This window comes from Muntiacus reevesi, chromosome X, assembly GCF_963930625.1.
Source record: "Muntiacus reevesi chromosome X, mMunRee1.1, whole genome shotgun sequence".
In the NCBI taxonomy this organism is placed as follows: domain Eukaryota; kingdom Metazoa; phylum Chordata; class Mammalia; order Artiodactyla; family Cervidae; genus Muntiacus; species Muntiacus reevesi.
In genome coordinates, this window is record NC_089271.1 from 39,157,059 (window position 1) to 39,301,237 (window position 144,179).

At 40.3% G+C, this 144,179-nt stretch overlaps 4 protein-coding genes across 9 annotated transcripts; 2 read left to right on the forward strand and 2 right to left on the reverse strand.

The window, feature by feature from the left end:
* Positions 1–10,815: 10,815 nt before the first annotated feature.
* MPC1L (mitochondrial pyruvate carrier 1 like) lies at positions 10,816–11,371 on the forward strand. Its single transcript, XM_065915675.1, has one exon. It carries the CDS (start codon positions 10,816–10,818, stop codon positions 11,290–11,292), a length of 477 nt encoding a protein of 158 aa, XP_065771747.1. The 3' UTR covers positions 11,293–11,371.
* A 2,165-nt stretch (positions 11,372–13,536) lies between these two features.
* CXHXorf38 (chromosome X CXorf38 homolog) lies at positions 13,537–37,263 on the reverse strand. 3 transcript variants are annotated; one of them, XM_065915674.1, is made up of 8 exons: positions 37,016–37,154; positions 36,715–36,849; positions 34,712–34,838; positions 30,482–30,601; positions 28,305–28,454; positions 27,027–27,200; positions 18,238–18,400; positions 13,537–17,800 (listed from the first exon to the last, which is right to left on the reverse strand). In XM_065915674.1, exons 2-7 carry the CDS (start codon positions 36,780–36,782, stop codon positions 18,239–18,241), a joined length of 801 nt encoding a protein of 266 aa, XP_065771746.1. In that variant the 5' UTR covers positions 36,783–36,849; positions 37,016–37,154; the 3' UTR covers positions 13,537–17,800; position 18,238. The 3 variants fall into 3 exon arrangements, with proteins under 3 accessions (XP_065771746.1, XP_065771744.1, XP_065771745.1); XM_065915672.1 differs by lacking the exon at positions 34,712–34,838 and having other exon boundaries at positions 37,016–37,263; XM_065915673.1 differs by lacking the exons at positions 30,482–30,601; positions 34,712–34,838 and having other exon boundaries at positions 37,016–37,263.
* Positions 37,264–41,043: 3,780 nt separating this feature from the next.
* MED14 (mediator complex subunit 14) lies at positions 41,044–99,816 on the reverse strand. Of its 4 annotated transcripts, XM_065915347.1 has the most exons (32): positions 99,307–99,816; positions 95,285–95,311; positions 92,731–92,836; positions 87,248–87,421; positions 86,478–86,607; positions 85,885–86,013; positions 85,464–85,571; positions 84,558–84,690; positions 83,678–83,828; positions 83,067–83,178; positions 78,877–79,002; positions 77,886–78,002; positions 76,489–76,567; positions 73,119–73,278; positions 70,002–70,196; positions 69,469–69,603; positions 66,638–66,714; positions 62,210–62,370; positions 61,968–62,114; positions 61,192–61,283; positions 60,299–60,451; positions 59,812–60,081; positions 56,586–56,726; positions 54,937–55,048; positions 51,963–52,094; positions 49,829–50,011; positions 48,718–48,953; positions 46,465–46,644; positions 46,262–46,369; positions 44,812–44,937; positions 44,345–44,537; positions 41,044–41,782 (listed from the first exon to the last, which is right to left on the reverse strand). In XM_065915347.1, the coding sequence occupies exons 1-32, from the start codon at positions 99,513–99,515 to the stop codon at positions 41,709–41,711; spliced, it is 4,476 nt and encodes a 1,491-aa protein (XP_065771419.1). In that variant the 5' UTR covers positions 99,516–99,816; the 3' UTR covers positions 41,044–41,708. The 4 variants fall into 4 exon arrangements, with proteins under 4 accessions (XP_065771419.1, XP_065771420.1, XP_065771421.1 ...); XM_065915348.1 differs by lacking the exon at positions 77,886–78,002 and having other exon boundaries at positions 99,307–99,815; XM_065915349.1 differs by lacking the exon at positions 51,963–52,094 and having other exon boundaries at positions 99,307–99,815.
* Positions 99,552–99,854, forward strand: LOC136154434 (putative uncharacterized protein MED14OS). Its single transcript, XM_065916712.1, has one exon. It carries the CDS (start codon positions 99,552–99,554, stop codon positions 99,852–99,854), a length of 303 nt encoding a protein of 100 aa, XP_065772784.1.
* Positions 99,855–144,179: the final 44,325 nt, after the last annotated feature.

The window sequence follows — 144,179 nt, forward strand, 5'->3', positions numbered from 1 at the left end:
CCCTTTGGTAGAAGGTGAGAGCAAATATTCCAAAGAAATCAACATCAAATGTGGCTCCCAAATTTTATAAAATACCTAAATAATAAATGTTCAGTTTTCACAGCCATAATTCAGGAATAGTCTCATGTTTTATAAATGTTGGCCAGCATGCCAGGGCAGCTCTAAAGAAATACAATTTCTGATTTTTGTTTTAAACCATAAGACAGAAAATCATTTAAAAAATAATAAAATGTTGCCATCATGACTACAATTCTTTTTTTTTCTTTTTTGCCTGCACTGTGTGGCTTGCAGGATCTTAGTTCCCTGAGCAGGGATTGAACCCAGGCCCCTGAAGTGAAAGCAATGAGTCCTAACCACTGGACTACCAAGGAATTCCCACCCATGATAGTAATTCTTGATTCAAGCAGAATCATCAATGGATGCTAAAACTAGTAGTTGAATATTTGATGAGGAAATGGATATTTACATAGGCTCAAAGTATCTCCCCACAAATTATGAATTACAAAGGGGAAAATACTGTGTTTTTGAGATATCTAGGGAACATCACTTCAGTCTCACGCGTCACCAAAACGCCACCCGTCTCACTAAAAACAGTCACGTGCCTCCTAAGGTGCCTCACTGGGCATAGGACGTCATTTCTGCGGGGCTCCCGCTAAACATGAACTTCCTGCAGGCAGTCATTAGAAAACATGCAGTGAACCCAAACTGAGGGACATTCTATAAAACAGTTGGCCTGTACTCTTCTCAAATGTCAAGGTCATGAATGCTGGGGAAAGGCTGAAGAACTGTTGTAGATTACAAGAGATTACAGAAACAGTTGTCTTATTAACAGACAGATTAACAGAGACAATTAAAAACAATGTGTGACCCCGCTCTGGATCCTGGACTAGAAACAGAAAATTGTTATACAGGACATTACTGGGACAATTCGCAAAATGAGAATAAGGATTGTAGATTACAGTACTGTATCAATGGTAAATGCCTTGCTTTTGATGGGTGTGTTGCAGTAATGTAAGAGAAACTCCATGAGCATCCAGATGCTTAGGAAATAGACACTGAAGTCCTTCTGAAGTTCTTAGAGTAAAGAAAACCATAAAGCAAACGTGTCAAAATGTTAACAGCTGGTAAATCTTGGTAAAGGATATACATGAGTTCTTTTCACACTTCCTGCTTTGTTATTCTTGTTTTAAATTATTTTCACTTTTCTGTGAATTTCAGATTGTTTCAGAATAAAAAAATTTTAAAGAAAATAAAATCAAAAGGTGTGCTCTCCATGGTCCACCTCACTGGAACCCCTTGAGGAGTCACATGGGTCCAGGTCCTTAATGTCAAGGAAGATGGCAAGAGACCTATGACCTGGAATTTTTGTTAGAAGAAAGTATTCAATGGCGCATTTTCAATAGACTGGGGAAAGGTAGAAAATCTTAGTATTTGCCAGTCTTCTCCAATTGTTTTCCTTTCTTTTTTTAAATTAAATTAATTTGGCTGTCTTGGGTGTTAGTGGTGGAGTGCGGGCTCTGTAGTTGTGGCGCATAGCCTTAGCTGTCGTGCAGCATGTGGGATCTTGCTGACCAGGGAAGTCCCCAGTGTTTTCCTTTGAAAGGTGATAGTGAACTTGCTCTCCATGTTCATGTGTCTCGAGGTGGAACCACACAGGAGATCCTGAATGCTTTATGTTGGCGAGGCAGCACAGACTGTAGAAAAGTCACTTTCAATGATATTAATGGTAAAGAAATACTATCTACAATAATCATAAATCTTTAGTTGCTTTGTCTCATCTATTAAATATACATTAAGTCTAACTTCTCTGTGGGGAAAGGTAACCCCAGGAGAGCATTACTGATGTTCTCTCATTCTAAAACTGTTCGGTCACTATCTTCGCCTGGTAGGATTCTCTACAGCTTTGTTCATTCCTTGCCCTGTATCTTTCTCAAGTCCACCCAAGTTGCATTACAATGTCTTACCCTCCATTTGGGCCATTCATTTCAACTGCAAAAACCAACAAATATCTTCTGGGCACAGACCTTATACAAAGACTATATTTATCTAGGCATCTACCAACTGGGATTCTACTAGGGATGTCACTTAAACTTTGTCTCTACCTCCATTTCTCTGCTTTAAAATGCCCCCCATGAACGGGCTTCCCTGATAGCTCAGTTGGTAAAGAATCCGCCTGCAATGCAGAAGATCCCGGTTCGATTCCTAGGTCGGAAAGATCCACTGGAAAAGGGATAGACTACCCACTCCAGTATTCTTGGACTTCCCTTGTGGCTCAGCTGGTAAAGAATCCACCCGCAATGTGGAAGACCTGGCTTCAATCCCTGGGTTGGGAAGATTCCCTGAAGAAGGGAAAGGCTACCCACTCCAGCAATCCAGCCTGGAGAATTCCATGGGCTGTATAGTCCATGGGGTCACAAAGAGTCGGACACAACTGAGTGACTTTCACAATATGACAACAACATGAACAGGCAGATCTTATCTTCTTCAATTTGGGACACATCCAGGTAATACATTAGAAAGGTTTGTGGAGAGAAGGAATATTTCATATGGTAATACTTCCCTGGTGGCCTAAGGGAACTTACAACACAGTTGGAAAGACAGAAACGCATCAGACGTTAAAGTGATTTGTGCAAAGCATTGATATGAGAAAAGGAAATTTCAGTCCAGGTCTACCATGAATTCCCTGTGTCACCAGGGCACATAACACAACCTCTTAAAGCTTCCTGCCTTATTTGTAAAATGAGAAGGCTGGACTGGGTGATGATAATAATAACAGCTAAAATTCACTGAGCATTTCTTATATACTAGGTCCTATATTAAGTACTGACCATGGATAAACACACTGAAACCTCCCAATACTGCTGAGGTAGGTACCACTATCATCCCTATTTTACAGATAATCCATGAGATACAATGTTCTATAGTTATGTCATTTCAGGTTAAAAAATATGGTAGACTGTATTTTCCAAAGGTGGCCACAACAATACTTCCCACCCCATGTGCTCTTCTTAGAAAGTATGACTTCGACATTTCTGCCTTAGAGAGGTGGGTCTATGTCCCCTCTCATTGAATCTGGGTGGGCTTTTGTCTGGAGAAAGTTATGTTATGGGACTTCTGAGAAGAGATCACAAAAGCCAATTAATACAGCTTATATTAGTTTTCTTATATAAGCTGTATTAGGGCGCAGGACGGCCGAAAGGAGCTACTCCACGTTCAAGGTCAGGAGGGGCGGCCATGAGGAGATACCCCTCATCCAAGGTAAGGAGCAGTGGCTGCGCTTTGCTGGAGCAGCTGTGAAGAGATACCCCACGTCCAAGGTAAGAGAAACCCAAGTAAGACGGTAGGTGTTGCGAGAGGGCATCAGAGGGCAGACGGACTGAAGCCACAATCACAGAAAACTAGCCAATCTGATCACATGGACTACAACCTTGTCTAACTCAATGAAACTAGGCCATGCCATGTGGGGCCACCCAAGATGGATGGGTCATGGTGGACAGGTCTGACAGAATGTGGTCCACGGGAGAAGGGAATGGCAAACCACTTCAGTATTCTTGCCTTGAGAACCCCATGAACGGTATGAAAAGGCAAAATGATAGGACACTGAAAGATGAACTCCCCAGGTCGGTAGGCGCCCAATATGCTACTGGAGATCAGTGGAGAAATACCACCAGAAAGAATGAAGGGATGGAGCCAAAGCAAAAACAACACCCAGCTGTGGATGTGACTGGTGATAGAAGCAAGGTCCGATGCTGTAAAGAGAAATATTGCATAGGAACCTGGAATGTTAGGTCCATGAATCAAGGCAAATTGGAAGTGGTCAAACAGGAGATGGCAAGAGTGAATGTCGACGTTCTAGGAATCAGCGAACTAAAATGGACTGGAATGGGTGAATTTAACTCAGATGATCATTATATCTACTACTGTGGGCAGGAATCCCTTAGAAGAAATGGAGTAGCCATCACGGCCAACAAGAGAGTCCGTAATGAAGTACTTAGATGAAATCTCAAAAACGACAGAATGATCTCTGTTTGTTTCCAAGGCAAACCATTCAATATCACAGTAATCCAAGCCTATGCCCCAACCAGTAACGCTGAAGAAGCTGAAGTTGAACGGTTCTATGAAGACCTGCAAGACCTTTTAGAACTAACACCCAAAAAAGATGTCCTTTTCAATATAGGGGACTGGAAAGAAAAAGTAAGAAGTCAAGAAACACCTGGAGTAACAGGCAAATTTGGCCTTGGAGTACGGAATGAAGCAGGGCAAAGGCTAATAGCGTTTTGCCAAGGGAATGCACTGGCCATAGCAAACACCCTCTTCCAATAACACAAGAGAAGACTTCACACATGGACGTCATCAGATGGTCAACAGCGAAATCAGATTGATTATATTCTTTGCAGTCAAAGATGAAGAAGCTCTATACAGTCAGCAAAAACAAGACCAGGAGCTGACTGTGGCTCAGATCATGAACTACTTATTGCCAAATTCAGACTTAAATTGAAGAAAGTAGGGAAAACCACTAGACCATTCAGGTATGACGTAAATCAAATCCCTTATGATTATACAGTGGAAGTGAGAAATAGATTTAAGGGACTAGATCTGATAGAGTAACTCATGAACTATGGATGGAGGTTTGGGACATTGTACAGGAGACAGAGATCAAGACCATTCCCATGGAAAAGAAAAGCAAAATGGCTGTCTGAGGAGGCCTTACAAATAGCTGTGAAAAGAAGAGAAACAAAAAACAAAGGAGAAAAGGAAAGACATTCCCATTTGAAGGCAGAGTTCCAAAGAATAGCAAGGAGAGATGAGAAAGCCTTCCTCAGCGATCAATGCAAAGAAATAGAGGAAAACAACAGAATGGGAAAGACTAGAGACCTCTTCAAGAAAATTAGAGATACCAAGGGAACATTTCAAGCAAAGATGGGTTTGATAAAGGACAGAAATGGTATAGACCTAACAGAAGCAGAAGATATTGAGAAGAGGTGGTAAGAATACACAGAAGAACTGTACAAAAAAGTTCTTCACGACACAGATAGTAACGATGGTCTGATCACTCACCTAGAGCCAGACATCCTGGAATATGAAGTCAAGTGGGCCTTAGAAAGCATCACTACGAACAAAGCTAGTGGAGGTGATGGGATTCCAGTTGAGCTATTTCAAATCCTGAAAGATGATGCTGTGAAAGTGCTGCACTCAATATGTCAGCAAATTTGGAAAACTCAGCAGTGGTCACAGGACTGGAAAAGGTCAGTTTTCATTCCAATCCCAAAGAAAGGCAATCCCAAAGAATGCTCAAACTACCGCACAATTGCACTCATCTCACACGCTAGTAAAGTAATGCTCAAAATTCTCCAAGCCAGGCTTCAGCAATACATGAACCAAGAACTCCCAGATGTTCAAGCTGGTTTTAGAAAAGGCGGAAGAAGCAGATATCAAATTGTCAATATCCTCTGGATCATCGAAAAAGCAAGAGAGTTCCAGGAAAACATCTATTTCTGCTCTATTGACTATGCCAAAGCCTTTGACAGTGTGGATCACAATAAACTGTAGAAAATTCTGAAAGAGATGGGAATACCAGACCACCTGACCTGCCTCTTGAGAAACTTGTATGCAGGTCAGGAAGCAACAGTTAGAACTGGACATGGAACAACAGACTGGTTCCAAATAGGAAAAGGAGTACGTCAAGGCTGTATATTGTTACCCTGCTTATTTAACTTATATGCAGAGTACATCATGAGAAATGCTGGGCTGGAAGAAGCATAGCTGGAATCAAGATTGCCGGGAGAAATATCAATAATCTCAGATATGCAGATGACACTACCCTTATGGCAGAAAATGAAGAGGAACTAAAAAACCTCTTGATGAAAGTGAAAGAGGGGAGTGAAAAAGTTGGCTTAAAGCTCAACATTCAGAAAACTAAGATCATGGCATCTGGTCCCATTACTTCATGGGAAATAGATAGGGAAATGGTGTCAGGCTTAACATTTTTGGGCTCCAAAATGGTGCAGACGGTGATTGTAGCCATGAAATTAAAAGACGCTTACTCCGTGGAAGGAAAGTTATGGCCAACCGAGACAGCATATTAAAAAGCAGACACATTACTTTGCCAACAAAGGTCTGTCTAGTCAAGGCTATGGTTTTTCCAGTGGTCTTGTTGGATGTGAGAGTTGGACTGTGAAGAAAGCTGAGTGCCGAAGAAGTGATGCTTTTGAACTGTGGTGTTGGAGAAGACTCTTGACAGTCCCTTGGACTGCAAGGAGATCCAACCAGTTCATCCTGAAGGAGATCAGTCCTGGGTGTTCATTGGAAGGACTGATGCTGAAGCTGAAACTTCAATACTTTGGCCACCTCATGTGAAGAGTTGACTCACTGGAAAAGACCCTGATGCTGGGAGGGATTGGGGGTAGGAGGAGAGGGGGACGACAGAGGATGAGATGGCTGGATGGCATCACCGACTCAATGGACATGAGTTTGAGTAAACTCCGGGAGTTGGTGATGGACAAGGAGGCTTGGCGTGCTGTGATTCATGGCGTCGCAGAGTTGGACACGACTGAACTGGACTGATAGTAGTTTTCTACTGCTGCACAAAAGATTACCACATATTTAGTGGCTTAAAATAACAGCCATTTAATCATCAAAACATTTACAAACAAATGCTGGAGAGGGTGTGGACAGAAGGAAACTCTCCCACATTGTTGGTGGGAATGTAAATTGGTATAACCACTATGGAGAACAGTATGGAGGTTCCTTAAGAACTAAAAACAGAGGTATCATATGACCCTGCACTCCCACTCCTAGGCATGTATCTGGAAGAAAACATGATCCGAAAGGATACATGCACCCCAATGTTCATTGCAGCCCTGTTTACAAGAGCCAAGACATGGAAGCAACCTAAATGTCCATCAACAGAGGAATGGATACAGAAGATGTGGCACATATATAAATGGAATATTACTAAGCCATTATAAAGAATGAAATAATGTCATTTGCAGCAGCATGAAGGACCTAGAGTGTCATACTGAGTGAAGTCAGAGAAAGAGAAATATCATATGACATCCCTGATATGTGGAATCTAAAAAGAAATGATATAAATGAACTTACTTACACAATAGAAAGAGACTCACAGACTTAGAAAAGGAACTTATAGTTGCCCATTTTGGGAAGGGATAATTAGGGAGTTTGGGAAGGTTATGTATACACTGCTATACTCAAAATGGATAACCAACAAGAACCAGTTGCAAAGCACATGGAACTTTACTCAATATCTTGTGCCAGCCTGGATGGGAAGGGGGTTTGGGAGAGAATGCGTGTGGGCTTAGTCGCTCAGTCGTGTCCAACTCTGAGATCCCATGGACTATAGCCCACCCAGCTCCTCTGTCCATGGGGATAATCCAGGCAAGAATACTGGAGTGGGGGTGGGTGGGTTGCCATTTCCTTCACCAGAATATCTTTCCGATCCAGGAATGGAACCCGTGTCTCTTATGTTTCCTGCACTGGCAGGAGAGTTCTTTACCACTACAGCCACCTGCATGGATACATGTATATGTATGACTGAGTCCCTTTGCTGTTCACCAGAAACCACTACAAGATTGGCAATTGGCTACACCCCAATACAAAATAAACAACCTAAAGTATGAAAAGAAAAACCCAGCCATTTATCAGCTCATAGTCTGTAGGCTGGGATTCTCGGCAGAGCATGGCTAGGTTCTCTGCTCAGGGTCTCACCAGGTGTGCCCGTTGCCGGAGGAATTCAGTTCTTTGTGGCTACAGGGCTCTGTCTGCCTCTCCTCACTGGCAGTCAGCTGGGGATGCACTCAGTTCCTAGAGGCTGCCTACATTCCCTGCCAGGTGGCCATTCCACGCTCCAAGTCAGCCAGAGAGAATCTCCCTCATGTCAAATGCCACTCACACTTTCGATCTCTGACTTTCTCTGTCTCTGACTAACTGACCCAGATTCAGATGGCTCGTATGAGAGAGAAGACACTCAGAAGAGGAGGAGGCAATGTTACCCCAGAGTCTAGAGTAATATGGCTACAAGCCTAGGTATGGAAGATGAAAGAGGCTGAATTTTGGACTTTTAGCCTCCAGAACTGTGAGAAAATAAATTTCTGTTGTCTTAAGCCAAAAACAAAACACCTCATGTGATTAGGTCAGGCCCACTTAGAGAATCTCCCCATGTTAAGGTGAACTGATTTGGGACCTTAATCTTATCTTCAAATTCCCTTTCGTCATATAATCAAGGGAGTGATATTTAATCAAATTCATGCGTTCTGCCCACACTTGAGGGGAGATTATGCAAGATTATGCCTAAAACACAGCTTCTTAGGCACCGTGCTGTGAGGAAGCACAAGTGGCTTTAATAGTCCCAGCTGAGCTCTCAGTAACAACCAGTACCAACTTGCCTGCCTTGTTAGGGAACCATTTTGAAAGTGGATCTTCCAGCCCCAAGCTGAGCTGCCTCAGGTGGATCAGATAAGCTGGCTCTATTTAGTCTCACCCAAATTGAAAATATCTGAGTACAATAAAAGATTGTTGTTCTAAGCCACTATATTTTGGGGTGATTTGTTACACAGTAATGGGTAATCAAAACCAAGTAGCAACCTATGGGAGATGATCTCCAAATACTGATAGCTTCTAATGGACAAGGTGTGGCAACTTACATTTATTTTAGGACACCGGAGCATCTGGCAGTGTAGACCTAAAATGTCATTCCATTCATGGTTTGCTGATTTATTAATTCCAATTTATAATGAATTGACTCACACCAGTATATCAGTCATCCATATGTGGAAGCCCAGCGCTTTAAAAGGGTTATATAAAAATAATGCTGCTTTCCTTTTGAACAATGGTTATACTGTGTATTTTAAAACTATATCTGTAAAACATCTGGGATGTAAATGAACACAGATAATGAATGTATTAATTTTTTAAAGTATAATGGGCTCATTATAAATCACTGCATGTATGCTCACCTGCTAAGTCATGTTCGACTCTATGACTTCATGGACTGTAGCCCGTCAGGCTCCTCTGTCCAGGGGATTCTCCAGGCAGGAATACTGGAGTGGGTTGCCACTACCTCCTCCAAGGGATCTTTCCGACCCAGGGATCAAACCAGTGTCTCCTGCATTGCAGGCAGATTCTTTACCACTGAGCCACCTAGGATGCCCTATAAATTATTATGTAAGTACAGACTATACAGTCTGGAATTCTCCAGGCCAGAATACTGGAGTGGGTAGCCTTTCCCTTCTCAGAGGATCATCCCAACCCAGGGATCAAACCCTGGTCTCCAGCATTGCAGGCGGATTCTTTACCAACTGAGCTATCAGGGAAGCCCATAAAATGAAAGTCACTCAGTCGTGTCTGACTTTTTCCGACTGTATAGTCCATGGAATTCTTCAGGCCACAATACTGGAATAGGTATTCGTTCCCTTCTCCAGGGGATCTCCCCAACCCAGGGATCGAACCCAGGTCTCCCGCATTGCAGGAAGATTCTTTACCAGCTGAGCCACCAGGGAAGCCCATTAATATTTCAATGTATACTTAATTACTTTTCAACTCATCATTTTTACTGCAAAAAGTAGAAAACACTGGGAAGACCACCATCAGCTTTGTCATTAAGAATTTTCATCAATGGATATTAACTATTAGGTGAAAGACTTGGGAGAACAGAATATTCATCCACTCTCAAAGAGGCTCCAGAGAGGAGAGGAAAAGGTACCTTTATAATGGAGAAACCTGACAGACAATTCCTTAACCACATGATCAAACTCACTGTCACCAATGATGGAAACAAATAATATCAGGTGCCTCCCATTGTAATGCATTAAAGACAAGCACACCTGTGTAGTATTCTTACCAAAAAACATTCCATTTAAATTTAATTAAGATAAAACAGACTAATCCAAATTAAGGACATTCTGAAAAACCACTGACCTGTACTTTTCAAAAATATCATATCACAAAAGACAAAAAAAGCTGGGGAACTCTTCTAGATTAAGGGAGGTTAATCTAAAAAAAAATATAACTACATGTGAATCTTGAGTGGATCCTGGATTTTCCCCCTTCAACAAGAAAGAAAAAAAAACAGCCATAAAATTATTTAAATGTGCACTGCTTATTAGATGATAATGCTGTACTAAATGCTAAGCGTCTGAGTGGATTATTGTGGTTTGGAGAATGTTCTTGTGAAGAGCCAGAAGCTGAAATATATAGAGGTGAAATATCCGCAGGTAATTCAGGCAAATTGTGCAGAGAAAATTCTGTACTTGGTTGAAGAATTTTGTATCAACATCTAGTTAATGCAGTCCACAGACTAGAGAGAGCAAGCAGGGTTTCCTTTGTACCTGAGAAGTGGAAAGCTAGACCACCATCTCCCCCGGCAGCACCTGGAGCACTGAAAGGTTTCAAGTTGCGGCAGCACACCACGGAGGCACAGACAAGGTTGTACGCGCATCTTTGCTTAAATACACTAGTGCGCGCGCAAACATGCATTGCAGACTCTACACACTTTACGGCAGTCATGCAAAGGCAAAAAAGGCGAGGCGACGCTACGCGTTCTCAAAGACAGGCATGACAGTGGCACGTGTCCTCTGGCGCACTTTACGGCGGAAACGCAAAGTCACGAGGGCAGGCCACGCCTCTGCCCGCAAAGGAACACAGGACATGTGCTGTCTGGCATGCTTTACGGCTGTCGCGTGTTAGGTGCGAGACTTGGGGGATAATGCAGCTTCCGGGTAGGCTGAGGTTCCAGGTTCTATGCCCCACGTCAGTATCGGTTAGCTGTTCGTTTGTTGGTGCTCTCAAGTCTTGACGATCATGGCAGCGGTGGTGGCTCTGTGGCGGAAGGCGATGGAGACCGTGAAGACTAAGGAGTTCCGAGATTACCTGACCAGCACGCACTTCTGGGGCCCAGTGGCCAACTGGGGCCTCCCGCTGGCCGCCTTCAGGGACATGAGGGCATCACCGGACATCATCAGTGGCCGCATGACGACTGCGCTCATCTTCTACTCGATGGCCTTCATGCGCTTCGCCTACCGTGTACAGCCTCGCAACTTGCTGCTGATGGCGTGTCACGGCACCAACATAGTGGCCCAGAGTATGCAGGCGGGCCGCTACCTGATCTACCACTATGGCGGTGGCACCACGGCAGCCACCACCGCTGCTGTCTCTGCCACCTCTGCCACCTCTGCGGATTCTACTGCAGCTACCACCCCTGCAGCTCAAGACCCTGTGGCTGACAGCGACTGCCGGGAGATCGCCTACTGTTGTCTAGTGACCTGGAACTGTGATTGAGTGGCCTGATCGAATCTCTGCAGCTTCCACGCACTGAACTAATATTCCGAAACAAAAAGTTTGGTTTTGACTCTGAAACAGTGCAAATTTGATTGAAAGCTGCAGTTCAGTTAATAAACAATGGCAAAGAGCACAGAACTGACGCTGTTGAGTACCGTTTATTTCGTGGAGAAATAAAATGGTTTTTAGGTGAGGGTAGTCTTCCTCTCTGCGGGGCCTGCAAATCGAGGGTTAATTTATGTAGGGAGGAAGAGTAAATGAAAAACACTTCAAAGTATTTTTTTTTTTTTAAAAAAGCTCTCTTGGGAACATGTTTTTGGTACTTGTTTTGGGTGTTCAGGTTTAAATAAGGGTGCTTAGTAGAATATGACTTTAAAAACTTGATATAACCACAATCTCTTTATACCAATAAATTCAAGGGCTATTTCTACTGAGGTAAATATTTCCAAGTGGGTTTAAATGAATTCAGTGATATCCAGCTTAGACTTTTAAGGTGTACTTATTAGCAAGAGACCATAGAATCTCTTGGTGACCAAGAACAATGATAGAACCTTCCATGGAAACAAGATAAATAACTCTGAGGTCAGTGGCTGTCAACCCGGAATTCTTGGTAAATAGAAAATAAAAACAAGATCATAATCCTTCCCTCTTTTCCTCATGCCTAAAAATGGGGGAAATGGCAGTTTGTAAAACTGGTGAACTTATCGCCCAGTGTTGCATACTAGCTAGGGTTGGGGGTGAGGGTCAGTGGTCAACAGTATCAGCCCAGGGTGTCCCTCTTTAGGAGGGCTTCCTAAGTGGCTTGGTGGTAAGGAATCCACCTGCCATTGTAGGAGATGCAGAAGACATGGGTTTGATCCCTGGGCCAGGAAGATCCCCTGAAAGAGGAGGAAATGGCAACTGACCAGTATTCTGGGAAATCCCATGGACAGAGGAGCCTGGGAGGCTACAGTAGTCCATGGGGTCTCAAAGAATCAGACATGACTAAGCACACACACACACATCCATGCTAGTCCATGGGGGGGAGGGGTCACAAAGAATTGGATATGACTAAGTGCATGCACATGTGCACACGCACACACCCATGCTAGGAATCCTATGAGTGCTCAAGGATTTGCTTAAACCTGGGAGCGTGAGGAGGGAAAAAGATAAGGACAGGGTTGTGGGTGTGAGGCCATTACCTCTACAGCAGAGGCTGCCCTCTAGGATTTGATCCCAAATCCCCTGAATCCCTTGGGAGAATGCAGAAGGTTCCAAAGTGATCTACTGGGGAACCTCAATTAATGCAAGTGTTCAAAGGTGCTTACACCCTGCTTTTGTCAAAGATTTCAAATGCAAAGACACTGAAAACAACTCTGAAAGCTTCTGAAGACATCAGGTTTTGGACAAGACAGGCACAAGTTTACCTTCTGTGGCATCTACACAACAGTCCTCTTTGGAGGCAGTCTCTGCATTTCACATTTTGCATACAGGGGGAAAAACAAACTCTGGAAAATGACAGCGTATGAGTTATCTATTGCTGTGTAACAGATCACCCCCACACTTAGCTTAAAACAACAAATCTCACACAGAGTTTTGGAGGGTCAGCAATCTGGGAGGGGCTTAAGTGCTTCTGGCTTGGTCTTTCAGCTGTCTGCTGGGGCTGCAGTCTCTGAAAACTTGCCTGGGGCTGGAGGATCCGCTTCCAAGTCATTCACACAGTTGTTTGCAGGAGGCTTCACTTCCTTGTCCTGTGGGCCATAGGGTTGCTCACAACATGACTTCCTCCCAGAGAAGGTGTTCCAAGAGACACAAAGTCCAAGATGGAAATTGCAGTCTTTTATAGCTTAACCTGGGAGGTGACATACTATTACTTCAGCTGTGTTTGCTTGGTCACATGGACCAACCTTGGTGCACTACGGGAAGACGACAGAAGGGTAGGGATAGCACGAGGCAGGGATCATTGGGAGCCATCTTGGAGGCTGGCTACCACACACGGTTCTGAAGTAAACATTTTCATACCTTTCTGAAACTCAGTAGAAAGTAATAAATCATGCAAGATCATTGCCCACCTTCCCCAAGAGATGTCACAAAATGCTCAGTTTACAGTTGTGCAATCATTACAAACAAGCATGTATCATAGAGGATGGTTCTTGAGGAGCAGGAAAGAAGTCTCTGGAAGACGTGGTAGCTTCTAATATTTCAGATAGTTCAGACATACAATAATAAAAAGCAGTTCTAAAAGTTCTGAAATGAATCATAACCTTGGTATCAAGATTTTTATTGAAACTTTAAAGGATTTTCCCCCTTTGCTCTTACATGAGTAGAAATTAATATATTTCTAGATTTGTTTTACAAAATATATTTTGTAATTTGAGTATTGCATTTCAGTCAAGGGCCACTGTCTGTTGAAGACATATGAGAGCAGGCAGGTTTCTAATTAACCTGGTAAGGGGAAAGGGAGTAATCCCTGCTGATAATTTCTTGTCACTCTACATTTATAATTTAGAAGCCAAAACGGTTAGAGAAAAAAAATCCCAAAGATTGCTATGCCTCCATTCTAATGCAAGGCTTCACTTATAGGATCTAATTTGTAGTACGCCCACCCAGCTCAGAGCTCCAACCCTTTGTTGTCTAGGATATTAGTGTTTATAGCCATGTAAGTGATTAATACTTTAATAAAAATGTACTCTTCAAATCATTAGGGTAATAATCATTTCATAATCCCCCCAAACTCTCAAACATAATCCTTTCTGGCCTTGACAATTTGACTTAAAACTGTCTACAGTTCTCTACCATTGCTTTATAAAGCAGTAACATTTTCCAAATTGGCAGAGCTCTTTTTCCAAAAGTTTTTCTTGCTGACACACTACGGTTATTTCCCAGAATTGTGGTTTTGTATTGAGTTTAATACATAATGTCTTTCTCTTGAGGTCCTCTGACTTTCCCAGCAAAACCCAAGATAAAATCCAAAGAACTGCCTTATCCTTGCAACTTGAATGCTACAACCATTTTGCTCCTCTAATTCTTTCAAAACTATGAACCTTATATCATGTACCAGGGAGAGGCCAGCTGCACATCGCATTGCTGGACCAAAACAAGGCATCTGGAGATGAAACAGCACTGTGTGGGAAGGAAACCACTTCCTGGGTTTCTCCTGACCCCGACAACTCACAAATGCCCCTGGAGGGGGAACTGACACCCACAATAATGTAGACCACAATATATTCCAGCAAATGTGACACACAGGTCTTACAGCTTGAGTTTATGTCTAGTATTTTGAAATACAAAATCTTAATGAAAAAATTTCAAAATACAGGAGTGCACATTGTCGTTCAAATTTCATATGGGAGTGTGCCAAGGACAGAAAAGCCAAATTCGACCCCAATTCCTTTCACAGAGGCGACCTGGGGAAAAAACTTGGGAAAAGCTGAAAGCGCCATAATTTTATAGCATGCTATACATTTTTTTGGGCTCCAAAATCACTGCAGATGGTGATTGCAGCCATGAAATTAAAAGACACTTACTCCTTGGAAGGAAAGTGATGACCAATCTAGATAGCATATTAAAAAGCAGAGACATTACTTTGCCAACAAAGGTCTGTCTAGTCAAGGCTATGGTTTTTTCCAGTGGTCATGTATGGATGTGAGAGTTGGACTGTGAAGAAAGCTGAGCGCCAAAAAAATCGATGCTTTTGAACTGTGGTGTTGGAGAAGACTCTTGAGAGTGCCTTGGACTGCAAGGAGATCCAACCAGTCCATACTGAAGGAGATCAGTCCTGGGTGTTCATTGCAAGGACTGATGCTGAAGCTGAAATTCCAATACTTTGGCCACCTGATGTGAAGAGTTTACTCATTGGAAAAGACCCTGATGCTGGGAGGGATTGGGAGCAGGAGGAGAAGGGGACGACAGAGGATGAGTTGGCTGGATGGCATCACCGACTCGATGGACATGAGTTTGAGTAAACTCCGGGAGTTTGTGATGGACAGGGAGGCATGGCGTGCTGCGATTCATGGGGTCGCAAAGAGTCGGACACGACTGAGTGACTGAACTGAACTGAATGCATTGTTATACATTCTGCTTTTCTATCTGTATGTCTTAGACATCATTTCCTATCACAGCATGGCAGCCTTACCTCCTTTTTTAACAGTCATGCAATTCTTGGCAACATGGATGTGATGTGATTATTTAACTGGTCCTCTCTCCATGGCTGCCTGGCAAGACTGCTCTGAACACCCTTCTGTGCATGCTCTGTGCCCTTGTACAGAGATCCAGAAGGTTGATGTCCCTGCACACACACAGTTTGCTTTAAAGCCTCCTCTGGGCATGTCTTCTTAAGTTAAATGCTGGTCACACCTCATGGGTCATGGGGATCTTAGTCTCCCACATCAGGGATTGAACCTGGGGCTCATGCAGTGAAAGTACTGAGTCCTAACCACTGGACAACCAAGGGAATTCCCTGAATTCATTTAATTCATCAGATCAGACAATAAATCCAATAAGATGATAGCTCACGTACCATTGTCCATACTGTACAAATCTTCTCTTTTGCATCTACTTCAGTGCCTGGCATGTGGCTGACACTTGCTAAATGTTTGTTTGGTAGATAAGGAAAAGTGAAATAGATACAAGAGGAATGAAATAAAAGTATTCAAAACCCAAAGTTCCTAAGGTGAGAAACCAGATCTTAAATTGGTTAGTGAATCAAGATTTGACTTGATCCCAAGTTTTGTTACTTTATATCTAGAAACTAGGAAACATTTCATGAAGTTTCTTAGTTTGGTTGGGGGAGGGAGGTTGCAAGATGAAAGAAAATTGCAACTGTACTACTGAAGTCTTCTAAAGGTATTCCAGGAAATGAAGGGAGAAAGAAAAAGCAAGATTAAAGACCAAATAGTAGCATGAAGATGAAAGCAGGAAGTTACAGGCATATCTGCATTCATCCAGGTTTTATACCATTACATTCAATGCATTTTAAGGTAAAAATACACCAAATATATCCCCCACCCCCATTCCCTAAAAATCACCTCCTTGATGGGCAGCTGAGTAAGCAAAGGAGCAGGGCTTCACTTGGGTCGGACTGGAAGCACTTTCTCCAGGCAGTGGGGAATGTGGCAATCTATCCCTGAAGATCCAGGGGCAACATGGGTTAGCTCAGCACCGCTGTGCTTTTGTGCTTAGTCATTCAGTCATGTCCAACTCTTTACGACCCCATGGACTGTAGCCCACCAGGCTCCTCTTTCCATGGGGATTCTCCAGGCAAGAATACTGGAGTGGGTTGCCATTTCCTCCTCCAGGAGATCTTTCCAACTCAGGGATCAAACCCAGGTCTCCTGCATTGCAGGTGGATTCTTTACCATCTGAGCCACCAGGGAAGCCCAAGAATACTAGAGTGGGTAGCCTATCCCTTCTCCAGGGGATCTTCCCAACCGAGGAATCAAACCGGGGTCTCCTGCATTACAGGCAGATTCTTTACCAGCCGAGCTACAAGGGAAGCCCACTGGCTTTGGAGATGAGCAGATGTGGGGGAAGGTGAGGGTAAAGTTGATCCCACAGACCACTACACACAACACACAGACCACTGCACATAACAGGACAGGGGTTTGCAGTTCAAGAAACAAATAGGACAAAGTGAAAAGTGGATGACTTTTGGGGTAAGAGGAACAGAGTGAATTTGTGAAGTTGCTGAAAGAAAATGATGTCTTTGAACTTCCATTAGAATGTTCAAATTCTTATAACAAAGGACCAGGCTTGGTTAACAATGTAATGAATATTTAGATCTACGAATACCTCTACACTATCAGCCAACCCTTCAGTTAAGGAATATTCATCGAGCACCCACGGACCACACCCTGTGCTCAGCACTTGAAATAACTGAACAGAAAGAGCTGTGATACCAGCCTGGGCCCTCCCGCTATGCTGTCAGTCAAGTTACTGTATTCTCAGCCCAGCTCTCTGTCTTACCATCTCAAGCTACCAGAAACGGGTACTCACAGTCCTCTACTAACTGGAAATGCTGGCAAGAAGGAAGGATTTATATCTCAACATCAATACATCACAGCCCACCTGTGGGCATCCTCGTGATTGAGACTTTAAGGCAAGGGTGTGTGTACCAGTGGGCAGAGAACTCGGCGTGGCCCTTCACCAAACACAAGCTTAGTTACCGTTGAAGCAGTTACGAGTTTTAGGACCAGAAAAGAATGTCACCTTTTAAACAGCAACACAAAACGAAAAACAAAACCTGAAAACAAACCACAAAAAAAAAAACTAACCCTGGATGATAGCAAGTTTGGTACAAGAGTACCTAATATTTTTTGGTTGGTACAGATAAAAACACCAAACTTGTGAATGTTAAAAAAAAAAAAAAATACTCCCGAAGAGTCAAAGGAAAGTCCAGGAAAAGAACACAAATCCCTTTTTGTTTGAGTGGAGTACTCCGGAGAGTTTTTCCTTTGGCCAGAAAAGGATGCCTGAGATGGAAGCCTGGGTGACTTTCACAGAACACACCTGATCTTTGTGGAAGGTCGACCTAAAATAGAAGAGAACATTTAATTTTCTTCATGAGGGAAAAAAGTAAAACACTGAATACCATTACTTTAATGAGTTTTTCTTATGAAAAGTAACAAGTTGCCATTATTAACATCACAGCTAAGAGCAAGGCATCACTGCTATCATTTTAGGACTGAAGCGCTTTTTGATTGTCATAAAGTTGATTCATGTCAGACTAGCCAAATGACTTCAGGTATACTTGACTAAACAAAGCTGGCAGGGAGTTTATTTTGAATTAGTTCACAGCTGTGAGACCTACCAATTAGAAAGAGCACAAAGCTCCGTGTTCTTTCAAATAATAAGGACACAGTGAAACTTCAGATGAGACTGGGTGTGCTATGGCCTTACCTAAGAGAACAGACATCAAAGAGATGAGGCCATTCAGGCCTTATTTAAACGTCGTATGCTTAAACTCACCTCAGGCCTTCCCTTCAGGTGTCTGTACCCCAGGTTCCTTTGAATCTGGTTTTAGATGCTGTTGACGGAAGCTGTCTAGCTTCTGCATATCTTCTGTCAGACCATTTCTAAGATCCTCATTGTTTCTTAGAAATTCTTTTACCACTTCCAGTTGGTTTAAGATCTGTATGAAGAAGCCATACAATGCACAGCTTAGCTAATTTTATAGCAGACTTGAAATTCAGATGAAGAACTTACTAGCTCCAAAACTGAGTCCTGCTCCTGTGTCTAGCAATAGCTGGTTTTGGGACCACACAAGGGAATGTTTGCTTGTCTCCTTAAAAATTTTTGCTTTTAGGGGTTTATATCCAAAATATATAACGAACTCATATGATTCAATAGCACAAAAACTACCCAAGTTAAAAATGGACAAAGGACCTGAACAGGCATTTTCCCAAAGAAAACATACAAATGGCCAACAGGTACATGAAAAGGTGCTCAACAGCATTAATCATCAGCGAAATGCAAGTTAAGACCACAATGAGGTATCACCTCACACCTGTTAGAATGGTCATCCTCAAAAAGAGATAACAGATGATGGTGAAGGTGTGGAGAAAAGGGAACCATGAGTACTGCTGGTAGAAATGTAAATTGGTACAGCCACTTTGGAAAACAATATGGAGGATCTTCAAAAAATTTAAAAGGAACTACCATATGATTTAGAAATTTGACCTCTGGGAACGTATCTGAAGAAAATGAAAACATCATGCTGAAGAGATATCTACATGTTAATAGCAACATAATTCACAATAGCTAAGACAAGGAAACAACGTGAGTGTCCATAAACTTACAAATGGATGAAGACGATGTGGTACATATACACAATGGAATATTATTTGGCCATAAAAAGACAGAAATCCTATCATTTGAGACAACACGGATGGACCTGGAGGGCATTATGATAAGTTAAATAAGTCAAGCAGAGAGAGACAAATACTCCATGATCTCACTTATATGTGGAATCTAAAACAAAAACAAAAAAATAAATTCTTATGAAAAGAGATCAGATTTGCAGTTACCAGAGGTGGGAATGGCTAAGTGAGTAAATCTTAACTGTTCTTACCACAAGGTAAAAAACATCTTTTTTCCTTTTTTGGGCATCTATATGAGATGATGTCATATAAATATAGGAAGTCCCCTAGAAAAAAATTTTTTAAGATTTTTTTTTTTTTGCTGTAAAACTTCCTGAATAGGTATATACCTACATGTATGTGTTTACATACATATATACATATGTACACATATACATATATATATGTACACATATACATATGTATACATATACATATATACACAAATATTATATATATGTATATAAAAAATGAAGCCCTTTCATTTTGAATTTTGTATCCACTTATTATAATTAAATATATACACACATACATACACATATATGTATGTACACACATATACAAATGTATACACAAACGCATATAAGTGTATACACTCACACATATACAGCACTTCCAGTTTGAATTTTGTACACATGTATGACTGTTAAAAATGTCTACATATGTACATTTATTACTATTCAGTATTTATGAAATATGCATACCTATTTACTAGTAGTAAATATACTGGTACAAAATTCAAAATGAACACAGGGTACAAGGTAAAAAGTTGGTTCTCTGTCACATCCTTTCCCTAGTCACTCAGCTCCTCTTAAGAGGTGACCATAGTGTTCTCATATCTCTTCCAGAGATACTCCATGCATTTACATGTGAACACATGTATATATATGTGCACACATTTTAAAAATTCCAGTTTTATTGAGATATAATGGGCACATACACATTTTACAAAAACACAAATGGCAGCATATTAGACGTTATTCAACTGATGTTTTTTCTATATCAGAATATAAAGAGTGGCCTCATTTTTTTAATGTCTGAGTCGTTTTTTAGTTATGGATGTTTCATATTTTAACATATTATTTCAAGCCTTCTGCTAAGAGAAATGCTGCTGTAGTAACTAACCTGGGACATGTGTCATTTTGCATAAAGTGACAGGTTATTTGTAGGATCTGCTTTTAGAAGCAGAATGGAGTTTTAATTAATAGAGTTTTCTGTTTTAATGTTAATAGATTTTGCCAAAACTGTCATCTCTAGAGGTTACAGCAATTTAAACTCCCATCAGTAACATACTTCTTGACATTTAAACTTAATAAAAGTGTGTACTCTCAGAATAGTACCACAGATATGTTTTCACTCAGCTTATCCCAGGATACCCTCAACTGGTCACTGTGCTTATTACAAAGAGGAAAGTTATTAACCTTTTGGGGTGTGGTGAATTTTTTTTTTAAATAAGGGACCCCCTAATTCCAAACTAGGTCAAGATGATCAAAAAGTGATGGAGTACCCTACTCCTAGCAGAGTCGTGGTTCTTAAATTTTAGAGATGTACACAATTGATTCTGGTGACAGAGGAGGAGAACCCAAGCAGGCACCAGGTTATTGTGACGTGAGAGAATGAGACAGTCAGATGCAGAATAATGGCTGCCAGAGATGGGAGGGAGGGGAAGACAGGAAGGAACTTGTGGCCAGGATGAACAGGGAGCAAAGCTGAGGTCTTCAGGTAGGTTACTAAGTAGATGGGGATGTTCCCTTCAGCTGGAGCTGGGTTGGTTTTCTTTTTTTCAATTTATTTTTATTTTTTGGCCATGCATATGTGATCTCAGTTCCCTGACCAGGGAACGAACTTGAGCCCCTGCAGTGGAAGCGCAGAGTCTTAACCACTGAACCACCAGGAAGTCCTGGCTGGAGCTGTTTATTACATGGCTAGAAACAAGCCTACAGCCCCTGAAAGACTGTTGTTGCTGTTGTTGTTTAGTCGCTAAGTTGTGTCCAACTCTTCGTGACACTATGGACTGTAGCCCACCAGGCTCCTCTGTCCATGGGATTTCCCAGGTAAGAATACTGGAGTGGGTTGCCATTTCCTCCTCCAGCATATCTTTCTGACGCAGGGATCAAACCTGCCTCTCCTGCTTGGCAGGTGGATTCTTTACCACTGAGTCACCTGGAAAGCCCTGCCTGAAAGATGTGTGTGGTGCTTAGTCGCTCAGTCATGTCTGACTCTTTGCGACCCCATGGACTGCAGCTGGCCAGCTCCTCTGTCCTTGGGAATTCTCCACAGAAGAATACTGGAATGGGTTGACATGACTTCCTCCAGGGCATCTTCCTGACTCAGGAATGGAATCGGGGTCTCCCACGTTGCAGGAGGATTCTTTACCAAGTGGGCCACCAGGGAAGCCCCTTAAATAATCAATTTGGAAACCATAAAGATGGGCAATGAAGCTTATATCAATGACATTATTCACAGTGGACATTAGTCACTGTGGGTACTACACTGTTAGCGCTTATTGCCTGTGCCAGGTGTTCGAGATGCAGTCCAGGGTCCTTCCCATTACAGCATTCCCATCAGATGCCTGAGACCATGCCGGCCTGGTCTGTGCACTAAGATGGACTGGGGTTCTCCCTCCTCGGAGACCTTCTCATTTGATGTCCTGAGAGCTATGATCCTTTGTGCTGTCACCTCCTGACCCTCTTTGCTCTTGAAATGTGCTTAAAAGAGATGATTATTTTAGCTTGGGGGGAAGATAAAGAGTCAAAAGGAGTTTTTTTTTTTTTTTTAATTATTAAGAATGGGGAAGTCTTGTGTACCTTAAGTGGGAAGAGGAAGTAGAGATGGAAAAACTAAGTCCTAAAAAAGTTATGGAATGCAGTTGGACAGACTTGGGTATTGAAACCCAGCTCTGTCACTTAACTAGCTGTGTGACTAGCAAGACTTGACCTCTCTGAGCTTACTTCCATATACGCAAATATAGGATGACCATACATATGCCAACCAGGATTCTTGCAAGGGTTAGATATAATCTACTAAAAGCACATAGCACTACATCTGGTACATTCCTTCCTTCTGACAATCATTTAACAAAAGCATCATGAGAGTTAAACAGATGACTCAGAAGCTGGAATGAAGACTGCCAAGGAGAATTATCAACAACCTCAGTTATGTAGATGATACCACTGTAATGGCAGAAAGCGAAGAGGAACTAAAGAGCCTCTTGATGAGTGTGAAAGAAGAGAGTGAAAAAGCTGGCTTAAAACTCAACATTGAAAAAACTAAGATTATGGATCCAGTCCCATCACTTCATGGCAAACAGATGGGGAAAAAGTGGAAGCAGTGACAGATCATCTTTTCTTGGACTCCAAAATCACTGCAGACAGTGATTGTAGCCATGGAATTAAAAGATGCTTGCTCCTTGGAAGAAAAGCTATGACAAACCTAGACAGTGTTATTAAAAAGTGGAGATACCACTTTGCCAACGAAGATCCATACAGTCAAAGTTATGGTTTTTCCAGCAGTCATGTATGAAAGTGAGCGGTAGACCATAAAGAAGGCTCAATGCCGAAGAATTAATGCTTGTGAATTGTGCTGGAGTAGGCTCTTGAAAGTCCCTTGGACTGCAAGGAGATCAAACCAGTCAATCCTAAAGGAAATCAATTCTGAATATTCATTAGAAGGACTGGTGTGGAAGCTGAAGCTCCAATACTTTGGCCACCTGATGCGAAGAGCTTACTCATCAAAGAGGACCCTGATAGTGGGAAAGAATGAGGGCAGAAGGAGAAGTGGGTGACAGAGGATGAGACGGTTGGATGGCATCACCGACTCAATGGACATGAATCTGAGCAAACTCCGGGAGATAGTGAAAGACTGGGAAGCCTGGCGTGCTGCAGTTCATGGGGTCGCAAAGAGTCGGACGTGACTGTGTGACTGAACAACAATTCTGAGTCTACTATGTGCCTGGTGGGCACCATTCTAGGCAAAAGATGGTTAGTAAGTACATCCATACTCTCAGCACTTAGGCCAAAACCCTTGCACTTGTCTTTGACGCCTTTCCTTCTCTCACACGCCATGTGTGCTCCCCCTTCTCATCGCCTCTACTCTTCACCCTTCCACCCTGGCCCGAACTACCACCTTTCTGACCAGGTAACTGTGGCAGCCTCCTAACATCTCCCTAGTTCCATCTTTGGTCCCCGGCCCCGCATCCTCTACATGGCGGCCAGTGTGCCCCTTTTATTGTTCTGCAGCGTTGCTGCCATCTCAGGAGGAAGAGCCTGGGTCCACCCAGTGGCTCACAAGGCTTCCCTTCTATCTGCTCCTACCACACTCCCCCTACGCTGCTCGTATCGCCCTGCCCTCGGCCTGAATGCTCCTCCTCCAGATGTGCCACCTGTCACAGCCCCACACCTGTCCCCATTCGGCTACTCCTGATCCCCACACTCTGCTCCCCACAGTACTTCTCCTCTTTCTAAATGCCTCATCATTACTTATTACATGGACCGTTTACCATCTGTCTCTCCCAAGGGGACCTTTGTTTTGTTCACTGATGCACGTCAAGCTTCTAGAACTGTGCCTGGCACACAGTCAGCACTCACTCATGAACTAAATCTGGACTTTAACAAATGGAGTGTCAATTACATCCCTTCCCCACCTGCCTCGACTGCATTCGGTCGCTGTCCTTTCTCCCTAAGCTTCCCTATGAAAGTGGCTCCCCCACCAGGGTTTAAAAAATCAGTAATGATTTTAAAGAACAGACACGTGGACACAGAGGGGAAAGGGGAGGTAAGATGAATTAGGAGAGTAGGACTGACATATATACACTACCGTGTGCAAAACAGATGGCTAGTGGGAAGCTACTACATAGCACATGGAGCTCAGCTTGGTGCTCTGTGATGACCCAGAGGGGTGGGAAGGGAGAGTGGGGGTGGGAGGGAGGCTCAAGAGGGACAGCAGATATATATACATAGAGCTGATTCACTTCCTTGCACATTTTCTCAAATTTTAACATCTCAAATGAGATTGCACTTTACCATTCATAGCACATGCTTGCGTGCCAAGTTGCTTCAGTTATGTCCAACTCTTGGCAACCCTATGGACTACAGCCCTCTGGGCTCCTCTGTCCATGGGATTCTCAAGGCAAGAATACTGGAGTGGGTTGCCATGGCCTGCTCCAGGGGTCTTCCTGACCCAGGAATCGAATCCGTGTCTCTATGTCTCCTGCATTGGCAGGTAGGTTCTTTACCACTAGCGCCACCTGAGAAGCCCACCATGTATCTTATAGTAAATGAGCAGCATTTTTTTTTCTTTGAAAGTAACAGAATTAGTGATGTGTCGTGCAATTCACAGTGTTTTACAGTCACTGAAATTTGATTTATCAAATCCTCTGACTTTGGAGACTAACCTGAAAGAACGTGAATAATCATACATGGTGCTAAAATTTCAAAAGAGGTCCGTTCCATGCATCGTGGATAGACAACCTACAGCTTCTGAGATAATGTGCCAATCAAGTCAAACTTACATTCTGATCAACTGAAATATCAAAAGAAATGCCACGGTCTACTGAACAGAAAGCATGAAAAATGAGAATTTATCACCCCTATCTAGAGACTTTGGGACCCAGAGGACAAGTCAATTAACCCCAATTTCCTCTCTGTGAAATGGAGATAATGAGGGGTCAAAATTTCCAATTGCTAGCTCCTCGATGACAGGACAGGAGACAGGATAACCACTGCGTGGCATGTGGGAAGGCAGGCTCAGGGTCAGAGTGGGGAGACCCCTGGGCCAGCCCTCACGCCCCGGCCCTGAGGCCTCTCAGCCCGCAGCACTTGCTCCTCAGGGTTGTGGTAAAGCAGCGGATTGCCAGGGTCCCTTCCCACTCTCAACTGGCAGACACTCCTGGTTTCAGTGTATTGCTACTGATGCATTTTGCTCTTTGTTACACAAACAGGAAAAGAACTGCAGCTCCCTCAAGGAAGAAGATAGCATTTCTGATGACTTTGGGGTCCATGAGCCTGAGCCCCTGGTTTTTGTCTGTCGGCCGACTTTGGGGGTTATTTTGGCATTTTCAAATAAAGCCAGATGAAACAGATGGATTTAGAAAATAGATTTAACAGTCTTATTCATCATCTTAAATACCTATTGTGTGCCATGGTGGGTGTGCCCCCAAACCAGAGGTATCCAGTCCCTGTGCCAAAGGAGCCCATCAAGCTGAGTGAAACACCTGGGGCAAGGTCGGACACCTTAACAAAGGCACATGGACCTGTACGGAGCATGGCCTCAAAAAGGAAGTACACACTTTGTATTAAAACATGCTGTGTTTTATATGACAGCCTGGATGGGAGGGGAGTTTGGGGGACAATGCGTGCGTGCTGTCACTTTAGTCACATCTGACTCTTTGTGATCCCACTGACTGTTGCCCGCCAGGCTCCTCTATCCATGGGATTCTCCAGGCAAGAATACTGGAGTGGGTTGCCATGCCCTTCTCTAGGGGATCTTCCTGACCCAGGGATTGAACCTGCGTCTCTGTCTCCCGCATTGGCAGGTGGGATCTTTACCACTAGAGCCACCTGGAAAGCACTTGGGGGAGAACAGATACATGTATATGTATGGCTGAGTCCCTTTGCTGTTCACCTGACACTATCGTAACATTGTTAATTGGTTATATTCCAACAAAATAAACAAGTTAAAAAAAAGTAAAGTTCAAAATCAGCCTATTAAAAAATAAATAGAACATGTTGTGTTTAATGAGGTAATCAGCAAAACTACTTTCCTTGGGCAAGGTGGAATGGACAGATAAAATGATCTGTCCAAGATCTCTTGGGAATCTGGAATTCTAATCCAGCAGGCTATTTCTAAACCTTACAACAATATAATTCTATTATTGTTAATTTTTTTTAATACCTTGCCTGTAACAAAGGAGATTCCTAGCTCTTGTACTTGAGACCCTCATTAGCCTGCAGTGTCCAGAGCTAGAACCCTTGTTGATTCTTTAACCTTTGCCACCTCCTGCTGGGTCCAAGAAATCTCACTGGCAACTATAAGCCATCAGCTTTGCCCGGCAGTGTCTCCAGAACTTGGCTCCTGCCTCCTGCACACTTCTAGCCTATGTCCTTTTTCTCTCATCCTCACACAACTGCAAGAGCCTCCTGGCTTGTCTTCAACCTCTGATTGCCCTAAGACTTCACTCTGCAAAAGCCATTATCTAATCTATTTCATTTACTCTCTCTTGCTTTAAAACCTCTGTTGGCTGCCAACTGCTTTGGGGGAATAAGGTCCAAACCTCTTAATGCGGCACAGAAAACCTTTCAAAACGTGGCTCTGACTTGCCAGACCACCCTCACACCTGACCACACCTCCCTCCTACACTCGCCTCGTCACTGTCCGGCCCAGGCTAGTTTTTCACGCCTTGGCAAGTGCTGTTTCTTCTGCCAAGAACGCCCTTCTGCTCTTGCCAATTTTCCAAACTCTGATTTGATTCTTAGTCCCGGTGACGGACAGGGACGCCTGGCTACAGTCCATGGGGCTGCAAACAGTCGGACATGACTGAGCAACTGAACCACCACCACCACCACAGCATCTCTCAGCAAAGCTGGTTTTGCAACCCCTTCTCCCCACCTTGACCTGGAGATACTCCCCAGAGCCTGAGGCTCAGGATTCCGTGGTCACCCTTCCTGTGGTTTTCCACTCAGTGGCGCATACTAGGCACCCAAATGTTTGCTGACCAAGTGAAAATATTTAAGGGTACCAGTATTTTATGTCGAAAGAATATTCATGTCTGGAAATCATTTGACTTTTCAATCAGAAACATAACTGGTGACAAGTTAAAATGAGCTACTCTTCCTTCCTGGGGCCTTTGCTTTGTTTACTCACACAGAGGATATAGTGCTTTAAAAAAATTTTTTTTTTTACCTCTTCAGGCAACACCTCTTGTTCTTTTACTTGAAGATAGAGCTCTTGAAGTTTTTCCTTTAGTAATTCCATTTCTATCTCGTTTACTTGGCTCTCACTCAGGTAAACTCCTTTGTCACACCCATCTCGCTGATCTTCCTCAGGGATGTAAACAGCCCAGTCAGATGTCAACAGCTGTTGGGTTACCAAACAATAGATGAACTGAATGGAAAATATATTCAAAAAAAAAAAAAGGGATATTCCACTGGGTTACATAAAAGTGAAAGTCGCTCAGTCATGTCCAGCTCTTTGCGACCCCATGGACTATACAGTCCATGGAATTCTCCAGGCCAGAATTCTGGAGTGGGTAGCCTTTCCCTTCTCCAGGGGATCTTCCCAACCCAGGAATCGAATCCAGGTCTCCTGCATTGCAGGCAGATTCTTTACCATCTGAGCTACCAGGGAAGCCCAAGAATACTGGAGTGGGTAGCCTATCCCTTCTCCAGGGGATTTTCCCGACCTAGGAATCGAATCAGGGTCTGCATTGCAGGCGGATGCTTTACCAGCTGACCTACCAGGGAAGAATTTATAATTAAACATTGTTGACTGGATCCATTCTAATATCATCCCATGACCACAGAAAAGCTGCTCAGATGAATCACAGTTCTGACTTCATGTCAACATGGTGCTCTCTGCTTACATTCTAAACTTTTGTTTAAATCTAATAAGCTTTAAATTCTAAATAAGTGACTGTGAACTGTACTATATGATGATCTTTCACTTTTATCTAGCTTGTTTCACTTTTTCTATTTCATATTCAGTACTCCCATTTCATTTAGTTTATATTTTCCAATTTCTCCATGTCTTTTTTTTTATGTTCTTTCTCAAGCTTTGGTATACATATATATAAAAAATATGTATTATATATATATTTTAAGAAAACATGAATTTTTGCCTAACTATTTTAAAGACATTTTGATTCCACTTGTTTGACTTAAGTATGAATAGAATGCTAGATTTCTAATTTAAAAAATAGATATGCAACAAGTAACAAAGGTCTACTGTATAGTACAGGGAACCACAGTCAATATCTTGTCATAACCTACAATGGAAAATAATTTAAAAAATAATATACATATATATGTATAACTAAATCACCTTGCTGTGCACCTGAAACATTGTACGTCAACTATACTTCAATAAAATACATACATTAAGAAAAATAAATAAATAAGTGGCTGTGGTTCCTTTTACCTCCCCTTAGTTCTTTATGCCAGAACTGCTAAATGTAATTTTTACCTGTTCTATTTGGGAGTATACTGCCACAATCTCCGGGATATTCTTGAATTCATTTAGAAAATTTTGGATCTTCATCTGAAAATCTCGTAGCCATACAGAAGATACTTTCATCTCTGAAGAGTGCATGATCTCGTTACGACACTTAATCACCTACAGAAAGACCAAGAAAAGAGAGAAAAACCTTCAAAATCCAACAGTGGGGTACACTGAGATTTTGGAGCTCCAGAGAAAAACCACAGAAAGGCCTTGTTCATTCTAAAATCCACAAGTGTGTGGCCTGCAGGTGTTGCCAAGGCTTATTCAACCCCCTGCCATTTGAAGACTAAATTAATCAAGGTAAGAAATATAAACAAGCGTACAACTGTCCCGAGTCCTTGAGCTCTTGGGTGAATCTCTCTTACACAATCCTCCAAATGCCCTAACTTAAAAACACTACAAAATTGTAAGTAATTAGCCTCCAACTAATAAAAATAAATGGAAAAAAAAAAAAAACACCTGCCAGGGTTTCTGTAGTGGTTCTGTGGTTAAGAATGAGCCTTGCAATGCAGGGGACACTGGTTCCATCCCTGGTCTGGGAAGATCCCACATGCCTCCACGGGGATGGGCATGGGCAGCTGAGCCCATGCCCTACAACTACTGACCCTGCATTCTGGATCCTGTGAGCTGAACCCATGCACCACAACTACTGAAGCCCCAGAGCCCACACTCCACAATGAGAGGCCACCACAATGACAAGCCCACACACTGTAACTAGAGAGGAGACCCTGCTTGCTGCAACGAGAGAAAAGCCCACACAGCAACGAAAGCCCAGCAGAGCCAAAAATAAATACATATTTTTTTTTAAAAACCTGCCAAAGAGCAAGTGTATTGGCTACTGGCTCTGAGAATACCCAAAGGCTGAAGCAGACAATGCAAAAATCTTTTAATATTAATATATAATTCCTGCCCAGTCTTCCACATTCTTGATGAAAAGCTATCAAAGGAGTCAGTTTTGTATTGTGATAGTTTTTGTCTTTGCTGATGGTAAAGGACTCTCAGTCCCTTTGGCTGCTGGCATGCTAGCAAAATATACATGCGTTTCTGCACATATTATGAATAATCTGTGTGTGCCATATATACTTTTTAATGATCCTCAGAGTAACAAATGCACCAGAGCTGTCCTCTGGTGAAACAGAGACAGCTGAAATCTCCCAGAGGATGTCTGACCAGCACAGTGATCTGTTCTGACACTGTTTATCCACTAATGTTTATGTTTTCTTTAGGTCAAGGTAACTTGGTCTTGGGGCTTCCCTGGTGGCTCAGAGGTTAAAGCGTCTGCCTGCAATGTGGGAGACCTGGGTTTGATTCCTGGGTTGGGAAGATCCCCTGGAGAAGGAAATGGCAAACCACTCCAGTATTCTTGCCTGGAGAATCCCATGAACGGAGGAGCCTGGTGAGTCCACGGGGTCGCAGAGAGTCGGATACGACTGAGCGACTTCATTTCACTTCAGCTTGGTCTTGCAACTGTTCACGCTTCCCTGGTGGCTCAGATGGTAAAAAACCTGCCTGCAATTTGGGAGACCCAGGTTCAATCCCTGGGTCGGGAAGATCCCCTGGAGAAGGTAATGGCTATCCACTCCAGTATTGCCTGGGAAATTCCATGGACAGAGGAGCCTGGAGGACTATAGTCCATAGGGTCGCAAAGAGTCAGACACAACACTTTCACTTTCAACTTGGTCTTGCAACTATTAGCCAATGAGATTGAGATGGGCAGGACTCAGATGCTGGCATCCAATGCAGAGAATGATGCATTGCTCTGTATTTGTTTTTTCAATATGGAAAATTACTTTGCCTCAGTTTATGACAGAACAGGGAGGAAAAATTTGAGGTTTGCCAGTTTAGCAACACACAGTACAAAAGCAAGTTGTTGTTTAACAACTTGGGAAAGTTCGATCAGGGAGAGCTGAAGGGACAGTCCCCTGCCTGCTTTTACACAGGGGTTTCGGACATCACAGCAGGCACATGTGACGTGAGCGCTGTTCACCTGCTCAGCGATGCCAACAGTGGACCTAAGTCTAACTCCTCTGTGCACCACTGTCTGGGGAAAGGACTGTGAGCTCCACCCATGTGGCTGCTTTAGCAACACAGGGTGGAGTTCCTGCTTGGCAACATCTGCTTGGCAATCTGAGGGTTCTTACCTCTGTGACTTTTCTTCGATCAACCACAAAGTGATCGCAAGAGTTGATGAGATTCAGAAGAGCAACCGCGTCACATTCCTCGGGTCCTGTTTTGTCTGCCTGTCCTCGGGGCATGAAGGCCTGCAGCAGGGGAGGCCCAAGAGGCTCATGAGTCTCCTCCAAGCCAAATAGACATCTAATCTACACGGGGCTAGTGGGACAAAAAATGTTATCTGCCTGTTCCCCCAAGGACGACTGAAACTCTCTTGTTGAGGTTAAATTAGAGCCTCATGAGTCCAAAATGCAAGTCAGGAAACAGTGTGGCAGCCAAGCCTCAGCCCAGGGCAGTAACTGAAGAGCTGCTTTATCTGCCCACCTGTTAGTAGGGACACTTCCACACCTGACCTAACTGTCCTTTCTTAATGGCATATAAGCAGGAGGCAGGGGTAGGAAGCAGGCTTCCCTGGTGGCTCAGTGGTAAAAGAATCTGCCTGTAAAGCAAGAGACTGGGGTTCGAACCCTGGAGAAGAGAACGGTTACCCACTCCAGTGTTCTTGCGTGGAGAATTCCCATGGACAGAAGAGCCTGGCGGGCTACAGCCCATAGAGGGGTGCAAAGAGTCAGACAGGACTGAGCACGCCAAGAAAGAAAGGGGTAGAAAGCAGCCTTTTTCCCCCCCTTAAGTTTCAGTGGCTGAGTTGTTAAGATAATTTAAAACTAATAGTTGCTCCAAAGTGAAAGTTCAGTATGGTGGTAGAATGTGAAGAGTTTGGGCTTTGGAGTGTGACAGAGCTGGGCTGCAAAACCCTCTTCTGCCACCTGTCAACTGCATGACCTTGGGCTAGTTATCTATCCTCAGATCCCTCATCAGTAAACGGGGGATAACTGTCCTCATCTAACTTGAAGGATGTTTTGAGAATTAAATGAGTCAATGCGGGTAAAGCACTTGCATGGTGCCCGGCACATGAGAATACACAGGCCACAAATGTTGGCATTTACGATGCTGATGGTACAAGGTGAGCAGAACCTACACAGGCATTACAGATGGAGTCCCAGGGTGTGAGATACTAGATACAACAGAACGGCCTCGTTCTAGCATGATCTTGCCTTTGGTAGGATTTTATGGTGTGGACCCCCAAAATGGTGTTTTAACAAGGCTTGGGTATATTTCTTCCCTGAAATATTTCCAAATTTATGTCTGAATGCACCAACTTTACCAAGCCCCGAAGCTCAAGAGTACATTCCTGCTAAGGGACTAAAAGTGATGACACATGAAAAATGACGCGCAAAAAGAACTCTAAATAAAGAGACTTGCTCCCTTGACTACAAACATGTTTCTGGAGGCAGGAAACCAGCCACTTCCTATGGTGCTGCCCTGGATACTATTTTGAGAAAGGCAACGTGGCAGGGGCCAACACCCTGCAAGGAGAGTCAGGGCTCTGCTCCTGATAGTGGTTGAATGACACACCCTGGCCTCACATGACTGAGAATTTGTATACTGTACACTACTTGAAAGTCAAAGTGTTAGTTGCTCAGTTGTGTCCGACTCTGCGACCCTTCTGGACTGTAATGGACTATAGCCCTCTAGGCTCCTCTGTCCATGGAAGTCTCCAGGGTATCTTTCCGACCCAGGGATTGAACTCGTGTCTCCCACATCTCCTGCACTGCAGGTGGGTTCTTTACCGTCTTAGCCACCAGGGAAGCCCCCGTTACTGTCTCTATCTTAACATGTCCCAACCCACGGAAAGAAGTTGATTATGGATGCTGCAAATGTTAAACAAAAACTTAACTAATGTATCACAGGCCAATTAATTTGAAGAAATGATGAGATGGAGAGGAAACAAAGAAAAGAAATGTGGCTGAGAGGGCCATCCAAAGTGAGAGGGGCCTTAGTTGACTCAAAACTAGGCAGTTTCTCTTGCCCCTTACAAGGTATGTCCAGTCTGGCATTTTCTCACCAAAGGAAACCTGTCTCTCCACATGAAGGTTTTATTCTAGTACTTCTTCCATTCTTCAGAACCAGAAGCCAATGAGGAGGCTCCCCTGCCTCCTTGCTGCTGACATCTGTTTCTTAAAATGGCATCGACCACTGCTGCCTTCCAAATGTGACAGGCACAGGGTGAGAAACACACCTGATTGCCTCTCACTATCCACTCCTGAAGGGCTTCCCGGGTAGCACACTGCTAAAGAACCTGCCTGCCAATGAGGGAGACATAAGAGACCCGGGTTCGATCCCTGGGTTGGGAAGATCCCCCAGAGGAGGGCATGGCAACCCACTCCAATATTGTTGCCTAGAGAATCCCATGGACAGAGGAGCCTGGTGGTCTACAGTCCACGGGTTCGTAAAGAGTCAGACATGATTTAGCATACATGCATGGACCCCCTTCTGTCTCTTCACTGAGTAGTAGGAGAAGAGGTTGGAGAAATAAACAGGGGCCAGAACATGCTGGGCCTTACTGGCCTTGACATGAAGTCTGGAGTTTATTCTAAGGACATCAGGAAGCCATCCAAGAATTTGGGGCAGGGAAAGAAAGTGATCTAATTCCCACATGAAGACTGCACATCCTCCATCAAGGGTGAGCAGAACAGCAGAGGCAGCCAGGTGGGAGGCTGGCAGGAGAAGGGGTCGAGAGCCGTGACCTAGAGAGGGTGAGGAGGAGTCCAAAAAGAATCTGCAAGTACAAATAAGAGGGGGAGGGGGGGAAGAGAGGAAGCAAGAATGATTGTAAGTGGTTGGTGGTGGGGCATGGGGACAGCCTGGGAAGGGGAGATGAAGAGTCCAGCTTGAGAAGACAAAGTGCCCAGGAAGTGAGGAAGTGAAAGCGTCATGTAGCAGAGATGGGCTTCCGGAGCACAGAAGAGGGCACAGAGCTGTTCTGTCAGCAGCAATGTGGTATTTAATATCTCACTCCACGGGCCTGAGCAATATCCACCAGGGGAGGAGAAGCAGGGGACAGAAGAGGTCCAAGGAAGGTCAACCGACGTTCAGAAGAAGCCTGAGGAGGAGGAGTTGGGGGGACAGGAGGATACCTGGAGAGGAATATGTCTCAAGGCAGTGACTGTTTCAAGAAGAGGAGTGGCCGGCAGCGTGGCAGTGCTGAATGTCTGAGAGGTCGGAAGGATGAGGCTGGAGAACTGAAGGTCATGTGTGCCCCTGACAAGACAGATGCAGTGAAGGGACAAGGGCGGCGGAAGCCAGGGGGTGGTGGGTTGAAGAGTCAATCGGACTGGGGGAAAAGAGAATTAGGCATAACGCACTTTTTGAGAAGTTCTACTGGGAATACATACGGGAGGCAGTTAGAGAAATGGGGAGACAGCAGGAGGGAATGAATAAGGGGAGCTTCCATTTCTTTCTACAGTTTATTTTCCAAGTGTTTATTCAATTTTTTTAAAAAAAACAGCTTTACTAAGATGTAATTCATATACTATATAATTCACCCATTTAAAAGTATACAGCTCTTTGCAATGACATGGATGGACTGTGAGGGCATTATGCTAAATGAAATGTCACAGAAAGACAAATACCATATGATCTCACTTATATCTGGAACCTAAAATAAACCCCCAAACCCAAGCTCATTGATGCAGAGAAGAGACTGGTGGTTGCCAGAGGTGGGGGAGGGTGGAGGAAGGGGGCAAAATGGGTTAAGCAAAAGTTACCAACTTCCAGTCTCAAAATAAGTAAGTCCTGGGGATGTAGTATTTGAAAGTTGCTAAGAGAGTAGGTCTTAAAAGTTTGCATCTGAAGAAAAAAAAGATTGTAACCACGCATGGTAATGGATGTTAACTAGACTTATGATAACCATTTCACAAAACATATATCAAATCATTATGTTGTATGCTTGAAACTAGCTACACCTCATTTAAAAAAATTAAGCATTTACAGTTCATTGGTTTTTAGTATATTCAAAGTCATGCAACCATTGCCACAGTCGATTTTAGGACATTTTCATCACCCCCCTAAAGAAACTCTCTACCCATTAACTATTGCCCCCTCTTCTCCTCCAGGCCCTGGCAACACTAGTCTACTGTCTGCCTCTATAGATTTGCCTATTCTGGACATTGCATATAAATGGAATCATACACTATATGACTGGCTTCTTCCACTTAGCATGTTTTCAAGGTTCAAGAAACGATATAGCATGTATCAGTACTTCATCCCCCCCATTAGTATCTTTATGTTACAAATACTTAATTTCTTTTTATGGCTAAATAATATTCCATTGTCTGGACAGACCACATTTCGCTTACCCATTCATCAGTTGATGGACATTCGTGTTGTTTCAACCTCTTGGCTGGTGTGTATAGTACTACTTCTGTGAATATCTGTGCACAGGTTTTTGGGCAGCTGTATGTTTCAATTTCACTGGGTACGTACCTAAGAATGGCACTGCTAAGTCATATAGTAACTCTACATTTAGTCTCTTTTCTTTTAAAAAACTGAATAAACCAAGGCAATACTAAGACTATTTGTACAGTGATGGGAGTAAGCTGGCAGGTCAGAAGAGTAGATAACTGGAGACTCCAAGTCCTTGGGCAGGTGGGAGAGGATAAGGTCCAACACTCAAGTGGAGGGACAGGGCGGTAAGAGGAGAGATGCCCTTCCTCCTTTGGAGCAGAAGGAAGAAGATGGTGCACATGGAGGTAGGTTGGTAAGTCTGGTAAAAAGACGAGGAAGCACATATCTGCGGCTATCCGTGAACTCCAGGAAGTGAGAGCAAAATTAGAAGCTGCAATCGAGGGTGGAGGGAAAGGCAGTAACAGCTGTCTCCGGGAAACAGCAGCCTATGGAGAGACAGAGCCAGACGGCAGGGGTTGCGGGACGGGGGTGGGGGGGGTGGCTGGTGATTAAGAACTAAAAGTGAAATTGATCAGTTCCCTCCAAGCTGAAGTACATGATGAAGTACATGATGAAGGCTGGAGTTGGGGCCTGGCCAGTGCAGAGAAAGGAGAATAAAGGCCAAGAAAACTGCAAAGGACTAAACAGAATGATGGACCATGGAATCTGGGCTAGCCGAGGAGACAAAGGACGTGGGGAGGGCCAAGGCTGCTGGGGACTGGAAAAGCAGGGGAAACCTCAGAGCTGTGAACATTGTATAGGGACAAGGGGCTAAGCCTGGGGCGGGAGATGTTAACAAGTGTGCTAAGAGTAAGGAGGCTGCTGGACACCACAGCTCCCTGGCTGACATGGCCCCAGATGTGAGCCTGCAAGTGGGAGGCTGAGGTGGATGAAATCAGAGGATGCTCAAGCAGGGAGTCCAGAAACTGAGAAGATGGGGTTGGAAAGGTAACTAAGAATATGCGGTTGGACTAAGTCTGCGGGTGACAGCAACGAAGAGGTGAAAGAGTGGCAGAAACAGGTGGTAAGGGCTTCAAGTGGATTCTAAGGGCATGAAAGCAACAGCTGAGGGACCTTCACTCTACAGCAGTAAAGGGTAGAGTTTTAAGTCTTCTTCTCTAAGTAAAACTAGAAGCTGGCAAGTCTATAGCAGCAACAAAAAAAGAGAGAGAGGAAGAGGGTGCGACTGCTCCGTGATAGCCAAAAGTCTGGGGGTCACCGATATAGTCCAATTTCCTCATTTTTGAGGTTAGGGAACAGAGGCTGGCCCAGGGCTGCACCGCAGCAGCCGAGTGGGGCTTCTGATTCCGGCTTCCCAGGCACCTCCAAAGGTGAATGCAGGTTCGCAGGTGACTTCGACAGGCCCCTCCCACCCCCTACTGGGCTTCCGGCAAATACCAAAAAGTCAAAAGAATTCCTCCATCTGCCCAGCTAGTGAGTCACAGCGCCAAGGCCTGAAAACAGGCCTAATAACTCCCCCTTCTATCTTGCTGCCTACCCCACCCCGCCTCCTCAAAGTCTTATGCCTTAGCTGCGCACTTACGGTTCTTTCTATCTTTGCCCCAACTTTCTTTGCCTTATTCTGCCATCTTCATGGCACCCTACAGACAAAACGAGCCATTCAGGAAGTCCACTCTCATAAACGCCTTGCCTGCTCTTCCCTCTGTGCCCAGGATACTCGCTCCACACCTTGCCCCAGCCACACCTGTTGAAATCTTCTACTTCACCAAGCTGCGCTGGGTCCGATATAACAGCCCTGAACCATCTAGACACTAGATCAAAAACCCAATCTCTCTCTGTCTGCATCCGCTGGTGAGGCTTCAGCGCCCACAGAGGCCGGACAGAAGCCCCGGGATCCAGGTAACGCTTACCTGGCAGGCCAACTCCTCCTACCCTCCCGACCGCAGGTGCTTACCTTGGCCACCTCCCAGGCGTCGACCGGCCAGAGGGCCGGCCGGCAGTTTCCCCAGTGGACGTCTCCATTTCTGTTGGTGTGATGTTTCAAAATCTCCCGTTTCCACTCTGCGCACACCTGACACTGAGGCTGAAACTACAGGGGGCGGCGGTGAGGAGGGGCCCGGGAGGGAGGGGCGGCTCCGGGCTTCGGAGCCTCGGGTAACGCGGTCGGTTCGGCTCCGGGGAGGGCACGAGACACTGCGCCCGGGGAAGGGGACGGGGTGAGGGGCGACGGTCAAGGCCACGGGCCAGGTGCTCACCTGGCGGGCGTGGGGGCTGCACCGCCAGCCGCCGCTGCAGGCGGCGCGGGGGCCCAGGCCGGGGGCGGCGGCGAGCAGCCTGCTGTGGAAGGCGAGCACCTCGCGGCCGACGAAGCCCTGCAAACAGCCGCGCAGCAGCAACAGACAGTGGCCCGCCTTCACCCAGTTCTTATATTCGGCGCAGTTCAGGCGCACGGCCAGCTCAGAGAGCACCATGTCCAGACCTGGCCGGCGCGGTAACGGGTGAGGGGCGGGGCGGACTGCCGTGCGCAGGCGCAGAAGCCTGGGAGCGCCGGAGGCGACAGGGTAGCCTTGGGCGTGGCCCCGCCCCCTTCCCGTCACTGGGTGACCTAGTTTCCGGGGCAAGTCGGCCCCACCCCAGTCTTATAAGACCCCGGACACCTAAGTTCTTTGTCTGGTGCTTGCCCAGAAAGCCTCCACGTAAAACTGTCTCCCTCGTCTCCGCTCCCCAAAACTGAAACCTCACCAGGCCCGCCAAAACTGAAACCTCACCAGGCCCGATTTTAGCTCCCCCTCCTTGAGCCTGTGCTCCAGTTCTCTTACTGTAAAGGTGTAGACGGTGCTGGGGCTTCAGTGGTGGCTCAGACGGTAAAGCGTCTGCCTGCAATATGGGAGACCTAGGTTCGATCCCTGGGTTGGGAAGATCCCCTGGAGAAGGAAATGGCAACCCACTCCAGTATTCTTGCCTGAAAAATCCCATGGACGGAGGAGCCTGTAGGCTACAGTCCATGGAGTTGCCAAAAGTCGCTCGACTGAGACTTCACTTTCACTTTCTAGACGGTGCTCAAGGCCCAGTTCGTGGATTACATATGTTCCTTGCATTATATAGTTCTAGAAAGTTTACTTAACTATATCCTAAACCTGCAGATTGACTGTAGCATATCTGGACATTAGTTAAACTTGACCGCTGGCTGTCTTTTGACTGCGCACTTGTTATGTGCCTGCTGTGTGCCAAGGTGACACGAAGCTCAAAAACTGCCACTGGGCCACCTAGCAGAGGCAAACAAGACACCACATCACCTGGATTCTGGAGGGCTGCATCGTTCCAAGTGGGATGAGGACTTCTTCCACTATGGTTCTGAAGCATCGTTCTTAGATGATGATTTTGGTTATATGATAGCTGGAGCTCCTTGCATAGGGTAAGCTAAGTTCCAAATCAGTGCTGTAAGGGTCAGAAGGCAATGGCTTGTCAACTCTAAATGACACGAAGTCATCTCAATTTTAGTTGCTTTTAGTGAGCTTCTTGAGCTTGGAAAACATGTTAAAATTGCATGTAGTCAAAAGGCTCTGAGGGAAGAGTCTAAACGTTTGAAGTCTTCCCCTGACTTTGTTTCACAGAAGTGTGGCAGTGTTAGGAGTGCTAGCTTTGGCTCAAAATGCTGCTTCTTAGCTGTTTGATCTTAAGCAATGTTGATTTGATCTCAGCAAATTACTTCATTCCTCTGGACCTCAGTTTACTCAGCAGAAAAAGGAGGCCTACCCTGTTGGGTGGTTGTGACAAGTAAGACACTGAAATAGTTAGAATAGTGCCTGGAAATAGTAAGCTTTCAGTAAATATTATTATTTTATATTGACCTAAATGTGCCCTTTCAGGCAGTCATTCCTGGGGAAGATATTTTAACAATTCATTGGCTACCTGAAAATGGAGGCAATTTATAGAAAATTATGAGCAGATCAGTCTCCTGGAATTGTGCAGCACACAATGCTGGCTAGCCTCTAATTTTTCCTTAAAAACCTCAATATTAAATTCATCCCAAGTAAATTTCAAATCATTTCCTTAGACAAAGTGTCCATTCCCATTAAACCAAAGGAAGAAGGAAATTCCACAGGATACAATGAAATATACATTAACGTTTCTCCTTTCTGTTCCTTAAATTACCTGAATATAAGGTCTCTTGTAGTTTCCTGTGTATGATTTTATATCAGGAACACTTTGATGATAGTAAATGACTAAAGTAAAATGTAATAGGTATTTCTTCTGGGGAAGAAACCATGAAAGGAATTTCTTTTTTATGTTGAAATTGGATACAAATTTATAGTGGCAAAGTTTTATTTCTTGAAGTTATCAAATCAACCATGATCCAAAAAATGACTAACAAACCATTTAGTATCCTTGCTTTACAGGTTACTGTGTTAACTGCAACACAGTAAAGTTATTAGTGGAATTTAAATTCAAAATCATGTATATTTTAGTTTATGCCTGCACTTAGTTCACTCATTGTTAATTTTCAAACAAAAGGTTCAGCTCTTGCTATTAATAACTTGGTATGTTCTGGTAAAGTTTTTGCTTTCTTCCTAATTCTGAAAATACTTATACATTCTGAAATGGCATTTCAGCAGATGGAAAAAAGATGTGGCAAATCAGGACCAATTTCTTCAAGGTTAAACCAGACTATTCGCCAAAACATCTTCATGAAAATTAACTAGAGAGTTGTTAGTTCTCTGAAACTTGTATAAATTTCATTTATTACTGAAATTACTATAATCACATTGAAACACACTAAAAATCCAAACCATCAATTAGGAAAAACTCCTATGGGTATCCAGTCCCTTTGATTGAACTTGGTTAACAAAAGAGATAAAAGACATAGCTTGTGATGAAACTTAAGATCCAAATGCTAAGCATTTTCCAGCTGTAATAAAGTATGTACCAATTCCAAGTATCAAGTATGATAGCAAAATTCTAATTCATGGATTTACTTTTAATAAGCATCAAAACCAAATTCTGTTCACTGAATCCTATCTTACTTTTGATTTGTACAATGCATTCAGAGATGAGTTTCATAAGCAAAAAAGTATTCACTGAATGCATCATGTTAAAAATGCAATTAATATTTCAAAACCACCCTTAAAAGGGAAACTCTATTAATAAAATTATTTGAGACAATATTATCCTGCAGATAAAAATACATATCTTGTATACACATGTATATTTCTACATGAAAGAAAGGATTCAACTCCAAATAGAAAAGGGCTGACCCTGGATAAAATCTCAGACTGCCAAACTGACATGATTACCATTGTAAGTTGAACCAAATATAGAAGGATAAAAGCTAAGTTATGGGAAGGATACAAGTTTAGTCACCTGCTTCCGCAAAGTGGCAGAGTTGGGGGTGAGAAGCAGGAAATGAAGGCAGAAATAAGACATAGAAGAAAAAGCAAAGAAGGCCTCAACTCTGACCAGAAATGAATAGAGTCAAGCAAACCTGAGGACAGATATAACTGCAGTGAGATGCCTGAAACTAGAATTTGGTAATTGACAGTCACAGAAGCTCAATCAAATCATCTTAAAGTAGAATTAGACAAAGCATCTAAAATTTCATGGAAAACCAGTAGTACGGTGACCAGACAACTCAGCATGGTATTACCATTTAAGAAACTTTCCCAAATAACATCAAGTCTTCAGAAGACCTTTGCTTTGGATCATTCTCTTTGAAGCTTAAAAAAGTTCTCGACTGACTGGGAGAGGCAGCACATTGCTCCAAAGAAACTGCTGAGATGGGTCAGTAACAGAACCTCCATTTGACCCTGGACAGGTCCTGGGTCTTGGATTCTTCAAGCTGAGTGGACTGTACCAGGTTTCTTCCAAGGAAAACATTTTCTCATTTTGTTGACAATAAATTAAATTGGGATTGTTTAGAACCACCCCAGTTTTGGTGAGGAAGGCAAGGGGAAGAAGTTACTCAAGATAAAGAAACGTCACAGAAATTTCATGCAAGGGTCCAGCATTCAAGTTCTTGGTTTCCTAATGAATGCTGTGTGCAGAAGTATCCTGTAAACTACATTTGCCTAACAGAAAAGTTCCCACATCCTCAGCAGAGAATGACTGCATTATTTTGAATCTTTGATCAATATGAACTACTCACTGTCTCCTCTCAAAGACTGAGTTCTTTTTTTTTTAATCCAACTCCTACACTGAAAGACAACCAAGGTGCTAAATGTTAACCATCAGTCAAGTTAGGAATGTCTGAAGAAAATAAATTAATCTTGAAACAAATAAGCAGATGTTTTGGTCAAATTTCAGACATATATTATTAGAAATTACTTACTGGCCCCACCAGGTTAAAGATAAAGGGAGGCCGAGAAGTCTACAGAGCTGATATACACACAAGTGAGTGTCACTGTTTTTGTGTCTTTTTTTTTTAAACCTAGTTTTATTAAATATTGCTTCTTTGGGGTATGTTTATAACAACTCCCAGAACATTTTCATGTAAGGATTCAAAGCGGTCATATTAAAATACAGCTTCAATATAAAGTTTATCACAGTTTTACAGTATTCAAAAATGACAGACCTGCCTTAGAAAACAAAACAAAAACCAAAAAACGACTATTACACCCAAAACATAAGAAAACACTTAAATAAACAAGTTTGGCATTTCCGTAACTTTATAGTATAAAACAGAATATTAAACCTATTACTGGCAAACGGACACTGATGTATTACCTAGTTTGAAATGTGTCCCATTTAAACACACTATACAAGTTAGCTATACAAAAGATTGATGGTCTTTTTGATGAAAGAAGTGCACCCTGAAAATTTTTGCCAGTTTAGAATATTTAGCTCTTAAAGTCAAAAAAGTCCTTTTTTCTTTTTTAAACTGAAGGCTGAATTCAGATTTTTTTTTGTTGTTTTGTTTCTTTTTCAGCCTTCCTGGTTTAAAAACAATAGTGTCTATGGACGCCCACCAGGGGGCAGTGTAAGATTAGCCATTAAATCACGAACAGCTGCAAATATTGTGCATTCACCTGCAACAGAGAAAAATGGTCATTAGCTATTCGCAATACAGGAAAGATGATAACACACTGGTGGGGTAGGGGTAGTTAAATCTAAAATTAGTAAGAACTTTAAAGATCAAAACGAAAGACTAAATTTTAACTGCACAGCTTATAGGGGATTAAGCTTTGGTGTTAGGTATTTATTAGATGATACTTGGTTTGGGCTTTTTCATCATGAAGACATTTTGGGCAACTCCCAGTTAGATGTGAATTTAAGCTAATATGCCTCGAGTTTCTCTACAGAAACACTGGAGCATTGGATAAGCCTCTGAAGCTGGACTTCAAGGCTACTGATGACCTGTTCTTGAATCTAATGAAAGATCTAGTTTTATATTTATGCATTAGTTACAACATCAATGACATCCTTCTGCTGTTACATTAAAGGCCAGGTAACTCCTGTGATAGCATTGTCTTAACAGAATCTTCTGTGATGACAGAAATATTCTCTATGTGTGCTGTGGCTACTGAGTACTTGTAATATAGCCAGTGTGACTGAGGAGCTGAATTTTATACTTTTTATCTGATTTTAACTAACTTAAATTTAAATAGCCAAATCTGGAGAGTGGCAGTTATACTGGACAGTGTAGGTCTGTGACATCTATTGGAGTTTTCCCCAAGATTTCAAGGAACTGATCAACTTCTGGAGTTCAATGTTAAAATCAATTAATAAAAGTAAAGTGATTCCTCTTTCACCAGGGGAGGAAGTGATGAGTCTGGGAGGAGGGAAGGGAGGCTAAAATATGGCACACCAACAATCCAAAAACAAGATTTGTGTGTGGGGGGAGGGGGGATTGTAGGAGGTTAATGATTCATCCTCTCAATTTCCCCTTTGCTCCAAGAACCAAAGAGCCTGCGCCTCTTACTTCCTGTATATGTAAATTACAAATAGTTCAATACAGTTGACCAAAACCAGTTGTAAATATGATAAATCCCAAACCTGATCCTTTCCCTGGAGCATGGTCTAACGCTGAGAGGCTGAGAGTGAGGGAAGTAAAGACTTCAACTGAATAATGGCCCTCCGGCAAAGAGCAGGATGTGCAGTGACCCTGTGCAAGTCACTGCAGCCTTCTCTCCAACCACTGGCAAATTAAGGTACACAAAAGAAAAAACCCCAAAGGTTTAACCAGGCTAAGGTCAAATAAAAGAAAACTACTCCCAAAATATCTCAACACTTTCTTAAATAAAAGAAGTTACATCTTTTTCTTTTTTAAAAACCCATTTTCATTATTGATAGGGAGAAAAACTTGCCTGATCCCAAACAGGATCAAAACATTTGTTCCTTTAAATTTTAAATTCCATGAGACATATTAATGATAGTCATTTGCTTGTGAAGGAATGGTGTTTGTGATCAAGGTTATACTGAAAATATAATACATGCTTTGAAAATGCTGATAGCTTTAAACTTTGATACTGAAGGACCTATTTTGAGCTGAAAGAAGAGATAAGTCAAAGGATGAAAGCAGGAAATTATAAGAAGTGGAAGAAGCATTACAACAAAAGCAGCACACCCTTCTCTACTGCCCAGTGCGTTCCTTATAAACTATGCTTTAAGTGAGAACTTGTCTTTGTACACAATATGGGGTAACAAATAGCTGAAAATATAACTTCTCCCATGATCCTGTGTCTAATAAAATTTTGAAACTGTGGTAACTAAAAAATGTTTCAGAGAACAACTTCCCCTCATTTACAAAAAATGAATTCTGTTATCATATACTATTCTAAACAGAAAGATATAATAGAGGACTTCCTTAATATTAGATATAAGCAAAATGTACTTTAATTTCCTTAATGTTAGAAACAAGCAGAATGGAAGGTATGTTCTCTTTGCTGAGCATTATGTTTTATAACCAAAAATTTAGCACTGCCAGGAGTTCCAGGTTAAGCATAGGCTACTCCAGTATTGAAGGGACTGTGTTTATATGCCAGAATCATTCTGGTCTCCTTGAAAATGTTCCGTTTGAGAGCTTCACTGTGCACTTGGTGAAAAGGTTCACTTGCACCCACCTGACACTTAGATAAGAAGCCCAAAAAGCAGGATGCCATTTGTATCAGCTTTTATTCTTCACAAAACATTTAGGAGATACAGAAATTTGGATGATATTATTCTAGTCATGACTGAACCATGAAATATGAGAAACCAACATGCATTTCAACTTGGTGATGTACAGAGTGGCAGGTATTGATGGTGGGGCAGGAATTCACAGCCATGGAAAATTCTATCATCCTAACCTAGGGTTTAGTAGCAATGTGTGCTATAAATACAAGCTTCTGGCATTAGCAACTGGGTCAGTCCTAATAGTAAATCATGAACAAAAATAAAGTCCAGGCAGCAGAGACGTGGACAAAACTGAAGAGCCAGTGAGAAAGGAAGAAAGCGACAGGCAGACATTAAGAGGGCCACGGCAACCAGAGCTCTACTACAAGGATTGGAGGGGTGAGGTGGGTAAGAAGAAGCAGAGGGGAGAAAGGGCGGCCTCTCAGAAGAACGTTTATAACATATATGCAATAAAATATCATCTACTGGTCATGTACCTTGTCGTGGTGGGTTCATCTCTGCAAACCTCTTCAGAATGTTGCTGACCATCATGGGAGCAGCAACAGAAGAGTTCTGCTGCCTGGGAATGTCTGCCTGCTGGGTGGTACCTGAAGCCATGTCATAAATTATTGGAACTATAATACTAACAGGTTCTTGGGGAGGGACTGATGTCTTCTGAGTCAGCTGAAGCTGTTGACATACAACACATACAAAAGAAAATAAAAACACAGTAAGAAAACAAAATACTTACTGAAAATGATTCAAAGGTACAATCATTTACTCAGATTAAGGATACAACATGTAAAAGAAAATTAAATATAACAAAAACAATGACCAACAACTAAATACTATGTGATTAAGATGCAACTATGTCACACAATTACCAGGTTCAATATATTTCTTACTACAGAAACCAAGATTACATGAAGTCTAAACTCACACATACACACCAGGTGGTACTTACAAAAAATAGCATTTTGGATTTCAGCACCACAGCAGGTGTCCCAGGAGGTGCAATTGGTGGTGCACTGGGAGGGATCGTCAGGCAAAACTGAACGTTCCATTTTAGCTGTGTTGCCTGGTCAGGAAACTGTTTCGGAAAAAAAAAATCATGATAAAATCATATTAATGTTTAAAATTATACTGTAGTGTAGGATCCTGAAACTGGAATTTTATACTCACTTATCAATAGATCGTGAAGTTGATAACCTGCATTTTTCAAAGGAAATACACATGTGAAGTTGCTAACTGAAGAGTCAAGCTCTGGATTTATGAGATATGTTCCTTTCCTTTCCTCCCACTTCATTAATCCCCAAGGCCAGTGGGTTCTGCTTCCTCGTTGTCTCTGACATCCATTCCCGCCTCTCTATTTTCACTGATGCCAAGGAGCTGAGGGATCCATAACTTCTCTCATGGCCCCTGTAACGGTCCCTTCTGGCGGCTGCCTCTCCCAGTCTACCCTTAACACCACTGCCAGCCAAATGTCCTAGAGCACAGTTCTACTTTAGCTTACAAATTCTCAGTGACACGCAGGGATCCATGCTGCCCCAAGCACCCCCACCCTGCCACCTAGGTACCAACACTGGCATTCAAGGCACTTCCTAACTGGGGCCAGTCTAGACTTCCCAGTCTCATTTCCAACTCCTTCCCTAAAAGCAACTAGTCAAACTGTATTAATCATTTTAAATTATATCTACTGGAGCTTTTTCAGTGACAATATTTCCTCCTTTAAAAAATCTCAAACGGATTTTTTTTAAACATAAATAATGTTTCCTATAGCCTATCAGAGCAGAAGCCAAATGCTGACACTATTAGCAAAGGGACAGTGCTGTCCCAATATTAACAGTAAAACACCAACTGAAAAAAGGAGTGAGGTATTTACAGTCACCTGAAGCAATGCTAGAAACATTAAAATGAAGGACTATTGTAAAACTGGAAAAATAAAATTGGCTTCCACCTGGATTCCAGCTATATAATTGTATACTTTCATAGGACAGAAGAGGCATTAAAAATTTCCCCCAGAGAAGACAGCTTTTTCAGTAAATGGTATTAGGCGTGGGAGGATTATTTCATGATCTAAAAACAGGAAGATTTTTTTTTTAGGAAGAAGATATTAAATGTATTTGGTTTTGTAAGAGGGAAGTCACTGGTAACTTAGGTTACCTATGGGGAGGAGGACTAGACAGCTGGACAAGGACGGATGTGAAATTTCCCACTGTCTCATTCTAAACTCAAAAGATACAAGAGGATTGTATTACCTACCCAAAGACAAATAAAATTTAAGTTAAAAATTAAGAAGAATGCAAGAGGAAAATGCAGGTACCTAATGGTGAAAACCAACATATGCTCTCCCACCAACTCCAGCCTCCTCTGATTGACCTGGCTAGAAAAGTTTGTCTGTCTCTGTAACTTACCAGCTCTAGCTTCATAATATGCACACAGTCTCTGAGGATGTGTGTAGGAGCTCCTAACAGCTTGGTGAAAGCTATTAATGTATTGGCTTTAAATGGCGGTCCTGCAACCTACAAGGATAAATAAAGCAAGTTAAGTTACTCTTCATTCTACCTTGATTCTATTTCACTGAGTGTGTTAAAATTATGCATTAAGAAACACATACTCTTGTTTCAAAGAATTTCTCCAAAACTTGAAGTTCGTCAGGTTTCCACTGTCCTGCATTTTCCGGTGTCACTTTTAGCTGAAGTGTTTGGTTGGTTTTAGGACTAAGAGCTACTCTGCATTTCAGCGCATCAGTCTTAAACATGATCACCCCGGGTTCATTGGAATTTATCAGCTGTAGCTGCGAAACAAGAGGCATGCATCAAATTAACATATGAGGCAATATGTAAATCAAAGAGAAAATGTAATTATAAGTAGATAATTGTTTCAAAAGGAAAACAACTAAGTTGAGACCTGTTCCAAAACAAAAGTATCTAGGCCTTGAGCACCAGCAACTGCTAACCACATGGCAGAGAGAGAGGTGATCAAACATTATGTGTCTCTTGATGGAAGAACATAATACCACCTATCAAATACTCTTGCAAAACAACCAACTTGAGCCTGAATTCAGTAGTCAGATCCACAGGACTGATCGACATTACAAAAATATGGGGGTCAAAAGAGCATGTCAGGTGATTCCAAAGGGATGTGATCACCAAGGTCCAGACGGTGAGAAATTCTGGAGGACAAATGATATGACTTCTTTAACAAATACATTATTTAATGAGAAATAGAGAGGGAACCTATAATTTAAAAAGGACTTAAAAATCTGTATGCATTCTGATTCAGATGGTTAAAAACTGTCACAACTTGGGAAATATGGACACCAACTAGATAGCTGATTATAAAGAAACCATATTTATGATGAAATGATGTCAGGAATTTCCTGTCAAACAACATGAGAGGAGGAGTTATAGATGAAATAATATTAGTGTCAGTTCACTGTTGAAGGTGGGTATGAGAACAGACAGGTTCACTGTATAAGAGAATTATATATTCTCTCTACTTCTGTATATGCTTAAAACTGTCCACAATAAATTTCAAAAAATGGTCCATTAGAAAAGAAAAGAATAAAAAGTTCAATTACAGAATGTTAGATCTGGATTGGGACTTTATGCTAGCCCAGGATTAGTAAATATAAGTTCTATGGTTTCTGCTGCAACCACCCAATGATGCCATCATAGGTGAAAGCAGCCACAGGTAATAGGCAACTGAATGCGTGTGGCTGTGTTCCAATAAAACTTTACAAAGGCAGATGGAGGGCAGGACTTGGCCCCTATGCACATGAGCAAAACGAGGTTCAAAGGCTTCATGGCAGAGGTGAGGCTAGATCAGGGGTCTGATGATTGCCATTTTAATGCTAATTTATTCAACTTATGTTAAAACTTATTTCTTTCAAATTCAAATGTAAAGGTTGCAAAATAGCTTGGTGCCATCTGTGGAGAGGCTATTTTAAGCATTCACCATTCTGACTACCTCATTAACATAAGTATCAATAACAATAATTATTATAAATAATATATAACTGAATACCAAGACATTATGTAAAGGTTTTATATAAAGTTATCTCAAATTCCCACAACTGCTGGGAATTAGGTATATACTACTATCTATCAAAAAGGTGAAGAAATTTGCCCAAGCTTATACCAGCCAGCAGCATGTCCTGGCTACAAACTCAGGTAGCCTGATTCTAGAACTGGTGCTCTCAACTCTGAACTATTTCCTAATGGTTATCACCACAGGATAGAAGTCTTTCTACAGGAGTTTGAAATCCATTCAACTGCTCATGTATTTATGAAGCAGCTTTCGGGGCTTTTTCCTGGTAGCTCAGCCTGTCAATTCAGGAGACACAGGTTCAATCCCTGATCCAGGAAGATCCCACATGTCACTGAGCAGCTAAGCCCGTGTGCCACAACTATTGCGCCTGTGCACTCAAGTCCAGGAACCACAACTACTGAAGCCCACACAGGCTCCACACACACAAAAGCAGCTTTCATCCTTTTGTGATCAGAAATAACTTTAGGATCACAGATTCAGAGTCAGCCTGCCTGCAGAAGCATTCCAGAAGGCAAGTAATTACTCATGTGCTATTCTCTGCCAAATCAGACCCTGAGTACACTTGTCTCATGGTATAGTGGAGATCTATCTCCAGGTTCATGTTAGCCACAGTACAGCGAATTCTAAAAGAAGCAACTTGTTAATGAAGAAGGTAAAGAAAACAGTGGATCCACTTTCAATGCTAGGGTGGGGAGAAAGCGTAATTCTAACAAGCAGGTTAAAGGAGGTGAGGGAACAGTTCAGATCCTATTCTGGGAGGCATCTGAGCACTTGACTTGACAATCACCACCCAGGAATTCACCAGGTACCCACATACCGTTTCCTGCTGAATAATTCTTTGAAGGTGGCGTCTCATGATGACTGATCCAAGGAATCTCTCAAGTGGAGAACAAAGGTAACTGCCTGCCAGGCCAGGCACGAGGCCTGGCGTTGGAGAGGGCAGCAGCAAGATGTTCAAGGCACTGTGAGTGAGGATGGTAGGGATGGAGGCTGCCCAGGAGCGCTGAGGTAGTTTACGAGGTGGAGGCATGTTTGTCGGCATCGTTTGGGAACCTTTGGGGAAGGAAAACATCATCATTTTCTTTTTAAACAAATGCATACAAATGTTCCCTGTTTAGCTTTGCTTTTATATAGCAATCTGTATGGTTGTTACTCCTTGTGGTGTAACAATCACATAAGCTTCCTTACAGTTACTTTCCTCCTTGAAGCCAGGTCCCTTGCAGTGTGACTTTATGGCAACTCCTTCAAGGAGTGATGTCTACTTCTTTACTTGTATTCTGGGCTCACTCTGTCACTTGCTGTGGCCTACAGAAGGCACTGGAAGTGACACTGTGCCAGCTGTAGGCCTAAGCTTTTACTCACTCTCTTGGAACCCTCTCCAGCCCAGGCGAGCAAGCCCATATTAAGTATGAGACCACACAAAGCAGAGAGAAGCCAGACCCCCACCAACCCAGGAGCTAACCGCAGATGCACAAGTGAGCCCAGCAGAGCCTGGAAGATCATCCAGCTGTGCTCAGCCCAAACTGCCAACCTGCAGAATGGCAAGCTAACATATAATTGCTGCTTTAAGCCACAAAGTCATGCGGCAAAAGCTAATGAACATATCTATACAATTCTTCTGTATTAATCTGCAAAACTATGCCAGTTACCTTGAGGTTATCTTTCAAGGTCCAGTACTGCAGCTAAGTTAGCAGTCACGACAGAGGTACAAGACTCTCCTCCAATTCTGGAGAAAACATTTCCCTTCTTCTGCCCAACTTTGCAAATTAACTATCATTACAACCAACTTACTAAATGTATAAAAGTTTAAGTTGTTAAGTATCCTTATTAAGTCATGACTTTCAAATGTGAGGATGGGATAGGATGATTAAAATAGGTCATTTGTTGGTTATCCTAAAAGCTCACATAAAAATGTTGATGACACTCACTTGTTCCAGCTCGAGGGGAATGAGAAGCATCTGGAACTGGAGAATGTAGTGATGGGTTGGCTGGTGACATCCCAGGCATGCGTGTTGCTGGTGAGGGGCCAGACACTTGAGGAGACCCTGGCCAGTTCCCTCCTCGGCCACTTGGTGACACCATAGTGTATGGAGAACTAGGGTCCAGGGTTCCTGCAAACAAGTAAACAAATGGTTTTCAAAACCTGTATTTTAATACCTGAAAAGTATTTGACAACATTCACATGCTTATACCCTATGTAGTAATAATTTTATTATTTTCTTTCAGAAAGATATTTCACTAAAGCCTGATGCACATGACACATTTGATCTCTACTTGGTATAGTTTTTGTACTTTTTAACATGATACAAGAATTAGAAACATAAAAAAAATATTGAGAAAGGATAAAATTTACCTTTACATAAGGTTCAAGATGTATAATACATAAGTCTCCTTTAGACTACATAGGAAATACTATGGTTGAAAAGATAAAGAGAAAAAAAAACCTCAAAGCTCCATTAAAGGCAGAAATCTTTTATTTTAAACTAACCCTGACAAATTATGTTTTTAATCTATTCAGAGAAGGCTGGAGAGAGGGAATTTTTCATTTTATTTAGTAAAAGACACAGTAACTAAGAAATGAACCAAGAATCAAGTTTTGAAAGCAGTGACTTCCTGAACAATCTCAAATTAAAATTTCATCCTCCAGATACTTTTAACATGTTTACAGCCCTTTGTAACCAAATGAGAAAACACTACCATATATCAGAGAGTAAATGTTCCTTACTTAATCTTACAAATCGGTAAGAAAAAAACACAAGAATATAGGCAAAAGATAAACTAGCAGGTGTAAAATAAGAGACATGAAAAGACTAATGAACATAAGAACTTCACTAATAATAAAAAAAACACACATTGAACAGTAAGATGACATTTTTTACTTATCAAAGTGACTGAGACTTCTTTAAAAATCACAATACCCTGTGCTGCCAATGATGCAGGAAAACAGACATTCTTGTACGATACTAGAGGAAATTGGCACAGCCTTTCAGGTGAGCAATCTGCAATGTTTCAAAAGCTTTAGAATTTCTCAAACCCTGTGAGACAGCAATTCCACTTCTAGGAACTTACCAAAGGAAATAATCCTGTGAGCAGAGAAGACACCACTTTCAGTTGTGAAAAATTAGAAACATTCTAAACGTTATCATATTAGGAGAGCAATTAAATCATGGTATGCTCAGACAAGGGGATACTATGAAGCCATTAGTATGATGATATAGAGTTTTTACTAACAGAAATATTCCTGCAAATATTCATAGTAAAGAGTAGAATCACAGGTGCTACCCAGCTGTACAACCTGAGGAAGCTCTTTATGTTCAGAACTGGCATGGGATTCACGATATAGTTAAGTGACAAAAGTAAGGCACTGAACACGGTGTACAGTACGCTGCCATGTACATAAAAGAGAGGGAAAGACCACTCCACATAAAACATCTCTCCAAGAATTCATGAGAAATTAATAGCACTAAATGCCTTTGGGAAGAGGAACTAGGTGGTTTTGGTCAAAGGGAAGGGAAACACCTGACTGGCTACCTCTTCTTTATCTATTTGAATAAATTCAAAATAGAAATTTTGAGTTAAAAAATTCAAGTCTCAAAGCAATACATATGATAGGGTCCCAATTTTTTTTGAGGGGGTGGTGTTTGAGCAGAGAGACAAGAAGATGGGTAGAGAGCAAGCTACAGCAACAGAGATTCAGGCAAGCAGCAGGTACATGACAGGTCATGTGAGGGGGGAAAGAGTTCAAAGCAGACAGACTAACTGGTAGATCTCTTGGTGGTGTTATTAGCAAAAACCTAGTTTTTTCATTCTTTTTTGGGCTGAGCCACGCAGCATGTGGGATCTTAGTTTTGAACCTGCACCCCCTACTGTGGAAGTGCAGAGTCCTAACCACTGGACTGCAGGGGAATTGCCAGGAAAAACATATTTTCTTTTGCTATTTCCCCAATATGTAAGTGCTAATTTTGCGGAAAAAAAAAAAAAAACAAAAAAACTTTTTTGTTTCACAAAAACTACTTTCACATCAAACTCTTATGCTCTAACGATTTCTATGTATGGACTCACCATGTGGACTAGCAAAACTGGCCCCTGGTCCTATTGAGATTCCATGCGAGGATGGGGGAGGAGTTGGAACAAATGATGCTGGTGATGGGGCTCTCAAAGCCCCACTCGGGGAGCTGGCAGCATGCAGATTTCCTAATAAAGGAAAATAATTATAGATGATCTTGCAGGACACATATTATGTCCTGACCAAGGACCCCAGGTTAAGACTATCTACAGACTAAAGAAACAAGTAGTAAAGCTCCCAGAAGTAGCACAAAGAAAAACTGGAACAATTTCACCACTAAAAGAGAGATCAATTCCATGGGGCCCCAATTCTAGCTCTTACACTGACTAATGCTTTAAAAAAAATATATGCAGTGTACTTTTTTATTCACTCATTCACTCATTCACCAAAAAGGCATGAATATCAATGTCATGCCATGCATTGTTGTAGGTACTTGGGATGCAGCAGTTAACAAGAGACAAAAATTCTTGCCCTCGTGGGAGTTTATATTTCCAGTATAATGAGAAAGACAAATATATGTCAGGTTATGCTAAGTGCTATGGAGAAAAACAGGGCAAGGTAAGGGGGATATATCGTGTGCTGGTGGAGGTAGGTGCTGCTCTTTATACAGAGCAACTTCTTCAAGAAGGGGCTATGTGGGCTGAGACATAAAGTGAAGGATGAGGCATGAGGATATCCAGGGAACAACACACTGAAGGCAAAGAGAGGAGCTAGTGCAAAGGCCCCAACAGTAGCAGCAGTTAAAGGTAACAGGGGGAGGCCAGTGTGGCTGGAACAGCGTGAGCAAGGTGGGGAAGGGGAAATGGAAGACAATTAGGTCAGAGAGGTGGGAGGCGGGTCCCAGATTTCACAGGGACTTGTAGGCCGCTTTAAGGACTTAGGGTTTACCCTGAAAGAGATGGGAAGCCACTGCAGTGTTTGTAGCAGAGGAGTCATGACCTAACTGCTGTTTCCCAAGGATCATTCTAGCTGCTGTTGAAAAGTAAGACTATAGGCCAGGGGGCGGGAAAACCAGTCAGAGGTAACTGCAATTACCTAGGTAAAGATAGTGACTCGGGAAAGGGTGAAGGCCAAGACACTGAAAAGTGGTTAGGTTCTAGATAAAGTCTGAAGATGGAGCTGACATTATTTGGTAACTGACTGACTGTGGGTATGAGAGAAAGGAGTCCAACACTACTCCTACAGCTTTGGCCCAAGTAACAGGAAGGAAGAAGCTGTCACTTGCTGAAATGGGGTGTCTATGGGAGCAGCAGTATAGGGGACAGCTGGAGGGTGTTGAATTTAGTTTCAGTTGTGCTGAGTTTCAGATGTTGGTTAAACATCTATCGATACATAGAAATGCTGAACAGATAGCTGGAAAATAACAGGACTCGAATTTAGGGGAGAGGCCTAGATGGAGATATACAAAACTGGGAGACATAAGTTTAAGGATGGTGTTTAGCCACAGGACTAACTTTAATTTAGAATTACGAAGGGCAGGGACTATGGCTACCAAAACTATGAATGCAACATTAAAATACTTGCTACATTACCATAATTATCCTCAATACCAGCAGTTTTCAAATTCTCCACTATTATGTTAAGAGAATTTCATATTTTTAACGTTATATAATACCTAATGCAGTATTAGTTCAATACAGTATCAATTCAACATTAACATATTTACATTCAAGAAATATGTTAATTGACTTAGTTAATCTTTATTGACATATCTAGCTGTGTGACCTGGACAAGTGACTTAATTTCTCCATGCTAATTTTTCCTCTGTTAAATGGGAAATAATAGGACCTATGCCACGGGTTTGCTGTGGAGATTAAATGGGTAAAGTACTTAGAACAGAGCCTGGTGCACAGGAAGCACTACAGAACTGTCTGCTACTGTAATTATTTCAAAATAATCATCTCTCCTTCTATTCGAAACCAGTCTCAACTCACTGGTTGAGTGAGTTGAGAAACCCCCTCCCCTCAGGGGGTTTCCTAGAAACCCTCTCCCCTCAGGGACTGGGTCCCCACTTCCCATTCTCTCCTTTGCTCCCCAGCTGCTCCTCCCTAGGATCCCACACTGTCTACTGTTGGAACTTCACAGGGGCTGAGGCCCCCACCAGCTCAGCCTTCGGGAACCTTCAATGACACAATGATCCAAGTCTTCACTGGGGGTGCCACCAGCTCCAATGAGGAGGGAAGGGCTCATCTACCCCCAAATCTCATACCCGTCCTCCTTGCTAGCTTGAGCTAGCGGGGCTTGAGTAAGCAGGGTAAGCTTGAGGAGCAGGGCTGTTATTGGGCTCACTGCTGAATCCCCAGCACCCAGCAGCATTAGACACACAGCAAGTGCTTAAAACATACTGTTTTAACATACTGAATTAACAGTTCAATTAAAAGTCTAAATCTGGCATTCTCCAGCAATTTTTACATCGCACTTCATGAGGCTGCCCACAGAGCCATTTTGTTCGTACAAGCAGGCTGTGCCCTGCCTGACTCTGAGGGTGGGGCACCGTTCACATACACCGGGGCTATGTCAGCTCCTTCTGTAAGGGAGCTTTTCTGTAAGCAGTCATTGCAGCAGGAAAGCAGTCACACACACTACATACATGGGTGTGGTTGTGTTCCAATGAAACTATTTACAAAAGCAGGTGGTGGGTAGGACATGGCCCACAGGCCTGAGTGTGTCAACCTCTGACATAGATCACGCTGTGACACAGACCATGCTGTGATTCCTGGAGTTGCACCATGAGTCTGGTTCTGGGTGACAACCCTGCCACTTAATTCAAACCTTTTAAAAGTGCTCCTGAATCACAAACACAGATTTCACAACCCTGCAATAATGAATGAATAGCAGATATCTGGCCATAGACTAGCAAAGCAGTTCTCTCTGAAATCTCAGGCTACATGTTGTAGGATTTCTCACTGTATGTGTGTCGATTTGGGATCTGAAAGTTGAACATGACAAAGAGAAGAGTTAGTATCTTACCTGGAGACTGTGTGTGCATCATAGAGGGAGACTGGTTGACTGTGCTGTGGTAAGATGTAGGGGGTGAAGTAAGAGGATAAGCACCTGATGATCCTGGCTGCTTTGGAAATGGCTGAAAAGAAGAAAATTCCTTGTTGGTAAAATGGCCAACCATGTAGCAGATGTGGGCATGGCTTTCCCCAATCAAGAGCTACAATGTTAATTAACATTTACATGTCACTGGTTATCAAATAGGAAAGGTGAGGTGTGAAAATGCCCCAAATTCACACCAGTATTGCAAATTTTAAAAAGCTACCTTTCAAAGTGTTTTAAAAATAGCAACGTCCTCATTCCTGACCTTGCAGTACCACTACTTTATCCCTCAAGATGTTTTGTTTTGTTCATTTTATCTACCAAATCACGGATTCATCAGTATTATTTATCTACCATTTCACTGATTCTAAGATCAACTCCCCCCACATTTTAACATCTCTGAAATTATGGTGTGTCTTCCAATTCATGGAATGTTGCAGTCTAACTGGCAGCACTGTTTCAGGCAGTACATAAAAACAGTGCACCTTACATTGGTGGCATTTTAGAGTCAGTGAAATATGATAGTTCAACCTGATCCCTACTCACCTTCACCTTCATCTCCAGTAACGAAAAACCTAGGACAACGTAATTCTTCCTAGTCTATTTTTTTAACTAGAGTATGAGTCACATACAACAAAGCACACAAATGATGAGGATTTATAAATGTAACTGCCACATAAGTCAAGATACTGAAGGACATTACCAGAACCCCAGAGGCCTCCCTCCTTCCAAATCTCTTATCACCTCCCAAAAGGTAAGCAGTATTCTGACCTCCATCACTTAAGCTTGGTTTTGCATCTCATATAAATACTGAATGTACTCCATTAGAGTTTGGCTTCTTTTGTTCAACACTGTCAGTGAAAACCACTGTCTTGTTGCATGGAGCAACAGCATTTTTCTTTTCTGTGAAGTGTTTCAGTATATTCCAGTTCACTCACTCATTCTTCTGTTGCCGGTTATTTGGGTTGTTTATAATTTTTTGCATAAATAGTGTTGCTATGAACATTCTTGTGTTCTCCAGCTGCATTTCTGTTGCGCATATACCTAAAGTAAAACTGTTAAATCACAGGCATGCATAATGTTCAGTGTTAGCACCCTGAATACTGCTAAACACCACTGCAAGGTAGCTGTACCATTTTAGACACCTTCCAGTAGTGAGAGTTTCAGGGGTCTTGATACCAAATGTTGGCAAGGATTACTAATTTTTTTCCTTAAAACCATTTTTGTGGGTATGGGGTATTAACTCACCATGGTTTTAATGTATAATTCTGTGATGCCCGATGAGAATGTTTACCTTTTCTGTGCTTACTGTCCATTTGGACATCATCTTTTATGACCACATGGGTGATCACCCGAAATTATTTTAAGTGCGTGAGTCTAAGGTTAATGCTGTCTCTGGTACTATTTACTTCCCTTCACTAGAAGCCTCCCCCTGTCTCCCTTTGTCATTATTTTTCATATGGCTATCTTGGGTCCACCAAGGACCTCCTCGCCTGTTAACAAAGAAGTGCAGGCATCTGTAGAACCTGTTAAGTAACACAAATGTGATGCCATGTGCAATATCAGTTAGACATCACCTGTTGCTGCGGTGGTGGTTGGAGTTGTGAGATTAAAGAATCCATCATATCTCCTCCAATGGGAGACGGGGGATTATCGTCCTCATTTACAGACCTTCTTCGAGCATCCTGATTGCTGTCAACAAACATATTCAGGAATGTCTATGGATATAAACAGGTAAAATTTAGATTATTTTATCTAACTTTAGTAAGATATTCTTAATCATTTAGAATGTGTTAACAGAAACAAGCATATCATGTCTATCTCTGAAATACAAGTTTGACACATGGCCACCATTGTTAGGCCAACCTAGAAGAGACTGTCATCGTTTTGAAGGAAAGAGGGAAAATTGAGGAAAATGGTTAAACACAACAATAAAAAAATCTAAGTTAAATGCTGTTGTGTGAACAGAAGTTAAAGAAAGAAGTACACCCTGGTCAAAATACTTTATTAATTTCTGAATCAGAAATGTGGAAAAGAATAAAAAGTTGCATGGCAGGCATGTAAACAACTTCAATGACTTGGAAAGTTTCCTATTTAGTGAGAGTTCTCACTTTTTAAGCTAGCAAATATGGAAGAGGAAAACTGAAAAAAAAAACTAAGCCATCTTTTTCCTTTTTATTTTATGTAACAGTCTTGAACTATCAAGAATGGGATAAGGGTATGTTTTATAGACTATGTCATCAAAAATTAGGCGAGGCTAACAGAATTTGTGTCTCAATCACAGATGCTTTTTAATACCCTCTACCTTCCCAATCTTCAAAAATATAGATTATAAGCTTATCAGAATTACTGAAAAGCTTTTAAAGGTACATAGTCTGATTTCTAATTAAAGGTAATAGATTATTCACAATACTCATTTTATCTTCTCTCAACACCCCTCTGAAACTCCTAAAAGAATTTTTTAAGCAAAAGTCACAAAGACAAAAAGAATGGGATAAGAGAAACAGCAATAAATTCTAGGAGGTTGCAGAGCAGATGGCTGAGTGGTAACTGAACTATCCAATGTGAGGAAGTCGTTTCCTAAGCAAGCAGTGGGGAAAGCCAAGAAGCAAAGCTATTTCCACCCAGATCTCCAAGATACACAGGAACTGACAGCATCAGACACCTCTGGAAATGAGAATGCAAGAGACTAAAAGCAGTAGGACTGGGTGATTGTCTCTTTACGAGACAGTGAAACCCTCCAGAGCCTCCGTCCTCTCACTGAATGAAGCCGACCTCTACCACTTGAGAGAAGGCCTCTGATTTGGGGGACTCTAGGATCAACTGATAGCTGGGGTACCACATTAAAAACGAAGATTAAAGTTTCCATAATGAATGCTGAGAATACCAGTTTCCTTCTCTTATTTCATTTGCCAAAAATTGGAAGCCAGTGCACAACAGCTATGCAGAGTTCTGATATTCTTCTCCTGGTCCTCACAATGGCCCAACAAAGAGATCTAAAGCTACTGACACTGGGAGTTACCCAATGAAATGGCCCAAGCAGATCGTCCTGCAGTGAAGATCACAGTCAACAAGTCTCACCTTCAAGAGAGGACAATGTAGCCATATAGAACAGATGTCATAAAATGAACTTTGAGAAATAAAAAGAGCTCTCAAATTTTTTCTTAAAAAGATGGCAAAAAAAATTCTTGATGGAAATCAAAAATAGAAGGATTGGGGGGGAAATGAGGAAATCTCCTAGAAACAAAAAGATAAAAAACAGAAAAGATAAGAAAATCAGAGGTTATGTCCAGGATGCCCGACATCGGAATAGTGGGGGTACCAAAAAGAGCTCACAGAGAACACAAAGAAAAAGACTTGAGGAATAGCATAACGAAGTTCCCCAGAACAAAAGGATGAAAGTTTCCAGACTGAAGGAGTCCACTTGTTCACATAAGGTTGAAGAAGTGGGATGGATTAAACGTCTCAATGGTCACAATAGAAGCTAGAGGACAATGGAGCAATGCTTTCAAAATTCTTACAGAAAATGACTGCAACCTAGAATTCTATATCAAGCCCCTCCCTCAACTAGATGAGGTTAACTAAAGACACTTGCGAACACACAAGGTTCTCCCAGGGAGCAACGTAAAGTATTCCACGAAAACAATGAAGTAAAACAAGAAAAAGAAGTGGGGTCCAAGTCACAGGGCAAGCAACACAAGAGAAATGAAGGACTCTCCCACTTCACTGCTGTTCTGCAGATCCCTAAATCAAAATTAGGCAAAAGGTCTGGAGCGTTTAGAGGTCAGAGACTGTGGAAGAGATGGCTTCAAGATGAAACTGATAAAGTATCCGATTTGTGAACATACTGAGGGGAGAGTTACATACATGGCAGAGACTTTAAGGCTGTTAGCGGTAAGTACAGAGAGAGCTAGTAATTTTAATTAATTATGAATTTTTAAAAGTTAATTCCCAGGAAAATAAAATGTTGAGCAAGAAAGGAAAAGTAATCATAGTAAACTTGGTAGAACAGTGTTATAATATTCATAATAATGTGAACACTGAAAAATTATCTAACTGAAACTGCTACCCTAACCATAATGCAAGGCTGGAGGAAAAGAAGGCAAATGTGTACTGAGAGTAGCCTGGAAAGGGGAAGGGGCATATAAGAAAGAACTAAAAAAGAATTAAAACCTCCTCTTCCATTAGAGTCAGATAATGTCCTTAACTAAGAAGTCAACAAAGAGCAATGAAAGAATGATATTTAGAGGTAAAGGTGTGAATACCATGAGAAAGAGCTGTACAGAGTAGGAGAATAGCAAGAGTAGGACTAATTTTCAATACAAGCCATTTGGAACTATTAGACTCTAAACTATAAGAACATACAATTGAGCTATCATACCAATATCTCCAAGGGTTATGGCCTAGGACTCTACATTTAAAAAAAAATATATCACAGTTGAACTGATGCTCAAAGCTTCTCAATATTCACTGATAAAGGCTACTTTCAAAGTTCCTTGAAACTCCAAATAGCAAACAGGACTCTCTTGAGTACCTTCCACCTTACTCATTACATTGTAAGGAAATAAAAGGACATTTTATCATTTCATATACATAGGCACAGAATTTCTAGCTCCTTCAGAATAAAGCTACAGAGATGATGAATTACTACTAGATGTAGTTACTACTGCACGGAGTAGTAACATGGCTACTCATTAAATTTAAACAGGAAATCGTTGCTTTCCCTCATTATTTCACTCTTAAAGGAATTGTTTTAGGGATCCCATTTATATTTAGTAATTCTCCAACACTAAAGTCCATTACCTTGAGTCCTGGTGCAGGATAAAAACCTTCAACTAACTTGCTATTATCAAAAAGACTATAGGCCCCATCCCGTATTGCCACAACACCTCGACTTCGGCAGTATATATCAATGCAATACATGTTCCTGAAGGCCAGTCGGATGTGGGTGGACGACTGTGGCAGGATGGAGAAGCACTGGTAGGCAGTGTTGGTTCTCTGGGTCAAGCCCAACATTGGCACAGTGGGCAGTTTGTTGATGGCATTCAATGGTGCCTGAGTATCAAACAGTACCTACAAGGAACAAACATAGTGAGAGCAGCCAGTTTCTGTATAGATGCTAAAACCTCAGAATCTTCAAGGCAAAAATCAGCACAAATGAGACAATCTCCTTCTGGCACATTCTGTAAAAACTTTCAACATTAAAGATGAGTTAAGTCCACATGATTTTTTGAGGAGTTTTATATGACACACTGAGTCTTATTTTTAAACAGAAAATAAAGTTAATTACCTGTAATAACTGAACCACATTTGGTGTTTTGTTGAACATTTCTTGAAGCTGATGGAGAATGGTATTGTGACAGTTACTGCATCCTGAGTTTGGACCCACAGTTCCCAAAGAAATGTGAAATTTCTGATGTATGGAATTCCATTGGATACTAATCTAAAGCAAAAAGATTATGCTTCAGAAACTAAGAAAGGAAAAGATACAAGGAGAAGAAAAAATAATCTTTAAACATTAAGGCAAAATGCCAAAGATCTAAATGAGGTCTTTTTGGGAAGCAACTTGTTAAGATTAGACTCTGTAAATTCCACATGTGCTGTCACTATGGATCAGTACATTCACTGAGTGTGAGTTAGCCCACTTCTGCTAAATTTCTGATATTACTTTATGTGGAAGAGTTCAGAAAGAAACTAGCTAGCTGAAATTTGTATACTAAATTTCTAGGACTTTACATATGGGGTGGGGAAAAAATAAGAACTACAGATTATGGGGAATACCTTCAAGATTAATATAGGATCAAATAATGTTAACAATCATGTGACTAAAAGCGTAGACATACCGTATTGTTCAAGACCATTTGTACATAATCTTCATTATAGTAATCACGCTGCTAAGTAGATTTGAAATCAGTGAAGAAAGAAACACAAATACCAAAAGTACATTACGTTGCCAAAACTCTTTAAAAATACACACTCCGAAGAGGGTATAATTTTTGTTTTCAATTTTTAAGAGTTAACCATTACAAAATACTATAACAAAGTATTTAAAAATATCATTTTTTCCCTAATTTTTACTTGTACCCTCAATTATTTCAAGAAAGTTTTTGTAACTGTTGATTTCTTGATTTTTTAAGAAGACTTATGAGAGAAACTTTAGTTCTAAGTAATTCATAAACTTACTGAACTTCCCTTGGTGGTTCCATAACACAAGATAAGTTTTCGGTAATTATAAACACGAACTTCTGAGAAAATGTTTAGATGAGTGGGTATGTCTAAACAGAAAGAAAACAAAAAGGAATTTAAGATTATACATGCAACATTTTAAAATATATATGTGAAAAAGAAGAGATCTTGGTAATACTATATGCCTAGATAGAAAGGTCTCTCTCTTTATAACTTAGTTTTAAAAAAAGAAAGAGAAAGAAAACAAAAAAAGATCAACAGCATAAATAGCAGGCTCCAATTTCCATTTGGATTGACAGGGGCAGGGCTGGGCAGAGGGGGAGATGTACTGAAGCACATTCAGGGGTTCCAATTCCAGCCGTGTCTTTTACTAGCTATGTGAACTTCAGCAAGTTTCTTTTATGTCTCTGACTTGTTTTCTTCATTTGTGACATGAGGAATGGTAAACTACCTCCCTCATAGGCTTACTGTGAGGAATGAATGAGTTAATACAAGCAAAGTGGTTATTACATTTATGGCACCTAGTAAATTCTCAATAAGCACTACTATAATCTTGTATACCTATGTGTAAACATTTCTGAATATATACAAATTGTAACAGTAGCTGTCTCCTGGGGAAAGAAATTAAGTCTGAGGTAAAACAGAAAACTTTTCATTAGATATACTCAGGATTTTTTTTTTTTTTTTAACAATGTACATGTTTTACTTCCTCCAAAGGCATTGGGACAGGGAAGGATACTTGCCCTCCCCCACAAGAAGATGATCACTTGTACCTGGTAGAGAACGTGCAAATTCCAACACACACTCATATAATCGTGCAATGCTATTCCAGTCATTAAGGAACATTTCAACCACTTTTCTACCACCAACGGGTTCAGACAACAGGTTTTCATATGTCAGATAAACATGCCGGGATGGTCCTACAGGATTAAGAGACATTAATTGGAATCAATACATAAAAAACCCCAAAAAAACAAATAGAAATATGCAGACAAAAGTGTGTGAAGCATCTCACCTTGTTCCCTGGTAGAAGTTCCATTAAGTGGACAATTTGCAAACACTAGCTCTGCCACCCACGTGCGGTTATTTCTACCTTGTAATCGGAAAGTGCAGTCAAGGAGAGAGCGGTCCAGAGCCTTTTGGGTTTCCTCATTTACACCCTTACAGGGAGGAATTCTGGTGATGAAAGATAGCATATGAAATGTACTTCACATCACAGAAAGACAAAAGCACAATTTACACAATGACAGGCAGGGTATCACAGTAGAGCTTTGGTTCAAACTCTACTACCAGGTACCTTCTGCAAGAGGAGGAAGCAATTCATAGCAATTCACAACAATTAACAGCATTTAATCCACTTTCATTCCTTTCAACATGGATGAGGACTCTCATTTTAATGGTGATGTTTGCCTTTGTCCTTAATCTTGTTATTAGAAAAGATCACAATTTCTCAGAAAATCAAATATACTGGTTTTCTATGAAATCTACCTAGGATATCCTCAAGGAAAAGTTAAGGAAAACAAAATATTTGTAAGACCAGACTTTGAAGGCAGGATGATCTAGTGAAAAGGACAAGGCTTTGGAATCAGGGACCTGCATCCCAATTCTGGCTCAGCCACATTCACTCTCTCTGAATTTGTTTCGCAAGTATAAAATGAAGATACATAATTACCTTCTGGGTCACTGATTTTAAAACATGATGAAACATAAAGTGCCTACAGTAGTTGGTTCAGTAGGTATTCAAATATGTTAGTTTCTCCTTGTAGTAAAACCAAGTCTTAATCACTAACCGCCATGACAAAATTTCAGGTTCATTATCTCTCCCTGCCTCATTATTTCATTATTTCCCCTCCTCCCCTGTAGAGGTAACTCATTGTGATGGACCTATTCATGTATCAACTCATTTACCATACATACTGTCTCTTATATATACCACATATACAAGAGGATTGTACTAGCTTTGGTGTCTTGAAATACCCATTTATCTCTTCTCCTCTTGCAGCTTTATGAACTATCTTATTTGTCATAAAACATTATGAGGTAAGATATTTTAGCAGTTTTTTCAGTACTGGATGAAATAATGAGATAATATTTAATTACACACTATCCTTTAACTCATAGGAAAGAAAGAGGAGTTAACTGTCAGACTTGATAAAATGATTATTAAAATCTAAGGCAAAAAACAACAAATATAACTAGAAATATGGAATTTTGGTTCAGGCCTCTTAGATATAACACCTGAAACAGGACTCCTCAATGTCAGCAATACTGACATTCTGGGCGGGAGAATTCTTTGTTGTTGGGGGGCAGCTATCCTGTGCAGCCTTGGCCTCTTATCTACCAGGTGCCAGTAGCATCTCCCACCCCTTCTTCTCAGTCGATGATAACCAAGAATAACTCCAAACACTGCTAAATGTCCCCTGGCAGGGAAAACTGTTCTGAGGTTGAGAACCACTGACCCAGAATAAACAATTTAAGAGAGCAAAAAGGGTGGAAAGTTTGCTCATAACCAGGAGCTCATAACCAGGCACTGCAAGCAGGTTGCTCTCGAGACTTGTGTCATCTGTGTGGTGTGATCAAGGCGCTTCTGAATCTGCACCAGGCAACAAGTCCATGAACCAGAGCAGCCTAAAGTGTTTACCATGATATTTTCAGAGATACAGCAAGGAGACCTGCTCAACAGATTTTCATGGAGATAAGTTGAACAAGAACAGACTACATCTTTAGCAAAGAGGAGAAAAATGTGCTCAGTTTTAGAGCTTTGAAGTATCTACTCATATTCCCACTTAATATGAAAATACCTAGGACTAAAAGCTTAAAAGTTTCTAAAGATTAAATGTATTAAAGCAATTACTTAATATTTAGATCCAGGCCAGATTTTAATAAAATCATATTTAGACATTATTTTTTTCCTTCTTCACATCTATGAAGGAAATACCCCCAATAATGGACATCATGTACCAGACAAACAGATCTCTTTATCTGTTTCTATATATTTTCTTAAGTTTTAAATAAAGAAAACAATAGCCAGGATATAGTAAAGACTTTCTTAAAAATTACTGTAAAATGAAAATCAAAAAATATGAAGTGCTTTCTTTCTAGGGAAGGACTGTAATGAATTCTCTTGAGCACAAGAAGAAAGGGGACTGAAATTTCTTTAGTAAAAATGCTGAGAACAGACATTTTAAGATCGCTGAAAAGCATGAAAAAATAAGAGAACACAAATGTTATCATCTATTAATCTGCAATTGTCAAGAAGAGTAAAAAGAAACAACCCCATATGTTAGGCAGAAGTAATATAAAACCAAAGGCAAATAAACTAAAAGTATTACATTTCCTTTTGATGTCTTTTATAAAACCAGCTCGCTCTCTAGAAACCATTTTGTGCATAAATAAATGAAAAAAAAAAGAACAAATTATGCTTCTCCAGATAATTTTGCCTTAACTCTAGCCATCAATCATGTCATGATTAGTAAAGAAAATGATTCTTCTAGCTATGTAAATCCTTATATGTATGAGTAAAAAGTGGAATATAAAGTAAAATTAAAAAAAAAAAAAAACCATTTTGTGGACATGGCATTACAGTAGCCAAGCAGGGCAGCTTTTCTAGTTCTTCAACTCTTTATCTAAAGTGAGCACCACGACATGTGGGTGGAATACATGCTACCTCATACACCTTCCCCTCTTTTACAGGACAAACTCATTTGCAAGCAACAAATTGGTTACAAATTGATTCCTGCTGGCTCAAACTACAGAGTCATCCGTGTCTTGGCAGACAGAGGAATTCAATAAATAAAAAAAGCTTCTATGGTTTATATTATTAAGCAACATCTAAGAAATAATACAAATGCAAAAAAAGAAAACTGCTTTCTGCACCAAAAAGGCTGACCTCTTAAAAATGGCATTTGAGCTTGCAAGTCCAACCTGGTCAACTCATAAATCACACATGCTGCCTTAGTTTTTCCTCTAAGCATCCACTGGCCCCTAGTCCTCTAGTCATTTAGAACCAAGTCCTTTGTACATCTCCCTCCATGTACTTTTCCCCAGTGATCTAAGTTACTATCCCAGCTTAATTATTTCCACCTTGATAGTGACTCATCTATTTCCCCTGCCCAGACCTGTCACCTGAGCTTGAGACACATCCTTGCCTGTCCAAACAGATGTCTAAACACCTCGAACTTAGCAAAATCTCTTCAAACTCACATCTTCATTCCTGTGTCTCAATAAACACCACCACCATCCATCATCTGCCCAAGATAAAACTAAGAGTCATCTCTGCCACCTTCTACTCTCTCTCTCACTTTCAATATCACTTATAAAGACTTCATCCCCTAAGTCTTTATGGAACTTGCCCTGGTCCAAGCTACCAACAACTCTGGTGAGAACCTTTTCAGCAACTGGTTTTGCTACTTAAGTCTTGTTCTTCTCCCATTTATTCTCCATGTTGCTATCAGGGCTAATTTAAAAAAAAAAAAAAAAAACACCCCATCTAATTATGTCAGTTTCTGCTTAAAATCATCTGATGGCTCTTTCCTGCCATTCAGATAAAGTCTAAATTCCTTAAGGACATTTACACCAAAGCCCTATAGGATCTGACCCTTCCTGTGTACATCTGTAGGCTCATCTCCCCTAACTCCCGCCATGCCCTACTTCTTTCAGTTCCAGGATGCCGAGCTTTCTCTCCCCTCTAAGCTGTCATTTTAGCAGTTACTCCTTCTGGTTGGGGCACCCACTCCCACCCTAGCTCCCTTTCCTCTGACTAATTCTCACCTCTCCTTCAGTCTAGGTACAACTTGTACTTCCGTGGGGATCAGTCAGTTCAGTCGCTCAGTCGTGTCCAACTCTTTGAGACCCCATGAATCGAAGCACGCCAGGCCTCCCTGTCCATCACCAACTCCCAGAGTTTACTCAAACTCATGTCCATCAAGTCAGTGATGCCATCCAGCCATCTCATCCTCTGCTGTCCCCTTCTCCTCCTGCCCCCAATCCCTCCCAGCATCAAGGTCTTTTCCAATGAGTCAACTCTTCGCATGAAGTGGCCAAAGTATTGGAGTTTCAGCTTCAGCATCAGTCCTTCCAATGAACACCCAGGACTGATCTCCTTTAGGGTGGAAATTTCCAAACTAGCCCAGATTCCTCTGCTATATGAACCCACAGCATCCCAAAGGGCTCTATCAGAATTCAAGCCTGACACATACATTCAGTAAACATCTGCTGAATGAATGAAAGAAAGCCAAAGGAAGGACATCCTAAAATATCAAGAGGTGCTGGATCTCCATTTGGCAGGTAAAAGAGAATCCTCTCCTAGACTGTGTAATTCCATACAGAAACCTGTGACACCCACAGGTTCTGAACTCTGCTTTATGCTGACTCGCAGAAGGAGCAGCACTGGCAGTATGGCTGCAGTGTGTGGCACCACATCAGACACACGACAGGGACTTACTTCAGTAAGCGAATTGCATGGCTGAAGCCATCACCTTCCATTTGCACTCCTTGATGTGGAATCTCCAGATTGGACAACTGGAAAGAGAAAGGTAGTTATATAAGCCACCAATTTTACAAAGGCAACTACCTTTTCTAAGCACTACTGTCTCTCTTCTCATGGCCTCTGTTCCAGAGCTGTGAGCGTTGTCCCCCCTCATCTGATTTCCTGGGGAACTAAATAAGACTGGTTTCCTTGTGTGATGCAATTAACATCTATTTGAAAACAAAGTTTGAGTCATAGCCACATCTCATTTTTAATCACAAACAGTATTTTTCAGTTTACAACTTTTCTGGAATACATTTTTTTAAACAACTATTTCCTCTGTGAAACTCAAGAAGAAAAGATTTCCAGTTGATGCATTTACCCAGAGACCCGGTCAGTGGAACTACAGGTTATTTGGGTATGCCGGGAAGTCATTCTAGTCACCGAGCAGAGGAACACACTTGCCTTCAAGCAGATAGTCCCAGGTCTTCTCTAACAGACTATTTATATCCACCTTATTCCAGAAAGGATTTAAGGCAGCCTTAAGCATGTCACTGAGCCCTGCTCTTTGGGCCTGGAAAGAGCAGAGGTGTAGAAAAACAGCTGCTGACCATGAAATAGGGCTCCAGATTAAAAAGACAGCAAAGTGTGGGAGAGCTCAAAAACACTGACTCTGTTCTATGGATCACAAATATCAACATTCCTGCTAAGATCAGATTTAGTTATTCACATCTCAGTGCAAATTACCTTAAGCAGAAAATGTGCTTGCTTCTGCCTTTAACATCTTTTCAATGAGAGAAGAGAAAGTTTTTAAGAGCTTGATTGAGTTCAATAGAGTACTACAGAATGTTGAATAGCCTACATGTGCGACAGGTATAGGAACAGAGAAGGAGAAAAGAGGCCATTACGCTTACAGGTGTCTATGTGGGCACGACAAAGACACAAGCTTTTGCAACTTCTGGCCTGTGGGTAATGAGGAAGACAGCAGACAATGACTGAGGCACTCCCCCTGGGTATCATGCAGCCTCTCATTCCACTGCAAGGGAGGAACTGAGTGACTTTCATGTAATCCATCCACGTGTTGTGCTTAGTCACTCAGTCATGTCCAACTCTTTGCAGCCCCATGGACTGTAGCCCGCCAGACTCCTCTGTCCATGGATTCTCCAGGCAAGAATGCTGCAGTGGGTTGCCATGCCCTCCTCTAGGGGATCTTCCCAACCCACAGACTGAACCCAGGTCTCCCTCATTGCAGGCAGATTCTTTATTGTCTGAGCCACCAGGGAAGCCCAATCAATCCATGTAGCATGATGAAAAAGCCCAACAACAGAGTCAAATAGTTAGAAGCACAGACACTGAAGGAGCTCTGGACAGTTCCCAGACAAGGGACACTCATCAGGCTCACAGTTGTAGGAGCTGGGACATCGGGGACATGAGTATCTACTTTAGTCGCCTATTTCTGGGCTTGGATTTTCTGGGCTACTGCTGCTCCTCACAATTTCACACCCTAGTTTCCGCCTTTAGATCCTGAAGCCCTATAAAGCAGCAACTGGCATACCATAGCTCATGGGCCAAATCTAGCCACTGCCTATTTTGGTAAATAAAAGTTTTATTGGAACACAGCCACACGCATTTGTTTAAATATCAACTATGGCTGGTTCACACTACAACAGCAGACGTGAATGAGCTAAAAAAGAGATGGACTGATGCTGAAGCTCCAATACTTTAGCCACCTGATGTGAAGAGCTGACTCAGTCAAAAAGACCCTGATGCTGGGAAAGATTGAGGGCAAAAGGAGAAGGGGATGACAGAGGATGAGATGGCTGGATGGCATCACCGTCTCAATGGACATGAGTCTGAGCAAACTCTAGGAGATTGCAAAGGACAGGGAAGCCTGGCATGCTGCAGTGCATGGGGTCGCAAAGAGTCAGACACAACTTAGTGACTCAACAGCAACAATAAATGACCCACAAGACCTAAAATATTTACCATCTGCCCCTTGATAGAAAAGTCTGCTGCTTCCTGCTCTAAAGCATTTAAGTGTTTTCAACAAGTCTTTCCAAGACTATTATCATCAGCCTAACAAATAATCCACTTCCACATTTCTAGGTCTTTCCTTCATCACCGATAATTTACAGAAGGGAGAAGTCTTACAAAAAGTAAAACTTTAAACTAGAGGGAAATAATTAAGATTTTCATGTATTACTTTTTATTTGTTGCCAATCCTTGGCCAAAGCCCTTTTTGGAAATACAAAAATACAGGTTCTGTTACCTCTCCTTCCTTTCATGCTTGGGGATCACGCTGAATATCACAATTGTGTACTCTTGAAAGACACTAACTCGGGTTAAGTCTATTGATTCTTCCATGGGAAAAAAGTAAAAATTTAGTTTAATACTCTTTCTGACCTGCTTCTCACAAAGGAACCCAATTTTATTAGTAAGCAATATGTACAGCTTCACTCACTGAAAAATAAGCAACCCCTTTAACTATTAACCATCCCTAAAAAAGGGTAAATAATGCTCCTTCGAGGTATACAAGTAAGGTTCTCAAAAGTTGTCTTTTTTTTTTAAACTGGGAAGAATTTACTTCCCATTTCCACAAAGAACAGAAGGCCTACAATTTGGAATCAGAGATAATTTAATAATCTCATGGTATACACATATACCATGAGATGTTGTGATTTCAACCCTACCCCTCCCCAAATAAACAAGATCACAACCATCTGGTTCTTCTAATGGAATTCATGTAGCTTTAGCAAGGCATTTAAAACATTACTCTTTGGGTACCCAAAATTGTTCCAAAAAATTACCTCCAACCGAAGTCCTACAAATGGCATGTTTGTATCACACATAGCGACGAAATGAGCTAGAACTTTATTAAAGGCACGCATTTCTCCTGATCGTTTGGTTTTCTTGGGTTCTATTGGACATACATCGTCAGACATCTAGAATTTAAGTAAAGAACACAAGTGGGTTAAAAAAAGAAAAAGTATGTGATGCAATTAGTTAAGCACTTGGACTAGTATAACAAAAGTCAAAGTTAACCAAAACAAATCTTAATTCATTCAACAAATGTTTACTGAGCAAATACTGACCCAAACACTGGAAACTTAGTAGTAAATATTATGTACTTAACAAGTTGTCTTGTGGCAAAGAGTGTACAATTAATTATTAATTAAAGGAGAAGCATTTTCAAGAATGTGTAGACATTTGTTACCTAAACCTTATTGTTGGCCAGCCTCTTAAAAATCATACCTAATTCTTTCCCATTTAAAAATAGTTAAAAGAGTACAGCAAAGTTAACAGATACAAACCCTGGGCTCATTTCTGTTTGTGAACATACCTTGCGCTTGGTACTGGTTCTAGGCTGTTTCCCATTTTTTGTACGATAAACTGACTCCTGGAGGTTTTCCTTAAACTGCTGTAGCAAGAGGGCCATGAGAGGGCTGTCTTCACGATCCACTGCATTCACAGACAAGAAGTAGTACTTGTACGACAGTTGTGTGGGCTTATTGGGAACTTCCAACATCTCTACAACCTAAGAAGGTCCAAATCAGAAATGAGACTCAGAGACATAAATAACTGATAAATGTTGAATATTTTCCTCCTTGTATCAAGTAGGGCTCAGAATTATATATCTAATGCAGATGACTTTTTAAACACGGACAAATCAGTCATGATCTCAAAAAAAGCACTGCAATTAAATATATAATTTGTTTTCTAAAAAACAGATCAGACTAAAGAACAATGATGAAAGAAAAATGACAACTGTATCTCATACTTGGAAGGATATAAAAATAAACCCTGATTTTTCAACTGAAATACATAGTCACTACGAGGATGAGGGTAACAAGAACATGAACAATAGTTAATACCAATAAAGAGTTTATCGTGCACCAGGTACTCTCCTAGTGAGTGAAGTGAGTGAAAGTTGCTCAGCTGTGTCTGACTCTTTGCGACCCCATGGACTATTCAGTTCATGGAATTCTCCAGACCAGAATACTAGGGTGGGTAGCCGTTCCCTTCTCCAGGGTATCTTCCCAATTCAGGAATCAAACCCACGTCTCCCACACTGCAGGCAGATTCTTCACCAGCTGAGCCACCAGGGAAGCCTTATACTCTAAGTACTTGACAGATGTTAACACATTTAATCCCAGTAACTCAATGAAGTAGGGATTCTTATCTTCACTTTTCTGATAAAGTGAGGCACAAAAGCTTAGATTAATTGTCAAAGGTCTCAGAGCTGAGAAGTGACAGACTCACGCTCTGATCCTAGAAGTCTGGATCCAGAGACCTTGCTCTCACTATAGAGGCTTACTATTTTCAAGGTCTACCTAAAATTTAAGAAGAGTTCCCTAAATACTTGAGTGAGAGAAATAAATGCCACTGGACAGGGCTCTTGACCAACACACACTTTTCTGTCTCTGTTCCTGTCTCTCCCTTCTCTCTACCCCACCTCCCCACATAGTCTCTTCAGGAAATTGTTTGGCCGACACTTAAGAATCAACACTGAGGAAACGGAAGAATTAAAATGGAACTTCACCAAAGATATATAGAGGGCAAATCAGGAGATGAAAAGATATTCAATATCATCAGTCATCAAGGCAACATAAATTAAGACTACAATAAGATACCACTATACATCTATCAGAATGGCTAACATTTTCTTTTTTAATTGCAATAACAAGTGCTGGCAAGAATGCAGAGCAACTAGAACTCTCATGTATTGCTGGCAGGAATGCAAAATGGTCTGGCCACTTTGGAAAACAGTTTAGCAGTTTCTTATAAAGCCAAATATACACTTAGTGTGTGACCCAACACTCCCACTTTTAGTTACTTATCCAAAAGAAATCACCAAAAAAATCTATATGCAAATACTTATAGCAGCTTTATTCACAACTGCCCAAAACTGGAAACAACGCAGATGGCCTTCGACGAGAGGCTAAACAAACTATGATACATTCATACCATGGAACACTACTTAGCAATAAAAAGAATGAATTATTATAAATACAACAATATGGATGAAAATCAAAGGCATTATGCCAAGTGAAAGAAACAACTGAAAGGCTAAACTGTAGAGACAAAAAACAGGCCAGTGGTCACTAGAGAGAGCAGGAGTAAAGTCTGATTATAGAGAGGAAGCATGAAGGAATTCTAGGGGGTGACAGATAGCTTCTGTGTCTTACTGAGATGGCAGTTACAAAACTGCATGCATTTATTAAACTCCAGACACTTAAAAGTCTGAATTTTTATTGTGTTTAAATTATATTCTAATAAAGCCAGCAAAAGTAAAATAGCAAAGACATTTAAAGGCAATAAGACTTTCCTCTATTCTTCTTAAAAGCTATGGTAGTTTTCGCCACTATTATGAATGTATCATCCTAAATGAGAAGGATAAAGAGTGATACACATTCAGTTTGGTCTAAACCATGTGAAACAAATTATCGCTTTATAATAAACCACTAGTTATTGAAACTGAAAGCCTGGCGTTTTGCTGATACTAAATAAAGTCAGAAAATACATGTAGATCAGGCAGCACATGGAGAACTGAAACAACAATCCTGTCACATGCCAAATCCAGTTTCACAGCTGGTGTTTTAAAATTCAGAAAACAGTGAATTCATATCAGTGACAGACTTATTCGTCAACCTAAGTAACCCTAACTTAAGATATATCAGGCTACACAGGGTACCTTTTGATGATAGTATCTTTTTAAAAGTACAGCTTAAAGCTTCAAAAAAAATTCACTCCCATTGAATTAAGTTTTTCAAACACCTTAGAATCTTAGCCAAAAGTATCTACTTGGTGTAGACAAAAACCTCTACATGCAGGAAATACATTTATGAAATATATAAGTCCATATTTCAAATTCTTACAAATTTTAACTAGTTCAATTATCTGAAGGAAACTACTAGAAAAATCTAGAAAGGGTGAAAAAGGAATGAGGATTTTATTGTGTACTGAAAAGTACATGCAATCAACAAAATGGATATATATACCTTCAATTAAGGATGAGAAAATAAAGCTAATTTAGTCCATCATGTTTAAAAAGCAGCATTATGCAAGCTAACATTTAATTAAAACCAAACAAGTTTACCTGACACCAAAACATCTCCAAATCTTCACAACAGTTGCTTTCAAATTTTTTCTTACATAGAGGAGATGCCTAATTCCAAGCAGAAACTAGGCCTCACTATAGGACAGATCCTGGGGTGAGGGACGAGGCATACCTTATATTACCCAAACCTGCCTCATCATTGTAATTATTTCCTATAGATAAGATTTTCTCTCTGCCCCATCCCTACCAACTCTCCCCTCTCTTGGCTTGAGAATCATTATACAAAATTCAAATACCCAATAAAAAGTACATTTTCAAATTAAACTAAACAATAAATGATTCAAGATACAAATAGAATTATTGAACTCAATCACCGAAATCACCCCTTTGCATACTTACAATGTAGTATTGTGGAAGACGGGTAAGTCTGATAAACAGCTTATTCTTAGAAAGGTTTCCTATGGGATGAGTTGAATAATTGGAGAGCTGCAGTGTTTCACTGGTTATTGTAGGCAGGTGTTTTATAGATTGTTTGCACCGCTGTTGTCCAAGCCAAAACCTTAGTTTAAAAGAGATCATCCACATCACAAAATCATAGACTTCTGATTAACTGTGTGCTACTGTTTTACAAATAGTTTATTAAACCCCACTAAGAAACCAATTAATATATGAAACTTAACTGAACTACTAAAAGGACATATGACCATAATGATGAATCATTTCTCTAGTTTTGTACTGGACCGTTAATTTTAGTTTAAAGAGTTTAAACTGCAGTGTGAATGACCTTAATTAGTTATAAGGTAGAATCCACTAGTATTAAGGCTGAGAAAGTATCAGTTTATTATAGGAGATGAAAGATCTCCTGTGGTTTATAAGACAGCACAAACTAATCTCAACATCTTTTATAAAATGCATGAAGTGTTTATAAACCAAAACAGAACAATAAATAAATATAAAAGTATCTCATTTTCCTGGTTATCACTGGAGATCTCCAGTTCCAGTTTTTATCCTGCTCATATGAAAGTGATGGGTATGTCTTGCAGGTGCCAGTAAGTGTTCATTACCCTCCTCTCTCAGTTAAGCCACCAGATTTCACTTTGTTGCTTTTATTGTAGTACCCCTCTCATTCCTTTTATCTGGTTATCTATCCTAGAGACCAATATCATATTAACGTGTGAAAAAGGTAAAACGATAGGTACACAAACTCACTGATCCACCATGAGACAACTAAAAAAGTAAGAATACACATTTAGATGCTTTTCATAGCAATATAACAATGCCACAAGCTCATGATCAGTCGGCTTGTCTTACATAACAGGGTACAGACCAATTTGGGTGCTATTGCATTTGTGTGATGAACTGCGTGTGATACAAAATGTGTGCTAGCTATGTGCAGTAAAACCATAGTTAATATATAACATTTTAAGAGCAGTTTGAAAACTATTACCCCAAAAATGTATAAAATCTGGAAACTGCTTTTTTATACTGAAAAACAAATTTAACTATAGCTTCACAGGATCAACTCCTAGAACTGGCTATTAATAAAGGAATGATGATAAATTTTTAAAATATACCAAAACTTACTTCATTTTGGAAGACAGTTAAAAACATATACCCTGAACTTGCCAAAATTGCTTTCAAATCTCTACTTCCAGTCTTATCAACATACTTTGTGAGACTGGTATCTCTACTATGTATGTTATTTTTAAAAAAGCACAGAAACATTTAAGATAAACATTATCTCCTGTAATTATCATCAACAATCCAACTTAGATTAGTTACAACAAACCAGAAACAAGCTCTTTTGCCACATTAAAAATTTGAAATATATTGCAAATATATGTAAATTAAACATATGAATAATAAACACAAGATATTCTTTCAGAGCACATATGGAATTGCTAATTCAATCAGCTTTTTTGTTATGACTTTGTGGAACAAAAAGTTTAAGCGATGAGTAACTTGTCTATACATGTATACGTTCAATGAAAAATGTAAAGATTTTGAATTTTTTTATTATTTTTTGTTCTGATCTTATTTGTTGAAATGCAATTTTATGACTGTTGACTCTAATAAAAAATTGGGGCTTATATTTTGAACATTTTTTCATTTCTTTTTTCCTAGAATTTGTTTTCGGTGAATATCATTAAAAAAATAATCACATGAGCAGATGCCCAATACTAGTAGTCCCTAGAAAATGTAAATTAAAACCACAGTCAGATACCTCGTCACACTCACTAGGGTGGCTATGGTCAAAGACAGTAACAAAGGCTGACAAGGATGTAGAGAAATGGAAACCCTCATACACTGTTTGATGTGACTGTAAAATGGTACAGTTACTTTGGAAACTAGTATGGTAACTTCTTAAATAATTCCACTCCTAGTGGAATGCAAATTACACACATATATTTGCACATGAATACTCACAGCTGCATTATTCATAAGAGTCAAAAAGTGGAAACAATTCAAATGTCCATCAAACGATGAATGGATAAATAAAAGGTGGCCTAGCCATACTATGGAATGTTAGTTAAGCATAAAAAGGAATGAAAAATTGGTACATGCTTCAACATGGTTGAATCTGGAAACATTATGCTATACGAAAGAAGCCAGTCACAGAAGATCACATACTTTATGATTCCATTTTTATGAAATGTTCAGAAAGGGAAAATCTACAAAAACAGAAAGCAGATTCATAGTTGCCTGGGGTGAAGCTGGGAATGGGGATTAACTGTAAATGAGCATCTTTTTGAGGCAACAGAAATGTTTTAAGTGTTCTAAAACTGGATTGTGGTTACGGTTGTTACAAAACTCAGTAAATTTATGACAAGACATTGAATGGTACACTTAAAACAATTAAAGCCTATGCTATGCAAATTATATCTCAATAAAATTATTTCAAAAAATTAATGTCCCATGATAGAGTAGTGATAAACTGATCAAAGATCATCTGAGAAGCATTATAAGTGGACCTTTCCTATAAATAATGTGAGTTTAAGTATAAATACATATTTGATAAGTTTAAAGCTTTTGGGACTTGACGTCTTGGTTTTAGGCTATATTTCTACTAGCTGGAACTGCCCAACAACCTCAAATTATGCAAAATATGAATTATTAAGATTTAAATATTAAAATCCTACTGAACAGTCTGCCCCACCCCCACCACACCATTTGCCAGTTTGGTTTTAATCTCTGATATTTATATTTATTCCTTGGAATTCTATTTTACTGATTTAAAGGGTCTGTTAGAGTTGTCATAATGATACCTTTGTGTACCAGGGTGGTAATGAAACCTCAAACAATTATCTCTAGCTTCATTTTCAATTTTATTTAGTTTAACAGTCTGAAGCATTCAAAGAATTCTGAGACAAACTGAATGAAGCAGATGACTACTCTGAAAGTATCAGCTGGTCAATTCATACCATGAAGATTATCCTAAGAAGAATCTACTGCACAGAACCCTAGATACAATAAAATTCATTGTGTAAGTGATTTGTAGAGGGCTTACACAGGAGATAACATGACAAGGAATCAAAGCTGAGTGTCATGCCCTTCATACCTATATTTGCTTTCGAGAGGAATTTGATATGAAGCACTGCCATCTCAGACCTAATTCAAGAAAATTTAGATTCTAAGTACCAAAAGGGACTCAAGCTTCACATCATAAATAAAAAGGATAGTGGCTGATCAAGAGCAATGATGGGGAAGAAAATATATCTTGTCAAAGTAAGTTTCCAATTTTAGTTTTGAGCTAAATAAACAGCCTTACTTAAGTTGTTGAATCCAAGGAATGATCCGTTTCATATCATCATTCACAGACTTCTCCATGTCATCCAGTGTGGCTTGGTCTATAGCATAAAGGACTTCATTAATTAATGGCTTACACGAGACACAAGATATCCAGGTAGCCCAAAATTTAAATAAAGAGTTACTGTTTCAGGCAGAAAGTAGTGTTATTTTGAGTTAGAGAAAAGCTAAATGATAACACATCATGAGGCATAAATTAATCTAATTTGTTTTCCTTCTTTAATATTTAGGGAGAGTTATAGTTAAGATAATTAATAGCAAGTGTACATTAGCAGGAAGAATGAGTAACAAATATATTAAATTCTTTGCCCATATTTTAATTACCCAAACTCTTAGTCTAGTTAGTTAACATAATAAATGTGTATGTATTTAAAACTCATAGTATTACTAAACTTAGAACCTTAAAAATTACAAAAACTATAAAACCTCATTAAAATGTTTATTTATTAAACACAAACGATCTCTGGCATAAGCAAGAGCTGTTGGTTGAAGATTAGCTTGCTAAATAAGCAAGAGCTGTTGGCTGAAGATTAGCTTGCTAAATGTCACTTAGAATTTTTAATGACATGAGAAAATGCTAATAATAGAATGTTGAATAAAATGCTAGATTTCTAATTAAAAAAAATAGATATGCAACAAGCAACAAAAGTTTACTGTATAGCACAGGGAACTACAGTCAATATCTCATAATAACCTATAATGGAAAATAATTTCAAAAATAATACATGTGTAAATGTATAACTAAATCACCTTGCTATGCACCTGAAACACTAAGTCAATTATACTTCAATAAAATACATATATTAAGAAAAAGAATGTTGAACAAAAAGCAAAATATAAAATGATTTCAACTAAAAAAAAAGTAGAGAAAAAATTAGAAGAGCACTGCTATGGGCTGAATTGTGTGCGTGCTCAGTCAGTCATGTCTGACTCTGTGACCCCATGGACTGTAGCCTGCCAGGCTCTTCTGTCCATGGGATTTCCCAGGCAAGAATACTGGAGTTGGTTGCCATTTCCTTCTCCAGGGGATCTTCCCGACTCAGGGATCGAATCTGCATCTCCTGCATTGGGAAGTGGATTCTTTACCGCTGAGCCACCTGGGAAGCCCATGGACTGAACTGCATCCTCCCAAATTCATATGTTGAAGCCCTAGCTCCTAATGTGATAAGTGTTTAGAGGTGGAGCCTTTGGGAGATAATTAGGTTTGGATAAGGTCATGAGGGTGGGGCCCTCATATAAGATTAGTGCCCTTATAAAGAGACACCAGAGAGCTTGCTCTCTCTCTCTCTCTCTCTCTTCCTGCCATGTGAGGACACAGCAAGAAGGCTGACAACTATAAGCCAGGAAGAGAGCTCTTACCATAACTTGACCATGCTGGCAACCTTATCTCATACTTCCAATCTCCAAAACTGTGAGAAAATAAATTTCTGTTGTTTAAGTCACCCATTCTGTGGTTCTCTGTTATGGCAGCCTGAGCTAAGACAAGCATACATCCCTTAAAAACAATGATTACCAACAGGCAACTGTTTACTGCTTCTCTCATTTTTACACATTTAGTTTTTCTACTTATATGAGTATGTACCATTTTAATTATCAAGAAAACCATTAAGTTTTGAAGAACAATTTCCTAATGTGTCACTTATCATTTAGCCATCATAAATGTGCTGTAATTCAAAGTAGTGAGGCCAGTTTTTTCCATGAGCAGTTCATAGAAAAATCTATCTTTACAGCCATGTAATATAACCAGAAAGGATTTTTATTTTCATAAATCTGGCTTAAAATTAATTTCAAATGGGAAATGTGCTAACATATTCAAGAATACTATACATATCATTAGCAACACAAAAAAACTAAGTTTCCAGTATTTCATTATTTCAGAACACCAACTTGGTAACAGAACATGCTAGAAATCAAACTTCGATTTCTACTGTGTTTAAGCCAGAAAAAAAAATTCTTTCCTCCAGAATTCTATATTCAAGTCATCTTGAGATATTTATACTGTTATAAATTTGTTCTTCAGTCACGAATGACATTAGATTGTAGTCTTCTCCATGATACCCAACTATTAGTGGTAAAACAGTTAATCTAAGAAAAGATCAGCCATCAACATTATTACTTTTACATAAGAGAAACAACATGAATGAACTTCATATTGGGAAGTTTAACTTCTGGTACAAGAAGAGCTAAAATGGGCCCCAAGGAACAGACATCAACCGGTTATTCCTTCCATATCTACTTTCTATATACTGTTTATATCACTCTTCCCAATAACTAATGGCAAAAATTTTTATTCTGCTTTTGTTAAAAATATGTTTCTTATACTGAGTGAGTCTATCATTTAGTAACTTACCAAGTCCATAAAGCATCAACTGAAACATTCCAGAATGCAAATCGACAAAAATGTGTAGACACTCTGAATTACCACAGGGCTCCAAGATGGGAACAACAAGAGCTGGAAGTGCAGTCTCTATGGAAGCTGAACAGTTAAAAATTTTAATTATATTTCTATCTGAATATCCCCCCTCCCCCCAAAATATATATATTTCTCAGCAAGTAGAAACAAACCAACTACTGAATGATCTGAATGTTAGAGGAAAGACATAACTTTGCTAAACTAGATTAGTACTATTATGTCAATAACTCAAAGGAAGAATGTAACCTACAAGGTGACCTGAAACAAACATACCCATCCCAAATATTATAGTCAAAAAAAAAATAAAATAAAACCCTCCAAGATTCCTTAAAAAAGGTTAAAATAGCTAATGAAAATTTAACCTTATCAATGAGGTGTGTTCTAGCTTTGCTTTCAGTCAGTAATTACTAATAAGCTGATTTTAAGGGTTTTCTTTGTGATATGTGTGCTTGATTGCTCAGTCAGGTCTTTGCAACCCCATGGACTGTAACCCACCAGGTTCCTCTGTCCATTCTCCAGGGGATTCTCGGCAAGAATACTGGAGTAGGTTGTCATGCCCTCCTCCAGGGAATCTTCCCAACCCAGGGATTGAACCCAGGTCTCCTGCATTGCAGGTGGATTCTTTATCATCTGAGCCACCAGGGAAGTCCCTTTTTGATATAGTGGGGGGAAAAAAGTTGTTTGGTAAATAAAGTAAATTTCATTCACAACCTAAATATTTTTAATGCCAGTCTTCATAAAGAGAGATTTTTCTGGCAATTAGGGCCTATATTTAAAAAACATTTGAAAGCTATTAAGCATTATTTATTATATAGGACAAAGTTTTTTCAAGTTATTTATGTACCTCATTTTCAAGTCACAGATAAAATAAGAACAGAGGCAAACTACTAGACACAAATTCCCAATACTCATTCTAGAGTTTCAAAGTATTTCCACCAGACCCAATTAACTTTCTCCTTAATCTCACAAGTTAGCATAACAAAATCCAGTAGAGAAGCAAAGTATTGAAAGCACACCCACCATGTGCTAATCAGACTGATGACCTGCAAAAGGAATATGCTCTCCTGGTTACCACATTCCTCTAAAACTACAGTGCAGAAGGCAGGCAGGCAGTGAGGAGAGTGGTAATGTAGGCTCAGTCTTTCACCAGGGGTGACTTCTCTATGCTACTTCATTAAAGAAGGGCAAAGACCTCTTCCTGTCCACACCATGGGTTCTCAGGAAGAAGCAATGACAAGCTTGTAAGGGTGCTTTGAAAAGCAAAGTGCTCAATAATATATATTATCTGTATTCCTTTCTGAACCAAAGAAAAAAACCAAAACCTCCCGCTATATAATCTGCAACAAGTAAAATGGGAGGTGTTGCCATTGGTACTGCCTATACAAATTACTAAAACAAAAAAGATTGCAGGAAACATATTTAATCAGATGAAAACTAACTGCTTTCAAGTATATCTAATGTATTTGCATACAAATCTTTAACATGCAGGTCCAGCTTAACTCTCACCTAAAACAAACCAACAGGACAAAAAGGCACAAACAGTAATTTCTTTTACAATATTCTATATTCAGATTAGCGTGAAAAATTGTAAAAATGCTTACAGACTTGAAGCAGACTTGCAGATTTTTAAAACACAGCTGTACATCTTAAATCCTAACAGGATAGGAAGGTATTCTCTAAAGCAAAACTATTTTTAAAGTGTAGTAATAGAGTAAAACTCTTGACAATTGGGATAACAATTATAATTTCAATCTAATTCACAAAATTAAATATTTTTGAAACAACAGGGAATCAGAGAAGAATACAGAGAACACAGTCCAAAAAATATTAATAGAAAATATGTTCATGTATATCTCTGAACATATTTTATGGTTGCCAGTGTCCGTATTTTTCTTTACAGAAATTACTGTAAGGCCCTGAGCATTTAAAGGCAACAGGTTTTAACGGAGAAACTTATAAAGAGACCATTAAAGACTGTGCAAGATGACCAGGTTGCATACTAGTTTTTCCTGCAGCAGGAATATACACACATCTCCTCTTTCATTTCTCCCTATTTATTGAGGACAAAAGGAATGGACCAATAGACAGTAATATAAAGTGGGAAGACTAAGAGAAGCAACTAAGCCCCATTAGGAATTGCTGTGTGTGGTTCACAGCTTCTGAAACTGATCTCGAGACCCTGAATCTGGCACTGACAGAGGACAACTCGAGGGAGAGCACCCTGGCTTCCTCGAGTCAGGTGACGCTAAGAAGGGGCCACAGGACAAGTTACCTTTAGTGCCTTATATCGCCTTTTAAAAATTTCTCTCCGAGAGTCTTGCCTACTCTACCCTAAGGCTATCTCACCCCTATCTCCCACCCTCAAGAAACCACACACTACCCCTTGGGCTGTCCAAAACCTGCAGTCTGTGCTCTCCCTTAGCCCTGTCTTGAAATGCTCCATTCTCCGAGTGACTGATTTCCTCGGCCTATCCTAGTGAGCAGTTGGAAGAAAGGACAGCTAATGAAGGGTTAGCTTCATAACCTTCATTAATAAAGGTTAGCACTAAGAGATTCCCAGAACAGACTATGGCCCCTCGTCCCAGCAAAGGATCTGACAAAAGCATGCTTTCCCATCACAAAAGTGATCAAGTGAGGCTATGCTGTGTATAAACGCATGAACGTGAATTTAAAAAAAAAACTTAAAGCATATGTCCTAAAATGGTGGGTCAGCAGACCTTTTCCTCATTTCCAGAACTGCTCTGATTCAAGTAGGGCTGAGGGCCCAACCCCACATGCAAGATCCTCCCTCTCCTTCAAAACTTACTCTCCAAAGCACCCTTCTCTAACACTGAGGACTCAACAGATTCCCAGGGCTTGAAAACCACTGCTACAGTACACTCCTACTAGAATTAGAGATCCAGGAAGAGCCTGGAATAACATCCTCAAATACAGATGAGGAGAATGAGGCCCAAAGAATTTAAGTGACTTGCTCAAGAGCACATGAGCACATACCAACATCTTCTGACTACTTAAGCAGTGATATCACTACAAAGTGCTACTCAAGGAAAATCTTCACAACTTCCTCGAAAAACACACAAAATTATTCCCAGGTAAACACATTTTCAGAGTCCATTTTTCAAAGTAAATTTAAATATCCCCCAGGCAATCATATTGAGTTTTTTTTAAGTAAGCCTTGTTTACAGATGATACTAAAGTAAACCAGAGCCTATCAAAAGGTCACAAACCCCAATTATCTACAATCCCAATGATAACATTTTGAAAAAAATTGAAATTAAAATTAGAGAAATTAGGATTGTGAAAATACTGTGGGCACAAGGTAATACCAGTCAAAAATAATTGGGGTTGGGATAGTAAATGTTCTCATCATGATACTGGAAACTGTATTCCTAGAATGAAAGCACTTAAGTTTCTAAATGACTGACCATTCGTCTCCTAACACTCTGAATATACTAGGTAATTAGAAGATTTTTCACTGTGTGTACACCTGTATTTATTTTGAACCCTGTTGATATATTAACAATTAAAAAAAAAACTTTTTTGAAGACATGGGATAAATTTAGCTTCATTTCAAAGAGGCATATTTTATAAACACATTATAAATATTTGCAAAGCTGCCTTATTAACCTTTTAGAAGAAAAATTAGAAGAATGAGATTCATATTAAAATGTTAAGCTAGCTTCTGTTTCAATAGGGAAGTTTTAAGGAGAGTCAATATGCATACGTTTCAAAAATAAGGTCAAGCTAAATGAGAAAGAGGAAAGTAAGGGGAAAATTAGGACAAGCTTGATAGATCATAAATTAAAAGGCAGAAATGCCCAGCTTTTACAACAAAATCAGTACATCAGGGGAAAAGGTCATTTTAAAAAAGACTCGTCATAAAATAAAAGCAGATGCTAATTTAAACAAAAGACAGACATGCATGCTAAGTTGCTTCCCGTCAAGCTCTGTCCATGGGATTCTCCAGGTAAGAATACTGGAGTGGGTTGCCATGCCCTCCCTCCAGGGGATCTTTCCTACCCAGGGATTGAACCCACATCTTTTTATGACTCCTGCATTGGCAGCCAGGTTCTTTACCGCTAGCACCACCTGGAAAGCCCCAGAAATGTCAATTTAAAAGAACCTACAGTTTTCATTAGCATTGACGCCTCTAAGAATGGCCTTCAGTTCCTGAAGCTTCTGATGAGCTCGTGCATGGACACTGTCAATCAGGAGTTTTTCTATTGATAAATGATCAATCTGCACAAACAACAACAGAATCATATGTACAATTCAAACATTTTTACTTTAAAAGTCTGAGAGTAGATTACTATGTTTCAAGTTACTTCCCTTTAGAATCACACTGATGAAGTGTTAACCAATAAAAGAAAGCAAACTTAAACAATGGTATTAATAGCTTAAAGGCTACAGTTAACATCTGGCAAGTATAGATCAAGATGCTGTTAATCATAGTTATCATCGTGATTAAATGGCAGATCTTAACAAAAATTAAAATGGTGATCTGATCTAAATTACAAAATTTGAAAGAATATCTTAAAAATTATACCTTACCACATTAGATGTTAAAACAACCACAACAAACTTACCAGCATGACATTCATTTAAAATAAGTTTCATAAAGGGTTTTAGGAACCGTTAGGTATTTTAAAGAATTTGTGCTAAAAGCTTAAGTAGAAATGATAAGTTACGTTATATTCATTTAATCAAGCCAATATTAAAATATATTGAGTTCTTTTACCTTCATAGCTCTTTCTACTAATTTGGAATCAGAAGCTGGCAAAGGAGGATCATGAAAAATCTGTAAAGGCTTGGAGGCATCATTCTCATCAATTTTAATTGTAACTTTGTGAACAGATGCTGTCCCTGTTTTTCTCCCAAGAACCTGCTGACTAAAGAGAAAAAATATTAAGCATTAATATTAAGAATTTTTTCCAACAATCTGTTAACTTCTAGAATAAAAGAGTCTACTGTGCACCTTATCCAAAGTCTAGAACACAGCAGACCCTCACTCTTTGTTGAGGGAATATTAATATTGGGAAGACAGCTATTCTGTAATCCAACACAACATGATCTACTTACTACATTAAAAAAAAACACATATATACATAAAAAATCCCCAAACAAAACAAACTGTCTCTAAGTGGTGCCTATTCACCTCTGATTCCTTTACAGAAAATGAAAATCAAGCAAAGTTCAAATGAAGAATAGAGGATTATAAGTCTGATAACTGAGTTTCCCCAAAAATCTTCCCCAAAAGTTTGTAAAAAGTTCAATTCAAACTATAACACTGTGACAGGCAAGGATTTTTAAAAGATGATACCCAGTAATTTAACCTACTGGTGGTCTTTCAGCAATCTGGTTTGAAGCCAGAGTAACCTAATCTTTTAAGAATAGTAAGTTTTAGTACAGACAAATATCTACATATTTAAAATATTCCATGTTCTAAGAAAGGTGCTAATTATGGATGTCCTATGTGGTTTATGATACCATGGGACCTTATCATACAAATTCAGGTTGCTAGATATACAGATATACAGTAAATCAGATGCATGAGAGAAAAGGAGAAACAAAGGTATTTACAGTCATTGCATGACGCCACCAGAATCAACTTTACTTACTTCCAAACTGAGAGGGAGAGGCACTTTCCTGCATGATACCTTTCCACCTGTACAAGGTCTCCCCACCGCTCTCGGATTAACATTAGAGTTTGAGAATGTAGCACTTCTAACTGAAGTGATAAGCAGAAAGAATCTGATGGATCTCGTTAAGCAAATCTAATGTATTACTACAACAGCCAAGGAAGTATAAGCAAACTTCATATGACAAATGCTCTAGTCCCCAAAAGTTGACCATTATATTTCTCCAGTGATGTATATAAAAGGAGGTGTGATTTGTGACATAATTTTAGAAAAAGTTTTTACATTTAATTTTGAACCAATATAAACAAAAGGTCCAGGTTACCCCTTAATTCATCATAGTTTAGAGAATATGGGTAGACCAAATAGTACTCTTTTTTCTCTCCAAAGAGTATTATTTCTACCTCATTATTTTAAATTTTTACCTACAAAGTCAACAGTAAAATGAAAACCTTGGTTTAAGAAAAAAAAGATCTACTATTATTCTTTACACTAGCCAGTGTAAAGCCCCATTTCCACTCTGAAAGAGTAAGGGAGAGAGTTTAAGCTGCTCCAGTTCAGGACTAGAGGCAAATGGAATCATGTGTGTGCTGGGGCGGGGGGGGGGGGGGGGGGGAGGAGTTGTTTAGTCATTTAGTCGTGTCTGACTCTTTTGCGACCCCATGGACTGCAGCACACCAGTCTCCTCTGTCCACTGGATTTCCCAGGCAAGAATACTGGAGTGGGTTGCCATTTCCTCCTCCATGGGATCTTCCTGACCCAGGGATCAAACCCACATCTCCCACACTGGCAGGTGAGTTCTTTACCACTGAGCCACCAGGGAAGTGTGTTGGGGGTAGAGGGATACAAATTCTTCACAAAAACAGGGTTCAAATTTCAGAAGGATACGAAGGCAGTTGTACATGTCCTGAAGAGGTTTCTCATCAGCAAAGAGCCTAGATTGTACCAGTTGATGGATAAAGTTGATCTGCATACTATGAACCAAGGCTCGCCCATCTTCCATTGGCAGGAAAAAAGAAGGTGGTTACTCAGAAAAGTGTCCAGACTCTGTCATAGACCAACTAAGGAAGAGTATACTAACGATAAGTTAAAAAAAAAAAACTGAAATTATCTATGAAACTACTGATTATACTATAGAAATACTGAAACCTTTGTGGTTAGTAGGGAGTTATGATTATCATAAAATCTGTTTCAAATTACAGGATAAATTGCTAAACACATGTATTATTCTGCAAGAATGTATCAATAACATAAAAACATCCAACATTTAAATCAGTACTTATGATTTAAATCAGTATTTACGACTTACCTCCTGTTTCCTTATCTTCAACGAGAATTTCTAGCTTGAGAAGACGCCATGGAACATCAGGGTCATCTCCCATCACAGTCAAGGTGGCTTCAAATTCTCCTTCAACTCGAAACTTCACTCGGCCATTTGCTTTTAGAAGAAAAAGAAACAGTCAACTTTGCTAGAAAATAAGCAGCCTCCTCCTGCTAACCTAGAACTTTTCAGTCTTGCTCACAAGAAATTTTAAATAGATTGAAGATTCTTTCATAAGTGTTCAAACAATTCAGTATTTCCTGCATTAACAGTAGCCAGCTTCCAGGTCATCAAGAAATCAAAGGCAACTCTTCTAAACATCAAGGAACAATATTGAGGCTCAACTCTAGGACCCAGGCTCTCCTCCAGCCCCAGGTGATCTTGCCCTCTCCTCAGCTTCAAATACCAGCACTGGATTTCCAGATACAGTGAAATGATATGGCACAAATTACAGTTTCAAACACCACCAAAATTGTAGGTAAAGACTTCATAATGATATTTTAAAAGATAAAACTCCCAAAAGCTGATTTTAAAAATATTCTAACAAGTCAATTCTTTAAAAATATATTCCAAGCACATACCAACTGTAAGATTTGCTAACTGAGGAGGAAGATCCGTGGTTACAAGCCGATGTCTAAGAATCTGGTTCAGCTGGTGAAGTGTAGCTTGTTTCTCAATTTTGGTAATTGGGTCTGGAGGAATAATTTTATCCTACAAAAATGTTCAAGTGATTTAGAAATAATGTACAAAGAGACATAATTTCTACCTGCGCCTGCCCTAACACAGTATTTTCTTACTTTACCTGAGAGAATCTCAACACTCATTTCTGCAGTCTACATCAATAGTGACCATTACTATCATATATTAGAGTGTCAATGATTCCACCAGTCGCCTGGCTAAGATAATAATGCAATACAATCTTCTTCATGCTCTATTTATGAAACCAACTTAATGTCACTAGATGATTTCTACCACTTCTTAGAAATATAAAATACAAGGGCACCGAGTGAATAAACAACTACAACAAATTTTATAAAAAACACTTCCAAAAAGCAACTAATGTGCCATATTTTCACATCTGAAATAGATGCTACCTTTGCAAATCTGTTCACCCTCACCTAAATGAATACATAACTCATTTTGATAACTACTTATGTTCGGGCTCCCATTTATTTCAACACCTCCCCTCTCCCAAATTTTAATGAGAGAAAAAGCAAACTACATGAAATATTTATTTTAAAACACAGAACAGTTTTTTTTTTTGGGGGGGGGACTGGGCTACTTATTAATATTCTAGAATCTAATGCCAAAGCCTTCAATTTTGGGGGGGTGGGGGTGGGAACACACTTACCCTGATGCAGGTTGGCAGCCGTGGATAAGACCCAGTAGTCAGTACATCAATAGCATATGGGATGGCAAAACTAGGCAGGCGTGCATGGACCAGAGCATCTCTAGCTAATGAGGCCAGGCGATCCGCAGTGTCCACAAACAGAATGGCTTGCTGATCTAAGAAGCTTGAGATCATCTTTAAAGCAAAAGGTAAACGCATTAAGCTTCCTTGAAAACTAGCCACCTTTCTTTTACTTCATATATCATTTATTCATTCCAAAGTAAACCTTAAGAAATAATATAGTTTTTCCATTCGTCAAAATATTTAATCAAAAAAATTTCCAGTAATTTGAGCAAAGAAGAAATAGTTTTAAAAACCAGTAATTTTCTATCAATTTAAATAAAAGGTTTCCCAATTCATTTCTCCATCCTTAATATTACACATACATATGACAAGTTAGGAAAAATAAATAGAATAAAATGCTTTTTCTCTTACAGACTTCTAGAGTTGACTGGTAATAAAGTAGATATAAATGCATGGACTCCTGGGCCCAGACTGCCTTGGTCTCAATTTTACTTCTGCAACTTATGAGCCCTGTAACCTTGGGCAAGTTACTTTCCCTCTGTGCCTCTGTTTTTTCAATATAAAATGGAGATGGTTTCCTCCCTCTCAAGGTTGTTCTGAGGATTAAGAATGTATGCATATGAAACCTTTAGAACAGTGCCTAGAACATATAAAACACTTTGAAAACACTGCCCATTATGAGATCTAGGCCAACTTCATGCCCGATACAGAAAACCTTTCCATCAGTTCTCTACTCAATGCATTTCACAGGTGTGCCTAAACTAACAGAGTTCATCTAGAAGCTGAAAACTAATTCCTTTCCAGAACAATACTTAAAAGTCTCTTATGTCCTTCAAACAGGGGAAGCCGCACTCTATCTTCAAGCTGAACACTGCAAACCACATCAATTAGTCTTCACAACTCCAAATTCCTGATTTACCATCCCAAGTCCACTGCTTGGAAATGGCCCAGTTTATCAGTGATCAACTTAAAATATGGTATCCAGAATTAATAATACATCAGGCTCACACAATGCCCTACATTTTCTCAGCATTCCCACACTTATTATCTGATTTTTACAACTCTAAGAAACAGACAAAAACAGTTAATTACCATCACCTTAGAGATGAAAAACTTGAGGCTGAGGTTTATACACTTGCTCAAAGATAGTCAATAATCAGAGAAGCTAGAACCAAAAACTGCTTTTTCTAACTCTTCAGTTAAGACCAGCATAGCCCTGTAGAAATGCTACCTTCTATGACTAGTAAAATGGGAGTCCTACGAATACCACCAACACTAACTTCTAACATCAGGAGCCACGACACTGTTACCACACAGCAACCTTGAAGTTAACTAAAAGGTCTTGATCTTCTGTGCATCAATCTCTAAGCAAGGTTCCCTTTCCCATCCTGAACATGAAGCATGACTCTACTCTGATTTTAACATATTTAAAACCATTCTGAATCCTGCTTCTTTCAACTTCTGTTACTGGTTTTTATTCAGATTTAGGTCATCCCAAGTCTCCATTCACTTAGGACACTGTAAAAATGCTTAAGCCAAAGAAAACTAAAGATTTCCCTCCAGGAAGATGTGCATCAACCCTCGTGGGGTGTCATAGTTTATCCGGCCTACACTGCTCCACCTTAAATGTGGGTAATTAATTAACGAAACTCTCTAAACGGCCTTGCTCAACTCAAAATAAACTAGCCCAGCTGTATTTCTTTGACTTAGAAATCAAATTAATAAAAAGAAAAGTTAAGTTTTGAGTTACCTCTTAGTGAATCCATATAGGTCCCTAATGATCACCATGTTCTTTTTCTAAGTACTCACATACCAGCTTTTGATATGATTAATAATAAACTCCTTTAAAATTTTTAACTGAGCACCAAATAGACACTTCTCTAAGGAAAATACACAAATGGCCAAAAGCACATGAAAAGATGTTCAATACCACTATTGATATCACTATTCAGTATCACTATTCTCATCAGAGAAATGCAAACAAAAAACACAGTGAGGTGCCACTTCACACCTACTAGGATGGCTAGAACCAAAAACGTCAGACAACAACAGGTGTTGGCATGGAGAAACTGGAACCCTCTTACATTGCTGATGCGAATGTAAAATGGTATAGACATTTTCGAAAATAGTCTGGCAGTTCCTCAAATGATACTAAATATACAGTTATCATATGATCCAACCATTCCACTCCTAGGTATATACCCAAGAGAAATGAAAACACATGTCCACACAGGAACTTGTATATGAATGTTTATAGCAACACTATTCATAGTAGCCCCAAACTGGAAACAATCTAAAAGTCCATTAATGGATGAACGATAAACAAAATGCAGTAGATCCATACAATTCAGCTATAAAAATGAAGTATTGATACATGGTACAACATGGAAGACCCTTGAAAACATTATGCTAAATGAAAGAAGACAATCACAAAAGACCATATATTATGATTCCATTTATATGTAAATATTCAGAAGAGGCATATCTATAGAGACAGCAGAGACTGCTTAGGGCTGGGGGGTACTTGGGGTGACAATTAAAGGGTAACAATTTGAAAATTTTCTAAAACTGACTGTGGTGATGGTTGCACATATCTGTGAATATACTAAAAATCACTGAATTGTACACTTTTATATTATTGTTTTTTGGCCACACCACATAGTCTGTGGGATTTTAGTTCCCTGACCAGGGATTGAATCTGTGCTGCCTGCAGTGGAAGTGCAGAGTCCTAACAACTGGACCACCAGGAATTCTCAAAATTGTAGTTTTAAATGGGTAGTCTGTACAGTATGTGAATTGTACCTCAATGTTGCTTTTAAAAAAGCTCAAGGAGATTTTTCTTTTTCTTAGCTAGAACATTATCCAGATTGTTTTACCATTAGTCAGAGTTCTATAAACCATGTATTTATACACTCAGTTAAACACTTAATATGTCTGGCATGGCCAAAGATCATTATCTATTAAGAACATCTAATGAGTCTAGTTAAATAATCATTAAGTGGAGAACACCAAGTGTCAATATGTGAATAATCCTCTAATTCTCCAGTTTATGGACTTTATTCTTGACAATAGCATTAACAGTATCTACATCCACAAAACAAAAATACTGAAACGTTATGTATAAAGTTCAATATGAGACTTTATTCAGAATATGACTTCCTGTGACAGCCAGTTCAAAAAATAGGAAAATACTATGAATTAATGAAAGATGAATACAATATGGCTCAATATCAAAACTAAGAGTTTTAGATTTTGCTTGATATTATTTTATCAACATACAGCTCAGTAGTATCAAACATATAATTTAAAGACCCATGGTATAATTAGGGATTTAACACTGGATTTGAAAAATTGAACACTTGGATTTTATATACTTCAGTAATACCTAATTCTTTACTGAAAGTCTGAATATCTTTAGGAAAAGATTACCCCAAATTAACTAGCTATTGAAAAGAAACCTTGGAAGTTTTCAGAAATACTATACCATGGTTCTTCATTTTGGCAAAAATAGATTCATTAGGCTTGGTGCCCAAATTTCCAAAAACAATGAAACGAATTGTAAACTTTCTGATGAATAAGCCTGAAATAAGCCAGTTTATTCATCTTTATTTAAAAAATTATTCTTTGAATGATGGTTACAGTGAACAAGACTTTCTGTCTACAAACTTTAATTTACCAAGCAAAACAGACAGATGAATAAATAAAAGGACTTTTCCCCCATTAAAAAAACTCAATATATGATACAAGATACCCTCCCTCTTTGACCAATGTTATATAGAAGGATGATATCAGCTTACTCCTAGAGACAAAAAAATCTGTGGCTAGAAATGTCTTCTTTTAACTTTCAAAAAATATATTATTCTAGAATTTTAAGTTCTCAACTTCTTCATAACCTCTTTTCCTTTCACTTTAGCAATTTTCACATAAGCTTTCTGTCTAATGATAGGGGAACTTAGTGAAACTGAAGATATCAAATGCACTGGGCTAAAACTGAGAAGACATTTCAGAAAGTCATGGGCAGAAATACAATTATGTTATACATTTCTTTCTGAAGTGAAACTTTATGGAATACGCAAACGCCAATAAATCTGCAAATACAGCTACTATAAAAATATTTCAACTTAGCTTGTCAGGTGCAAAAAATAAATTACCTCTATACTGAGTAGCTGATTTGAATTTATCTAGGAAACCTGGCAAATTCAGAATTTGAAAGTGATCTGAATATAATTTATCCAGTGTAAGCTTTTTTTGAACTTGCACCTATAAAAACTGATAAAACTTTTAAATGTCATTACATAACTGAATGAGAAAAAAGAATCTGAGCATCAATGTCAAGTTCACTTAGAGAATCTATCCACTTTTCCTACAGTGGCTAGAAGGCTACTTGGCCTTGCAGAGCTGGATCTGGAGAACTGACTTCAATTAATGTGGATTAATACATGTTCTCATCATTTTGGGATTTTATTTACTTTATTATAATTACTCTACCCTTTCCAATATGAACTCCTTAACCCTTCTTGAACATAGCTTAAAACCTTTGAGGGAGGTGTGTGTGGTGGGTATATTTTAGCATCTTTGGCAAACTTCACTACAGGTCATCCTTTTGAATTCAAAAAAGTGACCCAACAGTCAAAAGACCACGAGTTTCTTGAGGGCAGGGACTATGCTTTATTTGAGTCTCAATCCACCATGTCTTTATGCCTTGTGTGCAATAAAGGTCTGGAGAATGAACAGATGAATAAACAAGTATGTTAGTCATGTCCAACTCTTTGCAACCCCATAGATTGTAGCCCACCAGGCTCTCCTGTCCATGGAATTTTCCAGGCAAGAATATTGGAGTAGGTAGCCATGTCCTTCTCCAGGGATCTTCCCAACCCAGGTATCGAACCTGGGTCTCCTGCTTTGCAGGTGGATTCTTTACTGTCTGAGCCACCAAGGAAGCCCCACTGAATAAATAAAGGGATAGATAAATGCTATCATCAGTTCTATGGCCCTGAAAAAGCCATTTAACTTCTAGGAAACTTATTTCCTTATCTGTAAAATAAGAAGAGAATACAGACTCTGCCACTCTCAAAGAGCTGTCAAGAAATCAAGAGGTAAAACATAGGGAATACTTTGTAAACTCTAAGAAATCATACAAATGTAAACTAACCATTTTCCCCCTTTACATCCAGTCTCATATTTAACGTCTCCAGATATGGTCTACTCTTTTTTATCTGATTAGGTGTCCATAAACAAAAAATAAGTTTCTACAGATATATACTATATGTTATCATACAGAAATGATTACTCACATAAGTAATGTCTCTGAAAACCTATCAGCAGATATAAGTTAGAGTTAAAATTAGAAACTATGCCTATTACAAGTTAACATTCCAAAAAGTTATTTTATATAAAATAAAGTCAAAAGTTTAACTCACCGCACATTTTTCCACTTTGCCAGCATTATTAGCCCATTTTACTAAAGCTAATAGTCGAACAAAGAGTTGGCGTGTCCGGCTAGCAAACTGCACTATTTCTATTTTCCTTTAAAACAAAACAAAACAACTCTTAATGAATCAGCATATTTGAAGGAGTATTTCACAATTAATTTCATCTGAGCTAAAATATGAATCAATCTGTTTACAACCATTACAATGAAAGAACCCACCTAAAATATTTATCTAAATATGAATTATTGTCACATTTTGTATACCACCTGCATATGCCTCATTTTCTACCTCAGAATAATAAATCCAATAGAATGCTTAAGCAATGAATCACATTTTATAATTAATTCTATACTACAATAAAAGTTGTTTACTAAAATATACTCTATTCACAAATATAAAATTATATAGAAGTTAACTGGGTCACAAAAGGAACGAAATTATGCTTCGAAATTGAAACCATGAGTTATGAATCAGTAACCTTTTTGGTAAGAGAAAGAAGTGAAAAGCTCCTTACCAAAGCTTGAAACTGTATTATTTTTACAAAAGCAAGGGTCCATTTCCCATCTGGCAGGAGCATGATTTATAAACCTGAATAAAGAACTTAACCACGCAACTCTTTACCAAACTAAATTCAGTGAAAAGTCTGGATATTAAATTATCCAAGCAAAGTTAAATAAAGCACTAAAAATAAAAGCTAGGTCTGCGCATATCTATTTTCATGCTATATTCACTACAATGCTGCTTCTCCCAATATCAGTATTTTTATCCTTTCCTCATAAAGCCTTAAAAGCTTTACACCAAAAGCTTTATGTTGTCAATCAGCATGTTAGCTAGACCTCTCAACTTCATGTCGGCTACAAAACTGATAATCCTCCCTTTCATGGTTTACCTTAAGACACGCAAAAAAATATTCAACAGGTCAGGACTGATGACAGGCCCCAGAAAGACACCAACGTCCTTCCAAGTGGACTCTGACATATTAATCTTAGTACAGCTATTCAACGACCTACAGATCCAATCCATACCTCTGCATCTCCACAACAGTAACCCCACAATGCAATGCACCAAAATGAAACCTTCTGCTGCAACATAATCCTGACTAAAGACAAAGAGTCTAGCTTCTATTAAGAGCATACATAGCCCACAAACAACCTGAAAAGCTTCCTGAAGATTCAGCCTGCAATATTATTGGTAGTACAAAGAGAAGAATCCAGGACACTGATACAATTAAGACTCTTTGCCAGTGTCTGTGAAGGATCCTTAGAGATAAACCAAGCAGAGTGCATCACAGGCAAGACTGGGACACAGCAGAAATGTTAAATGTACAACTCACATCTGGCAGTCACCTTAGTGCTCTCACTCTAACTTAGCAACAGCTTACAGAGGAAGTGAGGTCTCCTCTCCTCTCCCAAAGCAAACACATTTGTATAATATGAACTCCATTTGCCAGATGAGCTCCTCTACTGGAAGGGAAACATACCCCTTTGTAAACTACTTTGATATGTTCTTTTTCTTGACACCACGCTGTCTCAGGTGACATGCAGCAAGGGTTGGTTCTCCAAGGCCCAGTTTCCCTTTCTACCCCAGAGTGGACAGAACACATCCTGATTTTCATTTCCTTCCTTTAAAATGGACCAGCCAAACCATAACACAGGTATGCTTCAAGGTAGAGGTCTCTTTTACCTCTATCTTTTCGATCTCTGTCGAATTCTATCAAAAAGGTCATTGGGAGTGGGGGGTGGAGCAGCTCCTAGACACTAACAATGCTAAAATTTACCCAAGTGATTTGGTATCAAAAAAAAGATCAACCAAGAAGCGTAAGTAGTGCCAAAGACAGAGTCAAGTAGACTATACTGTAGCCACAATTTAAATCTCCATCATCTGATATCTTTCAAACCTTAATTTATCTTGTTCCCTTGGACTGTGGAAACGAACTAGCATTTAGTTATGTCTTAAGCCCCAACTCCAACTGAATTAAAATTCTCTTAACTATAAATCAGTAATGTTGCTGCTGCTGCTAAGTCACTTCAGTCATGTCCAACTCTGTGCGACCCTATGGACTGCAGCCTACCAGGCTCCTCCGTCCATGGGATTTTCCAGGCAAGAGTACTGGAGTGGGGTGCCATTGCCTCCTCTGATAAATCAGTAATAGCAGTAGGCAAATGTCCATTCTCCAAAGATATCTAATAGCATCACTACAGAAAATGAGAAATGAGCAACCAGCTATCTCCATTTAGTTCTCTATCTTCTGCATCTTTCCACACCCTGAGGCACTTGACCTGGTCAGTTTCTAGAAGACGAGGTCCAGAGCTGGCCACATACCAAGAACTGTCAAGGATGCGGAAATTACACTTCCCGAGGCTCATCTTAAACAAATGGTGTGAGAAGTCACTCTAGGCTCTCTGGGCCTAGGTTCCTGGTCCACAATCCTACTACCCATACCTACACATATCTCCCCCCACACTCTCTCTCACACTCACATAAACTCACTCACTCACTCATAGATACATCAACACAGATTTAAGGTTTTTTTCATACTCACCTTTCCACATCAGATTTCCTTGGCAGCCTAAGAAGAAAAAAAAAAGAAGCTGACTAGATATATGCACATCTTCATCAAAGTATGATTATGGCCTTTACTTTCACTCTATTAAAATACCTTAGCATTTAGGAAAAACTGGACAAATAGCCACTATAGGCTTGTGTGGCTCCCACTCATAATTTTTATGTTTTCAGCAATATAGCTACAAAGGAAAAACTAACAAAGGAACATTTCTCTCCATTCAAAGTTATTCAAAAGATACTGCATAAACCTCAAACATTAAAAAAAAGCCCAAGTCTTATTAGCACACTACATCACAGAGAGGTCAGAGAAAATCTTCTTTTAAGACCAAATGGTCATGAATACAAGGTACTACTTAGTTGTCAGCCTCTCCATATTCAACAGAGCCTTGCTTCCAAGCACCAATCCCTTCATGCTTTGTTATAGTGGGTTAAGCTAGGCATGGGAAACGGCTAGTGCCATCCAAGGGTTATACAGCAATTATTATGTCGCTTGGTGAGATGCAAATGATTATTTTTAAACAGCTCCAGGAAAATTTTGATCTCTTTTTTGCTAGTTCTGCAGTACTGACAGCCAGCAACCAATGTCACCATTTTCCCTGATAAACTATACCATTTAACACTCTCATATCCACTGATGCTTAGAAAGCTCCTGATCTGCTTCCTGAATCACCACATTCTCCACGGTTCAAGATTCAACAGCCTGAACTAAAAGCCTCCCCTACATCAGATCCATTCTTGAAGAACACACACTGAGCCACTTAAGATGCTCTTTTCCCACTGACATGCCACAGGTGCAGAAAAACTAAAACCACCTCCAGAGATTCACGGTACAAGGAAGGGGAACTATTAAAATGAGCTCTGGCTTATAGTTATCTACAGTTCTTAGCGGAGACAGTGGGATGGAAGCTCAAGTTATGATCCAAGTGACAAAAGAAACTGGGTAGGGGTTGGAAGGGCCAGCAGATCAGAGGATGAAGCAAAAATTAAGGATGTATTATGACCGCAAGTAAAAGCAGTTGCTGGCCAAGTTCCTATGCCTGTGAAAGACTCAGAAGACACTCCTTGAGAACTCTCCCTTGTCCTTAAGAGGGGAGAGAATGAGAACCATGGATGCTTGTGTGCATGTGTGAGAGAGAGAGAAAAAGAGGAGAGCAGAGTCTTTGGGGGCAGAAAGAACAGGAATCATTGTTTCAGCTCTTGCCCCTTGTCCCAGAAACCCTAAAAGGATCTTCTCTTGCCAGAGGTGGTATCATTTCAGGGACAAAGGATAGACTTTGCTGCCTGCATCCTCTTCTCCCCAATTCCTCCTCATCTATTTAAAGTTCCTTTATGGATGACAAGTCCACCACTTGGGGCAAGAGCCAGAGAGTGCAGTTAAGTCACAAAAACCTCATTTACACCAAAGTGTGTAAGATTCTAGCATTTTCTGATTTCAATTTTTTTTAAAAAAAAAAGGTTTTTAAAAAGTAGAACCTAAATCTCTCTAAAAAAAACAAAAAAAATCACAGCAGAATGTAAACTCAAAGATAAGAGCATATACATGGGTGAGGGAAGAGCGGGAGGAAATGAACAAGCAAAAGAAAAATATTTAGAAATCCAGGGCCAAAAACAAACCACCTTTTTTACTTTCAATACTCCACAAACATCAAATGTGGCAGAACTAAGACTCATAAAGTATACCTTGAACACTGATTTTATATTAATACATTAACCGTGACAGTTTCTACCTGGAACAAGGAAAAATACATGGTTCAGGAACTTATTCCTAAACCAATTTTGGTGACCACAAATCAAATGAGAAAAAAGTTATTTTATATACCTATGTATCAAGAACAACAGTGAATTTTCCCCTTAAATTCTCCATGGTCTACAATGGAGGAAACACAAACAGCAACCCATCCCAATATCTTGCCTGGGAAATCCCATGGACAGAGGAGCCTGGCGGGCTACAGTCCATGGGGTCACAAAGAGTTGGACAGGACTTGGCAACTAAACAACAACAACTAAACAAAGGCAGTGAGAGAGAAGACACATCATGTAGGACCTTAAAGACAGACCACAGTCTTGGTTTGCTCAAGATAGTCCCAGTTTATGCCTGTTGCTCTGACATAGTTATTAATAGTTCCACCTTTCATGTTCAAAAGCATCCTCATCTGGACCATAAACTTTAATGGTCACTCTATGGGTGACTATAAAAAGTTTTTTACTCTGAGATTGGGAACCATGGGAAAGTTGTGAGTAAGAATAAGTTTTAAAAGGATCATCCTGGCTATTTCATGAAGGAAAAACCAGAGGGGCAAGGATAGCAGCAGAGGTACCAGTTAGTTGACTACTGCAGTAACAGGAGCAAAGGATTAACACTTGATGGAATGATTGAAAAGTGATGGGATTCTGAAGCCAGAGATGACAGAATTTACTGATGTGGGATTGGAAGAAAGAGGAGCCAAGAATTAACTCCAAAATTCCTGGCCTAAGCATCCAGAGGAAGAATAGAGAGAATACTTAGTGAGATAGGAAAGTTTCTTTTTTGGGGGGGGGTGGGGATTGAATGGAATCAGGAGTTTGGTTCTGGACTTGGTCGGTTGAAATGTCCACTAGGTGCTTAAATGAAGGCATGTGGATAGAGTCTGCAGCTCAGTGGAGAGGTCTGTGCTGGCGAGATAAGTGTAGGAATCATCCTCATATAAAGGGTGCAAGACTAAACCTATATACTTATCCTACAGCAATAAATGTTTCTCTTTTCATAACTAAGTGCTAAAACAGAACAACCCAAGAATTTCTACAAATGCCCTATGGAAAGACAAATTATACAAATTATACACCACGGATAGCGGCAGTTTTCAACATTTTCCCATAGCTATACATAGGATGGGTACATGAGATCTTTCTCATGCCTACTCAAATTCTTACATGACAGCCAACAATAAGCAGTGCAGAGAAGTATACTACCACCATAATCCAATCATGACAGCTATTTAAGCTCCTCATTAGGGGTAGGCTTCTTTCCATCCCCCTCAAAATTCTCAGAATGATGTTTTACAGGATTAAGTGGAATCTCTTTTTTTAGTCATCTGCAAAAGAACATTTTAAATCTCTAGCAACAAATTACTGTGACACTTCACAGCCTCATACCTACATACGAATGTACTTCAACTGAATACACTGGAGTCTACTAAAAGATAAAACTGAATCTAGCTGAAAACTAGTAAGTTTCACTTTCTCTGAACCTAAATTTCAAAAATGTGAAACAGTAATTCAATTATATATACCCCTAAATTTCATAGTTTCTTTTCTTCACACACCTGAAAATCATTACAGTGTATTCTGATCCTATTCTGAAGGGATTAACATCTAATCATATCCCAAGGCATTTTACTGGTAACTTGGTGATTTATAAACTCCCCTCATACCCCACGAGACAGTAACAACAGGCTAGTTACCAAAAAATCTTTACTTACACTACAAGTGTTAAGACTTCAAACAGTCCCTAACATTCCAGGAAAACAAACGTTGGGATCCAACATTTTACATTCTTTTACATACAATACATCTCCTGAGTTCAAACTTTGTCAGAAGCAATTACAACCTACATTTAAAATGTACCGTAAGAGGCTGTAACACAATTTGTCTTTGGGAATTTTTTTAAACGCCCGAATAATATATATTCCTAAACCCTAAACTCGGAGTCTGGGCTAAAAAGCTTCCAACCAACAAATCAATAAGGTTCAGCAGGCAAATCGAGCAAAAATTCCAAAGATGGGCTTTTCAGGGAAAGTCAAACAACGTGCATAATTCACAAGTCTCGATTGCTTCATCTCCAGGACCCCAAATGGAAAGCTCCTCCTCCACCTCCGCTGGGCCCCAAGAGTTCAGAAATTCTAGACTTAAGCAGCCCAGCGGAGAGGAGAAAGCCTCTTGGGGAGAAGGAGGTGCGAACCTCGCAGCCGGTTGGGCGGGAAGCGAGGGCTGGGGAGCAGGCGTGGATTTCGCGGCACTTACAGGTCCGTCAGCACCAAGAGCTCCGAGTAGGCCCGGTGCAGTAGAAATTCGATGAGGGTGCTCAGCCGGTAGCCAGGGGTAGCCGCGGCCGCAGCGGCCGCTGCCACGGCGGCTCCGGGAGGAGGAGGTGCCGGGGCTGACGCGGGGCCGCCGCTGCCGCTGCCTCCGGGCGGGACCAGCTGGTGGTTCTCCAGCTGCACTGGGGCCATGGCGGCACAGGGCCGGGCTTGGCGCAGCGGTACAAGATGCGGCCCTCAAACCTCCCTCCCGGGCGTTCAGTCACCGCGCCTAAGTGGGCGCGGGCGGAGTCGCCGCCGCCGCCTACTACTGCCGAGCCGCCTCAGAACAGGAAGCCTTACGCCGGCCGCAGAGGCCCGCCCCCATGTAGCGACGAGCCCGCCGGCTCCAGGGACTGGAGCGAGGGGCGGGGGGAGGGCGGGGAAGCCGGGCGGCAGCCGCAGAGAAGCAGCGCCCCAGCAACCGTTCAGAGGCCGCTCGGCCAGGCAGCCGCAGCGTCCATATTGACGGCCCAAAGCGGAAGTCGTTAGGAAGAACGGAAGGGGAACCAAAGGGGGACTTCCGACAGCAACCTGTGCCTTTTCTCCAGGCGGTCGGGCGGGGGGACGTTGGGGGGGAGGTGCGTGGGAGTGGGGCGGGGCCGGCGCGCGGGCGTGAAAAGCGGAAACGGGGGCTGCGAGCCGCCGGAAGTGAGTGTAAGGGCGGAGCCAGTGTTGTCATTGAGAACGTCAGCAGTTGCCTGGCCCTTGCCCTCGCCGCCCTCCAGAATTTAGAAAGATCCGATTTGTGCTGAGGTGTTCATCAGCGTTCCCCTGGTGGGTGCAACCCAGCCGGGGAGGACACCCCATCCCAGATGTTTGTGACCTGTGTTTCTGGACTCGAAAAGAAATTGTTACGGCTGAGCGCTTGTGACATCTCAGATCTTTGCACCTCCCACAGTCTGCCCATGCGCCTTTCGTGGGATAGGAGACGTTTCCGTCATTTTTTTTTAACTGTGGGAAAAGATGCGAGAAAATATTATTGAGGGTAGAAGAAGGGCCACTGGCAGAATAACTTCACTTGAATGGAGTCGGATATAGGCTGAGCTCCTTACCGACCCCCAAAACCTGGCAGTTCTACCGCAGAAACAGTCTAAATCCTCTACCACTGACTCTCCCATTTGGTTCTTGTCCCTGCTGTTGAAGTAGCCGCCCTGCCTTCCAAGGACTTTTCAGTTCGTTTTCTATGCCCTACTGCCACATTTTCCCGCTCAAAATGCACGCTTAATATTTTGCTTTCTGATTTAAAGCCATGATTCTCAACCTTGCCTGCACGTTGGAATCTGGGGGGAGATGCAGGAGTGGGTGGTTTTAAAATATACTTATGCTCCTCTCCCCATAGATTCGGCTTTAATTAGTCGGGGCTTCAGGATTTTTAAAAGCTTCCTAGGTGATTTTAATGTGCACTGTTTAAAAGCGTCAATTGCCACCACCCTTTTCAAATATCTTTTTGCAGAGTCTTATCTGTGACTCAGGAGTAAGAGATGCACTTGCCATTTCCTAAGGTTAAAATACTCTCATTCTTGTCCACTTGTGTAATTCTTAGTCATTCTTGAAGACAATTGACCTGTCTTCTGAGGGTGTAATCTTAATCACTTGCTCCCTCTTTTGTGATCCTAAAGCACATTTACACAAACAATAGCATCCTAGTACTCATTAAAAGGCAGTAGGATTACTTACAGCCCCCACAGGTACAGTTGCTGGAGGGTAGATACTCTCCCTAAGATCCATCCCTATGCTGCTACCTTAGGAAACAAATTTTTTCTAAGTTAGCTAGAATGGTATCATTTCTTTGGCAGTTGTTTTGTTTTATTGAAGGTTCTTTTTCCTCTTTTGAAAACTGTTGACTTCAGCCAAAAAGCCCTGGTGGTCACATACACCCAAGATGTACAAGATGGTCCTTAGTTCTCCAAAAAGTGAAAGTGTTAGTTGCTCAGTCCTGTCCGACTCCTTGCGACCCCATGGACTGTAGCCTGCCAGGCTCCTCTGTCCATGGGATTCTCCAGGCCAGAATACTGCAGCGGGTAGCGGGCTATTCTCTTCTCCAGGGGATCTTCCCAACCCAGGGATGATACCCAGGTCTCCTATGTTGCAGGCGGATTCTTTACCATCTGAGCCATCAGGGAAGCCCTTAGTTCTCCAGCCAAGTGTCAAACCCAAGCCCCCTGCACTGGCAGCACAGAGTCTTAACCACTGGACCATCAGGGAAGTCCCTGAGATGGTCCTTAAGGTCTTTTCTAACACATTCTGATTGTGTGATGTTAATAGGATTTTAACTCGGTCTTATTGTCTATATTAAACACAATTATACACCATGCCTCTTAGTATTCATCCTATTGGGCAGTAAGATTATACCTAGAGAAATTACAACCAATTTGCAAATAAAAAAATTAATGGGTGGATGGGGTTGTTTTAAAAAAGAAATTTTCACCCACATCCATCAGGTTAGATTTTAATGAAATTTCTGTATAGGTATCTTTAAAAATTGAAAAGTTCTAACAGAAAATAGGGTGAAAATACAGGAAAATAACTATTTTGCTTAAATTGTTGGCGATCGGGGAGGTAATTTAAATGAAAACTCCTGAAAGTGATAGCCCACCTCCCAACCTGATTAGTATAGCCACAGGCAAATATAGAAGAAATAAGTAAGGAAAGAGAGACGATGTTAGCATGTTTGGCTGAGATACTAAATGAATGATTCATATCCAAATCACTTTTGGAAATAGTGTAATTTATCATTTTAAAGCCCACAATACAATGTTTGGCATTGTATTATTAGTATAAGTACCTATTTCTTTCATTCCCAATTTTCAAGTGTTTCTGTATTTGGTCATCACCAGATTCTATCATACCTCAGATAAAACTATCTGAGAATTAGCAGATGAAACTCAGAACTAGCAGTATGATATTTCCTAAGCTCTTAAATCAACCTAAATGCTAGATCTTTCATGAAGTCAATCTGATTTTAGTAAAAGAACAAATTGATTGCAAAATATGGAGAAAAAAGAGAACATTTCCCTTTAAGCCCTTTTGATGGAAAATTGACAAATTGGTACATATACAGTTGACCCTTGAACAATGCAGTAGTTAGGGGCACAGCCCCTCCTCGAAGTCAAAAATCCATAATTTATATATAGTTTATAGTATAATTTATAGTCAGCCTTCTTTAACCAGAATTCCTCCTTATCTGTGGTACCTTGATGTTCAACCTACCTCAGATCATGTAGTAACATTTATTGGAAACAAATCTGCATATAATGCAATTTAAACCTGTGTTATGCAAAGGTCAACTGTAGTTTCACTCTGAAACATACAGCTGCCCCTCAGACACAAAAGACTGGGAAAGGAATTGAAAAGTATTTTTTTCTATGATATTATCATCAGTTCCTCCAAAACAGAGAGCAAAAGCAGTAACTGAATTCATTTAAGAGCTGCTCCATTCCCTGGTGGCTCAAATGGTAAAATATCTGTCTGCAGTTCAGGAGACCCGAGTTTGATCCCTGGGTTGGGAAGATCCCCTGGAGAAGGGAAAGGCTACCCACTGCAGTATTCTTGCCTAGAGAATTCCATGGCCAGAGGAGCCTGGCAGGCTACAGTCCATGGGGTCACAAAGAGTCAGACACAACTGAGCGACTAACACTTTCACTTTCCATTCGTAGTGAAGTTGAGGAAAGGAACTCACAATACTGTGAGTATGATCTGATCAATCCAGAGAAAATGAGAACACTTTGATGGCTTTCCATATACGTAGAAGAAAATCCAAACTTCTTAGTATGGCCTTTAAAACTATTAACATAGTCTGCCTGCTTCTCCACCTCTGCCTCCTGCCTCTCTTTCCTTCACTCACTTCACTGTAACCGCCCTGGGTGGATCTAGTACATGCCATTCCCTAAGGTGTTAGGGCTTATCCACTACTCCAGACACCTGAAACACTTGTTTCCCAGCTCTTCACGTGGCTGCCTTCTCCTCCTCCCAATATCAGCTTAAATGAGAAATCCTCAGAGAGGTCTCCCCTGACTGTATGATATTAGGCAGATGATACAAGGAAGTTCATTGCAGCATTGTTTGTAGAAGCAAAAAAATATGAATAATCTTAACTGTCTCAGTAGGAGAATGGATAAGTAAATTATTATGTTTCTACATAGTAGAATAAATTAGACCTATAGGTACCAACATGGAGACACCTCAAAAACAATATGGAATGAAAAAAGCTATCGTTTTTATACTATTCCTATTTTTCTAAGCACACAAAATACTCCATAATTTAATATATTGTAGACAAAGTAAAAAATGTAAATGAGGATAATAGACACCACCTTCAGGATAGTAATTACATCTAGGGAGGGGTAGGGATGTGGTGATGCTTTATTGGTTATTAGCTATTAGTTATATCTAATGGGTTTCTTGGGCTTCCCAGGTGGCTCAGTGGTAAAGAATCCACCTGCCACACAGGAGACCCAGGTTCGATCCCTGGGTCAGGAAGATCATCTGGAGAAGAGAATGGCAACCCACTCCAGTATCCTTGCCTGGACAACTCCATGGACAGAGGAGCCTGGTGGGCTACAGTGCATGGAGTTGTGAAGAGTCAGACATGATCAAGCAACTAACACACCCATACCCAATGGGTTTCTTGAAGATTGACCAGAAGGAAATGTGAGTAATAGCTAATAACCAATAAAGCATTACCGCATCCCTATCCCTCCCTAGATGTAATTACTATCCTGAAGGTGGTGTCTATTATCCTCATTTACATTTTTTACTTTGTCTACAATATATAAAATTATGGATATTTTGTGTGCTTAGAAAAATAGGAATAGTATAACAAATAGATTAATATCTGTTAAATCTAGGACTAGAGGTATGATTGTTAATATATTCTGTACTTTTCATTAGTTTTGAACTATTTCATAATTTTTAAAAGTTTAAAATGTTTCTATTAGTATTAATGACACAATCTGCCATAACAAACACCCCCCCCCCCCAAATCTCAGTGATTTAGCACAGTAAGAGCTTATTTCTTGTGCTCACAAAGTTCAGTAAAAATGTACCTGATGGAGAGGCTCGCCTCTAAGCAATTAACCCAGCGATACAGGCTCTTTTCATCTTCGTGAGACAGGCTGGGATCTGGGACCCTCTGCTGCAATGCTTGCACCCGGACACCTCTCCTCAAGCAACAAAATACAAAGAAACTACATGGGACTAGAAACAACTGTGTGCATGCACAGGTGGGACAAATTCTGGACCCCAAAGATACAAAGAGACCAAAAAAATAAGCAAAAAACCAGTGACCACTTTTGAGGAACCTGGAGCAAAAACTGGGTGTCAGGAGCCAAAGCACAGGACCCTTGCACACAACACCGCGTAAGAGATGGGCAAATCACCTAAGCCATCCCTCTGGCCAGCCCCTGAACACACCCCTACCCTCACCCCATATAAGGAACAAGCTTGCCTCCACCACAGTAGTGAGCAAGGAAAACTGTAGTTTGTTCTCACTCCCCTCTGCTACAGCAGGAGCTCCAGTAAAGCCTTGCCTAAATTTCTTGTCTAGCCTCTGATCAATTTCTGTTGATTGGGAAAGGCCAAAAACCCTGGTCTGTAACATTGGGAAACAATCGCTCCAACGGAGAGATTTTTTTTTTTTTTTAAATATCCACCCACATTCCTTTAGCCAGAATTAGTCACATGGCTTGTTTAAAGCCCAAGGAGCTGGGAAATACAAGTCTACCTGTGTGCCAGGAAGAAAATGAAATGGTTTAGTGGATTTATATTTAGTGGGTTTAGTGGATAAATAGCATGGATTTTACCGCAATATTAAGGTAGTCTTTTTTCTTAGAGCACAGCCTACTGTGGACAAGAGTCCCATAGCAGAAATGAAGTTGCTCTTATAATCAACAAGAGTCCAAAATGCAGTGCTTGGGTGCAACCTCAAGAAAGACAGAATGATCTCAGTTCGTTTTCAAGGCAAGTCATTCAACATCACAGTAATCCAAGTCTATGCCCCTACCACCAGTGCCAAAGCAGCTAAAGTTGATCAGTGCTATGAAGACCTCCTAGAACTAACACGAAAAAGAAATATTCTATTCATCATTAGGTATTGGAATGCAAAAGTAGGAAGTCATGAGATACCAGGAGTAACAGGCAAGTTTGGCCTTGGAGAACAAAATGAAGCAGGACAAAGGCTAACTGAATTCTGCCAAGAGAATGCATTGGTCATAGCAAATACCCTTTTTCAACAGCACAAGTGACGACTTTACACATGGACATCACCAAATGGCCAATACCAAAATCAAATTCATTATTGTCTTTGTAGCTGAAGATGGAGAAGCTGTATACAGTCAGCAAAAACAAGACCTGGAACTGAATGTGGCTCAGATCATCAGCTTCTCATAGCAAAATTCAGGCTTAAACTAAAGAAAGTGGGGAAAACCACTAGGCCAGCCAGGTACAACTTCAATCAGATCCCCTATGAATATGTAGTGGAGGTAATGAATAGATTGAAGAGATTAGATCTGGTAGACAGACTGCCTGAAGAACCATGGACAGAGGTCCATAATATTGTACAGGAGGCAGTGAACAAAACCATCCCAAAGAGAAAGAAAAGCAAGAAGGCAAAGTGGTTATCCAAGGAGGCCTTACAAATAGCTAAAGAAAGAAGAGAAGCAAAAAGCAAGGGAAAAAGTGAAAGGTATATCAAACTAAATGAAGATTTCCAAAGAACAGCACAGAGAGACAAGAAGGCCTTCTTCAATAAACATTGTATAAAACTAGAAGAAAACAATAGAAGGGGAAAGACTAGAGATCTCTTCAGGAAAATTGGAGATATCAAGGGAACATTTTGCCCAAAGATGGGCACAATAAAGGACATAAATGGTAGAGACCTAGTAGACACTGAAGAGATCAAGAAGAGATGGAAAGAATACACAGAAGAACTGTATAAAAAAGATCCAAATGAACCGGACTACTACAATGGTGTGGTCAGCCACCCAGAGCCAAACATTCTGGAAAGCAAAGTCAGGTGGGCCTTAGGAAGCACTGCTGTTAATAAAGCTAGTGGATGTGACAGCATTCCAGTAGAACTGTTCAAAATCCTAAAGGATGAAGCCATCAAGGTGTTGCATTCATTATGTCAGCAAATCTGGAAGACCCAGCAGTTGACCACAGGACTGGAAAAGGTCAATCCTCATCCCAATTCCCAGGAAGGATAGTACCAAAGAACGTGCTAACCATCCGACAATTGCACTCATCTCCCATGCTAGTAATGTTAGTTGCTCAGTCACGTCCAACTCTGCAACCCCACGGACTGTAGCCCACCAGGATCCTCTGTCCATGGAGTTCTCCAGGCAAGAATACTGGAGTGGGTTGCCATTTCCTTCTCCAGGAGCCCATGCTAGTAAGGTCATGCTTAAAATCTTGCATGCTAGGCTGCAGCATTATGCAAACAAAGAACTTCCAGATGTCCACTCTGGGTTTAGAAAAGGAAGAGGAACCAGAGATCAAATTGCCAACATTCGCTGGATCACAGAGAAAGCTAGGAAATTCCGGAGAGACATTTATTTCTGCTTCATTGACTACACAAAAGCCTTTAACTGTGTGGATCATAATAAACTATGGAAAGCTCTTAAAGAGATGGGAATACCAGACCATCTTACCCGTCTCCTGTGAAACCTGTATGCAGGTCAAGAAGCAACAGTCAGAATCCTGTATAGAACAACTGATTAGTTCAAGATTGAGAAAGGAGTACAACAGGGCTGACTGCTGTCACCCTGTTCGTTTAATCTATATGCTGAGCACATCATGAGAAATGTGGGGCTGGATGAGTTATAAGCTGGAATCAAGACAGGCAGGAGAAACATCAACAACCTCAGATATGCATATGATACTACTCTAATGGCAGAAAGTGAAGAGGAAATAAAGAACCTCTTGATGAGGGCAAAGAAGGAGAGTGAAAGAGTCGGTTTAAGACTAAATATTAAGAAAACTAAGATCAAGGCGTCTAGCCCCATTACTTCATAGCAAATAGAAGGGGAAAGGTGGAAGTAGTGTCAGATTTCCTCTTCTTGGGCTCACCAAAATCACTGTAGATGGTGACTGCAGTCATGAAATCAGAAGACGTTTGTTTCTTGGCAGGAAAGCTATGACAGACTTAGTGTGTTGAAAAGCAGAGACATAACTCTGCTGACAAAGGTCCATATAGTCAAGGCTATGGTCTTCCCAGTGGTCACATATGGTTGTGAGAGCTGGATCACAAAGAAGGCGGAGCCATGAAGAACTGATGCCTTTCAACTATGGTGCTGGAAAAGACTCCTGAGAGTCTTGGACAGCAAGGAGATCAAAACAGTTCATCTTAAGGGAAATCAACTGAATACTTGTTGGAAGGACTGATGCCGATGCTGAAACTCCAGTATTTTGGTCATCTGATGAGAGCAGCTGACTCATTGCAAAAGTCCCTGATGCTGGGGAAGATTGAGGGCAGAAGAAGAAGAGGGTGTCAAAGGATGGGATGACTGGATGGCATCACCATAGCAATGGACACGAATATGGACAAACTTTGGGAGATGGTGAGGGACAGAGAGGCCCGGTATGCTGTGGTCCATGGGGTCGCAAAGAGTCGGACATGACTGGGTGACTAAACAACCACATAGCCTCTGAAATCAGACCACTTAGATTAAAATTCTAGCTTAACCTCTTATGATCTGAATGCTCTCCAGGAAGTTATTTCATTTCTCTGGGTTTCTCAGTTTCCTCATCCTCAGAGGATGATTATGAAGAATAAATGATGTTTATTCTTCTTAAAAAAATAAATATTGAAGTATAGTTGGTTCACAATGTTGTGTTTAATTTCTGGTGTACAGCAAAGTGACTTAGTCATACATATATATCTTGTTTCTCATATTATTTTCCATTATGGCTTATCACAAGATATTGAATATAGTCCCCTGTGCTATACAGTAGGACCTTGTTGTTTATCCATCCTATATGCCCTAGCTTGCATCTGCTAATCCCAAACTCCCAATCCATCCCTCCCGCCACTGTCTTGGCAACCATGAGTCTGTTTCCATTTCATAGAAACCATTTGTGGTTTTTAAAATATTTATTGAAAAATGACATTTATTCTTAATAACATTTGCAAAGGGCTTAAAATAGTCATTTATCTATAAATATTAGTTATTAACATTATCATCACCTAGGAGCAATAATGCTTGTATTTGATTTTTCACCTAAATAACCCATGAACTTTCCATCTTCTGCCCTCAACTGACTCTCTCTCTAATATTCCCAGCACCTAGCATGTCTGATTTTCATGAGTGAATAGAACAGGCATATTCCTTCATCTATACATTGTAATTTTACTTATATTGCGTTAACATTTTGGGATTAAGATTGACTTACATATAAATATATTTACATGTGAAATGAAGTGTCTAGGAGTTCTTTTAAAATAGTTCAGGAAAATAGTTGCAGGAGGTAGATAAATGTTGACAGTTATTAAAGCTGATGATGGATACGTGGGAGTTCATTTTACTTTTTCTCTTGTTTTCAGTATGTGTGATAATATACACAAGAAATTTGTTTTAAAAAAATTGAGAATGGGTAGTCAACTAAAGGCCTGGATCTTTTTTCTTCCCTAACGAACAACCTTTAATATATCCACTCAATTTTTTCAGATTTTAAGAACATTTTCTGTAATGTATAGAGTGTTTAAAGCTAACTTTAAAAAAGAAAGCTACAATAAACTTCAATGATAACTGCTTATAAAAGAGATGAAAATGTCCAATATTTTAACAATTTTGGTTTCAGGCCTTGAAATAAGAATGTTTCCAAGGAGCTCTCAAAACACACACACACAAATATATAACCTGAAATTTTTCTAGCTACGTTAAAATTCAATATCTTTATTTTTCACCTCACGTAGTTACCTTTTTAAAATGTTTGTGGTGGGAACATTTAAGATACCCTTCTTAGCAACTTTCAAGTATAGAATACGTGTTAACTATAGTTCCCACACTGCATATTAGACCTCCAGAACTTGGGACTTTCCTGGTGGTCCACTGGTTAAGACTCCCTGCTTCCACAGCAGGGAGTTCGAGTTCTATCCCTGGTCAGAGAGTTGAGATTCCACATGCCACAAGATGTGGCCAAAAAAGCAAAGAAAAGACACCTAGATTCCCCAGAACTTACTCCATCTTAAAACTGGAAGTTTGTACCATTTGAGCAACATCTCTCCATTTCCCCAATTCCCAGCCCCTGGCAACCACCAAGCTACTCTGTTTCTATGAATCTGGCTTTTCTAGATTCTACATCTGAGATCGTACAGTACAGTTTTAAAAAGATGAGGGTGAAGGTAATGACCTGCAGTTAAAAAATCCATGACTAACTTCACAATCAGCCCTCTGTATATGCCGTTCTGCATCTGAGGATTCAACCAGCTGTGGATTGTGTAATACATATTTGTGTGTGTGTGTTAGTCACTCAGTCGTGTCTGACTCTTTGCGACCCCATGGACTGTAGCTCTCCAGGCTCCTCTGTCCATGGACTTCTCCAGGCAAGAATACTGGAGTAGGTTGCCATTCCCTTCTCCAGGGGATCTTCAGAACCAAGGGATCACACCCAGGTCTCCCGCATTGCAGGCAGATTCTTTACCATCTGAGCCACCAGGGAAGTGGGGGGAAAAATTCATGTATAAGTGGGCCTGGGCAGTTCAAAACCCATGTTGTTCAAGGATTCCCTGTATTTGCTTTTCTTTGTCTAACTTATTTAACTTAGCATCTGCCTTCAAAGTTTTGCCTGTGTTGTCACACATGACAGGGTTTTTATAGCTAAATAATATGCATGTGTGCATGCATTTGTGTATGTGTGTGTATCCCACAGTTTATTTGTCTGTTGATGGACACTTCAGAGGAGGAAATGGCAACCACTCCAGTATTCCTGCCTGGAGAATTCCATGAATAGAAGAGGCTGGTGGGCTACAGTCCATGGAGTCACAGAGTCAGACACAACTGAGCGACTGAGCATAGGTTGCTTCCAGGTCTTGGCTCTTAAGAATAATACTGCAGTGAACACAGAGGGTGCAGATACCTCTTTGTAAAATTCAATATCTTTTAAATAAATGATTTCTAGTGGGTGAACAAAGGAAAAAGAAAAAGAGGGGTATTAGTAGAAATAGAAGCGGGAAGGAACCTGTTTAGAATACAATTATTATATTCTGTCGAAGAATGAAGAGACGAAAATCTCCCCTTGCCTTGTTCTTCCTTTGTAATTAATAGGAAGAACCCCCAACCTGTGGATTGCAAAGAGTAAACCTAGCATCCATAGGTACCGGAAGTAGATTACCTGATCAGAATAAGCCTCAGCACAGCAACAGCAGAGGCATCAGCATGGGAGCTCTGGTTCTCATGCCCCCAAGTCCCAGGGAGTGATTCAATGGGCTTGGATGGACATTCTGTGAGCAGTAAGTTGCGTCACAACTGAGGAACCCAAGGCCAAGGGCTAAATGCCTTAATTCCTATCAGTCAGATTGGAACAAGGTTACACTGGTGCCCATATGAGGGGGGAGCTGAGGTGTCCGACACACCCCAGGGGTCCAGCTTTCCCGAGAGTGTCAGGCAGAACTGAATAGCTCTGCTATTGTTCGGGTGTCCTGCACAGCAGAATAGTTTTGATCCCACATTAGTTTTTTTTTTTTCTTTTCCTAGGACTCAGACGGGATGACAAACCCAGCAGCAGGGTTATTGCCAACTGCAGCTGTTGCTTAACTCAAGAGGACCATGTCATTATTTTGTGATGCTGCAGCACTGGGTTTAGAGAATGGAGGAAGCGTTAAATATTTCCACCCACCCCCCGCAACTTCCTAGGGAACAGAGATATTCTTTCTTCAGGTACCAGCGTTATTGTCCTCTTTCCATGGGCACATTGTTCATTTGTTCTAGGTCAGTAGTCATTATTTCTCCCTGGGGGCCAAAGGCTGCTCTCTCAGTCATCTAGGAGAGGGAACTACAATGGTCCCTAGAGGGAGCTACAATAGCCCAATCACTTCACCAGTGGAACTAAGCTGGCTTCTCCCTTGATTCTATCATTTTCATTAAATCAGAAAAGACTGTTGTGCCTTTCCCTTCCATAGTTTTGTCTTAGATCGCAGTTTGTGCCTGGCTTGGGGGTGCCCATCTTTATCCGGGGCATTTTGGGTCTCAGCATCATCACAGTCTACCACAGAGGGCCCCAAGTAATAAAACAAAGATGGTGGAGTCTTTCTTCCACTTGAGGCAGGAGGCAGATCGAAGTCATCTTCTCAGCCATTCTCTGCAGTGGAAGGCTCATCGTGGGAGCTGTCATTCTGTCCATTGTCCATTGTCAGTCTGGAGCACCTGCAGCACTCAGGCTTTGAATAGTTTCTTCCATGGTAGTCCGTGGGTTTTTTTTTTTTAAATCAGCCTCAGGGAAGTCTTTCCAGGTTGGCCATACTATAGCCATTGGAACAGAAATCCAAAGTAGCAAGGCTTGTTGAGGGAATGAGTCTGTCCCAACTGAATGGCATGGCAGCCTGAAGCACGGGAGACAGCCTGGCTACTGCCATTCATTCTCTCTTGTCACACAGACACACCAGCCATGTCTTTAACACCTCCCCAGGCCATCAGCCAAAGCCATCTCAGGTCCCTCAGCATGATGGGTCAATAAAAACTGAATTTATCAGGCTATGGGTTTGTCCCTGGTGGTCTTAAGCAGATTCGGCTAGGACAATTTGGAGTCTCTATCAAGGTACGGCTGAGATCCTTATTTATTTATTTGAATGTGTCGAGTCTTAATTGCGGCACGTGGCATCTTCATTGTGACATGCAGGATCTTTTCATTTTCATTGGGGTTCGTGGGCTTCCCTAGTTGTGGCGTGCAGGCTCAGTTGTCCTGCAGCAGATGGGATCTTAGTTCCACAACCAGGAATCAAATCCTCGTCCCCTGCACTGGAAGGCAGACTCTCAACCACTGGACCACCAGGGAAGTCCTGAACCAGGATCTTTGACTCAGTAATCATGTGCACATCTGCAGCCCCTTGCCTCTCATCTACTTGAGGCATCTCTGTCCCTGATTACATGGGTTTTGCACTGAACATGGACTCTGATGGCTTCTTTGTCCCTGCGGTATTAGAAGTGTTATTCACTTCCTGAAATTTTAGAGGTCTGATTAGACTTTGGTGTCCTCTGGTGGAATCTGGCTTTTAACACCACCTTCTGTTGTCTGCATATCCACCATCTTGTCTGTTGTTTGTCTGAGAAGTTATGAGAAATTGACTTTGGAAGAGATCTTTGTAAATATTCTGCCTTCCAGGAGACTGCTGATTCTTCCCATCGGCAGTCAAGATGACTTAACATTAGAGTTAGGGGCCCAAGTCATTCAACAGTGATATTTTTATGTTTGACCAAGTGTCAGCCAGATTCTTGTGAGCTTGCTGGCTAATAAACTTATACTAACTTCTGGCATAACTTCACTAAGAACAATTTGGAATCATGCCTACTTTTGGCAACTTTGACATGGATAAGATTGTTCATTTGAGAAGAGCTTTAGAATAAAGAGAGACAAAGAAAAAAAGAAAAAACTCATGAGGAGACTGACTTGTCTAAAAGACAGAGACCATGTTATTTTTTTCCATACAAGTGTTAATAAGTACTAGTTTTTTTTAACAGTATGATGATAAAATTATCAAGGCCCCAATAACATCCTAGAAGGGGTGTGGAGAAAAGGGAACTCTCCTACATTCTTGGAAATGTAAATTGGTGCAGCCACTATGAACAGTATGGATGTTCCTTAAAAAGCTAAAAATAGAGTTGACATATGATCCAGCAATCTCACTTCTGGGCATATATCCAGACAAAACTATGATTTGAAATGATACATGCATCCCAATGTTCATAGAAGCACTATTTACAACAGCCAAGATATGGGAACAACTTAAATGCCCAAAGACTGATGAGTGGATAAAGAAGATGTGGTACACACACACACACACACACAGGAATATTACTCAGCCATAAAAAAGGATGAAATATACCATTTGTAGCAACATGGATCGGAGAAGGCAATGGCACCCCACTCCAGTACTCTTGCCTGGAAAATCCCATGGATGGAGGAGCCTGGTAGGCTGCAGTCCATGGGGTCACTAAGAGTCAGACACGACTGAGCGACTTCCCTTTCGCTTTTCACTTTCATGCATTGGAGAAGGAAATGGCAACCCACTCCAGTGTTCTTGCCTGGAGAATCCCAGGGATGGGGGAGCCTGGTGAGCTGCCGTCTATGGGGTCGCACAGAGTCGGACCCAACTGAAGTGACTTAGCAGCAGCAGCAATGTGGATGGACCTAGAGATTATCAAACTAAGTGAAGTCAGAAAGAGAAAGACAAATACCATATGATGATGTCATTGTATGTGGAATCTAAAATATGACACAAATGAACATATCTGTGAAAATAGAAACAGGCTCAGATATAAGAACAGACTTGTGGGTCCTGAGGGGTAGGGAGGTTGGGGGAGGGAAGGATTATGAATTTGAGGTTAGCTATTATATATAGAATGGAACCTCCTACTGTATACTAAAGGGAACTATATTCAATATCCTATAATAAACCATAATGGAAAAAGAATATATATGTATAACTGAATATATATATATATATGTATGTATAACTGAATCCCTTTGCCGTACAGTAGAAACGAATCCATTGTAAATCAACTATACTTCAAAAAAATTAAAGCAAACTATCAAGACCCCAAGTCATAGCTTAAAGCACCTCTAATACACATGCGTGGTTGTGTGTATATGTGTGCATGTGCGCATGCTAAGTTGCTTCAGTCGTGTCTGACTCTGTTCGACCCCATAGACTACAGCCCGCCAGGCTCCTCTGTCAATGGGATTCTCCAGGCCAGAATACTGGAGTGGGTTGCCATGCCCTCCTCCAGGGGATCTTCCTGATCCAGGAATCGAACCCATGTCTCTTATGTCTACTTGCATTGGCAGGTGGGTTCTTCACCACTAGCGCCACCTGGGAAGCCCATGTATGACTATGTGTTAAAATGTGTGTTTAGCTTTTACAATGATAATTTTATTCTAAAACTGGTACCTTCTCTTCTTTTACTTTTTTTCTCTTTACACTTTACATTTTTCTCTTCTCTCTTTCAATTTACCCTTATTCATTTATATTATAAAACTGTTGTAAGTTAACAGAAGGTTCCAGTCCTGTGGCTGATATATGAGCTTATTTTGCCACCTTACAAATTATAAATATAATGTAAAAAGTATATTCAGGGAAAATTAACTAAGTGGTTCTTGGCTTCAAAAGTTGGCTATGTAAAGTAGATAATTAAAAAAAATGATTAAGGCTATATACAGTATAGGGGATTCCCTGGTAGTCCAGTGGTTAGCATTCTGCCCTTTCACTGCTGAGGGCGCACATTCAATCCCTGGTCAGGGAGCTAAGATCCTGCAAGCCATGCAGTGTGGCAAGAAAAAAAAAAGAAGCTCTACAGAGTATAATAATTACCTAAAATACAAATATGTGTACAAGAAAATGTTTTTTCTGATAATGGATTTGTCTGTTACTTAAGGAAATCATTAGTTTGTTAAAATAGTCATTTCAATGTCATATGTATTTTATTTAATATACTAATACTAATTATATCTTAAAATTAAAGTCATTAATTTTATCTATTTATCGCTAGATATTTACATCCAAACACATTCATATAAAAGTTCATTATGGAATGATGTTACTGAAAATTAGGGAGTAGCCAACTCCAGGACTGTGTCCCTCCACAGAAGCAACTAATGAGCTGGCAAGAACAATCATTATCAACTTTTGCATAACTCTAGAATTTGGTCAAACACAACAACCAAAGGAAGACCTGGTGAAGACAAAAGCTGCTGTATTGAGGAAAGAGAGCACAGTGGCATTTTAAACTGCCCACTTACAATCCCCCCATCCCAGACTGGCAGCAGCCGCAAGGACAACAGTCCACACCCCTGGCGTACGTTGCCAGTGCCTCAGGGAGCAATATGGAGTTTATTCTCAAATACTTGTGGTTGTGGGTTTAGACTTGCCTGGCAGCTCCCTAAAGGACCTGCACAAGACTTACCTTTGTTTTGCTCAACTGGGAGCATTCCCAGGCCTGGAGCAGTTTCCCAAACAGCTTTTACCAAAAGCATTTCAGGGCCCAAGTATTGGCAGTAGCAACCCGGGACAAGAAATAGAGACCATAAAGCCCAGGAAGGAAGAGATTGGGAAAGGAGGTACATGAGAAAATAAGGGCTTTTTGTGTTTTTTAAATAAGGACTTCTAAAAGCTCCCACATATACTTGGGAATCAAGAAGGCCACATGCACGCCCAGGGCTAGATGCATACTCAAAAAAAACCCCAAAAACTCTGAAAAGATCCTTAACTCTCACCTCTGGCTTGCCTTCAGGCTCTGTGCAAGCAGGATGTGAAGGCTAAGCAGAGTTGCAAAGGGCTTGGCTAAGCATTGAAGGAGTACCCTGACACTGAGCCAATTTGCAAAGACTAGGAGAAAGGGGAGTTTTTTTTTCCTTCTCTCTTCCTCCTCCTTCTTCTCCTCTTTTTCTCCTCTCCAGGTCCTTAAGGAAACTGTCAAAACATTATCTGACCACAAAGCTAACAGAGCAGACGTAGGTGGCCATGTATGACAAACAACACAGAACTTACAAAAATAGTCTAGAAAAGTCACTAAGCAAGCAAACAACTAAATAGATCAATGGAATAGAGTTGAGAGTTCAGAAATGAATTTGTATATCTATGGCCAATTGATTTTTTATGAGTGCTGAGATCATTCAATGGGGGAAAGAATTGTGTCTCCAGTAAATGGAGCTGGAATAGCTAAATATCTACACACAAAAAGGCTGAAATTGTTGATGTACAAACTACTATGTATAAAATAAATAAGCTACAAAGATATAAAGTACAACACAGGGAATATCACCAATATTTTATAATAACTATAAACCTTTAAAAACTGTGAATCACTATGTTGTATTTGTTGTTGTTCAGTCTCTAAGTCATGTCCAACTCTTTTGCCTGAAACTTATGTAGTATGGTACATCAAATATTCCTCAATTAAAATAAAGATGAAATTGGGCCCTTTCCTTATTATCACATACCAAAATTAACTCAAAAATGGATCACAGACATAAACGATAAAACTCTTAGAACAAAACATAATAATAAAACTTCATGATCTTAGATTTGGCAATGGATCCTTAGACTGGACACGAAAAGCATAAGCAATAAAAAAAGTAGATAAATCGAACTTCATAAAAATAAGAAACTTCTGTGTACCAAAGGAAGCTATCAAGAAGTTGAAAATATATACAACTAACAGATGGGAGAAAATATTTGTGAATCATAAATCTCACAGGTATCTAGTATTCAGAATATATATACTATATATACAACTCAACAAAAAACAAACAACACAATTTTTAATATGTGCAAAGAATTTGAAAAGACATTTCTCTAAAGAAGATATACAGGTGGCCAATAAGCACAAGACAAGATGCTCAACATCATTAATCATTTGGGAAATTTAAGTCAAACTATTTTAAAGTGTACAATTCACAATGAGATGCCATTCACTCCTAGCAAGATGGCTGTTATTAAAACAGGATATAACAAGTGTTGGTGAGGACATGGATGGTGGGATTGTAAAGTAGTGCACTACTGTGGAAAACAGTTCAGTTGGTCTTGAAAAGTTAAATGTATAATTAGCATATTAGCATATTGTTAGCATATTAATAATTCCACTGCTATGTATATACTCAAAAACATTGAAAATGCATATACAAAGAAATATTTGCATACACATGTTCATAGCAGCACTGTTCCCAGTAGCTGAAAGACAGGAACAACCCAAATGTCTATCAGGGAACTTCTCTGGCCATCCAGTGATTAGGACTCGGTGCTTCCACTGTAAGGGACACTGGTTTGATCCCTGGTTAGGGAACTAAGATCCCAGCGAGTTGCGGTGCGGCAAACACAACACAACACAACAGAAAAAAATGTTTATCAACTGATGAATAGATAAACAAAATGTGGTAAATCCATACAATGGAGTGTCATTCAGTCATAAAAAGGAATAAAATACTGATATGTGTTACAGCATGGATGAACCTCAAAAATATGCTAAGTAAAAGAAGCCAGACACGAAAGGTCATATATTGTATGGTTCCATTTATATTAAATACCCAGAACAGGTAAATCCATAGAGACAGAAAGTAGGTTAGTGTTTGCCAGGGTCTGGGAGGGGAGAATGGAGAGTAACTGCTTAATAGGTACAGGTTTCCTTTTGGGATGTGAAAATGTTTTGGAACTAGATAGAGGGGAGGGTTGCACAATATTGTGAATGTGCTAAATGCCACTGAATTGTACACTTTAAAATGGTTAATTTTATATGAATTTTAATTTACCCTGATATGAAAGTACCTTAAGAGTAATTTGTAAAAGGTCTATGAATAGTAACAAATAATTAAGGGTATCTAAAGAGTCTACCTGCAATGTGGAAAACCTGGGTTTGATCCCTGGGATGGGAAGATCCCCTGGAGAAGGGAATGGCTACCCACTCCAGCATTCTTGTCTGAAGAATTCCATGGACAGAGGAGCCTAGTGGGTTGTAGTCTATGGGATTGCAAAGAGCTGGACACGACTGAGCAACTAACACTTTCACTTTTACTCGTACTGATAGATTCATTTACTTAAAAAGACATTTAAGTACTCTGTTGCCAATTATTACATGGATGATCTACATAAAGAGTAAAAATTAGATTTGGGCTTTCTTTCTGTAGAACATCCAACTAATTCTTTGCCTAGAAAACAGAAGTTTCTGTTATGACCTATTTGAAATTTACAGGACATACTTTGTTAAGGCTGAAAATATTCTTTCTGCTCTTTGTACTTCTTGCAAACTCGAATAATTTCAACAAAAGTTTCTTATTTTTTCAGTTAAGCTGTAAAGATCAGTGTTAATTATTACTGTGCTTTTAAAATGTATAACTGCATCTTGGTTTTTAAAATTATGACTTACATTAATGTCTTCTGTTTCCTGACAGTTCTTGATTTTGTCTTTCCCTTATCAGACCCTAAATATGAAATAATAAAGCTGTTAAGATGTCTTTTGTGTCTGAACTCTTTGGATTTCCTGGAGTGGCCTCATAAAGATTTACTTCACCTCATAAAAAAGAAAGACAATAGACGTAGGTTTGTTTCAGCATTCTCCACATTTAAGTGAGTAATTCAAAATTACTGTGAAAACTCTTGTTTCCCAAAGTTAAGACTTTGGGGGAGAAAGAGGTGGAGGAAGCTAACACATGAAAAAAGTTCAATCTTCTTAGATCACTTATGTACAAGTTAAATAGAGTAGATACATTTCAATGTGTACCTTTCAGGTTAAAGCAAATATCCTCATGTTCTAAAACAGACTTACACAGTAGTTGTCTACAAAGTTGAGTTTCTTTCTAGATTTCAATACCTTTGTTGATCAGGGACCATCCTGGCCAACTCTCAGATATAAATCAAAAGCTACCGGAAGTTTGTCATTGTCCCCACTGTCCATAAAGTGTTCTTACTCCCAGGGTAGTTTTGACTATATCCTTATTAATTAATTTTGTTGAACCCTAGAAGAGGATGGCGCTTCCTAGGTGGGGCTAGTGGTAAAGACCCTGCCTGCCAATGCAGGAGACTTAAGAAACGTGGGTTCGATCCCTGGGTCAGGAAGATCTCCTGGAGGAAGACATGGCAACCCACTCCAGTAGTCTTGCCTAGAGAATCCCCTGGACAGATAAGCCTGGTGGGCTACAGTCCATAGGGTCGCAAAGAGTGGGACACGACTAAAGCAACTTACCACGCAATGGCAGGAAGTGAAGAAGAACTAAACGCTATTCTCTTCCAGTCTAGTGCTAGTGCAGATTAATATATAACACATTAGCCAGAAGTGTTCAGTCATATTACCGAGGCAGAGATAATCTGACTAATTTTTAAACCTGTATTTGTTTAAAAGATATCACCAAGGATTTTTTTAAGTCTTTCTTTTTAAAATTTATTTTTGACTGTGCTGGGTGTTTGTCGCTGTGTGCAGTCTTTCTCTAGTAGCAGCAAGCGAGGCTTCTCTCTGTTTGGGTCCGTGGGCTTCTCATTGCCTCGGCTTCTCCTATTGTGGAGCACAGGCTCTAGGGCAAAGGGGCTTCAGTAGTTGAGGCGCATGGGCTTAGCTGCCCCATGGGATGTGGAATCTTTCTGGACCAGGGATCAAACCCGTGTTCCCTGCGTGGGCAGGCAGTCTCCTATCCACCAGGGAAGTCCACCAAGGATGTGTTTGGGGTATGTCTGTGCCATAATCCTGTGGAAACAGTTAAGATGGGATAGATCCCATAGCCAAAGCCTCAAGCCTCTTTTAAAAAGTTCCAAATAGATTTACATGGGAGGTAAATATGTTTGGCCATTAGGTATCTGTTTTTGAGACTCATCAGAGGTTATCAAAAAGCCACAACTTGAACAACAACCAAAAGGTTACTTGATTTAGTTGTTTTCTACTTGGAAAAATCTTGATGTTCTCTCTAGCAATGGGGACATTCACTTCTCTAGAACTGTTACCAAGCATCTTTGGGAGATAGTACATCTTACTCAAAATCTGCATTGACCCTATCGCCTTCAGTCTTACATTCAATGGATGTGAGAAGAGTTTTTCCTATCTCCTCTAAAACAGTGGTTCTCAACCAGGGGCTAGCCCCACCCCCGGGGGACAGTTGGCAATGTCTACAGACGTCTGTGTTTGTCCCAACAGGGGGTGGGGAGCTAATGGCATTGAGTGGGTAGAAGTCAGGGATGCTGCTCCACATCCTACAGTGACAGAACAGCTCCCCCCCCCCCCACCATGCCAACAGCAAAGTTATGAGCCCAGAACGTCAGTAGCGCTAAGGTTGAGAAAACTTGCTCTAAAACAAAGTCTTGAAGTCCATATGCATACGGAAGGCTGATTCATTTTGCTGTATAGTAGAAACTAATACAATGTTGTAAAGCCACTAGACTCCAATAAAAATTAATTAAAAAAATAAAACAAAGTCTTTACAATTTGAAACCCAGAGACTTTGACTTCCGAACAAAGACATCCCTCCAACCTTGATGAGGACGTTACCGGGTACTCTTTTTTTTTTTTTACAGTTCAAAATAATGCGTTTTTATTTATGCTAGCTATAACTCAACAAAGTTGAATTTTTTTTTCTATGTTACTTTTTTTTCCATTTATTTTTATTAGTTGGAGGCTAATTACTTTACAATATTGTAGTGGTTTTTGTCATACGTTGACATGAATCAGCCATGGACTTACATGTATTCCCCATCCCTACCAGGTACTCTTGACTAACACGGCAGGGTTTCCCAGGTGGCACTAGTGGTCAAGAGCCCGCCTGCCAATGCAGAAGAAACTAGAGCTGCAGGTTCGATCCCTGGATTCCCTGGAGAAGGGAATGGCAACCCACTCCAGTATTCTTGCCTGGAGAATCCCACGGACAGAGGAGCCTGGCGGGTGACATTCCATGGGGTCGCAGAGTCAAACATGACTGAAGCACCTTAGCACACAGCTAACACAACAGTAACACTGCGGGACATTGATCCTCGGACTCATGTCTCTCAAAGAGATATATGCCACTCTTAAATCACTGGAAGACTGTATCGGCAGGAGACCTCAAACTAAAGATTCTTCTAAACCCTTCAGAAGGAGATGCCAGCATGAAGTAGACAGTTTTCGCCCAACATCCACAGCACAAGATAGACTTTTTTTCCCTTCTTTGCCAGATTGAGATTGTTGACTTCTTTAACTGTAATATCCATAGAGCCTATTCTTTTTTTTTTTTTTTGGCCATGACATATAGCATGCAGGATCTTAGTTACCCAACCAGGGATCAAACCTGCATGCCCTGAGATGAGTCTTAACCACTGGACTGTCAGGGAAGTCCCTATAGGGTCAATGCTTAATATTGCTTTTTGAAGCCTTACTCACGCCTTGGTAGAGCTCTTACACCTGGCTACAGTTTGCTCATGATTTGGCTAAAAACATACAATTAAACCAGTTGTTGAGTATGTACTATCTGTCCAACTTCCCTTGGTACAGATTTCTTGTGATAAACCAATTGGTCTTCTAGGTTATTGAACTCAATACTGACTATGGATGGCAAAGACATTTCCTATAAAAATGAGATAACTTAGCTAATACTCCCATCTCTAGCTCTGTCAACTCCAGATTGAGATAAGATCTGTTGTCTTAATTTAATTTGGATACCTTCTAACTTACAAGTATTCTTCAAATTCTGATGACAAAACCTTCTCTTCGTATCTATCTGTGTTACAGCATTCAAATGTGTGATCTTCAGAGACTTAAATGCTACCATTCAGATAATGTCACAGAAATTGACTCACCAATTCATCTTACAATGAAAGAAGTGAAAAGGACTGACTAATACAACTGCCCAAATAGCCTTCCAATCAATGGAACTCAGACAGTGGTGCCGACCTGGATTTCACAACATAATGTCCTATGGATTGAATGCCATAGTCCTTGGACCAAAGAAGGAACGGTGAAAGTCAAATTTACTTCAGAAAGAGAAAGTAGGAATCTGCCCAGTCATTCATTAGGCTTGAGTAATACACAAAGTCAATTGCACAGTTCACTGGAAATAATATTTCTCTCAAGAACATGCTGCAGGTAGAAAATGTCACAGTAACCATGCTACTGTGACTACTGCTGCCATACTCACTAAGAAATTTTGTTCTCTAAAATCATGGACTGTCAGAAACTTTGCTGTTTGAAATTATATCTTCAGGTATAAAACATCACACTCTTGCCTGAAGGATCTAAGTCACTTTGACCTAGACAAGCAGCTACAATTTCCATCCTAGGTGAACAGCTTCAGATAGGGGTCCTGGTTTCAATATTCCTCATACATGTTAATCCAAGGGTTTACTTTGCAGCATAGAGCTGATATTCAGCCTTTTACACACAGTCTTGCTTGGAGCCTCCAAAACACTGATTCATTTAAATGTCACCTACACACCACCCTGGGCTTCCCGGGTGGCCTACTGGGTAAAGAATCCACCTGCAATGCAGAAGATGCAGGGGACTCGAGTTCATTCCCTGGGTTGGGAAGAACCCGTGGAGGAGTGCATAGCAACCCACTCCAGTATTCTTGCCTGGAGAATCCCATGGACAGAGGAGCCTGGCGGGCTACAGTCCATGGGGTCACAAAGAGTCAGACATGACTGAAGCTACTGAGCATGCATGGATGCATTTGCCACCCTTCCCCCAAATTCCATAATGACTGTCACTTTTCCTTCATTTGATGAAATGCCCCATGGTTCCTCTTGTGTGATCTCCCTCATTGCAGTGGTTCAATAACCTGATTTGTTACACTACAAACATGTCTTTGGTAGTCTGATTGGCCTAACACAGGGTAAACCTCCTACTTCCACAGATGCCAAAATGGCCAACAACGAGAGGTGATAAATCAGAATAAAGCATTTTATTACTACCTAGAGAACAAGAGGAGCATCAGCATAGTGGTACCAGTTCCTATCCCTCTAAGTCTCATGAGGCAATGAGTTAGGCTACACATATAGTGGATTAGGCTGCAATCCAGGGCCAAGGGCTCAGTACATTCTGTGGCAAGCATCAGACAAGCCAGTTCCCCTTTCCAGAGAGTAGTCATGTTTTGGTCTCCTTGACCAACTTAATACATGACTCTCTATGGAAACGATTCAGTATCCAGGGATGGTCAGGCCTTAGTGTGGCACACTCAGCAAAGCCATTCTTGAGACCCATGCTAGACTACGTCTTCCTAAACCAGTGGAAAGATTTGTACAGAATTCATTTTTTGCTTCAAAACAATTTAGCCCATTATTTCTAGACATTTCTGAACAAGATAGAATGAGCCAAAAGGGAAGGAAACTCCCACTTCTAAGCTAAAAGCAAAGTTTAGAGAGAAAACAATGCTCCTGAAGAACATGTGAATATAACTTTGGTTTTTCTTTGATATTTATGAAAATTACTGCCAAATTACTACCAAAATTACTTCTCCCAAATGTTACCAAAAGATTGCTCAGTTAGGTACTACAAAGAGATAGGTAGCAGTAGAGCAACATATTCACTAAACCAAGGGTTCAAAATAAGATTGCCAAGCATCACGAGGTAGTCCATTCTTCAGTAATCTCATTTATATATGTTTTCTTAATTTTTCAGAGGTGGTTTTTTTTTTGCCAGCCCAAACACCCTAAAATGTATTTGTTATATTGAAACTTAGACTGTGTTGAATCCAAACTATTTGACTTTGAGGACCACCAAGACATAAACGTACCACATGGATGAATCTATACCTTGAAAGCTTATATCTGAATAAGCATTTATCATCCCCTGGAATCACTGTATAATGATTTTTCAGTGCAGGAAAAAGTTACATTATGTTGCCTTATATTTGGAAGCAAAATAACATTTCTGTCATGTTGAATTTCCTATCAGTCAGTTATTTCCTCTTTATGGATGTTGCACTCAATTATTCTAATGTTATAGGTCATTATTTAATGTCACAGTATTTCTCTTTGACAACAGAACACTTTTCCAGATAGAACAAAAAAAACAGATTTAAGAGACCTTGCAAAAACTTGTATTCATGAACACTAAACCCATCTGTTTCCGCTATGTAATTTTCACAGCCCATTTGCAGGCTTTCCCAGTTCTAGAGTGACCTTAGCCAAACACTAGATTAGCTTTCAAAATCACTAGGACTGTGGGCACTGATTTGAGAAAAATAGAATAAGCAAAACTCTGCCTGAGTAAATACTAGTTATACTTAATTTTTTAAAAATTCTCAAAGCCCCCAAATCTCCTGTTGTATCAGCTAGAAATGATTTCGGTTACAAGAACAGACAATGTGGCTAGCAGTGGACAGGAGTTCATTTTTCTTGTATAACAAGGTGACTGGAGATTTGTGGTTGCTGAGGAAATTAGTTCAGCGTATCAACTGTACCAGGATCCTTTGCTCCTTATCTTCATGGTCCCAAAATGGTTGCTGCAACTCCAGACATGGCATGAAGCAGAGACAAAAATGGTTCTGGGATATTTGTCCTTTTCATTACGTAAAGGAAAGTTCTCCCGGAAGCCCTCTGACAGATTATTGTTTCTAGTTCAGTAGTCAGAAACCATAAAGCGTGGCTCTTACTGGCCATGAGGGAGACTAGGAAACCAAGGCTTTTTGTAGCCTCTAGAATGGAGATCAGGAGAGAGCAAACGCAGGTATGAACAGACATTGGTTTAGCCTGTCAACACATATGAAACACATTATAACTTCTGTGCTGTTCCGTTCTACTCATTGGGACACAGGGTAGCAAAATGAAAGAAAAATCAAAGTAGTTCTGTCTCCCCAGAGTTCATGATCTCATTTATTTTGCTACAGCACAGACCAAAGCCACTGTTCAAGCTTTACTTACTAATATTTCCTTTAAGGTACTGTCTGACCTGACCCAGTTTAGCTTCCTGCCTGCATGCATTTACTCATGCTGTTAGCTCAGCTTGAAGGGATCTCTCCCCCTGTCTACATATTAAACATTTCATTTCTTCTTCACCACCTGGCTCAAATAGTCTCTCTCCCATGAAGTGTTCCCCAATCTCCCCAACTGGGAATTCCCAAGATACATTAGTATTAATTTATCTGTGAGTTCCCAAGATACTTTAGTATTGTCTAAACAAGAGCTTGAGTGTTTTACATAGGATATCTCAAGCTTCATACGTTTACCTAGGCTATCTCAACCCAATGAAATAGGTACTATTGTTATTTCCATCCTACGGTTATGAAACCAAAGTTCAGATTAAGTAAATGGGTTAAGAGCACAAAGCGTGTGAGAGCTACTAGAGTGATGATTCAACCCCAGTTTTATCTGATGCTTAAATCCATTCTCTTCACAGTATGCCATACCATTTTCTCTCTATAGTCATTGGCTGCAAGAAGATAAACTAAGATAGGGACAGCATCTTATTCACCTCTAATTAGCCTCCCCTCCTATACGTACCCACTGCCCTGGAATTCAGAGGTGTTCACAAAGTTATTAAACAAGTAAAGCTGAAGCCGCTGTCAAATTGGTGGCAAAACAGTACATCAGAAGATTAGAAATCAGTCTGGGTTCACATCCTGACTTACTTGAATAAGTTATCTACCCTATACCACAATTTCCTCACCAGTAAAATAAGAATAATGACTCCCTTCTCTGTCTTCATTAGGTTTAAATGAAGTACTTTTATGGAAAAAAACAAAACGTGTGCACTGGATGGGATCTAGCATTCTCAAGACTAGTATCTTTCTTGAGCTCTTACAATATTTCATTTATTATTTCTTCACTCCTTCCCTTCTTCTATCTCTGTTTTATCCATGTAGAATCACTATCATGTGCACCTTTAAACTTGTGGATCTATCATCCATGTCTCTTGGACCGTCTCTTATACTTTTCATTTCATTGCCTCTGTGCACTGTAGTCTGGGAAAATATCTTAGCCCAATTTCATCTGTGTTTAAGCCTGAAATTAAGCCAGTACACACCATTAGGGCATTCTGTTCTGAGTCTTACTGGTTGGGTGGATATTCTGATTGTTTGATACCTATTCCATACGAGTGAACAAATAGTTTTATTATCATTCTTAGGTATGTTTATTATTCTTTTTAGTCTATCTCTTGAGTTTTTATTTCAATGATCATAAATTTCATTTCTAAAAGCTCTAGTTATCTTTGCCCTTGTGCACATTTCTCTAGAATATCTCTGGGGACATTATACTTAAATTTAAAGTCTTCTTTGATTTGCCATGTTAACTGCTTCTTCCACTTGGGGAGTTCACTTTCTTTTGTGTCTGTTCTTGGCTTTGTGCTTGTATTTCTTTGAGGTATTTTATTATTCCGCCTATGGGTTTCTGTTCCATGTAACGAATTTGCCATTGCTAGTAATGAGGGGTTCTAAATAGGTTTCAGCTATCTGAATTAATCTGTAACATCATTTTTTCAGTACTAAGACATAGAAGTATTTTTGCATGGACCTTGTTCTGGCTATATAATTATCAGCCACGTGAGAGTGGGGCCTCCTTTATGAACAGGTGATGCTACATGGGAAGCTTTGAGGGGAGGGAGTCTCTTTGAACAATCAAAATCCCAGGGATATGCCTCTTCTGGGTTTGAAGCCCAAATTTATACTACCTACATGGTTTGGTGGGCTTCCCAGGTGGCGCTAGAGGTAAAGAACCCACCTGCCAATGCAGGAGACATAGAGATGCAGATTCGATCCCTGGGTCGGCAAGATTCCCTGGAGCAGGAAATGGCAACCCACTCCAGTATTCTTGCCTGGAGAATCCCATGGACAGAGGAGCCTGGTGGGCCACAGTCCATGGGGTCACAAAGAGTCACAACGACTGAAGTGACTAAGCGTGTGTGCACATGGTTTGGTAATCCCAAACTATAAAACAAATGTGAAGAATTGATCCTGGTCTAGGGATACCTCCTCAAGAACTTGACGTGCCCACTTATTAGTTTGCTGCCTCTCGGCTCGAAATCTGCCTTTCTTGGCCCTGCTTTATGATACTGGACCTTGTAAACATTTCTCCTTTGCCAGAGAGTGTAATGTCAGGCTCTGTCAAATGAGGGTGCTGGAGGAACAGCGTAAAACACAGCAGAGGCCAGCACTCCTCTTTCCGGTCTGGTGTGTTTTTCTTTCCTCAATCTATGGTGTGACTGTCAGTAGTGTGCAGGAGATGGAGTGGTGCTCACCATTCAGCAATTTTCACCGGAATCCCAGCAAGTGGCATCCTTGCCAACAGGGTACAAGAGACCCAGTGGCACGCACCCCCAGTGAGCTTCCCTGGCACCCAGAAAGACATCTCCCTGCTCTCCAGCCCCAGCTCACTAGCAACCTGGCCTTCCAGGTGTGGATGGACCAGCTCCGACCTGTTGCAACTCAGAGGATTTTCCCACCAACCAATGGGCTGCAACCCACCCTTACTGATGAGGTCTGAGTCTCAGCCTAGGGGTGGGGAAAGGGCAGCGCTCTTTTAAGCTTTTTCCATCCTTGCATCCTTTCCCTCAACTTTCTTCAGAGTTCTCTTTTACTTGTTTAGTAATCACCTTTAACTTGTTAGTAATTCTTTGTATTAATTATCTTCAAATTACTGGTGTGGTTTATGTCTCCTCACTGGATGCTAATTGATATGCCTGGCAAAAGTAAATGCAAAGAACCCCAGGTGCATTGGATACACACAGAAAGAAAAAAAAAAAAAGAAAAACACCCCACCACTTTTGAGCTTACAATAAAAAAATTATAAAGCTTCATAAGGAAACAATCCATCATAAGTAGAAACCAGCAAACATAGTAAGCAGAAGGACTAGAGGCCCCAAACCGAGATAATGGAATAAAATTTGAAAGAAAACATAAGATCGGTATATTTTAGATAACTAGAAACCTAAAAGAAGGATCAAAACACTAAGAACAAGACTCTATGAAAAAAGAACAGATAGATTAGGAAAAATAACCATAGACATATAAAAACAATACAGGCACTGAAACAATTTCATGGATGAATTAAAAAGCAAATTAAACACAGATAAAAAGAGAATAAATGAACTATGTGACAGATTTAAGGAGCTGTTTCACAATTTTGTGACACAGTAACCCAAAGATGGAAGATATTTTCACAAGTTGAAGAGACCTGGAAGATAAAATGTGCAAGAACTAGAGTGGTGTTTATAGTATGCTACCTTTTGAGTAAGAAAGAGGAAAACAAGACTATGCATTCGTCTTTTATTATGTTTTAATAAAAAACTCAAAGGGTGGGCTTCCCTGGTGGCTCAGTGATAAAGAATCCACCTGCCAAAACAGGAGACACAGGTTCAATCCCTGTTCCGGGAAGATCCCACATTCCGTGGGGGCAATTAAGCCAGTGCGCCGCAACTATTGAGCCTGTGCTATAGAGCCCAGGAGCCTCAATTACTGAGCTCTTGCATCACAACTACTGAAGCCTGCTTGCCCTAGAGCCCATGTTCCGCAACAAGAGAAGTCACCACAGTGAGAAGCCTGTGCAACACAAGTAGAGAGAAGCAGATGCAGCAATGAAGATCCAGTACAGCCAAAAATAAATAAATAAAATTATTAAAAAAAAAACAACCTCAAAGGATGCACCAAAAATGATAAAAAGGAGTACATCTGTGTGAGTGTGGTTGTGGTGGGGGAAAGGATAGATGTGGGCGAGGGTGGGACTGAGGCTTTTATTATTGCCTACATTTTATTTTTTACCCTCAAGCTAACATCTCAGTTTATTCTTTTCCAGTTTCATTGAGACGTACCTGACATACAGCACTCTATAAGCTTACACTGAACAGCAAAAGGGTTTGACATTGTGAAATGATGGCCTCCAAAAGTTTAGCGAACATTCACCATCTCATATAAATACAAAAAAACAAAAAGATGTTTTTCTCCCCTTGTGATGAGAACTCTTAGGACCTACTCTCTTCACTTTCAAATATACTGGAGAGCAGTGTTAAATATAGTTATCAGGCTGTATAATTACACCCCTAGCTACTCATGTCTACATTTTATATTGGTGTAATTTACAAACCATGTGTGTTACTCCGGATCCTCTGAGACGAGAAAGCCAAGATGGAATAGGATTTGCAAGAGATTGATTGGAGGACAAGGGAAGGGAACACAGAAGGTAGGAAAGAATTTTCAGACCACACTAACAAAAAGGGAGGCTAGTGCAGGCAGATTTTCAGACTGCAGTACAGTTCTAAGAAAGATTCAGCCAGGCTGATGAGGAGTCCTCAAGCCAAAGCAGCCCATCAGAGGAGTCACGTGTCTCGCCGGAATTCTTAGTCTCCTGGCTGTGCTTAGTCATGGACTGGAAGCAGCCTGTGTGAAATGCGCCCTCAGTGGCCTCCAGGCTAATGCGGTGGTGGATTCAGAGTGCAGCAGCTGAGGCCATCTGTCAATTACACTCCCATAGCAAGAGATCTGAGTGGCATATTTTCAAAACCGCCACCCCATCTGATTACATTTTGTGCTCAAAGAAGGGCAAAATAAAGACATTTTCAGACAAAGATGGAAGGAGCTTATCACTCACAGACTGTCACCCTAAAAATCTCTGCAGGATTCACTCTGGGAAGAAGTATGTTGAATCCTGAAGTTGAGTGTAGGATGCAGGAAGTGATGGTGAGCAAATTAATATGTGGGAAAGAAACTGGTAAATATGCAGATAAATCTAAACAGGTATTGACTATTAAAAAACAAAGATGACAATAATGATTAATTTGGGTGTATTAAAAACAAGGTGGGGACTTCTCTGGTGGTCCCGTGGTTAAGACTTCACCTTCCAATGCAAGGGACACGGGTTCGATCCCTGGTTGGGGAACTAAGATTCCACATGCCTCAGGGCCAAAAAGACAGACATAAACAACAGAAGTAATATTGTAACAAATTCAATAAAGATTAAAAAATGGTCCACATCAAAAAACTTTTTTTTTAAAGCAAGGTAGAATGAAAACACGCAATGACACATAAAAATGGAAGGGAACGTTTGGAGGTAGAGTATTTTAAGGTCTACTCATCAGTCAGGGTGTAATCAAGTCAAAAAGTCATACTGGATTAGAGTGGGCCCTAAATTCAGTGATTAGATTTGATGAATAGGAGAAAGGAAGGGGAGATTTAGATGCATAGAGGGAAGAAGGCCACGTGATGATGGTGATGGACATTGGAGTGATGCAGCTATAAGCCAAGGAACATCAAGAATTACCAGGAGCTGCCACAAATTAGGAAACACTAGGAAAAGGAAGTATTCTTCACTACGGTCTTCAGAGAGAACATGGTCCTGCCAACACCTTGATTTTGGAGTTCGAGCCTTCAAAACTGAGGGAGAATAAATTTCTGTTGTTTAAGCTAAGAAATGTGGGGTAATTTGTTATGGCAGCACTAGGAAACTAATACAGTGCCAAACTCTTTTCCAGAGTGGCTGCACCACTTCACATTCTCACTGCCAGTGTATGTGAGATCCAGTTTTTCTGTATCCTCACCAGCATGTGGTATTATTGTTACACTTTATGGTAGCTCTTCTAATTTTGTAGTGATATCTCATTGTGGTTTAAATTTGTATTTCCCTAATTTCCAGTGGTCATGCATGGATGTGAGAGTTGGACTGTGAAGAAAGCTAAGCACTGAAAAATTGATGCTTTTGAACTGTGGTGTTGGAGAAGACTCTTGAGAGTCCCTTAGACTGCAAGGAGATCCAACCAGTCCATCCTAAAGGAGATCAGTCCTAGGGGTTCATTGGAAGGACTGATGCTGAAGCTGAAACTCCAGTAATTTGGCCACCTCATGAGAACATCTGACTCATTGGAAAAGACCCTGATGCTGGGAGGGACTGGGGGCAGGAGGAGAAGGGGACGACAGAGGATGAGATGGCTGGATGGTATCACCGACTCAATGGACATGAGTTTGAGTAAACTCCGGGAGTTGGTGATGGACAGGGAGGCCTGGCCTGCTGTGATTCATGGGGTCGCAAAGAGTCGGACATGATTGAGCGACTGAACTGAATGACTAATGAGGGCTTCCCTGGTGACTCAGATGGTAAAGAATCTGCCTGCAATGTAGGAGACCTGGGTTCGATCCCTGGGTAGGGAAGATTCCCCTGAAGAAGGGAATAGGTACCCACTCCAGTATTCTTGCCTGGAGAATCCCATGGACAGAGAAGCCTGTTGAGCTACAGTCCATGGAGTTGCAAAGAGTCAGACACAACTGAGACACACACACACACACACACACACACACACACACACACACACACACACACAATGACTAAGGATCTTGAACATTTTTCCATGTACTTGTTTGCCATCCATATCTCTTCCTTGGTGAAATATCTGTTCAGGTCTTTTGCCCATTTTATAATTGGATTTTTCCCCTTACATTTTGAGAGCTTTTTTTAAAAATGTATTCTACAAAGAAAGCTTTTACCAGATATATGGTTTGCAAGTATTTTCAACCACACTGTAGCTTGTATTTTCATCCTCTAGACAGAGTATTTCACAGTACAAGTTTTTAATTCTGATGATGTCCATTTTTTTTCTTTTATGAATTGTGATTTTAGTGTTTTTTCTAAAACTCTTCACCTAGTCTTGGGTCCTAAAGACGTTCTCCTATGTTTTCTTCTATTTCCAAGCACTTTTAATTTTATTTATTTATTTATTTGCCATGTCATGTGGCATGTTGGATCTTACTTCCCTGACCAGGGACTGAACCCATGTCCCCTGCAGTGGAAGTGCAGTCTGAACCACCAGGGAAGTTCTCTCTTACGTTTTCTTCTAAAAGTCTCATAGTTTTACATTACATTTAAACCCATGATCCATTTTGAATTAATTTTAGTATGCAGTGTAATGTTTAGGTCAAGGCTCATTTCTTTTTTTTTTCTACAAATGTCCAGTTGTTCCAGCACAATTTGTTTAAAAAGGCTGTCTTTCCTTCATTGAATTGCTTTTGCACATCTGTCAAAAATCGATTGGCCATTTCAACAAATAATGTTGTGGAACCTGGATATTCAAACACAAAAGAATGAATTTGGACTGATACCTCACACCATATACAAAAAATGAACTCAAGTTCATCAAAGACCTAAATGTAAGAGCTCTCTGTTGTTCAGATTGCATAATTTATATAGATTTATCTTTGAGTTCACTGATTCTTTCCTCCATCCTCGCCAATCTACTACGGAACCCTTCTAGCGAGTCATTTCATTAATTGTACTTTCCAGTGATTGCTTTGTTTCTTAAATATCTTCTATTTGTTTGCTGAGAATTTTTTCCATGTTTCAAGAGTGTTTGCAATGGCTCACTGAAGCATTTTTACAATTAAAACTTTAAAATAATTATCAGATAATTCCAACACCTGAGTAATCTCAATGTTTGTGTCTGTTACGATTGTCCTGGTTTTTGGTATGAAAAGTTGTCTTTGATTGTACACTGGGTATTTTGGGTATTCTGTTGTGAGATTCTGGATCCTCCTTAATCACTGTTAGCAGGCAGTCCTGTTTAGGTGTAGGGAATAAGTCTACCTTTTGTCCATTTATAAAATTTGTTTGTTTGTTTTCTTATTAAGTTGTAAGAGGACTTCATATATTCTGGATATACAAATCCTTTATCTGGATATGTGATCTGCAAATATTTTTTCCCAGTCTATGGCTTTTCTTTTCATCTTCTTAGTGGTGCTTAGTGGTGTTTCTTAGAAGTTCAAAAATTTTGATGGTGTTGAGTTTAGTAATTCATTCTTATATGAATCATACTTTTGGGGTCATATCCAAGAAATCTTTTCCTATCCAAGGTCCTTAAGATTTTCTCCTGTTTTCTATTACAGATTTTATAATGTTACAGTACAGTACAGTAAGTTGTTCAGTCATGTCCAACTCTTTGCGACCCCATGGACTATAGTCCGCCAGGCTCATCCGTCCATGGGATTTTCCAGACAAGAGTACTGGAGTGGGTTGCCATTTCCTTCTCCAGAGGATCTTCCCGACCCAGGGATTGAACCTGGGTCTCCCGCATTGTAGACAAATGCTTTACCGTCTGAGCCGCCAGGGAAGTCTTATGTGTATAATGTTAGTCTTACGTTAAGGTCTATGATCTAGTTTGAGTTACATTTTTAGTATGGTGTGCATGTGGGTGTCCAAGTTCCCCAGTACCATTTGTTGAAAAGATTATCCTTCTCCTCATTGAAATGCCTAGTACCTTTGTCAAAAATCAACTGACCATATATAATTGATCTTATGTTCAAAGTAGAAATAGAGACACAGATGTAGAGATCAAACATATGGATACCAAGAGGGGGGAAAGGGGTGGTGGTGGGATGAACTGGGTGATTGGGATGGACATATATACACTATTAATACTATGCATAAAATAGATAACTAATGATAACCTACTGTATAGCACAGGGAACTCTGCTCAATGCTCTGTGGTGACCTCAATGGAAACGAAATCCAAAAAAAAGGGGGATATATGGATATGTGTAGCTGATACATTTTTATGTACAGCAGAAACTAACAACATTTTAAAGCAACTATACTCCAATAAAAACTGATTAAAAAAAATAAGAGTTGCATAGACACATCTTTAAAAAAAATCAACAGACCATAAATATAAAAGTTTATTTCTAGATTCCCAATTCTTTTCCAGTGATCTATATGTCTGTCTCTATGCCAACACCTGAAATGCCAACACCATACTATGTTAATAACTGCAGCTTATAATAAGTTTTGAAATCGGGAAGTGAAAGTCTTGTACTCTGTTTTTCCTTTTCAAAAATTGTTTTGGGTATTCTAGGTCTATTCCATTTAATTTTAGGATCAGTATTAAGTCAGAAACTGTGACACAGATGGTTTCTCACTCACAGTAAAAGTAGAATCCAGTGTAGCTTCTTGCATTGGCTGCCCATGTGGCAGTTGTCTACAGGGCAACACAAATGGGGGTCAGATGTTTACCTGCCCATACAGTGGGCTTCAGCACAGGAAAGGATCCCCTAAATTATGAGATTCTAAGCTTACATAAAATTTGTTGGCACATCTGCCCATCTTCCTCTTTAGAGAGGGAGGGGGAGACAGATGGACAGACAGAAAGAATGATTTCATCTTTATTCATTGTAAACAAATCTTGGGGGAGGAGAGGGAAAGACCTCTAGATATATCACCTTGGAATATAAACAAATCTGTCTCTTAGAGAGACATGTCTCTGGGCTCCCTTGGTGGCTCAGTGGTAAAGAACCCACCTGCAAATGCGGGAGACGTGGGTTCGATCCCTGATCTGGGAAGATCCCATATGCCGGGGAGCAACTAAGCCTGCACCCCACAACTATTGAGCCTATGCTCTAGAGTCTGGGATCTGCAACAAGCGAAGCGACCATAATGAGAAGCCTGTGCACTGCAACTCGAGAGTATGCCCTGCTTGCCACAACTAGAGAAAAGCCCACACAGCAATGAAGACCCAGCACAGCCAAAAATAATGAACTAAAAAATTTATAATAGAAAAAGAAACATGTCTCTAAATCTCTAGCTTCTAAGGCCTTTGCTGTTCAAACATGTTTTCTACTCAGAAGACCTAACTGCAGAACTGTGAAATATCCCATGCAGAATTGTCTCCCAACAATCAGTTTGCTGATTTATGGAAAAAAAAAAACAAAAAAAAAAAACTGCTGGAATTTTGATAGGGATTATGTTAATCTACAGATCAGTTTAGGAAGAATTTCCATATTAATAATACTGAGTCTAAAAAAAATAATACTGAGTCTTCCAATCCATGAACATATTTCTTCATTTATTTCAATCTTTCATTTCCCTCATTAGTGTCTTAAAATCTCCAGTGTACTTGTATTTATTTTGTTAAACTTATCCCTATGTTAAACTTGTCCCTAAGTACTTTTATTATTTTTAATGGTATTGTGAATGAAATTATTTTCCTTTTCCATATTTGACACACAACATTATGTTAGTTTTAGGTGAATGGAATTGGTTTCTTCATTTTACTTTGGTTTGTTTGTTGCTTGTAAACAGTAATACAATTGATTTTTATATACTGATTTTGTATCCTGTGATTTTGCTCAACTTTTTTATTAGTTCCAATAGTTTTTTTGTATGTAAATTCCTTAGGACATCCTACACACAAGTTCATGTCATCTACATGAAAGCCACCTAAATGTCCATTGACAGAGAAATGGATAAAGAAGATGTGGTACATATATACAATAGAATACTACTCAGCCATTAAAAAGAATGAAATAATGCCATTTGCAGCAACATGGATGGACCTAAAGAGTGTCATACTGAGTTAAGTAGCTCAGGTAGAGGAGAAATGTCATATGACATCCCTTATATCTGGAATCTAAAAAAAAAAAAAAAGATATAAATGAACTCACTTACAAAACAGAAAGATACTCACAGACTTAGAAAATGAGCTTATGGTTCCCCAGGCAGAGTTGGAGAAAGGGATAGTTAGGGAGTTTGGGAAGGTCATTTACACACTGCTATACTCAAAATGGATAACCAACAAGGACCTATTGTATAGCACATTGAATTCTACTCAATGTCATGTGCCAACCTGGATAGGACTGGGGTTTGGGGGAGAATGGATACATGTATATGGATGGCTGAGTCCCTTTGCTATTCATCTGAAACTACCATAACATTGTTGATCAGCTATACCCCAAAACAAAATTAAAAAGTTTAAATTTTGAAAAAAGAAAAGATCATGTCATCTGAGAATACAGACAGTTTTATTTATTCCTTTACAATCTGGATGCCTTTTGTTTTTCTTGCCTGATTTCACTGGCCAGAACCCCTGTACAATGCTGAAGTGGTAACAGTCAAGTGGCAACAGTCAAGCGGCAAGAGCAGGCATTCTTGCTTTATTGCAGATCTTAACAGGAAACATCCACTCTTTTATCATTAAGTATGATGTTAACTGCAGGGTTTTTGTATGTGTCTTTATCAGGTTGAGGAACTTCCCTTCTATTCCAGGTTTGTTGAGAATTTGTATTATGAAGGTCAAATGCCTTTTTTAAAAAAATATATCAATTGAGATGATCACATGGCTTCTGACTCATTTCATGTTGTTTATTTTCAAGTGAGTTTGATTTTTTCTGAACTTTGAGAAGGGAGATACAGATTTATAACTTTATGGCTAAAGCTCTCTCCTGCTGTTTTTGAAAAGTGTCCAGAACTATGGTGGCTTAATTTCTGAGATCTCCAGCCTCCATTCCCTCCTCTACTTTTTCTGGACCTTGCTGTAGATCCAAGATACTCACTAGCCATTGGAATGTTACATCCTTTAGAGCTTTAGCTCCTGTCCTTGTGTTGGCTCTAAAAGCTTTCAGGGAGTACCTGCAAGTTATAGTGTTGTTCTCAGGTCAGTGGAAGGCTCTACAGCTTCCCTATGTTTGCCTTTGTACATAAGCTGGTACTGTAAGCATTGTAGCTGTCACTAGTTTGTCCCTACTTGCTCATAGTTTGTGGTTTTTGGGGAGAGGAGAGGGGAATTTATCATCCAGTTTTGTTGTATAAATAGCTCCTATTTAAAAAAGAAATCTAGCAGCTAAATAAACATAAAAATGGGAAACCAAAGAACAAAAGTGAAGTATGTCAACTCCTGGGACCAGTTCTGTGACAGATGTGTGTGTGTGTGTGTGTGTGTGTGTGTGTGTTATATAATCCCTTTTGTTGGACCGCATCTTCTGTGCACCAGGTGGCAGAAATAATTGGGAATGGACAGGGAATAAACAACAAAAAAGGTGACACTCTTCACCTCTACTATCTCAAATTGCTAATTTCTTTTTTAACAATTTAATGAAAATTAGGTTACATTAGGGAGTGTGGAATTATATCTTACAAAGGTAGTTCTGAGTGGAGAAAAAAGGCAATTAAAGAGCTGGTGCTTTGGTGTTGCAACAGATGTAACTTGAATCCTTCAAATAAAGATGTTTGAGGTTTCCATCATGGTAGGATAATGAGACCTGATATTATACTGTATTCTCTGTTCAAGGTGGGAAACCTTCAGACTGAATTTTACTCCCAACTGTCACCAGAAGACAAATAAGACAGGCAAATATTCATGGCCTAAGGACAAGTGATTACTCAATCAAGTTAAAGTCCAACAAATTTGAAACAAGTCAAAGTAATCCAGAAGCTCTGGGTAGATACTTTTCAACCAAATAACTGTGCCTTTGATTATACCATAAGATGATTTATATGGAGAGATATATAAATATCTAGATTCAAATTTAAAAATAAATATTTTAAAATCTGGCATGCTATGTGATTAGAATTCTCAGTGACTAAAACAGGGAATTTCCATTTTTAAAAAGGAAAATGTTTCAATGGGATATTTCAAACCCACCTCCACACACACTATTCTTATCCCAAGAATTTTATTTCTGTCGTTGTGCAACATTTTGAATTTCTCCACAAATAACTTTATACTTTTGCTTTAAAGTCTATAAATGCTTAAAATCATGCATTTTAAACCTTAAAAGAACTCCTAGTTCACTTAATAACTTATGATACCCAAGTTTGGAATTGTAACTCCAATTCCTTAGCTGAGAATAAATTTTTTCTAATCATTTTTAAAAATCACCAAAATAAAAGACTAAAGAGTAACAAGAAGCATTTATCTTGAATATTGAGACTTTGTAATAAAAAGTAGGGGATATTCTCTTCTAGTCATTATAGTTTGTTGAGGAACCATAGACAGAAACTCATATTTGCAAAATGTTTTTAAGGTACACTCATTTGAAAGCAAATCTTAATTTGAAAATCAATTGAGTTTCAAATATTTTTCCAACTACCTAGTATACTCCAACTGGATGCCATAATAACTGGTTATGCCTTAAAATTATAGGAAGAATGATTAAAGGTTTTACTCAGGAAAATTAAAAATACATTACAAAGTGATGATGCCCAAATAATTTGAAAATTCAGCTTTTTACAGTTATAGTGCCCATTAAACACCATCAAGCAATTCTTATGTTTGAAGAACACAGATGCTAGTTCCAGAAGGCTCCTCTGCTTCCTCCTTCATCTTACCAGCACAATTTATACGTGTTGTCAATGGAGAGAGAATAAAACTGCATAGCTAATATTATCTGTATCTAAGAAATAATTTATTTTATTTAAGCCTGTTCAAAATTGAGCTAACCTTGAAAAAGAGATGAAAGTGAAAGATTCCTGGATATCAACCAGTGTCCCCAGTTTTTAGGGCAGGGAGTGGGGGAAGAAGATGAATGACACAGGAAAGGAAAGAGATCACAAAGGAAATGCAGAGAGAAGAAAAAAGAACATGTACCTAAGGACAAAAACAAACAAAATCCTGGCTTCTCTAAGATCTACAGTCTGGAGAAGATGGATGAGCCCACATTCACAACTCTTATAAATACATTGTATGGGGATCTGGGGCTTCCCTGGTAGCTCAGCTGGTAAAGAATCTGCCTGCAATGCAGGAAATCCTGGTTCGATTCCTGGGTGGGGAAGATCCCCTGGAGAAGGGATAGGCTACCCACTCCAGTATTCTTGGGCTTCCCTGGTGGCTCAGCTGGTAAAGAATTCGCCTGCAATGTGGAGACCTGGGTTTGATCCCTGGGTTGGGAAGATCCCCTGGAGGAGGAAATGGCAACCTACTCCAGTATTCTGACCTGGAGAGTCCGCACGGGCAGAGGAACCTGGTGGGCTACAGTCCATGGGGTCGCAAAGAATCAGACACGACTGAGCAACTTAGCACAGTACAGCACATGGGGACCTGACAGACAATATTATCTTTCATTTTGTTGTTGTTGTTGTTCAGTTGCTAAACTGTGTCTGACACTTTCCAGCCCCATGGACTGCAGCACACCAGGCCTCCCTGTCCCTCACTATATCCCCGAATTTGCCCAAGTTCACGTACATTGAGTTGGTGATGCTATCCAACCAATATAATCTTATTATTTAGTTATAACTATTGATAGAGGCAAAATGTTGTGATTGAAGGGTTTGAAAGGAATAGCTTGTAGAAAATATTTGCCCAGTGACCAGCATCATAGTTCTTAATGCATAAATCATCAGCCAATAGTTCCCTGTTGAAACACATTTAATTACAGTAGGCAACATGATTCACTGAAAATATTTATTGAGCCCCTACAACATGTCAGGGATGGTTCTAAACACTGAGACTAAAGAGAAAACAAAACAGATAAAAATTCATGCCTTCAAAAAAAAATTCAGACCTTCATAACATTATATTCTGGTGGGGAAAAACAAATAAAAACAAGATAAATAAGTAAAGTTAGAGATATAAAGATATACACATAGGTACAAAAGGCCTTCTCTGGTGGCTCAGACAGTAAAGAACCTGCCTGCAATGCAGAAGACCCGGGTTTGATCCTTGGGTCGGGAAGATCCCCTGGAGGAGGAAATGGCTACCCACTCCAGGATTCTTGCCTGGAGAATCCCATGGACGGAGGAGTGTGGTGGGCTACAGTCCATGGGGTCACAAAGAGTCAGACAATAACTGAGAGACTAACACTTTCACACTTGCTTTAACACTTAACATAGGATATGACTGAGCGACTAATACACACATACACACATAGATACAAAAAGAACTAAAGAACTAAAGTGCTAAAGCGAAAATAAAAATGAAGCCGGGAAGGGGGGTAAAATGTCTTGGGCAGGGATGAAGATATGGAGATGAATAAGAAGGTGACATTAAATAATATATTAAAAAGCAGAGACATTACTTTGCCAACAAAGGTTCATCTAGTCAAGGCTATGGTTTTTCTAGTAGTCATGTATGGATGTGAGAGTTGGACTGTGAAGAAAGCTGAGCGCTGAAGAATTGATGCTTTTGAACTGTGGTGTTGAAGAAGACTCTTGAGAGTCCCTTGGACTGCAAGGTGATCCAACCAGTTCATCCTAAAGGAGATCAGTCCTGGGTGTTCATTGGAAGGACTGATGTTGAAGCTAGAACTCCAATACTTTGGCCACCTGATGCAGAGAGCTGACTCATTAGAAAAGACCCTGATGCTGGGAAAGATTGAGGGCAGGAAGAGAAGAGGACGACAGAGGATGAGATGGTTGGATGGCATCACTGACTCAATGGACATGAGTTTGGGTGGACTCTGGAAGTTGGTGATGGACAGGGAGGCCTGGCGTGCTGTGGTTCATGGGGTCACAAAGAGTCGGACATGACTGAGCGACTGAAATGAACTGAACTGAACTGAAGGAAGTGAGGGAACCCGGTGAAAAAGAATTCCAGGCAGAAGGGAAGAGTAAATGCCAAGATGCTGAGACAGGAGCTTGTCTGATATGTTGGATGAATTACAAGAAGGCCAGTGTGGCTTGAGCAAAATGAGGGGAGGAAAGAGAAATAAGAGATGAGTCACCTCTTAGAGTTATAATTTTTTCTTTGTGGTGAGAACTTTTAAGATCTACTCTCTTAGCAACTTTCAAATATATGATACGGTATCATGAACTATGGCCACCAAGTTGTACATTAAATCCCCAGAGTTTATTTATCATATCACTGGAAGTCTGTACCTTTTTACCACCTTCACCCAATTCTTCCACCCCCAAGCTCCTGCCTCTAGCAACCACATATCTGATCTGTATTTCTGTGTGTTTGGTTTCTTAGATCCCATCTATAAGTGAGATCGTCTAGTACATGGTATATAATATACATAGAACTGACTTCTGTGGTCTGACCAAATGAATAAATGATGGATATTAGCTAAACACATCATGGTGATCATTTTGTGATATACACCCTATAATGTTATAGGTTGATTGAAGGCAGAAGGAGAAGAGGGTGACAAAGGATGAGATGGCTAGATGACATCACTGATTGAATGGACGTGAACTTGGAGATAGTGAAGGACAGAGAGGCCTGGCGTGCTACAGTCCATGGGGTTGCAAAGAGTCAGACACAGCTTGGCAACTGAACAACCACCACCACAACAATTGGTTAATTATATCTCAATAAACATGGAAAAAAATAATGGCAGCACCAAGTGTGGGTGAGGATATGGAGAAACTGGATCTCTCATACATTGCTGGTGGAATGTAAAATGGTATAGCTACTCTGGAAAATAGTCTTGCAGTTTTTTTAAAGACATAGACTTCTAATATGCCCCAGCGATCACACTTTCAGATATTTATTCCAGAGAAACAAAAACTTAGGTCCACACCAAAGCCTATATATGATTGTTCACAGCAGTTTTATTTGTAATAGGCTAAAATTGGAAACTGCCCAGATGTCTTTCACACATGATGTGAAGCAGCTTTGGTACATCAGTGCCCTGGAGTGAAAGTGAAAGTGTTAGTTGCTCAGATGTGTCCGACTCTTTGCAACCCCATGGACTACAGCCCGCCAGGCTCCTCTGTCCATGGAATTCTCCAGGCAAGATACTGGAATGGATGGCCATTGGCATTCCAGATGCCAATGCCCTTCTCCAGGGGATCTTCCCAACCCAGAAATCAAACCCACATCTCCTGCAGCTGCAGGCAGATTCTTTACCATCTGAGCCACCAGGGAAGCTGCCATGGAGTACTACTCAGCAATAAAAAGAAGTGACTACTTACTATATATAAAATAGATAACTAATAAGGACCTACTGTATAGCACAGGGAACTCTACTCAATACTCTGTAATGATCTATATGGGAAAAGAATCTAAAAAACAGTGGACATATGTATATGTATAACTGAGTCACACAATATTGCAAATCAACTACACTCCAATAAAAAATTTTTTCAAAAAATAGGAAATGTGATTTTAAAAAAAGTGAGTACTGATACATGCAACAGCTTGGGTGAATCCTAAGGGCATTATATTGAGTGAACACAAGCCAATTTCAAAAGCTCACATACTCTGTAATTTTATTCATATGAAGTTCTCTAGTGATGAAATTATAAAGATGGAGGACAAATGAGTGGTTTCAGGGATTCGAGTTGGTGGGGTGACTATAAAGGGTTAGCAAAAGGGTGTTCTTTCCAGTGATGGAAAGTTTCTGTATCTTGATTGCTGTGGTGGTTACACAAATGTGAAAAAGTGCCACAGAACTACACACACATTGTACCAACGTCAGTTCACTGGTGTTGATATGGTTCCACAGTTAGGGAAGATGTAACTATTGCGAGAACATGAGGGAAGGGTACCTGGGATGCCTCTGTACTATCACTACAATTTCCTGTGAATATATAATTACTTCAAAGGAAAAAGTTGAAAAATGTAATTTTAAAAATCAACAAAAATAAAACTTTATTGAAAGACATTGAGGACCTAGAGAGAGAGAGAGGTCAGAGAGGTCCCTGAGGGCAGCTCATGCCCCACCCATTGTGAGGTCTTAGAACTTGACTCTGAGTGAGCTGAAGAGGTACTGGAAGTTTCAGAGGTGTCATATCATCAGACTTAGGCTTTACCAGGACCCCTCTGACTACTGTGATGAGAACAGAATGAATCAAGAGGGGGTTTCCTTTTAAGATTAGAGAAACAACAGCTTCTTTGCAAGGGATACTGACAGGATAGTCCAGTAGAGAGGTGGGGAAATTGATGACACAAAACAGAGAGAAATTATAACTTATCAGCAACTCAGCAAAAATAGCTAACTAGTCACCGTAAGCAAACTAAATATATCTAACATACAATGTAATTTCCTGATTTATTATCCTTGCTGTCTGTGGTCTAACCTCCACCCACTATAACGTAAGCTATACAGGGACTCTTGTTTGCTTGCATATGCCAAGCATGTAATAGGTGCTCCATATAGTTTTTGCAGCATGAACATACTCCTACAGGCATAAAGAGTAAAAAGTTCTGCTGCATAAACACAAGAACTTGCTTTGGAGTGTAGAGCAGTGCTTGGGATGATGGGAAGAAATGGTGCCTAAAGAAACACAGAATTGCCAAGCCAGCCATTGGTATGACGCCACCCTGTAGGGACACAGAAAGACATTGTCCTTTTATGCTTCATGTTTAGTTTTGAAATCCTTTTGTATCCAGAGTGAAATGTAAGGAAAGATTTTCATTCTCTATCACATGACTACCCGAAGTACACACTTGATAAATACAGTTTGAAGTACTATGTTCCTTTTCAAAGGGCTCCCTAGGCCAGTGATTCTGGTATTAGGCCATATAATTTCCTGAAACAACCCAAATCCTGAGGTACACACACCGACCACTGTGAGAATCACTCTGAAAGATTAAATATTTTCTTAAAGACTATTTTCAGGGACGCATTAAAAATGGATTCATTTGGCCAGACCACAGAAGTCAGTTCTCCCAATTTTCTTTATACAATATGCTGAGTATTCTCTCTGACAGTAACTGAGGCCAGTGGAAAAAGGGCTTCTACTGCGGCACACTGACCCTCTTGTCCAGAGCATTCAAGTAAATGTCAGATTCTCTTCTCTAGTTTGGAAAAGTTAAGAAAGGGCATATTCTCTAGAATACAAGTTATGATTTCTGACACTTACAAGGGTACCTTATTCGAAAACAATTCAGCTTGAATTGCTGTTTAAGGGCTGGAGGTCATATACTGCTTTGAGCTAAAGTGTTTATTGCTCAGCTAAGAAACTGGACATTATTGTAAATGGTAAATCCATTTATCTCTCTGTAACAGAGAATGATCACCACGTGCCTTTCCTGTCCTCAAAGAAGCAGTTGTCATCCTTATAACCTCGTAAGTTATAACTGAACTCATTATCTCATTCACACAAGGCTGCCATTTTAATTTGTGGGAATTACTATAGTAAACACTTCTCTAAGTAGAATACATGGAAGTTATATCTTTTAAAAGATTTTTTGATCTCCATATATTAGGGGAAAGTCAGTCTTGGATCTTTTGTGACAGAAATGAACTGAAATGATAGGTTACTGAGTTTTTTCAAATCAACATACAATATTGCTGACATTTTTGTGTGCATACACTTCTGTGAACTCTAACACATCTATAGATCTGTGTAACCACCACCACAGTTAGGACACAGAACAACTACATCACACACCCCACCTGACTCCCTCTTGCTATCTTGTTGTAGCAGGAGTTGTCAAAGCACATTGGAGTCAAATCTGGCCTGTGGCCTATTTCTTAGGGCCAGAACTTAAGAGCTTTTTACATTTTTAAAGTGTCACGAAAAGAACAAAAGTAACAAACAAAAATAAAGAACATGCAACAGAGACCATATGTGACCTACGAAGCCTAAAATTT

Coding starts and splice junctions, on each gene's coding strand:
- MPC1L (XM_065915675.1), top strand. CDS start 10,816: ATGGCAGCGGTGGTGGCTCTGTGGCGGAAGGCGATGGAGACCGTGAAG.
- CXHXorf38 (XM_065915672.1), bottom strand. CDS start 37,231: ATGGTGCTCTCTGAGCTGGCCGTGCGCCTGAACTGCGCCGAATATAAG. Junction 30,602..36,714: donor ACGCCTGGGAGGTGGCCAAG/GTAAGCACCTGC, acceptor CCCCTGCTGCAG/GCCTTCATGCCCCGAGGACA. Junction 27,201..28,304: donor TATACTCCCAAATAGAACAG/GTAAAAATTACA, acceptor GTAACCCAACAG/CTGTTGACATCTGACTGGGC.
- MED14 (XM_065915347.1), bottom strand. CDS start 99,515: ATGGCCCCAGTGCAGCTGGAGAACCACCAGCTGGTCCCGCCCGGAGGC. Junction 86,608..87,247: donor GGCTGCCAACCTGCATCAGG/GTAAGTGTGTTC, acceptor ACATTTTTGTAG/GATAAAATTATTCCTCCAGA. Junction 60,452..61,191: donor GAACCACCAAGGGAAGTTCA/GTAAGTTTATGA, acceptor TTTTTGCTTTAG/ATTAGTATCCAATGGAATTC.
- LOC136154434 (XM_065916712.1), top strand. CDS start 99,552: ATGCGGCCCTCAAACCTCCCTCCCGGGCGTTCAGTCACCGCGCCTAAG.